Below are 144,179 nucleotides of genomic sequence, written 5' to 3'. Positions count from 1 at the left end.
ATCTCCAACCTCCTTTGCTGCTTGGACTCCTCTCCCTCCTCCTTCTCTCCCTGTTTCCTCTGCCTTCTCCTCTCCTCCTCCTCTCCCCTCCTCTCTGCGCCTCCTCCACTTCTCTTCTCTCTCAAACTTTCATTCTCCTCAATACCCTTCCTCTTCTTCTCCCCCTTCTAACCCTCCTTTGCCCCATTCTCTCCCAGCTTCTCTCCTTCACTACCCTATTCTCCCATGAAATCGAATGGTATGTGTCCGGTTTTACCAGCTGCCTGGGCCTCCAGCTTCCATAGATAGATTTGAAAATTAGGACCTTAAGTAGTGTTGCTCTTTGTGGTTAGCTTTTCAACAGCATACAGACTCTTTGATGGGACCATGGTCACACATATATTGATATTCCTCAGACTGGTTAGAGTTAGATGATGCAAGTGAATAAAGATGAGATTTCCAGTGCCCTTTCAGAATGGAAGGCAAATCCATAGATATTTTGAAGAATTGAAGATTGAACATTGAAGAATCTATGCATTTACCTACTGCCTTTCTTGTATTGCTTATGGCCTAATTAACCACTGGCCTATTTTATCTATAGGACCATATTCTCAGGATCACATTTTCTTGGTCTGGCAAATGAATAGGCTTTGGCAAAAATGAATTAATGATTTCTGTTTATAATTAATTACTTATATCTCAGTTTGTTCTGAATCAAGAATTCATACAGGGACTTACTTCTCAAATCAGATTTTAGGTATATATTTACAGGCAGTTCTGTGAAGTCATAATCGTTCTGTGCTCACAAAGATACATTCCCCTGTCTGAATATTCAATATTTGCAATCTTCAGCATTGAAACATTTACTCCAGCTGTCAATTGCAGACTTTTTTCCTGGGATTTCTTTTTCAAAATTACTGTGGCTGCTGGGTTACTGTTCACTGTACAGTTTAGTTCAAGAAATGTCCGATGCTCAATGTGGATGTGGTCTTGGTTCAGTCGATGGAACCTATCTGTGCCAGAAGTCCTGTAATATATGACAAGTTTTGGACTATCTGAATCAGAACAATGGAAACGAGAAATAATTAGTCACAGAAGTAGATTCAACCTGGCCAGAGAATAAGTAAAACTGACTGGAATTAAAAGCACTCAAATGTGTCCTTTCTGTATTGTAAAATATTAGGCCAAAAAACTCTTTAAAAGCAAAATATTTGTGCAAGAATTGCTTGTTAAGTGGAATCTTATTCATATTTATTCTTAAGCAAAAGACAAGTAGACAACCACTTGCAAGATCACGTTCAAATCAGTATTGAAAATGTCCAAGAGAGAACGAAATGTTAACTTACTCTTGAATTTCTACTTTCTTCCTTCTTGTAAAGAATCGTCGTCATCGCTCCGGTGAATGGTATTGTGATAAAAAGCTTGCAAAGTTTTCAATGTAAACCTATGTTCCATCATTGTCTACCAGAAAATTGGCCTGTACTTGACAAGATGTTTTGTGAATAGGGCAAAGCCCTAAAACCATTTTAAGGAGATAAATCTCATCGTTTCAATATTTCCCTCAATTTACATATTTTCAAAAACCTATCTAATATGTTTGATAGTGAAAGAAATGTCTCCTTGTTTCTCTTTTTGTCCCTATTTTCCTCAGTTTAAAGCAAATCCATTGGTATTGAAACCGTTAATTTTAGGAAGGAGTAAGCATAGATCAGATTTATCAATTCAATGAACAAATTTTGGAGATTTACAGAATTTTGAGGCATATATTTGGCCTGTATGAGCTCTGCAATTTTTTTCAATGGAACACTTCAATTTACTCCTACAAAGCAGCTCTTTCCCCAGTGTTTAAGCAGTTTGTTCACTTCAAGGACTTTGCAACTTCAGTTACCAAATGACATTTTCAAATCGAGCTACAACGTCTAGATTCAAAATTGAACTCTTTCTGCACTGTGAAAAGATAAGCCAAAAACAAAACTCCATTTACAGGGCCAGGTTCATTAGGATTCCCGATTTAATGTAAGACAATTTCACCTAGAATGTCTTCATCACAAACATCTGAGATGGATTTTTGCTTCATACAGAAAAGTTAAAAGAACAATGTGTTATCTTGGACATTCCAATTCAGCCTGTCATCATATGTACACTCAATGCCAATATTGCATAATCATCTTGCAAAGCTTCAGGGAAGCAATCAGCATCTAGGCCCCTTCATGCTTACGCTAGGAGTATGCCACAAATTAAAGGCCAAAAACATCAGCCCATCAGAAAAATACATTAAGGTAACATACTTACAGTTCACATTTAGCCTTATCTGCTTTATCATTTGATTTTCACTTGTTGAATGATGGAAGTGACAAGTATAGATTAATCCATGGTCTTTTGAAGTGGGAACAAATGTTAATTGACTAGTAGTGTTAAATGTGCCATCAATATTCCTGAAAGTGGACTCTTGAATCACATATCTCATTTCAGCATCCACTGGTGAAGATTGAGAATTATCCAGGATGGCTGGCAGCCACTTAATGGAGATATTTCGAGGATAAAAACCCCTAGCAAGGCAGTACAATGAAGATGCCTTTTCTGCTACTAATATTTCCTCGGTAACAGAAATTGCTGGAGGAGATGGAGGAACTGTAACATAAAATGTGAACTAAATCAAGCTGAATGCAAACTCTAAAGAAGACAATAACAAGCTAATGTCAAGCAGGTTCTACATACTTGGCAACTTCATTTCAATAAATGAATCATTGGGGTCCACAAAGCTTATAATTTTTATTTTGGTCTTGGAAGATTGCCTAATCCATTGAGTGCCAGACATATAAAAACTGTTTTCTATATTTTGACAAATTGTCTTTCAACCTTAAGATTTTGTCTAAAATATATTCATCCGCATGAAGTCTAATGTTGTTTTCAATGTGAAATTCAGAATGTTACATCTTTAAGCCCAAACTGTTCAATTGCATTTCAAAGTGGAACTCACCTCTTCCTATGTCATAGATCACTATTGTCATAATAAATCTGCAGTATATATCCTTTTTTCATATTGTTATGATGGTTTATGATTACACTGTGGTTTAAAGATGCCAATAGGTTCCAGAAATTGTGTGGGACTTGTGGAAAATACCTTTTGTAAGAGACTGCACCTACAAGGAATGAGTGATCTAAGAAATTGATTTTTTTGCAAGATCTTAAGTTAAGTTGAAATATTATAGAACATAGAACATTACAGCACACCTCTGTACACCTCTGACAGGCTGAATTGGAATGTCCAAGATAACACATTGTTCTTTTAACTTTTCTGTATGAAGCAAAAATCCATCTCGGATGTTTGTGATGAAGACATTCTAGGTGAAATTGTCTTCGGCCCTCAATGTTGTGCCGACCTGTCATACCGATCTCAAGCCCATCTAACCTACACTATTCCATGTACGTCCATATGCTTATCCAATGACGACTTAAATGTACCTAAAGTTGGCGAATCTACTACTGTTGCAGGCAAAGCATTCCATTCCCTTACTACTCTCTGAGTAAAGAAACTACCTCTGACATCTGTCCTATATCTTTCACCCCTCAATTTAAAGCTATGCCCCCTCGTGCTCGCCGTCACCATCCTAGGAAAAAGGCTCTCCCTATCCAGCCTATCTAACCCTCTGATTATTTTATATGTTTCTATTAAGTCACCTCTCAACCTTCTTCTCTCTAATGAAAACATGAGTGAGACAAAAAAAAGCATGAATTAGAATGGAAAATATTGAATTACAGTATACCAGCATGATGCATATTTGAAAATGAGCCTAATTTGAGCTATTGCAGCTAAGTGATTATGCAATATCCAAAAGCAAATTTTGCAATCTCCCAGTGACAATTCTCAATTAATCAATTCAATATTACTTCTTTAACTAATTATCTTGCATGTAATTGCACTTACATGAGACTCAGTTTCCACCCAATGGGTGAGAAGTCTGGAGGCAGTGAGTGACTACATGTTTCCACACCAGTGCATGCCAGTTTACCAATATCATCCTACCATCAGGCCACAAGTGACTCATAGCCAATTCAAGTGAATGGAAAGTCACTTGAGGCCAATTTTCAATGGCTAACTGGAATTTCCAGAGTAAGCCAACTTCCTGAAGGTGATTTCCAGGTGGCAGATATGCTGGCTGGTATAATAGGCTACAGGCTCTCCCTGCCTACTCAATCACAGCCATGGCTTCAGGCCACCTTATATTGTGGCTCCCCCTTCCACAGTGGTGGCCTGACAGTCAGAACTATTTTTTACTTCTCATGTTTCAAAAGTGTGCAGAAAATATCTAAAGATAGAGGCATTGTCTCTCTCCTTCACCTACAACAGTGGACTGTTGGAGAAAGCCTTGTTGACTTTCCCGCTTTACGGGCCAGCTTTAATTTGGCAGGATGCACAATGTCTGGCCAAAAATCATGACCATGTGATTGTACTAATAGAGTGAAGCGTCGGAACCTCAATTTGACCTCAACACTGAGATACTAAAATGCAAAATCCTGTTCATTGTTTCAGCAATTCATTAATGAAATCAAAGGGCATGATATTCCCTTAATTTTAAATTTCTGATGCTTTTTAAATAAGTAGTTATGCCATATTTGCAAACATTTGTAATAGAATATGCACTTTACCATAAACATGCAATTGTGTGCCTGGTCCCTCTTCCTCAATTGGTGGGTAGATAGTTGGTACCTTCACCACACATGTATAATTTGAATCAGACATTCTAAAAGAAACATTTTTGATCATCAGAGTTGCAGCACAGTGGCTAACAGTGTGTGGAGCAATGTCAGGGATGCAGGTCAGATTATTCTCTGAATATTCTCTGGTTATTCTCTCAGTAATCCCCTGTGAGGTCTTGTACCAGAATATGTAGATCCAATTACTGTCATTTGCAATATAATTAAATGTGCAGTTTAATATGGCTGGCTTTCCTCTCAGGATGTTGTTCCTAATGGAACAAAATATATCAATTATCAGTAATCTTAGACCCAATCAGACTGACCGACAAATAATGGATAATATTTAATATCTGTTTATCTATGGTCATAATTGACATGCAGTCATTGAGTCGTAGAGCACAGAGACATACCCTTCGGTCTAACCAGTGCACGCCGAACATGTTTACCTTTTTGCTGTAAAGAAAGTAGTGACCCCATAATGAAGGAAATTACAGCATTCACTATTTGCCTGACAGTAGACAGGCAATATCTGGGAGCCACACTTGCAGTTGCTACGCTCCTAATTTTTGACTCACACACGACTGTTGCATTTCAAATCTTTCTGGTGTTGTAGCAATTTTCTATCTGGTTGGTTTTGATTATTGCTGCATTTCTTCAAGGAGACCTGACTGTCTGCACTCATCCAAAACAATAATCTAGTTTGTAAGTCTATTACTATGGTGAATTTCTACACTGCCTGTGCCTTTTCCATTCCCTCATTTTGTTACAGCAAATTGTCTTCGGAGGTCACCACACCAGTCAAGTACTCAGTCTTTGATTCTCAACTGCATTTCAGTGACTCCAGTCACTTATCGCATGTTGATTGTGGCTTGAGCTCAAACAACTGGCAGCAATTCCCACACGTGAGGTTATCCAGATGCAGGGAACACTCCTGGAGTGTCCAAATAGAAACAAGGTCCATGTGCAATTTGTCCCAGGTAGTCTGTCTTTAAAGTCAATCTACTGACCAATCAAATGCCTAAGAATGAAATCTGTAAGCCTGAGAAACTGGCATTTAAGACACTGACTTTTTTTAAAAATTGAACGTAATGTAAAAGGTCAGCATTACTGTCTATCTCAAAAAAATTGCTGCCTTTTTGAACCTCTGCTATTCTAGGATGGTAAATACATTCACAGTGCCATTTTTATGTGGCAGCTTGACTCAAGTGAGTGCTTGCACTGGCATTTTAGTGGCCATTAAAACTCAACCACATTGCCCTACATGATATTTATAAAATATCTAAGAAACTGACCACTGCAAAGGTGATATACTAAAAGTGATAAAACATTAACAATAGACATGAGTTTATATCTAACCATCTCAAATGCAATGGAAACTATGATCACGTAAACTTTGACAGTGAGAAATGAACAATTTAATTAATTAGATTAAAAAAACTTAGCTATATGCATACATAAAGTAACCAGGGAGTTTCAAATAATTGCTTTTACAGAATTAGAATGCTAAAAAAAGTCACCGTGTGATTTTAAAATAGTATTTTTTTTAATGAAACCAACAACTATTTCATAAGATATGAACTTTATTAAGTAATTTCATTTGAGTTTAGGCACATAAAGACCCACAATTTCCATGCAATTCCAAGGGTTGCCCAAGTTTCCTGCTTTATCTCTGATTGGACACTGATAGAATTCCAAAGAGAAAGGAATACATGTAGATTTTCTCAAATACTTATATTGATCTCTGAAGTTTATGCACAATTAGAGCTGCAGATCTTTTGAAATTCCAAGGCCAAAGTATATATATTGTTACCTTACTGATTCTGCATTAGCTGAGTGATCTAATTCCATATTTTCTTTAAGCTGAACCGTATAACCCTTCTAAAGGTTAAAGTTGTACGTTGCAATATTTTATATATAGTATTTGGAGTAGTAAATTGCCACAGATGTTAATCATAAATTGTGGTGTTGCAAAAGTCTGTTTAAATGTTAACACCGATGATAAATTGAGGTATTGTTGATCCCTACTTTTAGACCTTGGTGAGATAAAAATATCAAATTGAGGAGAAAAGGAAAAAACGTGGAGCAAAACTGAGGGTTCAGCTATGACTGAATATGATAACATAGAGTTTCAAAAGTCTGAATGGCCTACTCCTAGTCAGTGTTAATATATACTTACATTACTACTTTTATGTTAAAAGAGAAGAGATATTAGGGTGTTGCATAAAGTTAAGAATCTAATTCCCCAACAAATTAAAAGAAGATATGAATCAGCTGCAGTCAGTAATTATTGTCCTTTTGGAGCTTACCTGTGTTGGAGGACAACTCTTGCCAGGTGCAAAGACTATTTTAAAGATTCTCAGCTCTTTAATTGCAACTCAAGAATTTAAGAACTTGGGAGCAGGAACAGGCAATTCAGCGCCTTGCACCTTTCCTTCATTTAATATGATTGCAGCTGATTTCATCTTGGCCTACTTTCCTGCCCGCTTTCCATAACCCTTCAACCCATGAATGATTAATTATCTGTCAATCTGCTCTTTAAATTGACTGAATGTCCCTACATCAACGACAAACTGGAAATTCCACAGATTCATGACCCTTTGAAAGAAGTAATCTCCTCATCTCTGTGATACATCAGCCACCCATTATCCTAAAACTGTGACTTCATTCTAAAGTTCTGCCTAAGGAAACACCCTTGCTACACCTACTTTGTCATACACCCTTAGCATCTTATTTAGATCAGTTAGATCGCCTCACATTCTTCTAAATTGTGGAGACAATGTGTATAAACTGCCTAATCTCTCTTCTCATCTCTGGAGTCAATCTGGTGTACCTCCTTTGAGCCATCCCCACATCAACTGCATCGCTCCTCAATTAAGGGGGTTAAAATTGTAACATTACTTCAAGTGCAGTCTTACTACTGCCTTGTGCAGTTGTACCAATAGTTTGCTCCTTTCACACTGTATTGTTTAAGCAATAAATGTCAAAATTACATTTGCTTTCCTTATTCCCTGCTGTGATTGCACACTGCCAGTACTACTGCATATTCATGGGCAGTTTGGAAACATCTTTGTGTTCATGTTTTGAGGATGTTAGCTGGTATGTCCGTGCTTAAGACCACCAATGAACTTAGTGAGTGGTATGTAAAGGATTGACCACAGAATGTTCTTGAGTAGATTTGTAGCTTGGGTTGTGGATGCTGTGGTTGGATCTCTTGCCGAGCTGGTTCGTTAGTTTGCTGACGTTCCATTACCCTGCTGGGTAACATCAGCAGTGTAGTCTCCAGTGAAGTGCTGTTGTGTTTTCCTGCCTGGTTTTTAAACTCTGGAGTCCGTTGGAATTGATTACCTCATTTCCAGCTTTTCTTTGCAGTGATGTATATAAGGTTTAATTCAATGTGTTTATTGATTGCCTTCTTGGTGGAGAATCAGGCCTCTAGAAATTCCCATGCTTGTATCTGGCTTGTCCTAGGATCCCAACGTTGTCCCATTTGAACTGGTAGTTCTACTCATCCCTATGAATGGAGATGAATGAGTATTGGTCATGTCTTTTTGTTGCTAGTTGGCGTTCATGTGTTCCCATAGCCAGTTTTCTTCCTGTCAGTCCAATGTGATGTTTGCCGCAGTCCTTTCACGAAACTTTTTATATTACATTGGCTCTGTCCATAGTGGGTAAGGGGTCTTTGGTTCTTATTAGCAGTTGACGTAGGGTTGATGTTGAGTTGTCTGATACCCAGTGGCTGTAGGAGTTTTGTGGTCAGCTCAGATGAGTTCTTGATGTATGGTAACGTGGTAACGTGACAACGTATAACCCGACACACTTCCTCAGTCGCTGGACCCAAAACATTAACTCAGATATTTTCCTTCACAGATTATGCTAAATTTTTCCAACAACATCTTAATTGGTGTATGTATAAATCCCTGAATTCATTTCAAGTCACTGCCCCGAGAGAGCTAAAGGTTTTTGCATTGTAAAGAAGAGGTTGCATTTTAGGTCAGAAAATGCTTGAACACTATAAAGTTGCTTAGCTATATCCACAACCCCACAGTCATCATATGCACAGGCAGGATGCCCAGTGGGATTAAAGTGTCTCATCTGCCAAACATTACTTGAGACCTGATCTCACACACCTATATTTCCAAGAAAATCATGTTGACAAAATGAAATTTTAAAAACGGAGAAAAAAAGGACAGCATGAATACATAGGATCTTTTTTACAACCTGGAAGAGTAGGCATTCATAGTATTCCTGCTGGGAGTTTTCTTTCTACTTCTTGGAATTTTTCTGAATCACATCAGGATAGCACCTCTAGTAATCTCAGATTTCAGCCAACAGGCTGCCTGCTGTTTAGAGACCGCATCTGATCGACAGCAGAGAGACAAAGAGAAATTTACAGTTCGCAAGAAGCATCTGCCACAACAAAGGCAGAGGCTGAGTTTTCTTGACAGCTCAAAACAGTCGGGATTCAGGCTCTCATGTACGGTGGCCTTGGATAACTGCAGAAGGGGAAACGTTTCTGCTGGACCAAGTAGTCACATCTTACTGGCCATTGCTACAGTTATAATGGTCCTGGATGCCTCTGTCTACGGCCTGCCAGCCAGAAATCCACAAGTACTTAGTTTGCAAAGGTTGTGAACTTCACTTCTAATGATGCTGGTCAGTTGGAGTGAGTGCTTGGGTTCATAACTCTCAGGCTTTCCATAGGTATCATTGACTATATGTATATGTAGCAACCCTGATATTGCCAGATCAACAAGGAATGTTTGTGACCCTCAAAACCTTCCACTTCCCCAATTCATGGCCAGACGCTAGAAATGATTATGCTAGCAGTGGCCAGAGATAATGGGAACTGCAGATGCTGGAAAAGGGTCTCGGCCCGAAACGTCAGCTTTTGTGCTTCTGAGATGCTGCTTGGCCTGCTGTGTTCACCCAGCTTCACACTTTGTTATCTATGCTAGCAGTGGCATCAGTTCTCAGGAAACTTCCACAATGCTTTCATCCTGTGGCATTCTTTGATGTTTTTGGAGCTACGTGCAGGTTAAAGGAAATGGTTGTGGAAAAGGATGAGCCTTTCATAAAAGTTAAAATTTTTAATTGAAGTAAGGCAAATTTTAATGGTATGAGACATGAACTTTGAAAAGGTGATGGGAGTAGATTGTTCACAAGTAAAAGGACATCTGACAAGTGGGAGGTGTTCAAGAGGGTGATAACGAGAGTTCAGAAGAATTTTGTTCCTGTTACAATGAAGGGTAAGGCTGGTAAGATAAAGGAACAATGGATGAATAAAGATATTGAGGTTCTAGTCAAGAATAAAAGAGAATCTAATTTTAGAATCAAACAATTTTGGTTCAAGAGAATCTCTTAATCAATATAAAGAGTGTAGGGGCATTCTTAAGAGACAAATCAGGAAGGCAAAGACAGGATATGAATAGCATTGGCATATAAATTTAAGGATAATCCAAAGAAATTCCACAAGTAGATTAACTGCAACAAGGTAAATAGAGAGAATGTAGAGCTTCTTAAAGATCAAAGAGGTTGTCTTTGTGTTGAACCCCAGAAGATGGGAGAGATATTAACTGAATATTTTGCATCTTTTTTTTATTATGCGGTAAGAAATGGAGCCTCAAGAATGAAGAGAAATAAATTGTAATGTTTGAACAACAGTTCACATAATAGAAAAGGAAGTTTTGGAGGTCTTAGAGAATATAAAGGTGGATGAATCTCTGGGAGCTGATCAAATGTATCCTGGAATGTTGTGGGAAGTAAGAGAGGAAATTATAAGACCTCTTGCAGAAATATTTGCAACATCTATAACTATGTGTGAGGTGCCTGATGACTGGAGGGTGGCTAATGTTGTACCTTTGTTGAGGAAAGGTTGTAAGGAGAAATTGAGGAACTGTAGACTTGTGAGTCTGACTTTTGCTGTGGGTAAATTGTTGGAGGTGATTATAAAAAAACTAGGATTTATGGATATTTATAGAGGCAAAAGTTGATTAGGGATATTCAGCATAGTTTTGTGCAAGGAAAATCATGTCTCACAAACTTGATTGAATTTTTTGAGGACGTTATCAAAAAGATTGTCCATGTGTCGGTGTCCGTGTACATAGATCCTTGAAAGTTGCCACCCAGGTTGACAGGGCTGTTAAAAAGGCATACAGTGTTTTAGCTTTTATTACTAGAGGGCTCGAGTTCCGGAACCAAGAGGTTATGGTGAAGCTGTACAAAACTCTGGTGCGGCCGCACTTGGAGTATCGTGTACAGTTCTGGTCACCGCATTGTAAGAAGGATGTGGAAGCTTTGGAAAGGGTGCAGAGGAGATTTACTAGGATGTTGCCTGGTATGGAGGGAAGGTCTTACGAGGAAAGGCTGTGGGACTTGAGGCTGTTTTCATCAGAGAGAAGAAGGTTGAGAGGTGACTTAATTGAAACATATAAAATAATCAGAGGGTTAGATAGGGTGGATAGGGAGAGTCTTTTTCCTAGGATGGTGACGGCGAGTACGAGGGGGCATAGCTTTAAATTGAGGGGTGAAAGGTATAGGACAGATATCAGAGGTAGTTTCTTTACTCAGAGAGTAGTAAGGGAATGGAACGCTTTGCCTGCAACAGTAGTAGATTCACCAACTTTAGGTACGTTTAAGTCGTCATTGGATAAGCATATGGACGTACATGGAATAGTGTAGGTTAGATGGGCTTGAGATTGGTATGACAGGTCAGCACAACATTGAGGGCCGAAGGGCCTGTACTGTGCTGTAATGTTCTATGTTCTAGATTGATGATGGCAGAGCAGTAGATATTGTTTATTTTGATTTTAGCGAAGACTTAGACAACGTTCTGCATGGTAGATGAATTAGTAAAGTTAAGTCACATGGGATTCAGGGTGAGCTTGCCAATTGCACACATAATTGGATTAACAACTGGAGACAGAGAGTAATAGTGGAGGGTTGCTTTTTGGATTACAATCCTGTGAGCAGCAGTGTTCCACTTGGATCGGTTCTGGGTCCTCTTTTGTGTCATTTATGTAAATGATCTGAATGAGAATATAGTAGGCAGGGCTAGAAAATTTGCAGACGACACCAAAATTGGTGGCATAGTAGAAGTAAAGAAGCTTTTCTAAGGTTACCAAGGGATCTTGACAAAATGGGTCAATAGACTGAAATACAGTAGATGGAGTTCAATCTGGATAAATGTGAGGCTTTGCATTTTGGTACAACAAGGGTAGGGCTTGTACAATTAATGATAAGGCCTTGGGTAGTGTTGTAGAACAGAGGGACCCATGCTTTCAGGTACATAATTCTTTGAAGTTTGCATCTTACATAGACAGGATGGTTAAAAAAGCATTTGCTCATTGCTCAATCCTTTGAGTGTAGGGGTTGAGAAGTCATGATGATGTTGTATGGGACATTGGTGAGGCCTTTCCTGGAATATTATATCCAGTTCTGGACACCCAGTTATAGGAAAGAATATTATCAATCTAGAGAGAGTTCAGGAGAGACTTAACAGGATGGAAGGTTTAATTTATAAAGAAAGGCTGGATAGGCTGGGACATTTTTCAATGAAGCAGAGGAGGTTGAGAGGCGACCTAAGAGAAGTTTATAAAATAATGAGAGATATAGATAGAGCTATTGGTAATTGTCATTTCCCTAGGATGGCGGATTTCGAGACTAGGAAGCATTTGTTTAAGGAGAGAGGAGAAAGATTTCAAAAAGACATAAGGAGCAACTTTTTTTTACACAGAGGATGGTTCACGTGTGGAATGACATTCCTGAGGAAGTGGTGGATGCAGGTAGAATTGCAATGTTTAAAAGACATTTGGATAAGTACATGAATAGGAAAGGTTTGGAGGGATACGGGCCAGGCTAGGCCCAATCATCTTTGCATGCTTTATTGCTGACCTTCCTTCCTTCATAGGAGCAGATGTGGAAACAGTCACTAATGATTGCACAATGTTTAGCACTATTCCTTACTCTTCAGACACTGAAACAGCATAGGTCCATAACAAGGGCCACTGGACCCAAAACGTTAACTCTGTTTTTTCCTTCACAGATGCTGCCAGACCTGCTGAGCTTTTCCAGAAACTTTGTTTTTGGTCCTAATTTACAGCATGCACAATTCTTTTGGTTTTTATATCCATAACAAGATCTAGGCAACATGAAGGCTTGGACTTATAAGTGGCGAATACCATTTGCACTGCATAGGTGCAGTGAAATGACCACCTCCATCAAGAAGAAAATCTGACCATCTCCATCTGACATGACTATCACCTAAGTTACCCACTGAGGATTATTGTTGACTTCAAGCTGAGCTCGGCCAGCTCTATATATACTGTGGCTACAAAAACAGGTTAGAGACTAGAAATTCTGTGACAAATAACTCACTTCTGTTTACACAATGTCTATCAACTACAAGGTACAAATCAGGAATTTGATGCTATACGCTCCATTTGCTTGGATGGGTGCATCAAGAAGGTAACTGCTAACCAAGAAAAGCAGCCTGCCTGATTGACATCTCTTCCACCAGCTTCAGCAGTCACTTCCTTCACCACTAATGCACAATGGTAGCAATGCATATCATCCACCAGTGCACAACCCCTTCAAAAGCACATTGCAAACACCCAACTTTCAGCGTGTAGAACAAAAGTAGAAAACTATGTGCATACCTACATCCCAAGACGGCAATGTTTCAACAAGACAATTTTCCAACACAACTTTCACTGGCAGTCATGAATGGCATGTGTCCATGTAAAACAAAATGAAATGTGTCCCATTGGGCTCTCTCCACTATTTCATAAGGTCATGCCTGATGATTGTAGCTTTAAATCTACTTTACTGAATACCTCATATACCCTCTTTTTTACTTGTCAATCAAGAATATATCTAAGTCAGGCTGCCAAGTATTTGATGATCTGCAGACATCATCAAATGTATAAAGCCTATATCTGGATTTTCCATGTGATATCAAGATTTCTTTCTTTGACATGAGGACACTGATTGGAGATTTAATTTACTTGTATAAAATTATGAGGGAGCAGGATAGAATGGTTGGAAATTGCCTATTTCTATTAGCAGGGGTATCAACAACCAGGTGCCAAAGCTTTATAATGTTTGATAGAATCAGTAGAGGGAAACTGAGGATTTTTTTCTTCACAAAGTCAGTGATGGCAGTCAGGAACTGACTGCCTGAAAATATTGTTAAGGTAAAACAAATTCAGGTAAAGGAAAAATATGTTAGATATCGAACCTTGAGATATTATAGCCAACAGAACTATAGACAAAAACCTGAATGTGGATTAAGCTGGAAGCTCTTCAACAGCATGCATTTGAGCACCCTAATTTTGTCCCATAAATCTCTCTATATTCAAAAGGTGAAATTACTCGACAAACTCAGCAGGTGTGGCAGACCTGGTGGAAAGAAAGTGTAGTTAATTTTTAAGTCCAGTGAATCACCAGATCTGAAATACCAACTCTTCTTTCTCCCAACAGATGCTGCCAGATCTGCTGAGTTTCTCCAGCAATTTCTGTTTTTGTTTCAAATCTCCAGCTCCAGTACTTTGCTTTCTATTATTAATCTTTTTTTGTTTCAGTTTTTAATAGGACACATCACCCCAACTTGCAATGTGCCTTTACGTTGGTATTATGGCCTAAGATTTGGAGTGAATTTCATAGTATATGATTTATAGAGCTCCTTTGTTTGCAGAGAAGAGCAAACTGTGCATGAATGTATGTCAATTCTAACGAGTATAGACAAGGCATGTTAAAATCTCTCATGATAGTCTTAAATTTATTTTTTCTGTAATGACCTGCAAAGTCACTAAGTCCTGCCTTATTGTGGAATCACACTGAATAGAAGGTAATTTATTTTGAATGTGCAAGTCAAAGTTGGATGATTATAGTCTCCTTCATTTGTTCATTATTCAACCAATGCACTCTTACGAAGTTGTTTAATTTGTAGCATGTAAATTTTGCTGTTATAACCTAAGTTGACTGACTAAATTATCACTATAAAATGATGTTAAAGTTATATTATAAACTGATATCCACTTGTACCCTAAGGATTCTGCACGGCAGCAAATCACATTACTTTTCGACATTATGGATTTTAATGTCAGAACCTCCCTCTGAACTTCAATCCACAAGACATTTCCAGCAAAATCTTCAACTTGTAAATGTCAGACAAATCTGAAACTTATTGTTTAAAATTTCCAGTCACTCATTCATACTATATAGATGTGAATTTTTGTGGAACTTACATAAAAATGTCAATGATATATTAACTATATTTGTAATTTTTTCACACGATCCAGCAGTAATCTTAGTTTTTATTTAGCATCAACAATATTTGTGATCAGTTTAAATTTGAACTGTGCTGCAGAGATTGGAATACAGGACTTACTAACCTTCCACACCAGTCCATGCCAGAGTGAACACAATCAGCTGCAGGAACATTCTCGCCATTCCACGTTCTCTTAAATATGTTCAAATTTATTTCTATCTTCACAAAATTTTAGTTAAGCACCGTTTGTGTATGCATTAACCTACATCAGCAGTGATTGCCCTCTTCCTCATTTCAGAAGTGTCAGAAATGCAAGATCTGTTGACTATGATCAACCAGGTCAGGTGAAGGGAGGAAGGAAATGTATATTTCATTAGGCTACTGATGGTTTGCACTGTGTAGTGTAGTGGAAATTTAAAAAAAACTTTTCACAGAGAAACCACTATTTGTGGACCAACTGAATTGTCCACTGAGCAAAAGTAACAGTGAATTATTAGTGAATAATTTATTTACATGAAAGCTTTTAAAAAGCCCTATTTATTTTGTACTTTCTTATTATCACAAATTAGAACTCAGGCCAAGTTATTCTTCAGCCAATGGCCTGTTATTACTACCAATTAAGTTGCCCTCTTTTCAAGGTTTCCAGAAGGAAAATTCTGAAAAGAAGAGTCCACTTTGCTTGCTCTCCTGCTTGTCATGTGATACAGTAACAATGAAGCAATAACTGATAATGGAAATCAACATCAATCAATCGGTCTAGAGCAGATCCAGGCATGAGTCAAGAGGAATCCCAGATGTTGGAAAGCTTTGCAAATAACATAGTCATCCTTTTCCCTTGGAAGGACTTACTTCCATTATGGTTGATAGTTCTACACTCAGCTTTTCTCCTCCCTCCAGATTCTCCTCGTCTTTATCTTCCACTCCAACAGTATTCAGTGGATCACTCTCCTTTCATCCCCTTCAAACATGAGCAGCACCAACCATATTTTCTCCTGCGCTCCCCTTTTAGTATTTAAATGGGTTTTTCGTTCTCTGGCACCTAGTTCACTCTTTAGTACATCAATCACCTCCACCTCTTCCCAAGAACACCTCCCAGGCAAGCACAGGATCTGTTATCCCTTATCTTATACCTCCTTCCCGTTTCACCCTTTTTCAGGGCTGCAAAAACTCCATTCACCTGATGTGGCATTGTACTTCTTTGAGTTGAACGTACTGTAACTTTCGCTCACAACGTGTTATCACATGCAATGGTGAGGCCAATGTAACTTCAGTAATTGCTGTGTAGAACATTCCTGTTCACTTTGCAAGCATGACCCCAATCTTCAGGTCATTTATCATGTTATTTATCCCTTCAGGCCCATCCTGACTTCCCCATCTCCAGTTTTCCATTTTATTCTAATTAAATTAAAGAAAGATTTGAGGAACACATCTTATTGTTTTATTTGCCACTTTACATCTCCAGATTCAACACTGAGTTCAATGACTTCAAATGATAACCACTGATCCCATTTTTCCAGCTACATAACCATTGCCGATTCATACTTTATAACTGTAATGAAGACAATGATGATGATGATCAGCCATGATTGTATTGAACGGGGAACAGGAATGAAGGATCTAGGCCCGAAATTTCAGCTTTCTTGCTCCTAAGATGCTGCTTGGCCAGCTTCACACCTTGTTAGCTCGGATTCTCCAGCATCTGCAGTTCCTATTATTCCTGAATCTGTAGGGTAGCCTTTGTATTATTAAAGGATATAGCTGTTAATCCACATGGGTGTGCATTCAGCTTTCTGCATGGCTCAAGTATATTCACACCATTGATCTTGTTGCAATGAGCACCTCATCCAAGATCATTTAAGGCTCTGTTTTATTTGTGTTATCATGATATTGGTACTGAATGAAGGGTGTTTGGAGACGACAGATGGAGCCTATTTTGGAATGAGAGATTTTATCAGCACCCGGTTGGAGGCCTTTGGGCCCCAGTTAGGAATTTCCAGTCCTGCATTTGTGGGAAACAGCCGCGGGCCCCCAGGCAGTGACAGGCCCTGGCCCACGGCCACCGGGCAATGACAGACCCAGCTCAGTGCCCCCAGGTGGTGGTAGGCTCTGGTTCAGGGCCCTTGGGCAGTGACAGGCCCAAGCTTAGGGGCCCCAGGCATGACAGGCCCTGGCTCACAGCCCCCAGGCGGTGGCAGGCCCTGGCTCAGGGCCCCCGGACATGCCAGGTCCCAGATCCCAAAGGTATTTAGTTCACCGGGACCTGACTTTTATCAGCCTTTGAACATGGAACATAAGCAGTTTGTGTTCTGTCTGTGGGAAACAATTTTCACAACAGACATGGCAAGACCATCTTGCATTGGCATATCAGGAGACTGAGGCCGTGTCTTTAAAATAAGGATTACATAAGGAAATTGGAACCAGCGTCTTTCAAGAGCAATATCACTGGATTGTGAATATGGAAGGAAAGAGTACCATTAAAATTGGAGAGAAACCATACATGTGTTCTGTGTGTGAACAAGGATTCAGCTGATTATCTAGCCTGTCAAAACATAAATCCAGTCAGAAAAGGAAGAAACTGTGTAAATGTGGAGATTGTGAAAAGAAATTCAATTATCCATCTCAACTGAAAAGACATCAACACATTTACCCTAGAAACAGACCTTTCATCTGTCCTGAGTGTGGCAGAGGATTCACTGGCTCAAGCGAGCTACGTACACATCGGAAAGTTCACACTCATGAGAAACCTTTTAAATGTCCAGATTGTGAGAAGTGCTGGACAAGTTCCAGGGAACCCAAGTCCCATCAACTTGTTCACACTGGCAAGAGACCTTTCAGGTGATCTTACTGTGGAAGTGGGCTCAAGCACTCCTCAAACCTCACTGTACACCTGAGAGCTTTCACAGGAGACAGGCTATTCACCTGCTCTGAATGTGGGAAGAACCTCATTCGGCCATCCCACCTGCTGCATCACCAGCTGGTTCATGCCGGGGAGAGGCCTAATAAATGCCCAGACAGTGGTAAAGGCTATAAAAGTACCTGGGAACTGATGTCCCATCAATATATTCATACTGATGTCAGGCCATTCAGATGCTTTCTATGTGAGACTGGAGTCAGACATTCATCTAACCTCACTGCGCACCAGCGAGTTCACTCTGGGGAACGGCTATTCACCTGCTCAGAATGCGATTCACACTGGCGAGGAGGAACCTTTCAAATGCCCAGATTGTGCAAACACTGTAAAAGTTCTTAGGAGCTGATGTCTCATTGATGTATTCACATTGACAAGAGACTATTCAGATGCTCTTACTGTTAGAGTCAGTTCAAGCACTCCTCTGAACTCACTGTACATGAGTGAATACACACTGGAGAGAGGCCATTCAGCCTCTCTGAATGTGAGAAGGAATTCACTCGATCATCTCACCTGCTGCTACACCAGCTAGTTCACACTGGAGACAAGCCATTTAAATGTCCTAAGTGTGGTAAAGGCTCTGAAAGTACCCGGGAACTGATGTCCCATCTACGCGTTCATACAGATGAGAAACTATTCAGATGCTCTCACTGTGAGATTGGGCTCAAGCGATTATGCAAGCTCACTTTACACCAGCGAGTTCACGCTGGAGAGAGACCATTCACCTGCTCAAAGTGTGGGAAGGAATTCAGTCAGTCATCCAATCTGCTGAGACACCAGCAAGTTCACAAGCAATGGCAATGACTGGAGTTTACTGTTAATTTCATCCAAGGTTGAACCATGTTAGTTGGCATAGGGTCTCTGCTGATGTTCACTCAGTGGCTCAGTGGTTAGCACTGCTGCCTCACAGGGACCTGCATTTGATTCCACCCTTGGGTGACTGTGTGGGGTTTGCACATTCTCCCCATGTCTGCATGGGTTTCTTCTGGTGCTCCAGTTTCCTCACAGTCCAAAGAAGTGTAGATTAGGTGGATTAGCCATGCAAAATTACCGTAGTGTTCAGGGATGTGTAGATTAGGTGGGTTATAGGGGGATGGGTCAGGGTGGGATGCCCTCAGGGTGGGATGCCCTCAGGGTGGGATGCTCTGAGGATTGGTGTGGCCTTGCTGAGCCAAAGGACCTGCATCCATACTGTAGAGATTTCTATGATAGTATACATCCATCAATTAAGTTTTTTTTAGTCAGTTGTGATCCCCAAGATGTTGCTGGTAAGGGGCTTTGAGATGAATTGTATTTGAATTCAGAATGATATGGTTGTGCTTTCTACTGTTAGAGATGATCATTAGTAAGAATGCTGTTAAATCACTTGTGAGCCCAAGCTATGCAAATCCCCCTGCAGATAAGCATGGGCAACAATATTGTCAGAGAGACATGAATGCTATTGCTGGATTTTTAAAAACAAGAGAAAGCAGTGATAATTTTTTCCACGTTGCTTTTAGCTAATGCTCCTGACGATAAGCTACTTTCCATAAAAATAGATGTAATAGTCATTCATGCTGCTGATCAATTCAATTTCTCTTTAATGTGTTTCAATTTTGAGTTCAAACCCACTTTGCGATTTTTTTGTAGTCAGTATCAGGCCTTACTAAACAAGTGTTTCCACTTTATCTGCCCCTGCTGAATTTATTTGTCTGCTCTTCTTGAAACTGCAATCAGTTGGAGTTAAAAAAGGGAATGGAACGAATTTTGTACAGCTTACAACAGAACTGCTAATGTTTGTGTTTAATCCACAGATGCAGAAACCTGGCTTTGATGGAACAGAGACTAAAATGGCCAGCTGTGAGGCACACAAAAAAGAGTGATCAGTGTGGCCTATTATGGTCGAGCTGAGCTGTGCAATCTCACAACAGTGAAGTCATCACACACAAACAGCTCCATTTCCTAAAATAGCCATCATTCTCCCCCTGTGACAGGGTTCTTCACAAGTGTTCCACCAGTTAGTTCAGGTGGCAGTATTGCTGGTTTGCAATACAGAGTGATACCGAACGTGTGGGTTCGATTTCTGGACCAATTAAGGTCAGTATGAAGGTCTTGCCCTCTCAACTTCAATCCTCACCTGGGGCATGCTGACCCTCAGGTTAAGCTCACCACTAGCTGTTTCTCTGTAATGAGAGAGAAGCCCTACGTTTCTCTGGGATTACCAATACTGGTACTACCTTACCTTTGAGGACAACCCCGCCCAGTTATAAAGCTCCATTTCAATCTAACAGACACACACAGGCTGAATGTTTCAGCTCCACTGACGTGAGGAGGAAAGGCAAGTGAGGCCTGAAAATTACAATGCAAGCTGACGTGCTATATTCCTGACCCCATCCATACAATAGCCATTTTGCTCTGCAAAGATTTGTGGCCTGTAAAGGCCAATTAGAATCACGGAATCCCTACAGTACAGAAAGAAGACATTCAATCTGTTGAGTCTTCACTCACCCACCCGATCCCTGTAACCCTGCATTTACCATGGTTATCTCATCTAGCCTACATATCTCTGGACACTACAGGGCAATTTTGCACGGTCAGTCTGTTTACCCTGCACATCTTTGGACTGCGAGAGGAAACAGGGAGAATGTGCAAACTCCGCACAAACAGTCACCCAAGGATGGAATCAAACATTGGTTCCTGGTGCTGTGAAGCAGCCGAGCTAAGCACTGAGACATCGTGCCACCCATAAGATGGGCAGGCAATTGAAAGCATTGCTGTGAAGAAGTTAAGGAGGCCGACTGGACATTTTTAGTTGTCCTTCAGTTTCCTGATGCAGTGAAGACTGAGTATGCAGCTTGGAGTGAGGGCCCAGCTGAAGGCCAAAGTACCAGCACACCCGCGAGGCTCACAGCACCTACCTACCTGCCTGAGTGAGTGCATAAACAAAAGAATAATTATGCTGGGACTTCATTCTGCATCTGTTGTCGTGACTTGGCAGCTTTCTGTGCTGTTTTTAACTTTAAAAGTTGGCTGGAAATGCAGCTTCTTGTTGAGAAAATTCTCTAGTTACTCTTCTTATATGCGATCAGATGCTTCTTTGAATATGGTAAGCCTCTGCACCCCCAAACCCCAGAACCTACTTATCATGCTGATCTGGCCAGGGGACCTGCCTCCATGTTAAATAACAGTTCGTCCATCATAACTTTAATTAATTACCAACAGGTTGCAGGTTTGGGAGCCAAATGCAAATGCGACTTTTGTCTCCTGCCTCTTCTAAGTCACAGAAGAATGACAGCACAGGAGCAAGAGTGGAACTGTGTTGAGGAAGATTCTGGGCAGAATCTTACACGTGGGTGAGTGAAGCAGCATAATGCGAGATGTGCAGCAGAATCAGGCAATAAGTGAGGTGAGGCCTAACTCAACATTGGGAGTATCCCACACATCTTCTACGGTTTTTACAAGCAGCAGGGCAAGTTTCTCTCTAGGCAATAGTAAGTTGTCATTATTTGTTAAGTACCTTGCCAACAGCCCATTTTCCAAATGAATATTCAATCTGCCATTTTGCCAAACTCACTAAACAAGTTTGACATCTGGAAAACTCAACAAAGAAATCTGCTTTTTTAAAAAAATCATTCACAGGCTATGGGCTAGGCCAGCATTCATTGTCTATCCCCAAATGCCCTGAAGGCAGTTGAGAATCATTGCTGTGGGTCTGGAGTTATATGTCGGCCTGACCAGGTGAGAATGGCAGATTTCCTTCCCTGAAGGACATTCTTGAACCAGAGGGGCTTTCCACAACAATCAGCAATGATTTTACAGTCATTAGTCATTTCTCAAATCCATATTTTTTTGTTGATATTAAATTCCACAATCTGTGATGGTGGGATACAAATCTGTGTCCCCAGAACATTAGCTGAGTTTCTGGATTAATAGTTTCACAATAATACCACTAGGTCTTAGCATCCCCCATCGCTGGCTCCAAATGATCTCCACGTTGTTTATGAGCAAACTGCAGCGCAGGAATGATTCCCAGGCACTAGCTGGCACACATCCCTCTTCCACAGACATTGGCACGCAGCATTTAACAATCCTTCTTGATCATTCTGGCACCTTTTCAATACATTGGGAGGTTGCTTTGTAGACACAGATTAGCATTGCAGGTAGCAATGGTAAACAGCATTGAAAGACGGCAGTGAGAATACTTTGCACACAAGCGCAGGTACCCATTTCACAGACTGGGCCATGCTGCAAGTTAAGGCTTTGTGCTTGTTCTCTTAATAGTTACTCACCTCGCATCTAACTCATGCTTAAAGCATCACTGTCTTGCTTTGGCATGTCAATTAGCAAAGTCACATAGCAGGCAACTGCTCTTAACAAAAATAGAGATTGCTGGAAAAGCTCGGCAGTTCTGGCAGCATCTGTGAAGAGAAATCAGAGTTACCATTTCAGAGCTAGCTGGCTACCATCAGTTCTGAGGAAGGATCACTCAACCTGAAACGTTAACTTTGATTTCTCCCCACAGAAACTGCCAGACCTGCTGAGTTTTTTGGGCAACCTCTATTTTAGTTTGTGATTTACAGCATCCACAGATCTTTCAGTTTTTACCTAGGAAGCATTCCTTGCTGGGCTAACAAAGTGTAGAGCTGAATGAACACAGCAGGCCAAGCAGTATCATAGGAACAGGAAAGCTAACATTTCAGGCCTAGACCCTTCATCAGAAATGGGGAAGGGGAAGGGCATTCTGAAATAAATAGGGAGAGAGGGGAGGCAGATAGAAAATGGATAGAGGAGAAGAAAAGGGACACGATAGTGAGGGGACTCGATAGTTAGGGGAATCAACAGGAGATTTTGTGGTCAGGATTGGGATTCCCGGAAGGTACGTTGCCTCCCTGGTGCCAGGGTCCGGGACGTCTCCGATCGGGTGTATAAGGTTCTAAAAGGGGAGGGCGAACAGCCAGAAATCGTGTTACATATTGGCACTAATGATATAGCCAGAAAAAGGATTGAGGATATAAAAAGTGATTTCAGGGAGTTAGGATGGAAGCTGCAAAGCAGGACGAACAGAGTAGTGTTCTCTAGTTTACTACCGGTGCCACGAGATAGCGAGGCGAGGAACAGGGAGCGGGGGCAGCTTAACACGTGGCTGCGCAGCTGGTGTAGGAGGGAGGGCTTCAGATATGTATATATTTGGGATGCCTTTGGGGAAGGTGGGACCTGTACAAGAAGCACGGGTTGCATCTGAACTGGAAGGGGACTAATTTCCTGGGTGGAAGGTTTGCTCGAGTAGTACGAGAGGGTTTAAACTAGTATGGCAGGGGGGTGGGAACCTGAGCTGTATACCGGGGGTGAGAATTGATGCAGGTGAGGCAGTAGCAAGAGGTAGACCAGCTAGTGGGGAGGATTTTCCTGGGAAGGAACCAAGGGATCAGTTAAAGTGTGTTTGCTTTAACGCAAGGAGTATCAGGAATAAAAGCGATGAACTTAGAGCATGGATCAGTACCTGGTGCTATGATGTTGTGGCCATAACAGAGAGATGGGTTTCTCAGGAGCAGGAATGGTTGCTGGATCTTCCAGGGTTTAGAACATTTAAAAAGAATAGGGAGGGGGGAGAAAGAGGAGGGGGTGTAGCACTACTAATCAGAGAGGGTATCACAGCTACAGAAACTTCCATTGTCGAGGAAGATCTGCCTACCGAGTCAGTATGGGTGGAAATTAGGAACAGCAAGGGAGTAGTCACCTCATTAGGGGTTTACTACAGGCCCCCCAATAGCAGCAGGGAGATTGAAGAAAGCATAGGTCGACAGATTTTGGAAAAGTGTGGACGTAGTAGGGTTGTTGTAATGGGTGACTTTAACTTTCCTAATATTGATTGGAACCTCCTTCGAGCAGAAGATTTGAATGGAGCTGTTTTTATATGGTGTGTTCAGGAGGGCTTCCTAACTCAGTACGTTGACAGGCCGACGAGGGGAGAGGCCATTCTAGACTTGGTGCTCGTAAACGAGCCAGGGCAGGTATCAGATCTTGTGGTGGGAGAGCATTTTGGTGATAGTGACCATAACTGCCTCACATTCTACATAGCTATGGAGAAGGAGAGGATTAGGCAAAATGGGAGGATATTTAATTGGGGAAGAGGAAACTATGATGCGATTAGACATGAGTTAGGAAGCATGGACTGGGAGCAATTGTTCCATGGTAAAGGCACTATCGACAGGTGGACACTGTTTAAGGAACAGTTGTTTCGAGTGATGAATAAATATGTCCCTCTGAGACAGGCAAGAAGGGGTAAGATAAAGGAACCTTGGATGACGAGAGCGGTGGAGCTTCTCGTCAAAAGGAAGAAGGTAGCTTACATAAGGTGGAGGAAGCTAGGGTCAAGCTCAGCTCTAGAGGATTACAGGCAGGTGAGGAAGTAGCTCAAAAATGGTCTGAGGAGAGCCAGGAGGGGGCACGAGAAAGGCTTGGCAGATCGGATTAGGGAGAACACAAAGGCATTTTACACTTATGTGAGGAATAAGAGAATGGTCAAAGAAAGAGTAGGGCCAATCAGGGATAGCATAGGGAACTTGTGTGTGGAGTCTGAGGAGGTAGGGGAATGCCTAAATGAGTTTTTTGCTTCTGTCTTTACGAAAGAAACGAACTTTGTAGTGAATGAAACATTTGAAGAGCAGGTGTGCATGCTGGAATGGATAGAGATAGAGGAAGCTGATGTGCTGAAAATTTTGTCAAACATTAAGATTGACAAGTCGCCAGGCCCGGACCAGATTTGTCCTCGGCTGCTTTGGGAAACGAGAAATGCAATTGCTTCGCCACTTGAGAAGATCTTTGCATCCTCGTTCTCCACTGGAGTCGTACCTGAGGACTGGAGAGAGGCAAATGTAATTCCTCTCTTCAAGAAAGGAAATAGGGAAATCCCCGGCAATTACAGACCAGTAAGTCTCACGTCGGTCGTCTGCAAGGTGTTAGAAAGGATTCTGAGGGATAGGATTTATGACCATCTGGAAGAGCATGGCTTGATTAAATGCAGTCAACACAGCTTTGTGAGGGGCAGGTCATGCCTCACAAGCCTTATCGAGTTCTTTGAGGATGTGACTAGAAAAGTTGATGAGGGTCGAGCTGTGGATGTGGTGTATTTGGACTTCAGCAAGGCATTTGATAAGGTTCCCCATGGTAGGCTCATTCAGAAGGTCAGGAGGAATGGGATACAGGGGAACTTAGCTGCTTGGACACAGAATCGGCTGGCCAACAGAAGACAGCAAGTGGTAGTAGAAGGAAAATATTCTGCCTGGAAGTCAGTGGTGAGTGGTGTTCCACAGGGCTCTGTCCTTGGGCCTCTACTGTTTGTAATTTTTATTAATGACTTGGATGAGGGGATTGAAGGATGGGTCAGCAAGTTTGCAGACGACACAAAGGTTGGAGGTGTCGTTGACAGTATTGAGGGCTGTTGTAGGCTGCAGCAGGACATTGACAGGATGCAGAGATAGGCTGAGAGGTGGCAGATGGAGTTCAACCTGGATAAATGTGAGGTGATGCATTTTGGAAGGTCGAATTTGAAAGCTGAGTACAGGATTAAGGATAGGATTCTTGGCAGTGTGGAGGAACAGAGGGATCTTGGTGAGCAGATACAAAGATCCCTTAAAATAGCCACCCAAATGGACAGGGTTGTTAAGAAAGCATATGGTGTTTTGGCTTTCATTAACAGGGGGATTGAGTTTAAGCGTTGTGAGATCTTGTCGCAGCTCTATAAAACTTTGGTTAGACCGCACTTGGAATACTGCGTCCAGTTCTGGTCGCCCTATTATAGGAAAGATGTGGATGCTTTGGAGAGGGCTCAGAGGAGGTTTACCAGGATGCTGCCTGGACTGGAGGGCTTATCTTATGAAGAGAGGTTGACTGAGCTCGGAATTTTTTCATTGGAGAAAAGGAGGAGGAGAGGGGACCTAATTGAGGTATACACGATAATGAGAGGCATAGATAGAGTTGGTAGCCAGAGACTATTTCCCAGGGCAGAAAAGGCTAACATGAGGGGTCATAGTTTTAAGCTGGTTGGCGGAAAGTATAGTGGGGATGTCAGAGGTGGGTTCTTTACACAGAGAGTTGTGAGAGCATGGAATCATTGCCAGCAGCAGTTGTGGAAGCAAGGTCATTGGGGACATTTAAGAGACTGCTGGACAGGCATATGGTCACAGAAATTTGAGGGTGCATACATGAGGATCAATGGTCAGCACAACATCATGGGCTGAAGGGCCTGTTCTGTGCTGTACTGTTCTATGTTCTATGTTCTAAAAGTGGAGAGGAGACCGACAGGTCAAAGGGGTGGGGATGGAGCCAGTAATGGTGAGTATAGGTGGGGAGGTAGGGAGAAGATAGGTCAGTCCAGGGAGGATGGACAGGTCATGAGGGCAGGATGAGGTTAGTAGGTAAGAAATGGAGGTGCGGCTTGAGGTGGGAAGAGGGGATACGTGAGAGGAAGAACAGGTTAGGGAGGCAGAGACAATCTGGATTGGTTTTGGGATGCGGTAGTGGGAGGAGAGGTTTTGAAGCTTATCAAAATCTCCCCTCCCCCTACCGCATCCCAAAACCAGCCCAGCTTTTCCCCTCCTCCCTAACCTATGCTTCCTCTCACCTATCCCCTCCTTCCACCTCAAGCCCCATCCCCATTTCCTACCCACTAACCTCATCCTGCCCCCATGACCTGTCCATCCTCCCTGGACTGACCTATCTTCTCCCTACCTCCCCAACTATACTCTCCTCTCTACCTATCTTCTTGATAGGCTGAGGGTTATCTTGTCAGGAACAAGTTGAATCTCCTTGGCTTGAACTTCTAACGATCAGATGGGGATAGGCAGACCTGAGGTGGAAAGCCTAGCCAGCTCTGCAGTCGCCCTGTTTGAAAAGTGACCAGAGGCTGTTGATGAGTGTCTCCTGGCAAGGTTCTATCTCTTTGTGAGGAGGGGACACCTGCACCGCAGTCAAGGTTTTACAACCATTATGCTCCTGTCACCATACCTTCGGCCCTGAGGACCAACGTTTGGGATGATGGAGCACAGATGGGCACATCGCCAGCTGCGTCTGAGGGCATTGAGCCTGGCTATCTATGACAGCTGCCATCCTCTCAGTGGTATGATTCACTTTAGCTTCTGGGACAAAAAGGGTCATCGTGCTCCACGTGCTTGTCTGCTGCTTCTCTTCCTCCCTGCGGATTGAGGTGAAGTCCCTGACTGCCAACACCACAGGATCCTCCTCCTGCCTGGGGCTGCCTGGTCTCTGGCAGTCTGTTGCTGGGTTAAAAGACATAGTAGCATTGTGAATTTACCTACCACATGTGGAACTACAGCAATTCAGGAAGGTAGCTCACCAAAAACATTCACAGGTCAACTCAGAATGGGCAATAAATGTTGGACAAGCCAATGATGCCCACTTCCCATGACTGAATTTATAAAAAAATCCACTTAATGAAAAAGAAAATTCTGGGAATGGTATATGGCAAGATGGAGTTGAAATTGAATGTGAGATTTACCTTTGGGATGGAGTGAGGTGGGCTGGCTAACTAATAAAATGAGATAGTAATGCTGGCATCTGAGATAACAAGGCGTGGAGCTGGAGGAACACAGCAGGCTAGAGGAGCATTTTCTGAAGTAGGGTCCAGACCTGAAACATCAGCTTTCTTGTTCCACTGTTGCTGCCTGGCCTGCTGTGTTCCTCCTTGTTAGCTAATAAAATGAGTATGGTCACATACAAGAAAAAGACTTGCCAGGACTCGTGACAAACACCCTCCAAAAACCATGATACAACTTGGGCCTGGCTTAAAAAAAAGTAAAGTTCATCCCTTTGAGTTTTCAACATTTATTCTTAATTCTGACTGTTTCCAATTCCATGACAATAAAATGTGAGGCTGGATGAACACAGCAGGCCAAGCAGCATCTCAGGAGCACAAAAGCTGACGTTTCGGGCCTGGACCCTTCATCATCCTCTGATGAAGGGTCCAGGCCCGAAACGTCAGCTTTTGTGCTCCTGAGATGCTGCTTGGCCTGCTGTGTTCATCCAGCCTCACATTTTATTGTCTTGGAATTCTCCAGCATCTGCAGTTCCCATTATCTCTGTTTCCAATTCCATGTTTGGAAATAGTCCAAATGAACATTATTCATTGGGTAAGGATGATGTGGTGGTGCTGGTGTAGGTCTGGGGTGGACAAGATCAGAAGTCACACGACACCTGGTTAGAGTCCAACAGCTTTCTTTGAAAGCACAAGCTTTCGGAGCCTCAGTCTTTCTTCAGGTGTTAGTGAGCAAGGTGGTATGAGGCACAGATTTTATCAGTAAAAGATCAAAGGTTCACACCATTGTTGAGGATGTATTAAACAAACTTAAGAGTTGTTAAATCTTTAATCAGTTAGAAGGCTTTATTTGATTAATTTGTATATGCAAATCCCTAAATTCCTCTCAAATCACAGTCCTGAGACAACTAAAGATTTTATCAGCATAAGGTAGGGGTGACATTTTAGGATAGACAATGCATGCTTGGTATGAGAGATAATGGGAACTGCAGATGCTGGAGAATTCCAAGATAAAATGTGAGGCTGGATGAACACAGCAGGCCAAGCAGCATCTCAGGAGCACAAAAGCTGACATTTCAGGCCTAGACCCTTCATCAGAGAGGGGGATGGGGAGAGGGACCTGGAATAAATAGGGAGAGAGGGGGAGGCGGACCGAAGATGGAGAGTAAATAAGATAGGTGGAGAGAGTATAGGTGGGGAGGTAGGGAGGGGATAGGTCAGTCCAGGGAAGACGGACAGGTCAAGGAGGTGGGATGAGGTTAGTAGGTAGATGGGGGTGTGGCTTGGGGTGGGAGGAAGGGATGGGTGAGAGGAAGAACCGGTTAGGGAGGCAGAGACAGGTTGGACTGGTTTTGGGATGCAGTGGGTGGGGGGAAGGGCTGGGCTGGTTGTGTGGTGCAGTGGGGGGAGGGGACAACTGGGCTGGTTTAGGGATGCAGTAGGGGAAGGGGAGATTTTGAAACTGGTGAAGTCCACATTGATGCTTGGTATGAGACCTTGTTAAGAATCTATGTTTTAGTCTGGAGTCAGACTGGTTCATTTCTAAGGTAGAAATTTATAAAATGCCATATTGATTGATTATGTATAAATTGTGTGCTTTTTGAATAAAATAAAATGTATCTGCAAAGATAAATTCAGTGAGTGGGGGGGGACAGAGAGTGTGGGTATGTGTGTATTGTGTGATTTCTGAGCTTGGGTTAGGATGAGGATCAATAATGTCACCTTATCACTGTGGCTCGAGTCACACAGATGGAAATAAATATCCGTTCCTCATTTTTTTAGGGCCCAGAGTTTTCATTCCATTGATAACAAATGTTGTGCATTTAGATACAGGTTACAGCTGTATAAATAATGTTATATACTCTTATCAATGATGGGAACTGTGGCAGACAATTCACATAAATATATTGACCAATCGCCAAGAACACTAAGGAACAGATGTCATTCGTAACTACATGTGCTTTATTTTAAGATTTGGTTAATAGATCGAAGCATTAGATAATCTAAATCTAATTCAAAAACACATTGGCTCTTGTTTAACTCATATGAAAGAAGCTGCTGTGAGTTCACACAGTAGTGTTCAAAACCTTTATTTATGCCTTTGTATCTGACAGAGAGGCTTTGAAGTTTACAGAGTGTATTTGAAACGGGTGTTTTAAAAATGAGTGTAATTCAAATGAGTGTGCCTCCTTTGAGCCAGACAAACTGATAACTTGGAGAATCCTATATGTTAGCAATACTCGCAAAATCTTACAGGAAGAAAATACATTTTGACTAGGGATGGCATATCGCTGGAGGCAGGTGATAATACCTCCAGATTCAGTAACCTTACCACCTTCTTTAAAACCATAAGCTGAATGATGAGAAGATTTAAAAATATCCTAGGAAACAGCTCAGCCACTATATCACCACTCTAATTAGCCTGTCAGGTGACCCATCAGGTAACAATTGGCCAGAGAGACTGTATGGAATAGTTAGCCTTGTTATTAGGCCAGCTGTATGATTATGGGGACGCTGTCATTGACCACATTGTTAATATTTTAACATGCAATATACTCACATTCGCCATAAACAAATGCCAGAAGGTTGGCAGAAACACTCTTTCTGCCAAAATGATCATGAGCTTCCTGTTCTGAGCTCCAATCTGAGCGACAAATTTTCATTTGGCTGAAACTTACGTTTCATCAGTTTCCACATATGAGATATAGATAGTTCCTGGATGTAATTGCACAACATCTGTTTGTTTGAACATATAGCAGTTAAACAGCTTCAAAAATCTGGGAATTTTTGTAAACTTGATTTACATGTTTCCGTAGTCCTGATATTCTGGTAAAGGGGTGGATGAGGAAATATGTTCCTGGCAAATGTGTGCAGGTGGATGGGTGTGGGAATTAATTCTTACTTTTCTTCCTGCACCTCTGTCAATGGGATGAGATATTATCTCGGGGAACCGCCTGCCTTCTGCATGTGAATGTTGAATGTTCCAGGGCACTAATTCGAAACAAGGCAGGCGATCTCACTATCAGTCCCTCAATCAACATCACAAGAAGCAGATTATCTAATCATTACTACATTGTTAATCACACCCATAAGTGTTATTGGAATATAAACTTTAATTTATATTCCAACATACTAAAGCAGAGGCAGAATATTGGTGCATTGCCAAGTTAATCAGGCACACAATATTTTCTAACCAACCTATTGAGATCATTATATAACTGGAGCAGTTGGGTGCTTGAATGCATGGCCTCCTGACTCAGAAATTGAGACATTCCCATTGCACCACAAGGCCCTCCCAATTTGCCACTGAAATTTGAATTAACCTGTTCAGAGGTGTTATTACTCATCTGTGGGACAGGTAGGAGCTTCAACAGAATTGTTGTAGATGTTTTCTAACTAACATGTTCAAGGATGTTATGCCACATTTCTGGATCAGGAGAACCTAGGCCTCCTGGTCCAGAGGCAGAGATGCTATCACTTCATCCCAAGAGCCCTCCCCAATTTGCTATCAGTGTTTCCTTATGAACCAGTTCAGTAATGTTAATACACTTTTCTGGAGCAAGTGTGACTTGAACCAGGGTCTCCCAGCTCAGAAATACAGACAATACTATTGTGCCACAAGAAGCCACCTCTTAGAGATTTTCTTAAACAAGCTCTAGAGATATTATTACAGACTTCTGGATCAGGTGGGCCTAGAAAATTGGTCTCCTGGTCCCGAGGTACAGTCACTACTTCTGTTCCACAAGAACCCTCTTCAATTTGCTGTATATCATTGGTTTGTATTGGATGCAGCAATGTGAATTTGCATGTTTCAGTAATTAATGGCTTGTTTAGATTGTAGTTCATTGCCATCTGGTGCCCAGTTCATGCTATTACCTGTGTTTTTGCTTTATTACAAGTCAAGATGGGTTTGGCATGTGAACGATTCTGCCACCAGCTCAACTGATCTGTATAAACTTCCACACTGAGATCAGAGAACAAACAAAAGGGCAATCAAATCATAACAGTGCTTTAAAATTCATTTGCAGGACGTGGCTGTCTCAGGCAAGAATTTATTGGTCATCACCAACAACAAAGAAGTTGTCTAGGCTATTATGGAGAGTCGTTTTCTCATGGGTCTGAAGCCATGTGTCAACCAGATTGGGTAAGGATGGCAGATTTCTTTCCTTAAAGAACATTAATGAAACCAATGGATGCAGATATATATTGTGAGGACGGTGGAGAGAAAGTTGGGAAAATAACACAAAAATGAAAAAATCAAATCTCACCAACAAAAAAAAGTTTGATTTTTGTTTTAAGATATAACCAGTGAGTTCAAATTGTTGTTAATGAACAGTGATTACCTTGTTTCCCTGTATTTGTATTTCATTACCTGCTGAACTCTTCTTATTTTTATACAGCTCCCAATTTTCTTCTTGTCCAAGAAACTAGTGAGCAGCAGCTCACTTCTTTAATCTCCAGTCCTTCAGACAACTCTGTCTTCTCCACAACATCCCAGCTTGCCCAATGGAGAACGTTCTCTCCCACTTTCATCCACAGAAGTAGACATCGCCAAACCATCAGCCTTAGCACATCATCGCGGCTACTTTTAGACAAACTCATTTGTCCCTTCCTCTCTTGAGCACGTTAGAGCTCAGCATACATAAATATGTTTCTGCCAGATATCTTTGCATGCTTGGACATGCACATATATCTTATGCCCATATGCTCAATGCATCTTATTGCCCTCAGCTTAAGTTCTGGGTGCTCAATCATTTTGCTTCCTTCAGGGTTACCAGGTTTTCTGGCATGCATTTTTTTGTAGTGTATAGGCTCTTCAGTGGTAATTTACAGGCCAGCAGCCTCTGTGTTGTGCAATAATTTTTAACACAGACAGTGACATAGGCAGCTCCTAATGGCTCAGAAAAGTTAAATGGTTGGACATCATCAGCCATGATTGAATGGTAGAGCAGACTTGATGGGCAGAATGGCCTAATTTCTGTTCCTATGTCTTATGGTCTTATGTTGTGTATGGCAATATCATACCTACAGAATGTGCCAGCAGCTTATGTGGCAAACGCACTGCATGTGCTTCAACGCAATGGGCAAGACTTATAGGCAAATGGGACCAGTACTGAGTGGGGTTGAGGAGGTCCATGGTCAGTAAGTGTTTAGTGCAGCCATTATAGAATCATAGAGTCATACAGCACAGAACTGACTCGACAGTCCAACCAGTCCTGGCAAACCATGTTCCAAAACTAAATTAGTCCATTAAAGGACTCATCTGTTTCCAGTCCAAGGGGTTGCCCAGGGTCAGGAGCTTGGCCCATACAGATTCTAGGGTTTGTTTCCTTGTTGTGCAAAGGTTGGGTCATGGTCAGTCCTGCAGATCAAGTGTAACCAGTTCAGGGATCTCAGAAGCATTAGACAGGTTGTAGAGCTGGATGAACACAGCAGGCCAAACAGCTTCAGTCGAGCAGGAAGGTTGATGTTTCCGGCCTAGACCTTTCTTCAGAAATGTTTTCTGAAGAAGGGTGTAGGCCCGAAACATCAGCCTTCCTGCTCCTTTGATGCTTCTTGGCCTGCTGTGTTCATCCAGCTCTACACCTTGTTATCTCAGATTCTCCAGCATCTGCAGTTCCTACTATCTCTCATAGGTTGTGGTGGAGACATCAGCTGGGAGCTGGAAAATGCTCCATCAGGCCTATCCTCCTAAATCAGTTTGGGGACTGGGCCACAGTCAGTCCTGTGGGTTTGGGTCTTAATGGGCAGGCAGCTTTTCAGGAAGCAGTTTGTGGACCCCTGGGAAAAGTGGAAACCTCAAGTCTGGGATTGTGATTCTTTAGACCATGTCACTGATGGAATGATGAAGGTGAAAGAGGACAATTCAGACAGAGGGATAGAGCCACAGAGAGCAAGAAGGTGGTGAGGAACTGGAGGTGGTGAGGTGGAGAGTTAGAAGTACCAATCACCATGCTGGCTGCATGAGGACAGTGTGTAATTTACTAATGCCTAGCTCAAGGGATAATTTGGAGACATTAGAGGTATACAAAGGGACTTGGTATATGAATAGAAAGGGGGTGGAAAGCTGAAAGATCATCAGGAATATGGGGCCAGCACCTCAAAATGGAACGTGGAGATTGAAGAACATCATTCTGTCATCCAGCCTGCCAATCACTCCCAAGGACACAATTTTGGGACATTGCCATCTTTGATCCAAATGAAACACCAATTATGAGACAAAATAGCTACTACCACATGCAGAGTGAATGGAGTAAGTTACTGTTTTCCTCTTTGAGGGCAGCATGTAGTCCTTTGTGTTTGAGATCTTGCTGGGGCAGACTACATTCATCAGGCATCGGCTAATTTAGTAGAACCACCCATCCATAAACAAATTACTTTTAATTGCCAGATCATTCTTTTTGCAAGGCTGAACATTACAAACAATGGCCTCAAATAACCATGACCATTCCATAGTTTGAATTATTTTCCCCCTTGTCATGTTAAATAATAAAATCTAATCAGATGTAAACTGTAAAAACATGTAAATTGTCTGGGTTTTACATATTATTAACTTTTATCTTAAGTTTGGTGCTTGAATTTTCTATTAGGGTGAGGGTTTCCTGTTAATCATATGGATTTTCTATGTCTGTGAAGTAGATAATTCAGTTGCAAGTATTTCTGCAGCCATCGTGATTTCTTTTAAAACAGTTTGTGGGGACTACTTTGGCAGCCTCACCAATTGTTTGCTTTAGGATTTAAAGAATTAGCAGGATGAATCATTGTGCTCTAATGTCTGTTAGAAATTTCTCAACCCATAGATTTTAGTGTGAGACCACAAGTCCATGAGACATAGGAGAGTTATCAGGTCATTCGGCCTATCGAGTCTGATCCACCATTTGATTATGGCTGTTACCCCATTCTCCAGCTTTCTCCACATAACCTTTGATGCTCATATTAACCAACAACCTTTTTGTTTCTGCCTTAAGGCCACTCAATGACATAACCACCAAAGGCTTCTGTGACAATGAGTTCCCCTGATTCACCAACCTCTGGTTGAAGAGGTTCCTCCTCAGCTCAATTATAAAGTCCCTTTACTCTGATGCTGTGCCCTGGGTCCTAAAAACACCTGCTAGTGGAATTATCTTCATCACATCCACTTTATCCAGGCCTCTCAGTGTATGAAAGTCTCAATGAGATCTCCTTTATCCTTCTAAACTCCACTGAGTACAGACCCAGGGTCCTCAACTGCTCCTCATATGACAAGCTCTTCATTACCTGGGCCAGGATCATTCTTGTGAGCCAAAGCCAACACATCCATCCTTAGATGCAGGGTCCAAAACTGTTCACAATATTCCAAATGCAGTCTGACCAGAGCCTTATACAGCCTCAGCAGTACATCCTGCTCTTGCATTCTGAAGGTAGAATTATTACACTAGGTGCACAGCTGAATTATTTTACCATGTCTAATTTAAATAAAAATGCTAATATAACTTAAATTTTCTTTGAGATTGAAGCTCCACATCGTTACCTATTATTCAGCATGACCTGATCAGCTTAGTGTGGTTAGAATCCAAAAGAATGCGGCAACTACAATAGTTCGCAAAATGCAAGTCCAGAACCAATTGTTGCTTGAAAGAAATTTGTGAAATATCAGTGGTAGTGTCCCTTCCTTTGGGGTTGGAGACTGAGGCTCAAGTTTCACCTACTTCAGAGGTGTACAATATCATTTCTGAACATGTCGATTAGAAAATATCTGTGGAATTCTTAAATGAAGATTCTTTGGATAATTTAGGCCTACTAAAGATCAATCTAATTTATTGCATTGTGGGTAGGAACAAAAAACTTACTGGAGCCTCGCCTGTGACCCTCAACATGAGAGAAGAATTTAATTTTATTTCCGGGTCCTTTGCAATTTGCCTGAAGATTGCTTCAAAGTACAGTCTCAAATAACAGCTTCCGAACTAGACACTCTGTTATTAATGTGCAAATTGGCCAACTCTTTAGATTGAAGAAAACATTCCCCCCCAACAGTGAATTTCCAAAAATTAATGACCATTCTGTAATATAGCCCTGATACTTTTACTAAAGTTGAAATGTGTCCTTTGTTTCCCACAATTTTCATGATGTTGCCCCATTTATACATTAAATGTCATTTAAATTGGCGACAGAGCTTACTCTTGTAATTAGCATCATAATTGCACTATGAATTATTAAACACCATTAATCGAATTATCTTGTCCAAGTCATCGACATTTAAGTCTGGGTTCTTTTCCTTCTTGTAGTCAAGTATTGTTGGAGATTTTATATGTCCAATGTTAAATTCTTAATCATTTTTCATCCTGTTCCTGATTAAGAAGTTATAACTTGTGTTTACCAATATTCCAGAGTATTATTAACATACATTGCCTTGATAGTTGTTCTCAAATTCACCAGTTTTAGAGACAATTTTAAGACTGAAATCTGTACAAACATACCAATCAATATCTAATCACAAGTTTATGACTCTTTATGAACATGTTTTGAGCTAGAAATATGTTGTTAGTGTTTTAGGATATAGCCTTTCCTATTACATCTAGAATTGTAGTACACTTTTTCAAAGTAAATTGCTGGAAAGAGGGCTTTTGCTTTCCAGGTAATAGACTGTCACCTTAATAACTTATACATTAAATTCATAAGGTTTTAAAATTTGTACTTACCTTTTTCAACTTGTATCACTGTTTCTTCAACCATAGCTATGGTTTGCCATATACCAGTGGACTCCTGCATCTTCAGAGTGGAAATGTCTTTCCTTTACTTTTGAACCATTTAATCCAGCTGCCATTTGTACTATCTCAGTACAGTTTTGCTGATCCTTCAGACAGATCACAGCAGAGGCAGGGTTACTATACAGAGCAATACAATCTCAATTCTATTGGTCACCGGATGGTAAATTTTGCTGCCATACAACCTATACATTATTGTGAGAAACTATGGACCATCTAAAAGAAAAATGGAATAAAAGAATTTGTGCAATGTTGCACAATTTGAAGGTGTTTCCAGAGATTAAGTTAGATCAGGAGACATTATTTTGATTTGAGGGAAAATATATGTGTGAAAGGAAGTGTTTTCAAAATGTTATTTGCACAAGAAAAATCAGAGTTTACTGTAGTTATATGGACGTAACATTGGCAAATTAACATCAGGAATATATATTATGTATCAACGTTTTCGATTTGCAAAATCTGATTGAATGGCCCCTCAGTTCTGAAGAGTAGTTATACTAGACTTGAAACATTAACTGTGTTTCTCTCTCCACAGATTCTGTCACATCTGCTGTGTGTCTTCAGCACTTTCTGCCTTTATATTAAATTTCCAGCATCTGCAATATTTTGCTCCTATTTGAATGGTCAATATTCCTAGTCTAGTATATAAGGCAATTTGAAAAGCCTCCAAAAAATTTCTCAAATGCTAGTCGTCAGGTAAATTCCAACTTTGTTTTTAAAGGCTCAAAATTCATGTGAAGAAGAAGGACAAGTCTGCAATGTTGCACAATTTGAAGGTGTTTCCAGAGATTAAGTTAGATCAGGGGTCATTATGATGAGCTTGATTTGAGGGAAAATATATGTGTGAAAGCAAGTGTTTTCAAAATGTCATATTTTCAACTTAAATGAATAATGAATTATGTCTTTGGAAATTATCATTGGTTGAACTAATGTAGTGAATTCAGCGACCAGGGATAATTCAAATTAATCATTTGCTGAACAAATGATTTAATTTCTTTATCAATTAGTCAGCGCACTGGATAACTCATAACTTATTCTCAAATGGAGCCAAGTCATTTTCAAAATGCTCCTGAACCAGCAGACAGGATCGTGTTTAAACCTGGAGGGCATCCCCACCAATGTAGATCATTCTCAGCATTATGTACAAGTTCAGTCTGGACTATGATTCATGTTTTAGTGTGAGGTCTTAACTTTCTTGTGCCATTAACTGGAGAATGTTTACACAGTCATAAACCACAGAAAAAACAGGAATTGCTTATCTGGCTAGGAGCATTTTCTGTTAGCCATTTCTGAAAACAGCAATACTGTGGAGGAGAATTGTGACACATAGCATCTCGTTTGATATCATATATTACTAGTTGTTTGAAAATCACTTTTTTTTTGACATGTACAGTCAGTGCTACGGTGGGTTTCTTGAGGGATGATCTCAAATTTGCTGTTGGCAACTGATTTGCCATTGACAGTAAAGGATGGGGAAGTGATGTTTCTGATGATGTTTGCTCAAACATAGATCCATTAAAGGAGATATTCTCAGAGTACAGTCCCTGGTCAGAGCAGGTCAGCATAGACTTACATCCAGTAGCCAAAGCACCATCCACAATGGAAATACCAGGTCCCCTCATTGAACTGAGCAGGTCAGATTCTGAGATAATAGGAACTGTCGATGCTGGAGAAGCTGAGACAACAAGGTGGAGAGCTGGATGAACACAGCAGGCTAAGCAGTATCTGAGGAGCAGGAAGGCTGATGTTTCAGGTCTGGACCCTTCTTTAGTTCAGATTCTGGGATGGTGAAAGTGAGGACTCCTTTGTTTTGCTTTGTACAACACTGGGCTGTACTTGTTCAGAATCACAAAATTCCCACAGTGCAGAAAGACACCATTTGGCCCATTGGGTCTGCACTAACCCTCCAAAGGGTAAAGCAAATTCTTCAGGCTTTCTTCTTTGAAGAAAGGTCATGGGACACTAAATGCCAACTTTGCTTACTCTCCATAAAAACTGACAAAACTACATATTTCTGTTTTTGATTCAGACCTCCAGCATCCATTAGACCGAAGAGGAACAGGAATAGGCTATTCGGCCCCTCAAGTCTGATCAGTCATTCAATAAGATCATGGCTGATCTGATATTCCTTACAGCCACTTCCCACCTTTTCCCTGTAACCTTTGATTCTCCTCCCGATCAACAATCGAACAAGAGAGAATCTAACTATCACCCCATGACATTTAACCACCACTGATTTCACTCGTTATCATGCTATGGGTTACTACGACCAGAAGCTGGATCAGCAATATAAGTACTGTGTTCACATGAACTGGTCAAAGTCCATGAATTCTGCAACGAGTAACATACTTTCTGTTTCCCCAAAGTCAGTCCCTCATCTACAAGCAAAAAGTCAAGAATGAAATGGGCTACTTTGTATTCTCTGTTTGAGTTCAACTCCAAGATCATTCACCAAGCTTGACCTAAACAGAACAAAAGCAACCCATTGGATTGACATCCTTCTCTTCTGTCTTCCTGTAAAAGTTCCCATTTCAGTTTAAAACATCCAATACATTACATGAGAACGTAAAACATACTTGAGGTCGAACCCGTGTTTTCTGAAGGTTTGCAATTTTGTTGTTTTTGTTTCTCTATGCCACTATTTACAAAATTCCATGTACTTTTGTAACTGCCTGGTTTATTTTTAATGATTATATTTATCCTGCAGAATAGAAACATAAAAAAAAAGAAGCAGAAGTAAATGTTGAAAAGGTGATTCCACTTATAGGGGAATCTTAAACCATGGGACAAAGATACAGAATAAGGAAATTCAGATAAAGAATTGCTGTGAGCGTAGTAAATGTTTGAATTCTCTCCTTTGGAGAGTTGTGGAGGCTAGATCACTGAAAATACTTAAAAAGAATGTAAATAGAATTTTGAAATACTGGTGAGAATAATATAACAATATGAGGAACTGTTGTGAATGAGGAGTTGAAACCTGGGGCAGATCAGCTAAGATTTTACTGAATAACAAACTTGCGAGCAAGTAAGAGAGACTCCCAGTTACTCAACAAAACTCCTACCAAACTTTCAGGTCAATAATTCTTCATCAGAACAAAATCTAATGCTCTGGAACATTAGCTCCGGTTCTCTCCACAATATTGCCTGATTTTGTAGAATTTTCCAGCATTTTTTTGTGATTATAGAGCCTGCAGCATTTTTCTTATTCCTGCTTACGGTAAAGTGGGGCACTTCATTATTAAAAATATCGGCACAGAGCTGAACACTGTAGAATGGGAAGTGAACAACTTATTTCTGATTTCAGTGCACAAAACAATGTTACTTACGCAGCAGAAACACCACTAGTAATCTTCTGCAGCTTTAATGTTTTTCTGATCATTATCAGTGACAACTTCCTTTTGGTGATTTATAACTGCTATTTTAAAGACTGAAAGAGACTATTGATTTCAACTCTTTGGAAGTAGTTTCTCTGGATCAAGGATGGTTTCCTTCCAATCTGATTCAATGGATTCTGAGATGGCAGATTATTTCAATTTGACTCAGTCAAATATAATTCATTAAGGGTTAGGTAGATGGGTTTTTTTGGTATGTTTTGCACTCATTCCAATGTTTTGGCTTCATGTGCAGTTTGTTGGTTAAGTCTCTCAAAGAGATTGGTGCCTTTCTAAAAGAGCATTTTCCATTTTGCTCAGTCACAAGCCTTTTGTTTATTGTAGCTCTATGTTGATCAACCAAAATGTTATCAACTGGCATGAAGGCTTCTTGGAAAATGAACTGGACAAAACCATGCAGCACTTCATGTCTGCTCCATCATTTAATAAGTCATGGCTGATCAGACACAAACATTTGAATGAGTCTATAGCTATTTTAGTTGATGGGAGAGATAATTTTCAGTGATATATGGTAACCCATTTCCATCAAAACACACAGTGGGACATTCAGAATAGCATAGAATGTATATAAATAAACACATTCAATATTCAATTTTCCGTCTGGGGCTAAAATATCCATATTATGTTAGATTTACAAATCTATACCTATTGAGGACAAATGAATGGAATTGTGGGATCTGATATTTCACACCTGGATGCAGTGTTTCAGCTCAGCCGGTCAGGCTTTTGCCTCTAGATTCATGTACCAATTCAAGTATCTAATGCCTCAGTGCAATGAATGTTGCTCTGTTAGAGCTCTAGTATTTTGCATGAGAATGGGGAAACACTTACTCCTCCTTTTTAGACTATAAATTGGAATGGAAATCAGACATTGCTGTACAGCTAAGAAAACGAGAGAATTTTGCAACTTGAAAAATAAAGTGGTGAATATTTTTAGCTGTAGGAGACAAATGTTGCTTTTGGAGCAGAAGGATTGTTACATTATTCGGCCAGAATGCTTTCAGGAGATTTTGAGTTCAAGACAAATGCTTTGCTAACAGCCCTCGGATTAGTCAAGCTGCAGTTGAGTATAGCCAGAGGCATTCAAGCCTGGCAAACTGAAAACATCTCTCTTCCTTTATCTATGCGATTGAAAAGATAACAAAACCAGGAAATGTAAAAGAAAGAACGCTACTGTGAGAAATGTCCTGGCTCCAACTGATCATTATCAAATCGAAGAATGGTGATCACTGTCCAGGCCACAGCACATTATCATTCCTAAAATCAAAGGAATTTTGAGAAATAACTCTTCACATTGTTCTCGGGGCTTTTGATATTCAGAATCCTGATTCTTCTGGCATTATGTTTCCATAATAGAAATATTGGGACCTGCAGATGCTGGAGTAGGGTCTCGGCCCGAAACGTCAGCTTTTGTGCTCCTGAGATGCTGCTTGGCCTGCTGTGTTCATCCAGCTTCACACTTTGTTACTATGTTCCATAATATTTGTGTCAAACCATCTGCTTTTGGCTATCTTATGTAAAGATGAATATGTGTGCATTTGGTGTTTTAAATGGTGCAGTTTAAGACTCATAATGGTAGAGTAGAAATTTTGTTGTCTAATTTGTTGAGGAATAAGCTGGTTTGCAATAAATAACTCTATTTTCACGTTAATGGTGTGAACTGCTTTTGTCATGAATAGTAGTAAATCCACCAAAGTGACCATCTTAGCTTTTTAAATTGGAAATTTACACTTTGGTGACACCTGTAGACTAGGAGAGATTGGTTATTGCGGCATACTTCCAGTTAATTCAGAATCTCAATTTAACATCGTATTTTATATGTAGCTGGTTCCATGGGTATAAACGTTCTGCTCACTATTTTGAAGAGCAGGGGATATATCCATGGTGACCTGACAAATGCTTGTTCTTCAATCATCACCACAAGCAAAGCATATTATTTGAAACAAAAAGAAAAATTGCTGGAAAAGTTCAGCGGTTCTGGCAGCTCTGGGAAGAGAAATCAGAGTTAACATTTTGGTTCCAGTGACCTTCCTCAGAATGGATTATTTGGTCATTTTCATCCAGCTGTTTCATTTATAAAATGTTAGTGAAATACAGAACTAGTTAATGATGCATTTAAACTGAAACAGAACTTTACAATTTATTTCCAGCACCTTATCAGATACTTTAATTTAATGATATTGCAGTTATGCAGGTAGAGATCTGATAGCCCACACAGGGAAAGTGCCTACAGTCATATTGTTAGGCTGCAGTAATATTGAAACAAAACTGAAATTGCAGGAAGAGCTCAGCAGGTCTGGCAGCAAATGTGAAGAAAAAAATCAGAGTTAACATTTCAGGTCTGGTAACCCTTCCTCAGAACTGATGGTGGCTGGGAAAACATCAGTTTATATGCAGAAAATAGGGAGGTGGGTGGGGAAGGGAGTAAACAATAGGATAGAGCCCAAAGTGAGAGAAGAACACTTGGACAGACAAAGGATTTGATAACGTTCAGGCTGGGAGGGTGAATAGTTGTTAATGGGGACTGTTAGTGACTAATACGAGGTTGTGTGTAATGGCAGGCTATGTGGTAACAAGGCCTGGTGTGTGAGATAGGGGACTAGGACATGGGAAAGTTTAGGCCCTAAAATTATTAAACTCAATATTGAGTCCTGAGGGGTACAGGGTCTCCAAGTGGAAAATGAGGTGTTGTTCTTCCAGCTTGCATTCAGCTTCAATGGAAAACTGCAGCAAGCCAGAGACAGAGATGTTGACCAGGGAACAGTGTTTAAGTGGCAGGCAGCAGGTAGCTCAGGGTCTGTTTTGCAAGCAGAACACAAAATTTCTGTGAAGCAGTCACCCAATCAATGCTTTGTTTCCCCAATGCAGAGGAGACCACATTGTGAGCAGCGAATGCAGTAGACTAGATTATGGGAAGTGATGATTCACCTGGAAGGTATGTTTGGGACGTTGGATAGCGGCGAGGGAGGAGGTAAATGGGCAGGTATTGCACCTTTACTGGTTACAGGGGAAGGCGCCGTTGGACTGTGGGGGGGCGGGGTGCTGGGGTTGAGTGAATTATGGGCCAGGGTGTCCCGGAGGGAACAGTCCCTGCAGAATATGGACAAGGGAGGGGAGGGGAATATGTGTCTGATGTTGGCATCTCGCTGGAGGTGATGGAAATGGCATCTGATAATCTTCTGGTTGTAGGTGCTGGTGGGATGGAATGTAAGGACAAGGGGAACCCTATACCGCAGTTGCAGGAGGGAAGAGAAGGGGTGAGGATGGAAGTGCATGAGATTGGTCAGGCCTGGTTGAGGGCCTTGTCAACAACAGTGCTGGGGAATCCTCAGTTGAGGAAGCCGGTTGATATTTCAGAGGCTCCCTCATCAAAGTTGGCCTCATCTGAATCTCTACAACAGAGATGGAGAAACTGAGAGAATGGGATGGAATCTTTACAGGAAGCTGGGTATGAGGATGTATAGCCCAGGAAGCTGTTGGAGTCAGTAGGTTTACAATGGATATTAGTAGCCGGTTCCCCAGAAATGGAAACAGAGTTGTCGAAGAAGGGAAGAGAGGAGTCAGAGATAGACCAGGTGAAAGTGAGAGCAGGTTGGAAATTGGAAGCAAAATCGATGAGCTTTTCCAATTCTAGACAACAACTGCGTTCACAATTCTTTTGGTTTTCATTTATGCAATAATATTGAAATTGTGCCAGTGACACAGTTTCAGATGTGCATTGATCTCAGGGTGACAAAGTAAATGGTTAGCTCACAATCTGACCCCAAGTGCACTAAAAGCAAATATTTGAAAATCACTGCTGAAAGGCATCTCTAACAGCCTAACAAGAAGCTAGGTGAGAAGCCATACTTTTGAATTACAGCCAGAAATTTGGGCCGTTCTCAATGTTATGAGAAAACTGATACTTCCACCTGATAAATTTGAAAAGGAACCACCTGATAGCAAGGGGCCTAAAGAAACATCAAAATTTTTACTGAGAGTCCAATGAGTGTACAAAGGGTTCACTAAGTGTAATTTCATTATGTAGCTGTACACAACCTCGTCTGAGTCTTCGCAGGTTCAAGGTAGTCTTATTCGTTGGCTTTGGAAAATGTTGGGGCTAGAGGAAGGCATATAAGAGAAAGAGGAGCAATTTAACTGATAGAGTTCAATGAGGTTTTGTTTTGTAAAGAAGTTTATAGATAAAAAAAAAAACTACATACATGAGAAGAATAGTAACTCACAATCTTGCCAATCTCAGGGAAGCTGCCTTCACCATCTTCAAAAAAGGAGACAAAATGGGCTGTGTGAAATATTCAAAACTTTCCCAACTTTCCATCGTTGGAAGGATCATCATCCAAATCATTGCTAGACACCTTCTCTCAGTGTCTGAGGAAATCCTTCTGGAAAGGTGGTATGGCTTCTGACCAAACTGTGGAACTACGGACATGCGTTAATTCCAAGAGAAACAAGGAACAACACCAACCACTCTACATGACCTTTATTGATCTGACCAAGGCTTTTGACTCAGTCAGTTGGGAAGTGCAATGGAAGACTCTGTCAAAGCCAGCAGTCCAATGAAATTCATCAATATCCTCCTCTTTCCTGACAAGACATCAGTGATGACCCTCAGCTATGGTAATATGACACAATCCTGTGAGGTCAATACAGAAGTCAAACAGGGATGTGTCCTTACCCTCACTATTTTTTCATCTTCATTAACACCATTCTTCACATTGTCAAGAACAAGGTTGCTAGTGATGTGGATATTGTCTGTAGGATAGACAAAGCTCTTCAGTGTAAACTAGTTGAAACCCAAGAAGAACATGACACCAACATTGCCTGAGGAACTTCCGTAAGCAGAGGACAACACATTGCTGCTCCCTTGGAACAGAATCTCCAATTCTCACTTAATATCTTTGTGCAATCGCACAGAAGAAATGATGTAAGCCCCAAACTCAAAAAGAGTCAAGTCCTTTGTCAAACCATCCCAAGACAAGTCCTGGTTTATTCCTTCATTAAAAACAACAGAGAAATTGTTCTAAACATTGGCCACTTTCCTTATCTGGGAATTACCTCTCATCTAAAGCTGACATCAGTGAAGACGTTCAACTTCACACACAATCCACAAGCACCACCTTCGGACACCTAAGAATGAGAGCCATCGATGACAGTGACATCTAATTCTGATACAAAGCTCCCTACAGATAAGACAGTCATCCTTTCAATTCTTTAACATGGCTCCAAAACTCAGACTAACAATAGTCACCAATTAAATATCATTCAGAACTACCATCAACATTGTTTGGATTGGATCCTCCACATCAGTTGTGAGGACATGGGAACTAACATCAGCATCTTTGAAGCAGGTAATAGCACCAGCATCAAGGCCAAGGTCATCTAAACCAACTCCACTGGGCTGACAATGTGTCTAGGACACTTGATGTCCGACGGTCAAAGTAAATCTTCTTTTCCCAGCTGAAGAAAGGTGCTTGAACAAGAGAAGGACAAAAGGAGTGTTTCAAAGACTCCCTGAAGATTTTCCTCAAGAAATGCAAGATAGATGTCATCATATGGGACACCCTTGTTCAGAAGAAACTAACTTAGAAGATGCTCCTGCGTGAAGGAACACAGTTCTTCGAGAACACCTGTTGACAACAGGATGTGAAACCAGAGAAAGGAATCCCAATGATCTCAAGGCCAAGGACCAATTCCACCTTTTGGAAACACCTGCTAAGTTTACTGGAAGAGATGTGAATCTAGGTTCGGGCGCATCAGTCACACAAGGACCCACAGAGCACGTGACCTTTGACTCACAATTTCTAAGGTGGACAATCATATTGTTGCTGTCAAAGACAATAAATTTGCATGGCTAAAAAACATGTTGCGAAATCTTCTCCCTCTCTCTCTCTCTCTCTCTGTCTCTCTCTCTCTCTCTCTGTCTCTCTCTCTCTCTGTCTCTCTCTCTCTCTGTCTCACACATGCATGTATGCACACACTAGGCGTTGACCTACTGGTATTATCACTGAACTGTTAATCTAGAAGCTCAAATAATGTTCTGGGGACGTGGGTTCGAATCCTGCCACAGCAGATGGTGGAATTTGAATTCAACAAATATCTGGAATTAAGGGTCAAATGATAACCACGAATCCATTGTCGATTGTTGAAAAAAGCCATCTAGTTCACTAATATCTTTTAGGGGAGGAAACTGCCATCCTTACCTGATCTGGCCTACATATGATTCCAGACCCAAAGCAATGTGGTTGACTCTTAATTGCCAGAGGGCAGTCAGGGGTGGTCAATAAATATTGCCTATCCTGTGACGCTCTCATCCTGTGAATGCATTAAAACATTAAAAAAAAATATATACACAATTCAAATTGGAGAATTGAAATCATTTCCTGCAACATTTACAGCCAGCACAACTCCTCTGCAGCATAATAAAATGTAGTTCCCTTTAACCCAGACCTTTCATGTTCTCCAAATGGATTTGTCACCATTTCAGTTTTAACAAAGAGAAAGTCTCACATAATTTCAGTCCTTGGAGCAACTAAACTCCATGGCATTTTGCAGCTTTAGTCAGTTTCAGGTTGAAGTATAAATTATTCCCTCGGTAGATTATCTCTCAAACACACAAAAGACCACATTTTTCCTGCTTCATGTCTGGAACAGGAAACAGTTTCAGAACATTTGGAAACACTGAAAGATGCAGCTCCTGCTGAAGCTGCTTTTCACTTTGCAAACAGCAGGTCCAGGTGACTTGCTCTGCTGAGAACACTAGTACATTCACTTGGTACCAGCATTGTATGTACTCAATTCCCTCCTTTTATAATATTTCAGCTTTTCTACATAGTGTGGAACTACAGGGAGAGCAAGTGAGATATCACCATGTCTTTTGGACAATTCAGTTGAGATCACTGTTCAAAGGCCCACATCACAGTGTTTGGATTAAGCCTCCTGTGGAAAAGTTACATTCCATTACAGATGATACTTTATATATTGATTGTGAACTCTAATAACGCTGACAAGATTCACAATATTTACAATTTTGTTTTAAATTTTCTATTAAAGTGATTCTCTTTTTGCACGTGGTTCATATTGACACCAACAAATTCAGAGACACTGGAAACAAGGATCTCCCAATACAGCCTAATTGTGATGTCTTGATCAGTATGGTTTCACATTAACACAAATATTCAGAATGGCAGGAGAAACATACTATTGCAGAAAACCAAGAAACAAATTATTGCAAAAGTTAGAATTAAATCTGAGAAAAGGCTGCTGTATTTAATTGTGCTTTCTATATTGAATCCAACAGGAAAAATATTTCAAGTTTAGCCTTTTCTGAATTGTGTTTTCAAAGTTTCTGATTTCTTTTGGAAGAACTGAACGCAGCTGAAAATGGTGAACTGTATTCTGTCAGGTCACCCGTTCATTGGAGAGGTGGTTTAACCACATCTGCTCGGCGTCTTGAGAGGAGAGCCAGTCTCAATAAACTGTGCATGGATTGAAAATGGAACAGACACTGACTGAGTGTGTATATCCTGGCACAAGGAATCACCATAGATGATTTATACCTCCTATGAAATGAAGAAGCTGACCTGTATCCCTGATGTTACTCTGAGTGGTTTCAGACACTGTGTGTCACATCACTGGAGGTAGAAAATGTTTCCTTTCATCATTCTAATTATAATTATATCTGTGTGGCAAGACTACTAAGTGCCTGCCCTCTATTGGAGAGAAGAGGGCAAGGAACAAGGATACAGATTTCTGGTAAAGCATTTATATTTCAACTAATATGTAGAAAGGCATTGATGTTTTAAAGAGTGATGGTACTGAGGAGCATTCATTATGGATACAGCAACATTTGCACCAACAACAAAACCAAACATTGTTGCAAAAGCTCAGCAGGTTGTGCAGCATATGTGGAGAGAAGTTAGAGTTAATGTTTCGAAATGGGTGATTCTTCTTCAGAATTTCATTTGCAACAAATTGTTTATCGAGAAATTCATCATAGGCAAGCACACTCAATATCAAACTAGTCTATTTAAAGCATTGCTACCTAGAAAAGCATAAAAACTAATGTAGTATTTGTGTTTATCTCTGAACCTGGTTTGGGATAACTTGTCACTGTAGAGTCAATGGGGAGATATTGGCCATCATGAAATCAATTTTGCATATCATCCATCGCAAAAGGCATTAGCTTGTCTGATATTAGTTCAATTAAAACTCCTTTCATTTTTATAAATTATAATAGTCATATGCTTGCTTTTCTTATCTACTTGCTAACAATGTTTTTCAAAACTTTATCTTTGAATCTCATCCATTTAAACCTCAATGTATATAAAGTTGTTTCATTATTTCACTATATAGCTAATTGTCTGAAATCATCCCTGCAGCACATTTTAAAAAGACAGCAAATATGGGAAATAAACAGTTGCTTAGGCAACATCTTTGGGAGAAAATAGTAATGTTTTGGTTCCAACCCGTTACCCAGAATCAAGTCATACAATCAACAAACCACAACAAAATTAGCACATGTTGTGGTAAATTGTAAGGAATTATCAATCAGTGATTTAAGAAAACAAATATGACAAATTTTCACCTAAAGAGTACAACTTTAGTCTGAAAGGATCATCTGGAGTATTACAACAAGTTTACAGAGTTCTCCTGTTCTTGATACAGAAAGATTGATTCAGTATGGTATATTAAAAAGAAGTGCAGAAATTTATTCCGCGACATATGCAGGTGAAAATCTCAGAACTCAAGATAGGTTTGTTGATTGCACTTATTGTTGCTCAAGAATTTCGATAATTGCTTGGAACAATTATGTCTTTTGAAGGATTGTACCTTCTCATGTACTGTTTCCATTATATGTCATTTTCTGTTGGTTATTCATTGACACTCTAAGTGAAAAAGTTATCTTATTGGTTGCATTGTCCACATCAGTAACACATAAAAGTAACTTAACAGTGATATCCTAATTCACAACAAATTCCTTTTAGCCACAAACCTGCTGACTAATACTGGCTCCCAATGCCTAGAATTCACACAGAATATTCTTTATTTCAAATTCTTCAAAGTCCATTAACACTGTGGGATCTTTCCATTTTAAACACTTATTTATCCAGTGTTGATTGCCTCACCATCGGAAGTTGAGTTTTCAATTATCTGGATCTAAGGCCTGGAAATTCCTTCCTAATTCTCTCCACCTCTTCGTACTCCTCTTCTAAAACACATTTAAAGCAGGTCACTGTGATACAGTTACTGATGACCTATCCTCATATCTATGTGTCTCAGTGTCAAATGTTGATTCAATGTTGTGGCAAGTGAGATACATTGGGAGAAGAACAAAGTTTCAAGCGCCACTGTCTGAATATTTGTTTGGATTCAGAACTCTGAAATCAGGCACATTTTTGTATACTTACCTCTGCTGCATCGGTTCGTGATCCCTAACATAATTATTGAGCTACAAACCAATAAGAGATACGGGTAGCCTCTAAAGACTTTGTAACAACTTAAAAATAAAAAGAAACTGCAGCCACAAGGCTGCCATTGTGGAAGAACACTCCATGCACAGGACAACTTGTTGCAACAGCTGTTGTCATCTTTCACTTGTGGGCCTGGGACATAATGTATGTTAGAATGAGAGTTTCTAATTCTAGTAAATGTCCCAGAGTTGAGTGTCAAGTCACTTTTGTTTGCAGTTTACACAGATGATTTCCATTCAGATACAGGAAACAATTTTGTGATTGACAGAGCAAGGGGGTACGCAAGAACAAAAAAACCATAAAGACCACATTTACAAGCCGGCACTTTGGTTAGCAAATTCTTTATTCAACATTCTTGGAAAATGCTTCTCCAGAACAAATCTATGAATCTTGTCAAAGCTAACTTGTTGCTTTTTAACCATGAGTGAATTCATAAAACCCATCCTAACAAAAAATAAACGGAAGAAACCGGGTAAAACTGGAAAAGCGGCATAAGAAGATTTTATGTCATTCTTTTCTCCCGAGCTGAAGTTATGATGGACAAGCAAAAGAATCTCATGGACGTCCATCCCATTTTTCTTGAATAGACAGACGGTTCTATTCCCTGGTTCATGCCCTAAGTCAGCCACAGAGATATCGAAACTGAAATTATAAGTATGGATAACCCGTCCTGCTCACATTGCTTCTGAATCACCATAGTGATTCCTCTGTGCACATGAACAAACTGCAGGCAGATGAAGTTAAAATACAGATCAACTGTGATCTAACTGAATGTTAACATTCGTTTGAGATGACAAGTGAGGAATTGATTTGTCAATTCAATGTTGTGCCAACACCAGAATAAATCTTATGTTCTTAGAGAAGTGCAAAAAAGTGAGCCTATCCATAATAATCATAAAATTAATCATGGCTGCAAATTACACCCCGAAACCTTAGAAAAGCAGTTGTTGAGCACTATCTCCCTGTGCATAATTTGCAATAATTTCAAATTAATACGACTGGCAGGGAGCCATGGTGATTACTACAACTCACAAAGGTAGGCTACCTGTTGTTACTTTATTTTCAATTTACTCACAAAGCTTGAGCAAAACTCCAGAAGCTGTGCCTCAATTTGGAAATGTTTCATTTACAGGATCAAAACTGTGTTTCAGGGACAAGTGAAGGTAATTTTATTCTCTGTCAAATCATTTGGACTGGCATAATACACAGTTCCCCCCATTGTACTGTATTAATATAAGCACTGAAGATAAATCACGCACATACAAAAACAGCTGTGTTCTTGAACTTACAGGAAGCAAATCTGTATTAGTAGAGAAGTGGTGTTGTGGAAACTGATGGGATTCAAAGCCTATACATCCCTACAGCCTGATAATCTCTATCCCAGAATACGTAAAAATTTAGCCCTAGAAATAGTGAGTGCATTGGTGGTCATCTTCAAAGTTTCTTAGATACTGGAACAGTTCCTACTGATTAGGGTGTAGTTAATGCTACTCCACTATTTAATAAGGGATGTAGATTCAGACCCAGTCCATATGGACTTAACAAGGGAAATTATGCTTGACAAATCTATTGGAATTCCTTGAGGTTGTGCTAATAGCATTGAGTGAGGGGAGCCAGTGAGAGTAGTCTTTTTTTTGAACTTTCATAAGGCTTTCAACAAAGTCTCACACAAGAGATTAATGCATAGAAACAAAGTGCATGGGATTGGAGGTAATGAATTGAGATGAACATAAACATTTTTAGCAGACAGGAAACAAAGTCTAGGAATAAATGGATATTTTTTTCTGAATGGCAGACAGTAATTGGTGGTTACCACAGGGAATCCAGCTAATCACAATATATGTTACTGATTTAAATGACGGAACAAAATGTAATGTCTCAAAATTTGCAAATGACACAAAACTGGGTGGAAGAGTGAGCTGTGACGAAGATGCAGAGATGTTGCAGTGTGATTTGGGCAGGGTGATGAGTAGACAAATGCATGGCAGACGCAGTATAATATGGATGTAAGTGAAGTTATCTAGTTTGGTAGCAAAAAAAGGAAGGCAGATTGTTATTTGAATGACTGTAAATTGAGAGAGGCGATCATGTAATTAGACTAGGGTATCCTTATGCATTACCTTTAGAAATTAAGTGCACAGATGCAGCAGTTAATAAAGAAGGTAAATTTATGTTGGCATTCATAGCATGAGGATTTAAGTACAGGAAAAAGGAAGCCTTGCTAAAAATATAACAGGGCATTGTCCAGGTTGCACCTAAAGTTTTGTTACCTGACGAAGGATGTTCTTGCAATGGACAGAGGACAGCATAATTATGCCTGGGATGACAAGACTGACGTATGTGGATAGATTGAGTTGGCTAGGATTGTATTCACTGGAATTTAGAAGAATGAGGAGGATCTCATAGATACCTATAAAACTCTAACAGGCCAAGACCGGTTAGATGCAGTAATGATGTTCCTATTGTTGGGGCGGTCCAGAACCAGGGGTCATTGCTTAAAGATAAGACATAAAGCTCTAAGGGCTGAGATAAGGAGAAATATCTTCACTTATGGACTAGCGAGCCTGTAGAATTCACTGCTACGGCAAGTGATTGAGACCAAAGCACTGTTTTCAAGATGAAGGTTGTAGTAAATGGAACCAGGTTAACTTCATTAACTACGAGATCATTGATTGGGGCTGTGAACCTCAGCTAATCAAGAAAGCCTTGGCTGACCAATGTAACCAGGAGACTGGAATCTCCTCCGTTCCAGTGACTGGCTCCGGAGCTGGCTGGCCACATCCGGTGTACTGTGTGCAAGTAAATAAACGGAGACTTGGTGATGGGATACTGGTCTCTGTGCAATTATTTCAGAGGTTGAAATAGCTTTTGTGGCTAAAGGGATATTGGGGAGGATAGCAGACCTTAGCAATCACCCACAATCATATTGAATGGGGATGCAGGCTTGAGGGGCCACATGGCTTACTGCTGCTCCTACCTTCATTGTTTCTATGGAAATAGAAGTGTAGGAACAGACAAACAATGAAATTATAAACCTGGCAATTAAAACCACCCTGTGAATGAATAAATAAAAATAATTGGAGGAGGAAAGGAAATTTTAAGATGGCGGTTGTTATGTTGATCAAATGGGCTGCTTTGTCCTGGATTGTGTCAAGATCCTGCAAAGAAGGCAAAAGGATTTATCATGGCAGGAAAGAGAGAAGGGATACTGCTGAAAAGCCAGGAGGAACTTGTCATTTCATAAACAAGGCTACATGTTTGTTTGGTAACTGGCATCATGTAAAAATGTTCATTGATGTATTGTTGTAAAATGAAAGCTGAGTAAATGTACATGACTAATCTTGATCAGTTTGCCATAAACATTTTTAACTCAGGCATATTACACATTGAGATATACAAAGAGGACAAGAGTCAGAGAGAAGGCCCAACACAACTTTCTGGAACACATTATCAAGGAAAAACAATATTTCTCAGTGTCTACTATTGTGTTAAACTATGTCACTGTTTTTGCAGGACTCTTCAGTACAAGTCTTCAAGCTCCAAGTAACAGTCTCAAAACTACACTCAGGATTTTTGAAAAAAATTCTCAACAGTTTGAAAATTGCAGAATCTGGCTAAGTTTAAATGTGGTTTCAATGTTTGAGTTTTTATCTGTGCTCATAAACAAAATCAATATTTCTGTAACAGTCTTGACTGTCATGGGTCACCTGATCACAGTATTTCAGTTGTTATAGAAAGATAAAGGAAAATTACATTTCCAGCATCGTGGAGTTCTAGTTGTCTGTTAAGTCATATTTAATCTATTCTCATCTTTGTCTGGTTGGTTATTGTCAGAAAATTCTCAAAAGTGCAATTTTCACTGGCAACTCTTGCCATCAATAAAGTTGAAATATGTTTTTTAAAATAAAATTATTAATCAGTGTGAGTTTTGGAGCAAGTTCATTGCTGTTTGTGTTTCCCTTGACAGACCATCATTGGCACCTTCCACCACTTTACTGATGCCTAAGAGAGGATTGATGGTGCATTTATTGACCATTGTAGACTTGTCGTGATTTTTGTGGGCAGAACATGCTTGGTCACGTGTGCAGAAAAGTTCCTTCAAATTTTGAGAAAGTTATGCATTCATATGTAAATTAATGTACAGTATGACCATCACAGTTGTGTAATTAAATTATACACTTTGTAAAGAAGGCTACCTTATCTTCTTAAAATGGACTCACCATTTCACAAGCTGTCTCCTAAAACCCCATGATGACGCTTGTTGATTCATGTGGCCAGGCAAAGCAGACAGACTGAGAGATGGCAAGGACTGCAGATGCTGGAGTCAGAGACAACACAATGCAGAGCTGGAGGAACATGGCAGGCCAGGCAGCATCAGAGGAGCAGGAAAGTTGTTGTTTCAAGTCAGGAACCTTCTTCAGAATGAGTGAAGAAGAATCCCGGCCTGAAATATCAACTTTACTTCTCGTCTGATGCTGCCTGGCCTGCTGTGTTCCTCCAGCTCTACACAAAGCAGATAGATTAGTGTCTTGTGTCAGAATTATTTAGATCAATGAATCCTACCAAATACTGGGAATTGTAAGCTTCTCAGAATAGCAGACTAGAAGGACAACACAAGAAATTCCAGTTTAATTAACCAATCTTTGTTTCTCATGGAACAATAGTTTGTTCAAAATTCATAAATTCATTTCGCTTTGGCTGCCATAAAGCAGGCCTCGAAATTCCCTTATCACAGAACTTCGTGAAGAATTCTGTGAGATACTATCAGAGGCAGATTACACAACAATGAGATTAAGCAAGGGAAAGAAGTCTGAATCAATACAGTGCAGTCGCACAACAAAACAAAACAAAGGCGACCTCACACTTGCTTCCTAGAAGCTGTTCCACTCAGTTACCTCACTGGAAAAAATTTCCAACTTTTTCAGAGCAGCTGCTGATTTCTGACATTCAGTTTTCAACCTAAGAATTGTCAAGCAAGTAACTGTGAAAGTATTACCAGACTAATTGTCTGTCATCTTCATGTTTAGAAACGTCTGTTACATCTAACTATTTTTCACTTTGTATCTGTATTTTATACAACTAAAATCACTTTCTGGTGATTTAATGAATTTTCAGCAACAGTTGTGTCATAAACTAACATCTGATCATGGTTAAGACTAAAGCTATGATGCAATTTATTTTTGAATTGAGCAACTTGAAAAATTAAAGGGGGCTGAAGGCGTTGTACAAACGTACAGTTCATGGACCAGTCAGAGGTGTTGTTGTGACATGAAACTGAGTACACTTTCAGAATACTAGCACTAAAAATCTCTGGTATTTTGCCATTGTGTTCAATGCTTTGTATATTTTAAAAGTTCACCATTACATTAATGATGATTTCCTTCTCCATCAGGATCCTTGAAATTTCCAAAGTGGATGGTGGTTTGATTGCTGGATATAAGATTGTTCTGACCTGCTCTGTCCAAGGGTTGCAGCTGACAACATCTGTATTATCTGTAATGGAACAAACATGACCACAAATATCACTGTCCCAACTTTGAAAGGAATGGTTAATGGTAAACCTGTTGCTACCAATGAATTTGAGATCATCCCCCAAGTGACAGAACATCGATAACAAGGTGTAGAGCTGGATGAACACAACAGGCCAAGCAGCATCAGAGGAGCAGGAAGGCTGAGGTTTCGGGCCTAGATCCTTCTTCAGTAAAAGGAGAAGGGAAGGGGGTTCTGAAATAAATAGGGAGAGAGGGGAAGGCGGACAGAAGATGGATAAAGGAGAAGATAGGTGGAGAGGAGGCAGACAGGTCAAAGAGGCGGGGATGGGGCCAGTAAAGGTGAATGTAGGTGGGGCGGTAGGGAGGAGATAGCTCGGTCCAGGGAGGGCAGACAGGTCAAGGGGGCGGGATGAGTTTAGTATGTAAGAGATGGGGGTGGGATTTGAGCTGGGCTGGTTACCTCCCTATTAACCTCATCCCACCCCCTTGAACTGTTTGTCCTCCCTGGACTGACCTATCTCCCCCCTACCTCCCAACCTATGCTCACCTTTACTCGCTTTTAAATCACGAGTTAAGAGCTTAACCAAAGCCCTATCTAGCTGTTTCTACCAGCGCATGAAATTCTATGGCATTTTATTGAAGAATAGCAGGGGATATATCCCTAATGTCATTACCAACATTTGTCTTGAAAGCATCACAGATTAAACAGATTATCTTGTCATTGACATCTTGCTGTTTTATTAATAAAATGTTGGTGGAATACGGATGTTAGTTACAGATGTAAATGCCAACGCCACTGAAACAAAACATTACAAGTGAGATAATAAAATGTGAGGCTGGATGAACACAGCAGGCCCAGCAGCATCTCAGGAGCACACAAGCTGACATTTCGGGCCTAGACCCTTTGTCACAGAGGGGGATGGGGTGAGGGTTCTGGAATAAATAGGGAGAGGGGGGAGGCGGACCGAAGATGGAGAGAAAAGAAGATAGGTGGAGAGGAGAGTATAGGTGGGGAGGTAGGGAGGGGATAGGTCAGTCCAGGGAAGATGGACAGGTCAAGGAGGTGGGATGAGATTAGTAGGTAGGAGATGGAGGTGCGGCTTGGGGTGGGAGGAAGGGATGGGTGAGAGGAAGAATAGGTTAGGGAGGCAGAGACAGGCTGGACTGGTTTTGGGATGCAGTGGGTGGAGGGGAAGAGCTGGGCTGGTTGTGTGGTGCAGTGGGGGGGAGGGGACGAACTGGGCTGGTTTTGGGATGGGTGGGGGAAGGGGAGATTTTGAAACTGGTGAAGTCCACATTGATACCATTGGGCTGCAGGGTTCCCAAGCGGAATATGAGTTGCTGTTCCTGCAACTTTTGGGTGGCATCATTGTGGCACTGCAGGAGGCCCATGATGGACATGTCATCTAAAGAATGGGAGGGGGAGTGGAAATGGTTCACAACTGGGAGGTGCAGTTGTTTATTGCGAACCGAGCGGAGGTGTTCTGCAAAGCGGTCCCCAAGCCTCCGCTTGGTTTCCCCAATGTAGAGGAAGCCACACCGGGTACAGTGGATGCAGTATACCACATTGGCAGATGTGCAGGTGAACCTCTGCTTAATATGGAAAGTCATCTTGGGGCCTGGGATAGGGGTGAGGGAGGAGGTGTGGGGGCAAGTGTAGCATTTCCTGCGGTTGCAGGGGAAGGTGCCGGGTGTGGTGGGGTTGGAGGGAGTTGGAGCGAACAAGGGAGTCACGGAGACAGTGGTCTCTCCGCATCCAAAAACCAGCCCAGTTCGTCCCCTTCCCCCACTGCACTACACAACCAGCCCAGCTCTTCCCCTCCACCCACTGCATTCCAAACCCAGTCCAGCCTGTCTCTGCCTCCCCAGCCTGCTCTTCCTCTCACCCATCCCTTCCTCCCACCCCAAGCCGCACCTCCATCTCCTACCTACTAACTTTATCCCACCTCCTCGACCTGTCCGTGTTCCCTGGACTGACCTATCCCCTCCCTACCTCCCCACCTATACTCTCCTCTCCACCTATCTTCTTTTCTCTCCATCTTTCTTTCTTTCTCTTTCTCATCCGCCTCCCCCTCTCTCCCTATTTATTCCAGAGCCCTCACCCCATCCCCCTCTCTGATGAAGGGTCTAGGCCCGAAACGTCAGCTTTTGTGCTCCTGAGATGCTGCTGGGCCTGCTGTGTTCATCCAGCCTCACATTTTATTATCTTGGATTCTCCAGCATCTGCAGTTCCCATTATCACATTACAAGTGAGTCCTGTCTCCCTGTCAGAAATCCAACGTGTGAAGTTGCAGTTATGCACAAGGTGGCGCTCTTATTCCCACACAGGGAAAATGCCCACAGTGCCTTTGTAAGATGCGGTGATATTGAATTATGCCAGTAATGCAGTTTCAGATGTGCATTGACATCAACATGACAGTGTAAATTAATGTCAACTCATAATCTGATCCCTGAATACAAGAAAGGTATGTGTGAGAAAATCTGAGCTAAAATCCACCTCCAATGTTTTGAGTTTGTGCAAAAGCCTCAACAACTTCTATTTTAACTCCTCTCATTTTCTTCAGGTAAGAGGGGTGGCCATGGGTGTCCGCATGGGCCCTAGTTATGCCTTTATATTGGTTGGGGGTGGCATTCCACTCCCGGACATCCCAGATGCCTTGTTTTTCAAGGACCAAAAATTCTCCTCCACAGTGTTCAAAAATGCCCTCGACTGAGTCTCTCACATTTCCCGTGCCTCATCCCTCACACCCCCTCCCTGCAATAACAACCAAAATAGAATCCCCCTCGTCCTCATGTGTCACCCCACCAACCTCCGGATCCAACGCATCATCGTCCGGCACTTCCGCCATCTGCAATCCGACCCCACTACCACAGACATTATTCCCTCCCCACCCTTATCTGCCTTCCAGAGGGACCACTGTCTCTGTGACTCCCTTGTCCTCTCCACACTCCCAACCAGCCCCACTTCACCCGGCACTTTTCTTTGCAACCGCAGGAAGTGCTACACCTGCCCTGATACCTACCCCCATCCCAGGCCCCAAGTAAACCTTCCACATCAAACAGATATTCACCTGCACATCAGCTAATGTGGTATACTGTATCCGTTGTTCCCGATGTGGCCTCCTCCCAGCGGAGGCTTGGAGACCACTCTGTGGAACACCTACACTCGGTTTGTGACAAACGACTACACCTCCCAGTCACGAACCACTTCAACTCCTCTTCCCACTCCTTGGATGACATGCCCATCTTAGGCCTGCTCTCATGCCACAACGATGCCACCCGAAGGTTGCAGGAAAGGTACCTAATATTTCATTTGGGAACCTTGCAGCCCAATGGTAACAATGCGGACTTCACAAGCTTCAAAATCCCTCCACCCCCAACCGCATCCCAAAACCAGCCATGCTCGTCCCTGCCTGCCTAACCTATCCATCCTTTTTCCCACCTATCCCCTCCTCCCACCTCAACCCTCACCCCCACCTCCTTCCTACCAGCCTCATCGCACCTCCTTGATCTGTCCGTATTCACTGGACTGACAACCCACACCGTAACTCTCCACCTACAATCGCCTTTACTGGCTCCTTTCCTGTCCCCTTGACCTGCCCGTCTCCTCTCTACCTATCTGCTCCTTTATCCACCTTCCACACGCCTTCCCCTCTCTCCCTATTTATTTCAGAATCCCCTTCCCCGCTCCCATTTCTGAAGAAGGTCCCAGACACAAAACGTCAGCTTTCCTGCTCCTCTGATGCTGCTTGGCCTGTTGTGTTCATCCAGCTCCACAACTTGTTATCTAGGAATAAAAAAGTCTTCTTTCTGAATCGCAGGCAGTGTCTAGTGAGTTATTTTAGGGATTGGTACTGGATTCATTTTAATGATTTAGATAAGGGAATTAAATGTCACGTTTCAAAATTTGCAGATGACACAAAATGAGGTGGAAGAGTGAGCTGAGAGGAGGAAGCAGAGATGTTGCGCTGTGATTTGGACAGATTGAATGAGTGGTTAAAATCATCACCAAAACTGTATAATGTGGATAGATGTGAGGTTATCCAGTTTGGTAGCAAAAACCAAGGAAGGCAGATTATTAGTTGTATGTCAGTAAATTTAGAGAGGGGAATGTTGAATGAGATCTGGATGTCTTCATGCACCAGCCGCTGAAAGTAGCAGCAGGCTGTAACGGAGGCAAACTGTACGATGGCCCTCATAGCAAGAGGATTCAAGTATAAGAACAAGGATGGCTTGCTGTAATTATACAATATTGCCACATCTGCAATATTGTGTGCAGTTCTTTTTTACCTGACAAAAGATGTTCTTGAGACAGAGTGGAGGCAGCCTCAGATGACAGGACTGGCATATTAAGATAGATTGAGTCGGTTAGGATTGTATTCACTGGAAATTAGAAGAATGAGGTGGATCTCATAGAAACTTATAAAACTCTGACAGATGAGACAGGTTAGATGCAGTCATGATGTTCCTGTTGTTTGGGGGAGTCCAGAACCAGGAGTCCTTGTTAATGATAAGGGATAGATTGTTCAGGGTTCAGACGAGGAGAAATGTCTTCACCCAGATAGTAGTGGGCCTGTGGAATTCACTACCACAGAAAGTGGTTCAGGCCAAAACACTGTGATTTCAAGAAGTTGGTTGATATACCTCTTGTGGCTAAAGGGATATGGGGGAGGGTGGGATTGGGGTATTGATCTTAGAGATCAACCACAATCACATTGAAATGCATTACAGGTTTGAGGGCTCATATGTCCTAACCCTACTCCTTCCATGTCAATAAAGGCGTGGTAACAAAAAAACAATGACATCATAAATCTGGGAAATTAAGAGTCAACAATAAATGTTGGCCCAGATAGCAATGCCCACATTCTGTGAATGGATCAATGAAAAGAGTTAGAGAAGGTAAGGAACTTTTTTGGTGGAACTTTTTTTTAGCCAGGAGGAGCTAATCATTTCATAATCAGGGCTACCTGTCTGTTTGGTGAGAGATGTCATGTAAAAATTTTTCATTGATGTATTGTCGAAAAGTGAAATGTGGGTAAATGTACCTTGGTTAGCCTTGACCAGTTTGTGGTAACCTTTTCAACATTTGAATTTTTATCCATGCTCATGAACACTTTCAATATTTCCGTAACAACCTGGCAGTCATGGGTTACCTGACCACAATCCTTCTGTTGTAATGGGCAGATGATGAGGAATTACATTTTCTGTAATGTGGAGTTTTAGTTGTCTGTTAAGTAGCTTGGTTGTTATCATAAAAAAGTCTGAAAAGTGAAATCTTCAAAGGCAATTCTTTCTATTAATAATGAGGGAATTCGTCTATTTTTCAAAAGCTTAATAATTTTTGCCACAATTGACCTGAATTGCACTCAGTATTCCAATAGTGGCCTAACCAATGTCCTGTATAGATGCAACATGACCTCCCAACTCCTGTATTCATGCACTAATCAATAAAGGTAATCATACCAAATGCCTTCTTCACTATCCTGTCTACCTGCAATTCCACTCTCAAGGAAATATGAGCCTGCACTCCAAGGTCTCTCTGTTCAACAACATTCCCCACTACCTTACAATTAAGTGTATAAGTTCTGTTCTGATTTGCCTTTCCAAAATGCAGCACCTCACATTTATCTAAATTAAAGTCTGCCTGCCAATCCTCAGCCTGTTGCACCATCTGATCAAGATCCTGTTGGTACTTTGAGGTAACCTTCTTTGCTGTCCACTGCACTTCCAATTTTGGTGTCATCTGCAACTTACTACCCATAACTCCAAAATTCACATCCAAATCATTTATATACGTGATGAAAAGCAGTGGGCCCAGCAGTGATCCTTGTGGCACACCACTGGTCACAGGCCTCCAGCCTGAAAAGCAACCCTCCACAACTACCCTCTGTCTTCTACCTTCAAGTCTGTTCTGTATCCAAGTAGCTAGTCTTCCTTGTATTCCATGTGATCTAACCTTGCTAACCAGTTTACCGTGAGGAACATTGTTGAACACCTTACTGAACTCCATATAAATGAGATTAAAATTAATCTATTATCGTTGGAAAATATACTCTAAGTACTTTGAATGCTGCAAGACAATCACACTAATTAATGATATTGGACAATTTGAGAATCTGGCTCTTTCAAATGCAAAGCAGCCGGGAAGTGTTAGAATTAATGCCTTACAAGATTAATTTTGTCTTTAATTCTCCAACCAACAGTTTGAAAGAAGTCAGCATCTGAAGTGATTTGATGTATTTAATTGTAGCAGGGCTATAAAAAGTGTCTTGCTCTTACATTTACTGATCAAGTTCCTGAAGACAATTGCAATATTGACAACAAGTCACTAAATTACCAAAGGAATTGAAACAAGTGATCCTTGCCAAGAAGTCTCCAACACCATAGTCTGAAAAGGGAATTGGATGCCTCACTGGACAATTATAACTTAAAATGATTTGAATAGCACAATAGAACATTGTCAATGTAATATCCTGCTCAACTTGTGGACAGTCTTACTGTAATTTAAGATTTTGCTGCCTAGTTCTCAAATCCTCAACCAGTGCAAATGGTTTATATTTATCTGTCCTATCTGTTCCACTTAACATTCTGAAAACTTGAAAGTAACGAGTTGATTGTATTGTTCACTCCAAGTAAAGACAATGGTGTTTAATTAGAAGCTGAGTGTTGCCCCATTATTCCTATCAATTCTCACATCTGAATATTAGAGCGGCATATCTAGAGTAAAAGGTTTTGTTTTGCAATCTAATTCCATTGCTAGAAAATTAGAATAATTTTGATACAAAATTCCCGTGAGCTAAACATCAACATTTTTTTTTCTTGTTTTTAATACTTTTGAATGATATGCAGAGTTCAAGGAATTAACGGAGCACTGTTCAATATCTTTCACATTTCTGTCAATATCCATTGTAGCATTTAAGGTCAGATTCCTGTTGGAAAAAATGTTGCACAGTATATGTCACATAGCTCTCCTGACCAGATGTGGTTTGGCAATTTGGTATCCCTCTTTTGAATCCCCTTATTCAACTGCAACAAAATGTTTTTATTTATTTTTAGACTGTTGCTCTCAGACTCCAATTTAAACATTATTCACTGGAAAATGAAAGAGCCAATCACGATTATTTTCTTGAATGAAAGAAAGAGGAATTTTATGACCTAATTCCAAGAAGCAATGTTATAATTTGCAAACACATACTCACAGGACAAAAGTGATACAATTTAAAGACAACGTGTCTCTGGAGACAGGGAGGAATAAAAGTAGCATAGCTTAAAAGTCCTGAGGTATTCAAAAATTCTTAGTCACCAAAAGGATGCAGATTTAAGGTGAGAAGTGAAGATTTAAAAGGACCTTATGGGCAACTTTTTCATGCAGATGTTGATGTACGTCTACAACTAGCTGCCAGAGGAAGTGGTGTAGGCAGGTACAATGACATAATTTAAAAGGCATCTAGATAGTTAGGAAAGGTTGAGAGGGATATGGGCTAAATGCTGGCAAATGGGATTAGATTAATTTGGGATATCTGGTCAGCATGGACGAGTCAGACTGAGGGTCTGTTTCTGAGCTGTATGTCTCTATGACTCTATAACTCACACACATATTCACAATATTTACTCATTGAGACAATGTGAACGTTTATAGCACAAAATCGAAACAGAAACTACAGATGAACAGTTCATAAAACTGGACTGGGTGACAGCGCTGCACAGACTGACCTGTAATAGCAAATGTGAGTGAGAAGTTGAAGATGAGCAGGGACATCTCAGTGTCCATGTGCATAGATCCCTGAAAATTGCCACCCAGGTGGATAGGGTTGTTAAGAAGGCGTACGGTGTGTTAGGTTTTATAGGTAGAGGGATTGAGTTTTGGACCCATGAGGTCATGTTGCAGCTGTACAAAACTCTGGTGCGGTCGCACTTGGAGTATTATGTACAGTTCTGGTCGCCGCATTATAGGAAGGATGTAGAAGCATTGGAAAGGCTGCCGTGGAGATTTACTAGGATGTTGCCTGGTATGGAGGGAAGGTCTTGTGAGGAAAGGCTGAGGAACTTCAGGCTGTTTTCATTCGAGAGAAGAAGGTTAAGAGGTGACTTAATAGAAACATACAAGATGATCAGAGGATTAGATAGGGTGGACAGTCAAAGCCTTTTTCCTCGGATGATGATGGCTCACAAATACATGAGCTTGACATTAGTTGGTTCTCTCTGTCATGTAGCTCAGTTCCACCATTGAGTTTGATGGTGTTAGTCTGGTACTCTGACCTGGTGCTGGTTTCCACACAGTTAAAAAAGAGAGAGATAAAAACAGAATTTTCTAATGGACTCAATATTTTAACAAATTTATTATCTCTCATAATGAAACAGTGATTTCAATTAAATACTGTTTATTTGCACTGAATGTAGACATTTAAAGCATATGTTTTGGCAATTTGTGACATAAGGTTTATGATTATAATGTGAAGGAATAAAATAAATCTAATCCAGCATTTTCTCCAGATCAACCATGTTCACTAATCCTATGTTTCAGCTCAATCAGTATTTCAAGCAACTATTGAACAAAACACCTAAACAATTTACTTTGGAGTGAAACAACGCAAATAAAAAAGTTTATGCTGAATAATACATGGGGAAAAGACATAGTCAAGATCTGTGGAACTTAATGAATCAATACAGAAGTTGTTTAATCCCCTCTTATTCAGTCACAAATATTCATTTTAGTGCTTTCTAACAAACAGTTATATCTCGTAAAGTGAAACAGAATTTACCTGACCAGAAGTGAAGGAACCAATTTTAAAGTTTTCTTGCGCAAAAGAAAGAAGAATTTTAATAAATGCTGACTCCTCCAAAAAATAATAAGTGTGGTAAGACTTGATATGAATTGCTTTAGTCCTGAATAGCAGGCAGTCGTGTAATTTGTTTATCTTGACAGTTTAAATTGGGTGTTTACAATCTTGCGATTTGTTCGGGAACAATGGGGCTTAGTTATTGACGTTCTCCTCCCTGTTAAGTCATAACATAAGTCATTAGACCAAAATGCCACCCAGCGTTTTCCATTGACGTAAAAGCTTCAATTATATTTTATTGGGGAATAGCTGGGGATATATAATCCCTTTGTCATGGTCAATGTTTGTTTTTAAATCATCATGACAAACTAAACATATTATCTTGTCATTAGCATCTTGCTGTTACATTTATAAAATCTTTGGAATACAGACGTTAGTTACCGAAATAGATGCCAACACCACTGAATCAGAATGTTACGTAAGAGCCCCATCACTCGATCAGAAATCTTAACAGTGTGATGTTGCAGTTATGCACAAGGTGGAGCTCTTGTTACCAAAATGGGGAAAGTGCCCACAGTCACTTTCTAAGATGCAGTAATTTGAATTTTTGCCAGTGATACAGTTTCAAATGTGTATGGACGTTAACATGACAGTGTAAGTAAAGGGTCAACTCAATGCCTGCACCAGCTTGATTATTTTATGCCAATTCACTGCCTTTTCTCCACATTCATGTCCGGCCTTACCATCAAAAATGACATCCAAACGAGTTTTGAATGCCTCAATTGTTCCAGGCAGTACAATCTATACCCCAACTGCTTATTGGTAGGGAAAAACATTTTCACACATCACCTTTGCTTCCTGTACACATCACTTTAAATCTATGCACTCTCATACTCCTAACGTGTATGAGCGGAAATAGCTTCGCCGTCTCTACTCTAAGCAGCCTGCTAATGATTTTGAAAATCTCAATCAGATCTCCTCTCAGCCTGTTTCTCTCCAGGGAGAACGGCCCCAACATCTTCAATCTATCCTCATTGCTGATATTTCTCATTTCTGGAACGAGTCTTACAAATTGTTTCTGCACTGTCTCTCTCACACATTCGCATGTTACCTATAGTGGCGTGCACAACCATACACAATACTCCAGCTAACATCGAAAAAGTGCCTTGTACAAGCCCAACTTCACAGCCCTTGCTTATGTATTTTTATGCCTGTTTGAATATAGCCCAGAATACTGAATTGTTCTTTCCACCTGTTCAGCTACCTTCAAAGATGGCAGGAACTGCAGATGCTGGAGAATCTGGGATAACAAGGTATATAGCAGGACGCACACAACAGGCCAAGCAGCATCAGAGGAGCTGGATGGCTGACTCTTCAGAATGGAATTTCCATTCCATTTCCATTTCTCTGCTCCTCTGATGCTGCTAGGCCTGCTGTGTTCATCCAGCTCTACGTCTTGGTATCTCAGCTACCTTCGACGATCTGTGCACATGTCGCCTCAGATCCTCTGCTCCTGCACTCCCTTTCGAATTGCACCCTCTACTTTGTATTGTCTCGCAATGTTCTTCCAAACAAAAGTTCCAAACCTTACACTTTTCTGCACTGAAGCTCATCTGTCACCTTCCTATCCGTCCACTCCACAAACTTATCGACGCAATTCTGGAATTCCATACTCTCTTCCTCAGTTTATAATTCCTCCAAATGCACCGTTACCTGCAAACTGGGATATTCTCCCCTCCACACCAAACATTAATACATATCAGGAAAATCAAGGATCCCCCAATACCAACCCTGAGGAACTGCATTATAAATCTTTCTTTAACCGGAAAACTAGTCATTAGCTATGACTATTTTCTGATTTAACTGATGACGTTCAAGCAAGTGAGGGGTTTAGTTTGCACAGGCGTATAGTAAGAAAATGATACCGATAACAAAGGGATGAAGAGAGATGCGAATCAATATAAACCAGTTTTAAATCTTGTCACGTACCCGCACTGATCTAACTGGGGTCTGAAAACAGGAGTTGTAGTCAATCCCAGCAACATTCAGAGCTGGGACCAACTCCTGTGCAGCAGAAAGACAAAAGCAGGATTCTGTTCCCACTCGCATTTGCACGTTTTAATTTTCTCCAAAATACTTCTCGCCCGTCACCGCGTCAGAATTGACAGAACCCAGGAAGAAAGGAAAAACAAACTCTCTTCGCTTCCCACGTAACTTCCTTCCTTACAGCAGCTCAAACCCATGGCACTTCGCAGTTTCTGCTGGTTTCGGGCTGAAATATAAATAATTCCCCCGGCCGAACATCTGTACTGATGTTTCAAACGCTCCGAGAACAACACTCCTGCTTCAGGGCTGGAACTGAAACAGTTTTCGGAACGTTCGGAAACTTTGAAAGATGCAGCTCCCGCTGAAGCTGCTTTTCATTTTGCAAACAGCAGTTCAAGGTAAGATGCTCTGCTCAGAACACTGGCACATTCATTTGGTGCTGGCATTGTAGGCTTTCGATTACCCCATCTAAGGTGTTTCAGCTTTTCTATAGGTATGGAACTGCAGAGAAAGCAAGTGAGACACAACCATGTCATTTGGACAATTCGATTAAGGTCAATGGCCCACATCACGGTAGTTGGGTTAAGCCACCTGTGTAAAAGTTACATTCCAGTTCAGACGATACTTTGTATATAGATTGTGAACACTAACGCTGACAGGATTCAGAATAGTTAAAGGATTTTATTTTAGATTTCAATTAAAAGTGGGTCTGTCTTTGCCCATCGTTCAACTTGACAGCAGCCACTTTCAGAGAACTGGAAATAAAGATCTCCAATGGATTTTGATGATGACATCCTATCCATTCGGTTTAATAAAAAGAAACAAATTCAAAACACGAACAAAAAATACAGCAGAAAACCTGGAAACAAACCGTTGCATGGCTTAGAATTAAATCGGACAGGAGAGGTATTTTTAATAATGTCTTTGACATGTGATCCAACACAAAGAGTATTTCAAATTCACTGTTGTTTATACGGAGTTTTCAAAGTTTCCTATTTATTTAGTAAGAAATTCTAACTGAAGCCAGCTGAAAATGAATTTCTTTATTCCATCAGGTGCCCCTTCCATTGGTGAGGTGACTCAGCCACGTTTGGTCACTGCCTTGAGAGGAGAGTTAGTGTCAATCAACTGCACATTTATGATTTACGATGGAACTAATGCTGACTGGGTCCATGCTAATTGGAAGAGGGATCCACCGTCAGGGAATATTACCGCATATGAGGTGAAGAAGCTGACCTGTGTTCCTAATGTTACTCTGGTTCGTTTCAAGCTTTGTGCCACACCACTGAAGATTGAAAATGCTTCTTTTCAACATTCTGCTTATAAATATATCTGTGTGGTGCAAGTACCGAATATCTACCCTCCATTAGAGAGAAAAGGACAAGGAACAAAGATACAAATTTACGGTAAAGTATTTACATTTTAAGTAATAAGTAGAAAGACATTTGATTATACTGGGTGAAAACACTGAGTCTGTATTCATGATAGGTTCAGTGACATTAACACCAAACCATTTCTGAAATAATTCATTGTTAGAAAGCACATTCAATATCAGACCAGATTATTCAAACAAACTATTGCTAGCTGGAAGAATGCGGGAAGCAATTCATTGTGTGTTTGTAATATCATTTCCTGAATCAGATTTACAATAACTTGTCACTGTGGAACCAATGGTGAGAAAAAGGCCATCACTGAAATGAATTTTGCACATCTACCACTTTCATTGTCTCTTCACTTCATACCACAAGACATCAGCTCCTTTAATTTTATGGAATTTATTTAAGTTTTGTAACTGTTTATCTTACATACATGCTCATGTAACTTTTGAAGACTTTGTTATCTGTTGCTTTGCAATTCAATTTAAAAGTGAATACATCTAAAGTTGGTCCAGTATTTCAATATAGGACCAAATATATGGAATCAATAATGCAACTTTTTATGCAGCCAGCAAATTTTGGAAATAAGTAGCTGGTTCTTTGATTTCTGTAAGAAGAGCTAGATTAATGTTTTGTTTCAAACCCTTTATCGAAACCAAATTATATATCAACAGGCTACAATTAAATTGGACAAAGTTGTGATAAGGTGTAAGGAAATATCGGACAGAGATTTCAGAAAGTAAATGTGAGAATTTCTATGTAATGAATGCTTCAAGCTGCAAGAGTCACCGCAGGAATCATACCCTGCTTTCAGTACTTAATAGTATTGTATAAGACTGATCCAGATGGAGGAGAATGATTTACTAGTGAATAATAATAAAAAAAAACATGCAGCACTCTGTCTTGTTATGTCACAAATGAGATGAGAAACCTAGTTTGCAGAGAAACAATACATTTGCAGTATAGCTTGGTTGATTCTATTCACAATTGTTTGGGAATCTCAAAGCTTATTTGGGATTATTATTTCTCTTCTGAGTTTCACATCTTGCCATGCACTATTTGTGTTATTTGTAATTTTTCTGTTAGTCGTTAATTGACAGTCCAGAAAAAAAGATTTTGCTAATTACATTGTCCACATCTGTTGCACAAAAAAATCTTGTATTCCAATAATCTACCAACCATGCGCTCATTGACTAACAATGCTTCCCAATTCACCAATGCCAAGAATTCTAAATGTTCATCCCTTTTTTTTTCAAATCCTCCATTGACCTTACTCCTCTCTCTCTCTGTGGTTTTCCTTATCCCAATAACACTCATAGATTCTTTCAATTCCCTCATTCATCCTGAGTTGCTTTGACTCAACATTGGCAGCTGTGTTTTCAATTGCTTAGGATCTACATTTTGGAAATTCCTCCCTAAATCTCTCATTTCTCCATTTCTTCTCTATTACAACTCTTTTAATACAATCTTGTTTGCTGAAGCTAGTAATCACCTATTCATATAGCTCTGTGCCTCAGTGTCAAATATGTCCATCATTATTCTGTGAGATACGTGGGAGGTTTTGCGTCGATGAAGATGCTTTATTCATGCAATTGGAAAAAATGTAAAAATACCAATTAAAATCAGTGAAAATTGCTAGAAAGAAACCTGCAATATTTGACTCAATTGTGCAACGTGAACAAAAGAAACCTGCAATATTTGACTCAATTGTGCAACATGAACAAAAAAGAACACAAACTCATACACCAATTACTGAATTTTAAATCAGGACTCCAATGTTACATACGTCTTTGTATCCTGACCCTCTGTTTCATTGATGCCTGATAACGTGACACTTTTTTTGATCTGCAGACTGATTAGTGGCTTAGGCATCTTCTGAAGGCATAGCAACAATTTAAAAATAGAAAGAAATTCCAGTTGACAGACTGTCATTGTGGAGTGCAAACTGCAGAGAGGGGCAGTGGGTGTTTAAAATGAGATGTAAGTGTGGCCCCTTGATCGGCATCAGGATGCTGCCTAAGCTAGTATTCAGTCACAACAGCGACCCAACTACCAACATGGAAATTGCTCAGATTCCTTGCTGTGATTAATGCCAAGTCGATGTAACATACTTCCAAAATTGCCAATTGTATATTTATGTCACTTTTTGTTACATTACTTCATGGAAATTGTTCTTGATAAAGCAGTTAAGGAGTTTAATTGATTATCTGCAGGCAAGTAGCAGTCATTTAACTGAAACTGCATGTTTTAAAATACTTTTGATGAAACAAAACATGCCAGCAAATGAGTATACTTACCATCAAGGGAAACTTTGAGCCTATCAATCTTTGGTTACAATGCCCTTATGTTTAACATTTTGGCTCAATTTGTTTCTGAAATTGATCTTGCCATATTTTAACTGTCAGTTACACACTAGTCAATAAATGCTCTCTAGAGGTAACATACAAGATACCAAACAATTCTACTGATAAGTAGTAAACATATTAAATGTATTGGTTAACAAAAATCTTATGAATAAGAAGTGAATGCTACTTGGTTTGCAGTCATTTAATCAAAGTTGAATTCTACTAAAGGACAGGATTTTCTAAAACGAAGTGACCTTGACAAGGCCTTACATATAACATGTAATACAAAGGAAAATTACAAATTACACATGGCTTCTGTCCAATGATATTGAGTGGAAGCCTGCAGCTGTGTTCATGAAGATTTCCAATAATCTTCAGTTGTCTTCAGCTCTAACTTCTCCAAGTGGCCTTTACATTCCTGTATGTGTGCCGGTTGTTGATGTCACTCGAGTAGAACTCAGTATATACCCCAGGGGAATTGGGCTCAAAATAAAGTGCTCCCAGGCAAACATGAAGTAATGTAACAAAAAGTGACAGAAATATACCATCAGCAAATTTGAAAGTATGTTAATCACAGCAAGAAATCCGAAAATATAGTGATCAATGCATACTCATTTAGAACCAGTTTCCGCTGCAATTAATACACCATCAACTTGTCTTACTGTTGCATTACAGTTACCTTATAAGTAAAGTAGAGGATAGGAGTGTGGTATATGAGTCATTCTAATTAGACAATTTCTATCGAAAAGTTGCGGCAAAAGATCCTGACACAGCAGCAAGCTAAAATGACATTAGTGTAATTCACTAACATACATTTTGATTTTTGATTCCTTTAATCTAGTTTGAAAACTTACTTAACTACAGGTGCAATACAATTTAACCAAAATTACAAATTGTATTTCTTTCTTTCCTCTCTCAGAGCTGTCTGAAATTTCCATTATAAATGGTAGTTTGGTTGCTGGACAAAAGTCTGTCCTGACCTGCTCTGTCCAGGGATTGTACTCTGAGAACATCTCCTTTACCTGGATCTGTAATGGAACAAACATGATGACAAACAGCACTGTATCAACCTTGGAAGGAATTGTTAATGGTAGAACTGTTGTCACCAGCCAATTTCAGATCATCCCTCAAGTGACAGACCATAGAACTGTCTGTATGTGTCAGATAAATCATGTCATTTTCAAACAGCCAGTAACAAAAAAGATCAAACTAGATGTTATGTGTGAGTATGATCCTTAGCAGTTTGCCTATTGCATAAAATGTAATGATAAAGATATTTACTTTAAATTTGTTTTTTTTTCTTATTGTCTCATCATTAGTGTCTGCTTACAACCAGGGAGTGTCTGTGCCATGCTCCTTTTTGTGAACCTCTTACTGACAAGCTGGCAATATTGTCCGTCTTCGCTATATGTATCCTAACCACACCAAGTTCCACTCTCTTTATTGTCACTGTGTACTGACTTGCATTGGTTTATAGTCTGCCAATCTCTTGATTTTAAAATTTTCATCCTTGCAATCTATTGACTCCATAGCCTTGTTCCAGCCCATCTTTGCAACCTCCAACAGTCCTACAATCCTCTAACGTTGACCTCTCCAATCCATAATTGATTCAAAATATGCTAAATCATAGAATCATGCAATGTAGAAGAGGCCCTCTGGCTCACCAAGTCTACACTAACAAAAAAAATCTATATTTAGTCTAAACTAGTCCCACTTTCCAGCACTAGATCCGTAGCCTGGAATCTTTGAAATTTCAAATGCTCATCCAAGGACTTTTTCAAAGTACTTTACAAGATTATCCATCGCAACTGCTGTCCTCGGCAGTGCATTCCAGATTCCCACCACCTTCTGGTGAAAACAAAAGTTCTTCAAACCCACTTTAAACTCCTTTGTACAGCTTTAAAAGTGTGCCTCCTTGTTGCTGAAATTCTAACTGAGGAGAACAGCTGTTTTCTATCTACCCTGTCAATTCTCATCAGAATCTCATCCACCTTGTATATCATGTTAGATGTTAAAATACGAACTTCCCTCCATATTTACCCCCATCTCTCTCTCGCTCTCTCCCACGCCCCCGTTCTCTCTCTTTTAAGACAATCCTGACAGCCTTCTTCTTTGGACAAGGTTGTAGCTACTGTTCCTTATACTTTATTCCTTAACACTAGCTGGACTTTTCTGTGAAGCAGTTTGAAACATTTTTCTGTTATGTGTTACATAGATGTAATGCATAGATGTTATGTACATTGGCCAGTTTGCATCTGTGTGTGAGAGTTATTGTTTATACAAAAAATTGTTTGCATTTTCTTTACTTGCAGATGGGCCACTAGATCCAACAATAACATACAAGTTGAAAAACAATGACAGGTACCATCTCGGGACCAATAGAAGTATCACTGTCCCCCAAAATTCATTTGTGGAACTGAGATGCTCTGTGGATAGTAACCCAGTTGCCATGGTAACATGGTTGAAGAATTTGACAAACTACACTTCAACTGGATCAAGCAGTTCAAAATTAACGATGACTCACTTCCAATCTCAAGATGCAGGAGTCTACTGGTGTGTAGCAAATAACAGATATGGCTGGACAAGTGGTAGTGTTTCGTTGGTGGCTTCTCATGGAGGTAAGGATCGATGTACTAATGCATGTGTAAAGCTCTTGATGCTTGTTACAGAAGAATTATTTTAGGAAGTAGGCACACGGATTAATTATATATAGCAACTTCTTTATTTGTTTCAGAATTTGTAAAATTGAAATATTCAACTACTTAAAGCTATAGTAAATAAGCCTATTTCTGATGCTTAATCACTTACAAATTAAAAGACATTGTGAATCGATCTATTTAAGCTGCCCTTCTGCTTTTCTGCAGTGCTTTGTAATGTAGTGCAAAGAAAGTAGAAAACAAATGTAGTGTAGTTTTATCTATTAACTGCAGTGTATGTTAGGCACAAAAATTATAATGATTTCTGAAGAAAATGATACTATTTTTGTCAAGCAAAAATTTGAATTTTGCTATCATATGACATTCGCAGAAATATTTCCAAGCATTTCAAACATTATACATTCTATTTACATTTTGCATCTGTTCCCATTCATCATTACTTCAAGATTAATTATTATTTCTTTCACAGATCATTGGCTGCTTTACATTCTAACTTCACTCATTGGTGTTATTGGATTTATCATTGTGGTAGCAATATACTTTTGCCTGATCTGGAAGAGACAATTGAAAGGTAAATGTAAAGTAAGTCTTTGGTTATAGGTGTTAACCTTTATATTGAGATCAATAGCGAGCTGTAAAACAATGTGGTTTTCACTAGCCAGTGTGACAATAGTCCTTTATAATCATGTGCTTGTAAATGTTCTTACTCCTGAGCTTATTTTGCATGTTTGGTTCTTTCACTGCCTTCTGTATTCTTTTCAAATCAGGTTAAGCTCTGTGGATCTTTTTACTAACATTTGAGCCAAACTCAAGTGTGTGGTTCGGGCGTATAGAAGCTGGCAAAGCCCCAGCTCTGAATCTAACCTTTAAACCAGCTACCATGCATTTCTGATTTTTGCTTTGGGGACAGGGGCTGGTTTGGGAATTAGGCTGGGTGACCCAGGAAGAGTTTAAGAGTTTGCAAGTTCTTGAGTTGGACTGTGCAGAAAGCCTGCCTCAGGACTGTACTGCTGCCAACATTTAAAAATTGTGTTTAAAATGTAAAATATCCTTTACGCCTACCAATGCCCACTCCCATCATCCCACACACTCTAATACCCTACCCATGCCATCCATTGCGACCTAAAGCCTTTTACCAATATTTGATGTCCTCTCTTTCCATATGCCAAGTTCATGCTTACTTCCACCCACCACTTTTCCTTCTTTTACAATCATCTCAACTCATTAAGCATCCTCAGTACCCATGCCCAAAGGGAAAAATATAACACTATTACTTAAAGTTCCATGTCAAAGACTGCACTGTAGTTACAAAAGCACTCATGTTAATGAAAACATATTTTAACACTCCTTGACAGGTTAATGCTTGTCGAACTCTTAGTCACTTCTTGACACTTGTTGACATTCCTGGGACTTTGTGACAGATTGATTATTTTTGACAGGTTGGCACTTCTAAATGCCTGCTGACAGTTCTAGACATTTCTTGACACCTCTTAGCAATTCCGAATCTTTTATGCACACCGCCCTCCCCTGTTGATAGTTCCAAAGCACACTGACAACTCCCATCATGACCAAAGGATCCCTGACTCCACACCCAAGATATCGATAGTCCATAACCATAAGGTGCATTTCAATTCTCCAATGGGGGATCTTGGCTATCTGAAGGAAATGCACTGAGAACAGACCTACTCTTACATGGTCAGTCTCTACACTATGGGTCCTACATTTCGCTGCGCTAAAAGCCTCTTATCAATGTAGGCAGCTGGTTATTTAAATGCCCAGCTGCTTCCAGAATCTGCATAAGTGTGATGATTGAACTGAGCCCATTATGCCGCCTGGAGGGATGCGAAGTATCAGATTTGGGTGCAGTACGTGTGATGTAGGGCTACTTCTATCATTTTCACCACATCAGAAATGCTTGCCAGTGAGCTGAAAACCTAGTCCTTTGAATTTCATCACGTGTTATGGCTTTTGAAACCTGAGTGATCATTTGCTAAGCCAGAAAATTAGGTAATAAATAAAACCAGAAACACCACATGATTTTTTGCAAATATTACATAAGCAACATTTTCTATTACTTACTAATTGTTTTGCATTCATGGCTGGACTCTGGTGCAAGAGGTGAATCTGACCATACTTCAACTTTCTTTTACTTCAATGACTTTCAAAATTGATTCATGGGATAAGAGCATTGCTGGCTGGGTCAGCATTTATTACCTTGCACTAGCTACCCTTGAGAAAATGATAGCAACTGCCTTCTCATACCACTGCAGTTCATTAGATGTAGGTAGATCCACAATGCCATTATGGAGGGAGTGCCAGGATTTTGACCCAGCAACACAGCAATATATTTCTAAGTGAATTGAATTGAATCAAATTAGCTTTATCGTAACGTATTCAAGTGAGTACAGTGAAAAGTTTACAGTCGTTGCATTGTAGCACAATCCCAGGGACAAAGTTAACTAGTGCAAATATTTAAAATCAAATTCTTAGGAAACAAAATAAAATAAGCAAAATGAAGTCTAGCATTATAGGTCGTAGGAATAAACTAGAAAAATAAAGAAGGATTGTGAGTGGCTTGAAGGGGAATCTGCAGGTGCTGCTTATTTTCCTCTGTATTTGCTGCCCTTGTATTTCTCATGGTAGTGGCCTTGAGTCTAGAAGATGCTGAATTCTGCTCGTAATATTGAGGTAGATGGTACACAGTGCTGCTACTGAGCATCGCGGTGAAGGGGGTGGATGTTTCTGTGTGGTGCTGATCAAGAGGGCTGCTTTGTCCAGGATCACGTCAAGTTTCTTGTGTGAGAGAGCTGCACTCATTCCAGGCAAGTACCCCATCATACTCCTGACTTGTGCTTTGTAAGTAGTGTACAGGCTTTAGGGAGTCAGGAGGTGATTTATTTGCTGCAGGATTCCTAGCCTCTGAGGTGCTCATGTGTCCGCAGTACTTGTATGGTTAATCCAGTTCAGTTCCAGAACAATGGTAAGCACCAGGATGTTGATATTTTATATTCTCTAATATTCAACCAGAAGTGTTACTACATGGAAACTGAACATGAAAGAAACATAGCGAAACAACGGCTCATATATCAGTATGCAGAGGGAATCTGCAAAAGTAGAATGAAAGGCTTTGACAATATTGTAAAGACATCGATCAAGACAATTGTGTAGGATGACTGGAGGGTGAAAACATTCCGTGCACTTTGTGAATATGAAATTAAAGCTGTAATTAATATTACACATATTTCAGTTGTTGATAAATAACTAGAAGCAAAATTTGGGATCAAATTACATGCAGGAGTTAACCAGGCCCCTTGAAACAGATTTCTAAAGGATAGTCAAATAAATACTGGAAATGCTGGAAAATTGAAATAAAAAACATCTGAACAGGTCTAACAGCATCTGCAGAGAGAAAAACAGAGTTAATGTTCAATTTCAAAGAGTCCTGTTTGGAATCTTAAAAAGTGTCTTTGCATGTGAAACATTAACTCTTTTTCCACAAATGCTTCCAGGCTTGCTGAGTTGTCAAAGCAATTTCTGCTCTTATACCTGAAGGACAGTGCATTGCAGTGCAATTAAAGTTGAAATTACTGTCGTGCAGCTGGAACATTTTATTGTTGTACATCAGAAATAATTTAACTTCACATTTTATGATTATTCTTTTTTATTTGTTATCAATTTTCCTGTCTAGTTCAAGATCCCAATACACTGTCCTACATACACTTCCTGTTCTCAGTATTGATAGTGTATCAAAATCAAAACCTACCACTTCAAAACCTCAGAAGCGTGGAATGTCTTACCTCCCTCTGTGTTTCTGGTCTCCTAGAATTTACAAACTTTTGTAACCAAAGAGTGATGTCATCTGACCACCATTTCTTGATATTTCTCATTCTCTTTTCAGACCTTTGCAAAATTTAAGTCATGACTTTCTGAATATAAAAGATGTCCAAAATGACACGATTGCACCTATGAAACCTCAATTTAATTGGTAGTTAAACAGTTAGCACATCTATACAGTATTCCTTCATGACCCACTTTAATGAGCGCATTAACCTTTTGTACATCAGATAGTATAATGCCAGCATGAAAACAATAGACAGAAATGTCAGACTAATGCATTGAGCATTTGTCTGCAGACATCAGTATCTCAACTAAGTGATTGGCAGATGGAAAGCATTGCCACTAATAGGTGAGCAAAAGACTATGTTAATTAAGTGATAAAAAGGTTATTAAATATATTCTATTATGTTTTTGGAATTTGGATTTTAAAATAGAGGCAGGTTGATTTTCTTTCTCATAAAGGTCACAAAGTCAAGTTGGAGCTGTGATATAAATACTTCAGTTCCAAGAAAGAATGTGATTGCATTGCAGTTATAAACCCTATAGTTGTTAATGGATAATTTTTTACATTGTTGGATTTATAACTTTCAGAGGAAGAACATTAAGACAGTTAGTTTAGTTTTGTTTTCAGAACTGAAGGTTGCAAGTTTAGTTCAGAAGAAATCAGAATTCAGTTTAGAAGAGAACATTTTTTATTCCCTCCTGGAAGGAGAACAGCTTTTCAGTTCATTTGAGGGAAACCAGTTACTTCAGCAGAAGTGGTTCCTAATCTATGGAACTTTGAAGTTGTGGAATAGAGATAGAGATCTGCTATGTGTTAGAAATGAAAGAGTTTGAAACATTGAGAAGTTTGTGAGTAGATTTAGAAAGGAATCATTAAAAGAAAGGACTTACCAGTTCAAGAGAAACAAATTGAAAAGAATCAGCTGTTTAAAATGTAAAATGTTAAGAAAAGAGTGATATTTATCTGGTATTAAGTCTCTGTTACAAATGTCATTGTAAACAGGTTGAAACTTTGTTGTCTATGTTATGATCTTTCTGTCAGAGAGTCATAGACATGCACAGCATGGAAACAGACCCTTCAGCCCAACTCATCCATGCTGACCAGGTATTCTAAGTTAGTCTAGTCTCACTTGCATTTGGCCCATATCCTTCCAAACCCTTACTATTCATACATCCATTCAGATGCCTTTTACACTTTGCAAATGTACCACATCCTTGATTGCTCATTCTACAGATGCACCACCCCCTGCACGAGAAAAACAGTCCCTTACGCCCCTTCTAAATCTTTCCCCTCTCACCTTAAATCTATACCCTCCAGTTTTGGACTCCCACACCCTTGGGAAAAGACCTTGGCTATTCACCATATCCATGCCTGTCATAATTTCATAATTTTCTATAAGGTCACCCCTCAGTCTTTGATGCTCCAGGGAAAATGGAGGCAGCCTGTTCTGCCTTTCCCTATAGCTCAAATCCTCCTACCCAACAACCTTGCCAATCTTTTCTGAACCCTTTCAAGTTTCACAGCAGCTTTCCTGTAACAGGGATACCAGAATTGAATGCAGTTTTCCAAAAGTGGCCTAACCAATGTCCTGTAACAGCTGAAAGCTGACCCCTCAACTCTTATACTCTCTGACCAGTGAGAGCAAGCATACCAAATGTCTTCTTCACTACCCTGTCTACCTGTGACTCCACTTTCAAGGAGCTATGCACCGGCATCCCAAAGTCTCTTTGTTCAGTAACACTTCCCAGAATCCTACCATTAAGTGCCATGATTTGCCTTCCCAAAATGCAGCATTTCACATTTATCTAAATAAAACTCCATCTGCCACTCATTGGCTCATTTGCTCATCTCTTCAAGGTCCTGTTGTACCTCTTCGCTATCTACCACACCACCAATTTTGGTGCCATCTCAAACTTACTTACCATTCCTCCTAAATTCACATTCAAATCATTTATATAAATGACAGTAGGCAGTATACCCAGAGCTAATTCTTGCTGCACACTGCTGGTCACAGGTTTCTAGTCCGAAAAGAAACATTCCACCACCACCCTTTGTCTCCTACGTCTGAGCCAATTTTACATCTAAGAAGCTACTTCTCCCTGTACTCCATGTTTTCTAACCTTCTTAACCAGTCTACGATGTGGAACCTTGCCGAGTGCCTTTCTAAAGTCTACATAGACAACAGCCACCCCTCTGCCTTCATCATTCTTCTTCATCACTTCTTCAAAAGGCTCAACCAGGTTAATGAATTCTCATGCACAAAGCCATGTTGCCTATCTCTAAGTGGACCTTGCCTGTCCAAGTACATGGGCAAATCAATGGCGGATGCAGTATGACTTGGATAAATGTGAGGTTAATCACTTTGGAGGGAAAAATAAGAAGGAATATTACCACCTGAATGGCTGTTAATCTGGAGAGGGGGTGTGTAGCCAGACCTGGGAGTCCTTGTGCCACTGAAGGTCAGCATGCAGGTGCAGCAGGTGGTAAAGAAGGCAAATGATATGTTGGCTTTCATTGTGAGAAATTTCGAGTACAGGAGCAGGGATGCATTGTTGCAGCTATACAGGGCCTTGGTGAGGTTACATCTAGAGTATTGTGTGCAGTTTTGGCCTCGTTTTATGAGGAAGGATGCTCTTGCTAAAGGGAGCGCAGCGAAGGTTTACCAAGGTGATTCCGAAGATGGCAGGTCTGACGAAAGAGGAGAGATTGACTAGGTTAGGACTATTTTCGCTGGAGTTCAGATGAATGAGTGGGGATCTCATAGAGACTTATAAATTCTAACAGGTCTAGACAGGGTAGATACAGACAGGATGTCCCTGATGGTGGTTGTGTCTGGAACCAGGGTCACAGTCTGAGGATTTGGGATAGACCATTCAGGAGACAGATCAGGAGATGTTTCTTCATGCAATGAGTGGTGAGCCTGTGAGATTCATTACCACAGGAAGTAATTGATGCCAAAACATTGAATGCATTCAAGAGGCAGCTAGAATGGGATCAAAGATTATGGGGAGAAAGCAGGATTAGGTTATTGAGTTGAACATTCAGCCATGATCATGATGAATGGCAGAGCAGGCTGGAAGACCCTAATGACCTCCTCCTACTCCTATCTTCTATGTTTCTATGTAAATCCTGTCCCTCAGAGTCCCGTCCAACAATTTATCCACCACTGACGTTAGGATCATCAGTCTATGGTTTCCTGGCTTTTCCTTACCACCTTTCTTTAATAATAGCACCACTTTAACCAACCTCCAATCTTCTAACACCTCACCTGTGGCTATCAAGGTTCAAATTTCTTAGCAAGAGTCCCAGCAATGACTTTCTTAACTGCCTGCAAAGTTCTCGGGGAAAACGTGATCAGGTCCTGGGGATTTATTTAGCTCTATGCATTTTCAGACATTCACCACCTCTTCCTCTGTAATATAGACGCTTCTCAAGATATCACTATTTATTTCCCCAAGTTCCCTAGCTTCCATATCATTCTCCACTGTAAACACTGAGTCTTTGATATATATATGCATAACTTTTATTTTCCACATTTTGTTTTGTTTGGTAAAGTTATGTTCTGTTGTTAAAGTATGTCTGAAGCCTTGTCTGTATATGTTTTAGTGTATAATCACCATGTTCACAAACTACAAAATTCAAATAAATGAGCTTTAGAGCCAGGTTTTATTCTGATTTGTCAAATATTATGATCAGCTGAAATCGGAACAATACGAATAAAATGATTTCAACTTGACAAAAAAAGCCCCTGCATTCATTTCTATCCATTTTATTAGCTTAACATAAGTAAATGCCAGCATAATGTGTATTCAACAGAATGTTAAAACGATATTATTCACTGGTGAACATATTAAATGATTTGTGACTCACATTTACTGAAATTATCTAAGTGTTGGTCAGAGCTAGAGAAAATATTGAAACATTTGTTGCTTAAAATCTTTGGATATGACTCAAATTGAAACACCAATGAAAATTATGTGGCATTAACTATTACTGGTAGATGTTATGTACTGATACTTTTCATATGGTTGCATTTAGCTCCACTAGAATTACATGCATTCAGTACTTTAATAGTTAACTGAGGATTGGAGCAGCTACTGAGAGACATGCAGCATTGCAGGCAGAATTATGATTTTTCTAACAAGGCCAAGAATAGTTGATGGTACAGGCCAGTAGGTGGTTGTAGATATTGCAAAGCGGAAAATATCTAATAGCTTAGAACTGGGTGTTTCAACCAGTTGCCAGTTATCTTCTGATAAGCAGAGAGTTTGAAATGTGTGATGCCACAGACGTAGTGAATATGTTGTGAGTTGTTGTGAATGTCAGACAGCTGGCATTTTCTAAAGACGCAGATTTTAGTGTCTAATAATGCAGGTAAGAGATACTGTATGAATCTAAATTCCATTTTATGGGTCTTCTATTTCCTATTATGCAATAGTGCATGAATGCCTCAGCTTTAATATCTGCACACCAAAAGTATGTTGCTGTTGAACATATGGATCCCACCTGAGCTCATTCAGCTCTAGTCCTCCTTGCTGCCTTGAATATCAGATTTGAATTTGAGAGGTTTTATGAGTGCAGCTGTCCTTGACATTGAGACACTGTTTGATTGTTTGTGGTAACAAGGGAACCCCTGTCAAAGTGAAGTCAATGGGATTGACTGCAATGCTACCTGACACAAAGCAAGCTGGCTGTGATTGGAGGCCAGGCACCTTAGCCTCAAGACATCACCACATAGTCTCTCAGGCCAGAATCCTAAATCCAGCAATCTTCAAATGGTTCACAAGTCACCTTGCCTCCAACATAAGGTCAGATATAAACTGTTCACTCATGGTGAAAGAGTTTCATTCAGAATTCCTCAGGTAATCAGTACATTCTTTATTTCTTGCCCACATGGATCAAGGCATGGATGACATTCAACTTTGTGCTGATAAGAGGCAAACAACATTCATGGCACAAGTGCCAAATAATAACCATCTTCAATAAAGAAACAATTTAATGGCATTACCTTGATAATCAAGCTCTTGACCAAGTCTCCCCACCAACAATATTCTGGGAAGTCACTATACTGATCTGATGCACAATTAGACCCTCATAAACTCCATCTCTTCTTGAAGAAGGTACTTCTTACCTGGGTGACCCAGAGATAGTGGGCTGCTTGATCAAGACTCTGCCAACCTCAAATGTATACATCCTCTATTGTCAACACGCCATGGTTGCATCCTACAATTCACAGCTTGCACTGCAGCTCAAACCATTTTTCATCCTGCATTTTTTAGTTCGCAAATATCAAATGTGTGATCTATCTTTAAGTTAATAAATTAGGATAAAACTCATAATTAATTGTTATTGATTGCCTTTTATGTTCCGTAAGCAATTAATGTGAAAATGCCATTAGGCTACTCTTAATATTAAATACTTTGAAATGGTGTTATGTTTCTCTTGATAATGTGGTCATTTCGTGAAACAGAAAATAAATAATCCTTTCTGATCTATTACCTCAACTCCAAAATGGATTTCTGAAATTTTGAAATACAGAATATTGAAACAGATTTCTCCCTAAAAAATATTCATTTATTGCCCGCCTCCTGGTTATGATTTCTCTGTTGTCGTTTCTTCTTAGATGAGATACTGTACACCCACCAAACCAATGCTGTAATCAAGGGGCTTCTAGCTGCACTAATTTCCTATTAATGTGTTTTTGAATGCTCTTTCTATCAGCCTCCACGTCTGATGTGTTGTCCATTTAAACCTCTCATTTTATTGGTTTCAACAGCAGAGTTTGAATCACCTATTTATCTTATAGACACTTTTTAAAATGCAAGTTCTTTTTTTAAGAGTATGAGTTAGACTAGAAAGACTATTGACCAGTTGTGATGAACCAAAGTTATTGCATCTTTCAACCATATACTAAAAGCTGGAATGAATAACTGGCACTGGGCAATGCTACACTACAAACCAAGATGAATTTCTATTCAGTGATACTAAAGCCCACAAAAAATGCATGATAAAATGTAAGTGGAAATGAGAGCTCCAAACATAACAATGTAGTGTTAACACAGTGTGGAACTGGAGGAACACAGCAGGCCAGGCAGCATCAGAGGAGCAGGAAAGGTGACGTTTCGGGTGAGGGCCCTTCTTCAGAAAACAAAGCTCTACACTGTGTTATCTCTGACTCCAGCATCAGCAGTCCTTACCATCTCTGATAACAATTTAATGTTCTGGGTCTATATTTGCTTCCTGAAGGACTTAAATAATAGTTTTAAAAAGTGAATTACGTATTGGAATTTGAAAGGGCTATTTTAAAAAATTTAATACATATTAATTTATTGACTAACAAAAGCATCCCATAGTAATGGAATCAATGATATAAACTTTAACTACACCCAAAGCCAATTTATTGCTACTTAGGCAAATAAGATACAATTTAATGGCATATTAAATTCCAAATAGTTCCCAAGTACAATACTTTTTCATCCAAAAGTTGTTTTTAATTGATCGCATGAGGCTATATGTGCAAAATTTTGGTATTACACATAAAAAAGTGTCCTTTGTTTCCAAAGCATAGTAACAAAGGATGTCACACACTAAAGTGCTGTCATTTATACATTCAGTTACTTATCTGCTTCTTTCAAACGTATGGTTAGACAAAACCACTAATTCTGCAAAGATGGAAAGGTCAGTAGTTTTGTTTTTGCATTTCTTGCTTGTTGTGCTTAGAGCAATACATTATATAATTTTAAAATGTGGTTTATAGCAGCCTTTGTAATTGAGAATCAGAGTGGAGTACGAAGTTAGATTTACCTGCAGAACAGTCCTGATGATCTGCGAAGAAGTCCGCAGACGTCAATCAGTGATCTATCATACTTTACGCCTTTATATTTCATACAAAGTATAAACCTTTTATTCTTTTGAAATGCTTGCTGTTCTTATGTGTATGATGATATTACATGAAGGAAATAGTTAGAGTGGGATCGGTGATTAGGGCAAGTGAAACAGTAAATCCATTGACACAGGGCGTGCCGATAATTTTTTAGAATCAGCTATATTAACACATGTCAGTTGAATGAGTTTCTTTCTGAATAATTAAAGAGTAGGCAGATCTCAAATGTCAATATTTTGTTGCTTCATCGTGGGTTTCTGTTATCATGGAAATTTCTTGAAATGTTCCATGACTAAAATTGTTTTGCAAGGTACCAACCAATGATTACAAAGAAAGCCTCACATCAGCAGTGAGAAATGTAACGAAAACAACTTAGAATGTTCAAAGATAATGTTTATTGAAGTGTTGTCATTGATGTAGGCATCACAGCAACCTATTTGCCCAAAACTAAACTCCCACAAGCAGCAACATGAAATCACATAGTTCCTTAAGGCTGCTGTCTCATTAGATAGAGAGACAATTGGTAGTGAGTTTAACCTGAGAGTCACGGCACCACAGGCGAAGGATGAGTTTGGAAGGATTGGACCTTCATAGTTACCATAACCAGTACAGGAAGTGAGCCTAAGCTGTTGGTGTCACTCAGCACCCGTCAACCGATGCTTTCCATAAACAGCATCATATTAATGATTACACAGTGTAGAGCTGGAGGAACACGGCAGGCCAGGCAGCATCAGAGGAGTAGGAAAGTTGATGTTTTGGGTTGGGACTTCAGAAATGATGAAATTTTGTGATGACGATTGGGAGTTAAATATTGATGACAATCCTTAGATTAGTCCCTTGTTGTGTGGAATCTTTTACTTTGACCTGATAAGGAAACAGAGTCTTGGCCTACTATCTCTTACTCAAAGAAATGACACTTGCAACAGTGTAGCATTCCCTCAGCACTGCAGTGAATGCCAGCCTAAATTGCTGTGCTGAAATCTCAGCAGAGGGCTTGAATTCACAATTTTCTGATTCAAAAATGAGAGCTCTGCCAATTAAGACACAGCTGACACTGTAAGGCTAAACAGAAATCTGTGGAATCTTTTCCTCAGTAAAGCTTAAAAGGCCCACATAAATACATGTAATTCTTTAAAAAATGAACATAAGTTAGCTTCAGATAAACAAAAGTTAATTATTACAATATCTTTAAACCTTTGAAATATAGTTTGTTAATTGTTGCTAATTTTGAATAGCTGCAAAAGCACATTATAAGCATCCTTTTTAAGCTTCTAATAATCAAATGCCGAAGCATATGTGTCGCCTTCATCATGATTACACTGCATTAAGAATTACCTTCCTATTTCCCATATTTGTCCAGACTGCTTAGAAAAAGCATTTTCATGCGATACTAGTTGAACAGCAAGAAAAGTGACTGATTATAATAGATCTGGAATAATATTCCATTCATATTTCCCAAGTAACTAAATGCTTGAGAAGTTTAACTGATGCAAAGTTTGTGAATACCAAGACATAAGGTTTTCTGTTCTTTTCTCAATGCACATTTAATTTATTCAATTTTCACTAACTAAGCCATGAATTAAACTATTACAATGTCATAATGTGAACAGATTTTTTTGCAGATCTGCTGTTGATTAGCAGACATGGCTCAGATAGAGTTGAGAGAAACTCCATGAAAAGGCAAAGGGAGGGAAAATAAATGTAGACCTTAATAGATTAAAAGAAAAGTACATAGAGAGATTAAGATAAAGATGGAAAAGATGTGCTTACAAGTGTCAGGTAGAAAGTTCAACTGAATACCAAGCTGAAGACATAAGGTTCAGAGGGAAGGAGAAAAATTAAAGAAGAGTAGCAAAGAGAGATTGTAAAGAAAGACTAGCAGCTAACATGAAGAGGAATCCTAAAGTCTTCTATAGTAGTAATAATAATAATATCAGGATGGCAAAAGGTTGAGAAGAGTCAATTAGGGACCAGAATTTACACATGAAGGAAGGGGCATGGCAAAGTTGTTAAATGAATATTTACATTTGTATTAGTGAGGAAGAACATGCTTCCCAAAGCATGAATACAAAGGGGACAACTCAGTCGCTAGAAGGGTTTAGAGTTAATAAACAGGAGATATTGGATTGGCAATCTCTGCTCAAAGTTACTAGGGCATTTGGAGGATGAAGTTTATCTAAAGATTTTGAAGGAAGTGAGAGTAGGAATTGCAGAGACACAGGCAATAATCTTTCAGTACTCCTTAGCCTTAGGAGTGGTATCAGGAGATTGGAGAATAGTGTCTGTAAAAGTTGTAAGAATAAGCCCAGCAATTACAGACCTACTGGTTTAACTACAGTGGTGGGAAAATTTCTTGCAATAATTATGTTGGTAGAATTAATAGTCACAGGGAAAAAATTGGAATGACTAGGTATATTCTAGCACACACTTCTTAACAGAAAATTGTGTACAATTTACTTCTGGAATATTTTTGAAGAAGTAGCAGAGAGAGCTGATGGTGATGCTGTTGATGTAGTGTACATGGACCTCCAAAATGTGTTCAAGAGAATTGTGAAAAAAGGTTATGTCTTGTGGAATAAGAATGACAATAAAAACATGGATAGAATACTGGATGAGTGACAAGAAACAAAGAGTGATAGTAGAAACTTTTGGGGCTGGACAAAATTTTATAGTGGAGTTCCTAGGCTACCAGTTTTGGGACCCTTGCTTATCTTGATATATATTAAGATGTTGCATAATATTGCACATTTATCAAGATGATTGTATATTAATCGTACAGATCATGGTGTGCAGGGGATAATTTCCAAGTTTGCAGATGACGCAAAGCTTGGAAGCATCATAAACTGTGAGAAGTAATGTGTAAGACTACAAGAACATAGATCAGTTTTTCACACAGGTTTGTGTGTGGGCAGATAGGTGGCAGATGAAGTTCAATTCAGAGGAATGTGAGTAATACATTTTGGTAGAAAGAACATGAAGATATAGTATAAAATACAAAGCATTATCCTTAAGGCTGTGCAGGGGCAGAGAGGCCTGGGAATATGAATTACTGGCGATGACAGGGCAGATACAGCAGATCTTAAAATGAATCATCCTAAGGTTTATTAACAGAGCCAAGGAGTACAGGAAAAAAGAAGTGATGTTGGAGTTGTATAAGTTACTAGTTAGACCTCAGTTTGAATATGGTGTACTGTTTTGGGTGCCAAGTTATGGAAGGCTTTGGGGGAACAGTATGGTGGCTCAGTAGTTAGCACTGTTGCTTCACATCAGAGTTTGCGTCACAGCACTATGGACCCAGGTTCGTTCCATCCTTGAAAAACTGTGTCTGTGATTTTGCACGTTCTCCCTGTGACTGTGTGGATTTCCTCTGGGTCCTCTGGAATCCTCCCACAATCCAACAGTGTGCAGGTGAGGTGGATTGGCCATGCTGAATTGCCAGTAGTGTCCAGGAATGTGTAGGTTAGATGCATTAGCCTTAGGAAATGATGGGTTAGAGAGATGGGTCTGGTGGGATTCTGTTGGGACCATCAATGTGGACTTGTTGGCTCAAGGTAATGCTTCCATGCTGTATGGATTCTATTCATTGGATATAATTGCATTAGACATGGTGAAAGAGAGGTTTATTAGCATGGCTTCAAGAATGATGAACTTCAATTAAGAAAATAAATTGGTAAAGCTGGGATTGCTTTCCTCGTAGAGAGGAAGATTAAGAAATTTGGTAGAAGGTTCAAAATCATGAAAGAGTTCAACAGAACAGAAAAGAATTGTTTTCCATCTCATAAAAGCAGCCAGAATGATTAGGCACACAAAGGTAATTTGCAAAAGAAACAAATGCATTGTAAGAAAAATCTATTTTCACATAGCAAGTAGTTAGGATCTTGCCAGGAATTGAGATGGAGGCAGATTCAACTGAGGCATTCAAGCAGGCATTACATGATTATTTAAAAAAAAACAATATTCATGATGTGGGGAAGGGATATTGATCTCTGTCTGGAACTTCTTGACAGCAATAACATTTCATCCTGCATTCTGTTCTGTTACCTTGATACACCTGTATAGTATGGTTTGCCTGTAAAACAGGCAAGACAACACTTTTCGTTGCACCTTGGTGCACATAACAGTAATAAATCAATTCAAATTAAGTTTTGGTGGAATGCCTCTAAGTCATATTGTTAATTCAGAGAGTTGGTGCAGACGTAACAGGACAAATGGAATCATTCTGCACTGTAACAATTTTGTTGCAGTGTTGGAGATAACTGTGTTCCACAATTAAATTGATATTCAAGACATTTGTATTTGAATGAAAATATTACTGGTTAACTAGATAAAGCGTATTTTATTTCATTCATACAAAATTTTGTCAATCTCAAGATAAGATTGTTTAAAGACTACTTAGAAATACTTGAGCTGTATGTGGTTGATTGAATCTAGTTCTGCTTCAGATTCTTTGTGCAATTCTGCATAACCTTCTCAAGGATATTGTTTAACATGGTGTTGACAATCAGATATTTCTGTATTTTCTAAGAGGGACCTGCTTCAATCAATTTTAGGATCACAATTCTGAGAAATTCTCCCTCAAATCATGTCTGCTGCACAAAAAATATTTTTAAAAATAGTGATTAACTTATCCAAGTTATGCCTTCCATAACTTGGCACCCAAAACAGTACACTATATTCAAACTGAGGTCTAACTAGTAAATTATACAAGTCCAACATCACTTTTTTTCCTGTACTCCTTGGCTGTGTTAATAAACCTTAGGATACTGTATGATTCATTTTCAGATCTGCTGTGTCTGCCCTGCCACCTCCAGTAATTCATATTCCCAGGCCTGTCTGTATTGAATTGATATTCCCAGGCCTCTCTGATAATGCTCTGTATTTTATACTATATCTTCATGTTTTTTCCACCAAAATGTATTACTCACATTCCTCTGCATTGAACTTCATCTGCTACCTATCTGCCCACACACCAACCTGTGCGAAAAACTGGTCTATGTTCTTGTAGTCTTACATACTACTTCTCACAGTTTATGATGCTTCCAAGCTTTGCGTCATCTGCAAACTTGGAAATTCTCCCCTGCACACCATGATCTGTATGACTAATATACAATCATCTTCGTGAATAACTTAATATTGTCTAATAAAATACGTATTCTATCTATTCAAACTTTATTTTGGATCAGCTACATTCCTGTCAACAATTAGGATGAGAATGAGATTCTGAGTTCTGATTGTGCCTTGTTGACACTTTCGAATACTTAGATACACCTTTTCTTTCCATTCAACTGAACTTTGAACGGAGAATGTCAAAGCAATCAGATTGCTACATGGCCCCTCCCTTGCCTTTCCTGCAATGTTACTGACTAATGATTTCAGATAAATCATGACCACTGTTGTGCCTGCCTCCCCGAGCACAGTTAATTTGAATGTTAAAAAGTCCACTTCTTGAATAGATAGTGACTCCATGCAAATTGGCCCTGACTCATTGCTAAAAAGCAGTAAAATTCACAAAAGTAAAGGAACTAGCAGAAGCCGTTAAACTCCATGGATGTATTACTTGTGATCTAATCACTAGCACAAACCTGTGTTTGGTTTGAACAAAATAAGGTTTGGCAGCATGAACAGATATTCTAGTCTGTTGCTATCTTCAGCTTTATTCGACAACTAACAATTTACAATGGATTGAAAAGTCTGCTAATGAGGCATATCCAATGACATGTAAGTTCCAACAAAGTTAAAAGTGATCATTGTTATCAGTAACCAGTTGATGAAATGTTTCAAGAAGAACCTGTGGTGGTTATTTTAGGGGTTTACAGGATTGGATGGGGTGGAGGCTTGTGGCAATGCGGATTTTAGAACCATTGCTTCCTTCTTTCACGGAAGTAGGAGAATCAGCTTAATTCAAAGCTGTGTTTCACAATATTATCGACAAACTATTGAATGTACTTATCAAATTCTTCCCTGCCAGAACAGCAGGCAACTTAATGTACCTAAAATAAGCAGGTTATTATTGAAGCAGAGACAAGTTTGTTCTTAATGCATTAGAGATAATGGGAACTGCAGATGCTGGAGAATTCCAAGATAATAAAATGTGAGGCTGGATGAACACAGCAGGCCAAGCAGCATCTCAGGAGCACAAAAGCTGACGTTTCGGGCCTAGACCCTTCATCAGAGAGGGGGATAGGGAGAGGGAACTGGAATAAATAGGGAGAGAGGGGGAGGCGGACCGAAGATGGAGAGTAAAGAAGATAGGTGGAGAGAGTATAGGTGGGGAGGTAGGGGGGGGATAGGTCAGTCCAGGGAAGACGGACAGGTCAAGGAGGTGGGATGAGGTTAGTAGGTAGATGGGGTGGGAGGAAGGGATGGGTGAGAGGAAGAACCGGTTAGGGAGGCAGAGACAGGTTAGACTGGTTTTGGGATGCAGTGGGTGGGGGGGGGAAGAGCTGGGCTGGTTGTGTGGTGCAGTGGGGAGAGGGGACGAACTGGGCTGGTTTAAGGATGCAGTAGGGGAAGGGGAGATTTTGAAACTGGTGAAGTCCACATTGATACCATATGGCTGCAGGGTTCCCAGGCGGAATATGAGTTGCTGTTCCTGCAACCTTTGGGTGGCATCATTGTGGCAATGCAGGAGGCCCATGATGGACATGTCATCTAGAGAATGGGAGGGGGAGTGGAAATGGTTTGCGACTGGGAGGTGCAGTTGTTTGTTGCGAACTGAGCGGAGGTGTTCTGCAAAGCGGTCCCCAAGCCTCCGCTTGGTTTCCCCAATGTAGAGGAAGCCGCACCGGGTACAGTGGATGCAGTATACCACATTGGCAGATGTGCAGATGAACCTCTGCTTAATGTGGAATGTCATCTTGGGGCCTGGGATAGGGGTGAGGGAGGAGGTGTGGGGGCAAGTGTAGCATTTCCTGCAGTTGCAGGGGAAGGTGCCGGGTGTGGTGGGGTTGGAGGGCAGTGTGGAGCGAACAAGGGAGTCACGGAGAGAGTGGTCTCTCCGGAAAGCAGACAGGGGTGGGGATGGAAAAATGTCTTGGGTGGTGGGGTCGGATTGTAAATGGCGGAAGTGTTGGAGGATGATGCGTTGTATCCGGAGGTTGGTAGGGTGGTGTGTGAGAACGAGGGGGATCCTCTTAGGGCGGTTGTGGCGGGGGCGGGGTGTGAGGGATGTGTTGCGGGAAATACGGGAGACGCGGTCAAGGGCGTTCTCGATCACTGTGGGGGGAAGTTGCGGTCCTTAAAGAACTTGGACATCTGGGATGTGCGGGAGTGGAGTGTCTTATCGTGGGAGCAGATGCGGCGGAGGCGGAGGAATTGGGAATAGGGGATGGAATTTTTGCAGGAAGGTGGGTGGGAGGAGGTGTATTCTAGGTAGCTGTGGGAGTCGGTGGGCTTGAAATGGATTAATGCATTCAGCACTTTTTGTCATTTATTCACAGCATATGCACGTTATTTTCAATTCACATTTATTGTAGATATTGACCAACTTAGACAACATCAAAATCAGATAATTAATGTAGACTGGAGCATTACATTGGTCGAAGTAATAGGTTCTGTGCCCTGGAGTTCATCAGTAAAATGGTTAGGTTAATAAGACACAAAAGTAGAAGATACCAAGAGACAATCTTCTTGCTGGCGTACAACTAATAATTTCAATGATTGTGTTCATTTCCACAATTGAGTTGGACTTACTCTATTTTATTTTGGGTTGCTACCCAGTGTTATACTGCTGTACAATTTTTCCACCTTGTAGAATGACATCAGCAATATCTATTTTTCCAGCTTTGATTGGAATTGGTAATGGTGACAATAACCTTGTAAACCTAGTCCAAGTATTTATCTTTCTGGTGTTAAGTATGTGTATTTACAAATTATGCCGCTAAAGTAGAGCAACAGGACATTAGAAATGACATTTTTAAGTAGTACCTTATTAATCACTAATCCAGTAATATAGCATTAATTCTATTTTTCTCTCATACACACACAAGAGCACTTTCAACCAGGAATTACCACTGAGCAATTAAGGTCGAAATTTGACAAAACCAATTGTAGAACCTCAAGTATGATGTTGGGTAAGATCAGCTACAATGATTAAGAAAAACTAATCTCTCTGAAAGCAGCACCATAAAGCTCACTGCAGCCTCCCAACAAGCCCTAGGAGTGTTATTACTCTTCATTGCGATTGAACAATTTTCAGCTGTGGATATATAGAAACAGACAGAATCAACAAGAAAGATCTCAGTTCAGAAATAAATCAATAGCGCAGAGAAGGAATGATCAACTGTTGCTAAAATATGACTGAACTATTATTTTTGATGAAAAATCTTGCAACATATCACAAATGCAGCTGTTGGATGGCTTGATGTTTGCAAGCTATGGTATCTATTCTATTTTTTGAGATGTGCCTTTTACAGAAGAAACAGTTTTTGCACTTTTAAAGACAATGTAATTCATTTTTCTAAGGGCTGAAGATGTACATGAAGTGTAGCATTCAGGATGCATGCAGTGATTACGTTGCAGACTTAGATCTTGCAGTCATTGAGTGCTGACTGCACTTTATTTTTTACCCTAGTTATGCGCTGTTTTTTTGAACCTCTCACTTGTTCCTTTTCCTATGACCTCTACATTATTGAAATATTATTGATTCTGTTCCTTTGCTTCTGCTCATTTGTACACATTCTCAAGTCTGATGAGCATTTGATTTGAGAAGTGCAAATCACTTAGTCTTTTCATTTTGACTCTCTCATATTTCAGCCTTCCTCCTTCTTTAGCCTTCCTGAACCTCACCAACTGTTAAAACAAAATAGATTGAATTTACTTTTATCAGTGCAATTAATGGATGAAAACACAATGAAAAGGGCACTTAAAAGTTGGTGCCTTATTAATCACTCATCGTTAATCCAGCATTTATTCTATCCTTCTCTTAAACACACGCAAGGCACTTTCAACCAATGGTTACCACACAGCAATTAAGGCACATCAATTTAATTGATAATGTTTCTGCTGTGCCTCAAGCACATGCAAGGATGTGCTGGTAATACTAGGCAAAACCTTACTGCCTTAATTTGTATACAGACTGTGATATTTTGCACAATCTTCTTGGAGGTAGTTAATTAATAGACCACCTCCATTACCCCGTCTGATTCAGGATGGTAGGCAAGCTGTGTAGGTGGGAAGTGTACTCGAGGTTATGGGTGACCGCTTAGCACTAGTAGGGGAGGTGGGCGTTGCTGGCGTAGGATGAAAACCATGAGCTGAAGGTTCCTTCTATTGGTTTAAAAAGTAGATCACAGAGGAGTGACCAAAGCTGTGAGGCCATCGGAATGGAGTGTGAACACCCACAGCCTGTGGCCCTGTGATGTGGGAGATTAAAGGAGTGCTCATTACACTCAGGCCTGCCTCCATAAAACCATGTTGAGTCACTTCAGGCCCTGTCCTCAACTGGAAGACACTGGGAAGACACTGGCAGCAGCACCAGTTGACTCCCTATGTGTCCTTGTAGAATCCCTACAGTGCAGACGGAGGCCATTCACCTCATCAAGTCTGCATTGACCATCCAAAGAGCTATTCCATCTGTACCAGCACTTGCCCGCAATCCCTATTACCCTGCATTTCCCATGGCTAATCCACCTAACCTGTACATCCCTGAGCATGACAGCACAATTTAGCATAGCCAATCCACCTAACCTGTACATCCCTGAGCATGACAGCACAATTTAGCATAGCCAATCCACCTAACCTGTACATCCCTGAGCATGACAGCACAATTTAGCATAGCCAATCCACCTAACCTGTACATCCCTGAGCATGACAGCACAATTTAGCATAGCCAATCCACCTAAACTGCCCATCTTTGGACTGTGGACAAAACCAAAGTACCCGATGGCAAATGTATGCATATACAGGGAGAACATGCAAACTCCAAGCAGTCACCCAAGGCTGGAATTGAACTTGGGTCCTTGGTACTGCAAAGCATCAGTGCTAATCACAGACTCACCGTGCTGCCATTAACACACTTAATAGCTGTTTATCACAGTCTCACTGTTTCCAGGCAGTTATCTGATATCATTATTACTGGCCTTCACAAGATTGCTTGCAGGGAGGATTGAGGGTATTTCAAAATACCAGCACTGCTCCCTCAAACATTACCTCCAGCTGGCTGATCTGTATCTGGCCATTGTGTTCTCATGAAAATACGCAATATAGTTACTTCTAAAATACATATCTTATATATGAGCAAATATATTTCAACTCCATTTTTATCCAAAGTCAATTTGCTAGAAGTCACAAAAACTATCTTTGACAGCTACAGCTTTTTTGAAGTTGCGATCTGACCTTTCAGATTGTTTCAGGGTTGTTCTTTTGTTCCCATCATGTGAAAGCTGGCAAGAGTGTTTTAGGTTTTGCAATTCTAGACAAGCTTTTCTGGTAAATTTATACCAGCAATGGTTTGTACTACAGTATTTGTTCACTCCAGAGGGCATAAAGGACGAGCATTTTGTAGGTTAGATTCATATCTTAGCCAGGCTACAGTGAGCTGACAGATTTGCTTCATTGAAAAGAATCAGTAAAACAAATTGTTTAGCTTTGATAGTTTAATCTTTTTCATGCTGTTCTGCAAATGATCACATTTGAATGCAATGTCTCTGGTTGTTATGACCAGATGGTTGAAGGCTGGCACAGTGGCTCAGTGGTTAGCACTGTTGATTCACAGCACCAGTGACCCTGGTTTGATTCCAGCTTTGTTTGACTGCCTGCGTGGAGCCTGCATGTTGGACAGTCCCATGTCTGAGTGGGCTTTTGCCTGGTGCTCTGATTTTGTCCCAAAGTCCAAAAATGTGCAGGTTAGGTGGATTGGCCAAGTCACCCTTTATTTACATGTGGGCAGCTGCCACAGAGCCTGTTTTCAGAGTGAACAGAACTTCTGATGTTTCCGTTCTTACCTGTCAACCAGGATTCCCTGACTTGGCAAGAATAACAGTCCCAATCAGGGAACTCATATTCTATGAGGTCTACCTGGCAGATTACAATCACTGAAGCCAAGCAAAGTTGTACATATTGTATAGGGATGTGCAGGCTAGGTGGATTACCCGTGGTTAACACTGAGTTACAAGAAAAGTGCAGGATGCTGTTTGGGGAATGAGTGCAGACTTGATGGGCCAAATGGCCTCTATCTGCACTGTAGGGATTCTATGCTTCTAGGTAAGGGGGTACAATTGGCTCCTTTTTTAAATCCTTCTCAGTCAGTGGCAGCAAATATTTGAATCTTCAACACCTAACAGTCACATTTTAAGTTAAACATTAAGAAGGAGATCAAGATGAAATTACATGAATATCTGGAGTGTGAGGAAGAGGAATTTTACTGCTGACTATCTCCTGAAAAGTAATTAAAGCACGACATCACTCACACACACGTTTAAAACAGGAGAATGTGCCTGACATGGAAATTGAGAATAAACTATTCAGTTTTTACAAACGGATTCCGTAAGTCTTTGAGGTGTCAGATTTCAAATCTGCAGTCAGATGTTTAAGTAGTGGCTTGTTCTCTGCAATTGTCATAGATTTTGTAGATCTTGAGTTCTTGGTGAATAGTTATAGAGCCATAGAGATGGTCCAGCCAGTCTATGCAAGCTGTGATCCCAACCTAAACTAACCCCACCTGCCTGCATTTGGCTGATATCCCTCCAAACCTTTCATAATCATGTACTTATCCAAATAATCTTAAAAAAGTTGTAACTGTACCTGCAACCACCACCTTCTCCGCCAGCTCGTTCCACACATGGACTACTAGCTGTGTAAGGAATCTGTAAAACAAGTTGTTTAGCTTTGATGGTTTACTCTTTTTCATGCTCTTGCAAATGATCACATTTGAATGCAATGTCTCTAGTTGTTAAGACCAGTACTTAATCTATGACACGTCCTATTTAAATATTTCTGCACACATCTTAAAAACATGCACCTAGCTTTGAGCTCCCCCACCCTTGGATAAAGACCCTTATCTTCCCCCTTATTTTATAACCATTAATCAGGTTACCCCTTAATCTCATATTGTCCAAAGAAACAAGTCCCAGTCTAATTTTACATCTCAAACCCTCCATTCCTGGCAACATCCTGGTAAATTTTTTTCTGAACTGTCTCCAGTAGTCTCAAGTTAGATTTAGACTGGGCACAACTTTGAGCTTGATAGAAACAGGGAGAGAAAGACTTGTAGCTCCTTGATGTTTTCAACTCAAATTTCCTTCTCTTTCAGCCTTGCTGCTCAAAGGAGCTATTGATATTGGTTCATTTGTATACTCCTGAATCGTCTCCTTTGCAAACGCCACAAAAAAATACATTTCATTCCCCAGTATCTGAATTTATCATTATAGTGTGAATTAAACAGGAAATACACATTTCTTGATACTTAACTAATTTGTTTGGCTTCATTTTCACCAACTTCAATGTAGGCAACTTTATTTTGTCTATCCGGATTCCTTGAATTGCATCAATCTGAGGCCAGATGATCCCAGCAGCCATTTTAGGACAATATTTATCCTTTAAAAATTATTTTTCATCAATGAAATGTCTTGATGGAAAATGAATAGTTCTCATTGACTTTTGTGCTGATTATAACTAAAGGGACAGAGAAAAATCAAATATTAGGTGGCACACGGGGAGAATGTGCAAACTTCACACAGACATTTGCTTGAGGCTGCAATCAAACCCGCACTGAGCATCTGTATCACCCTAAATGAATGTAAAACCTTCGAAACAGTGCATGTACTCAATTAATGCAGTCACAAGCCAGTGCATATACAGTGAAAACTCAGTGCTGGCTTCAAGAAGTCATTATTTAAAAGTGTTCCAATTAGTACATCATTTTTATTTGGTGTTCCAAATATTTTCAATGTAGTTATTGTGCAGATACAGCCCATTTAGCTGACAAATGCCAGTAATTATGGTCCACGCAAATCTTTTACCTTTCTCAGATTAATGACATCAACACATTCTTTTTCTCTATTCCTTTCTACCTCATGTGCTAAAGCTTCAGCTGAAATGTGTCTGTGTTATTCAAATTAAGTTTTTTTTTGTAAGGACATTCCTCTTGAATTTCCTGTTGAATTTGAGTGACTGTCTTTTATTTATGGCTGGTAGTTCTGGTCTCATTCACATGTGGAAACATCCCCACGTCTGTTCAATTAGATTCTTTCATATTCTTAACGAGGTAACCTGAAAGAGAGGCTGCTGTCTTATCCCTTCATGAGTGAAGAGCTTTAGCTTATTAATCTTTAACTCTTAGTTCTGGTCTCATACTGGTAAATACTTCTTGTGCCTTCCTCAATGCACCCATAAACTTTTAATTTAAATAGGCATCACAATTGTTCACAAGATTCTTTAACCAAGCTTTGACAAGATTTAATGGAATGTATTGCTTTTCAATTCTATCATTTGAGTGACTTTTGTCAAACCTGGTGTTATGTTTATGCTGAATAATTACATCATTGCTGAAGCACTGCCACTGATGGTTCTACATCTTTAACTATGAATTTATTCCATTTCACCATCATCTCAGCAAAAGCTTCCCCAGTTATTTTGTGACAACTAACTGTTTTAGAAAATTCAGTGAGATACTGAAGATGATAACCAGTCACTGAAATGATATTTTAGCATTTTTTATATCTGTTTGCGTAAGGATAATTTCAGTGTGAATGTTGCTATAATTAGCTTTCTTTACTTGGTCAAGTTGTAATGTAAAATTAGAGAGTCCAAATTTCTTTAAAAGCTTAGGGCTCACAAAAGTAAGTATTTTTCCCCCCGATACACCATGTTGACCTTTACAGCAACAACCACTCTGGACGCACAAGGTTCAGCCTATTAAAATTTTGCTATAAACTTTTCCATTAAAAATAAAACCTTCAACAAATTAAAATGTATGGGTGCAATTTATCTGATGAGGTTCATCTGTTTATATTTGTCTAAATCATTAACCAAACCTACAGCTTTGGCAATACATAAGTTATTGCATCTTTGAGAAAGTGAATTTTAATTCATGGTTAATGTCTTTTTTATACTTTTTAATTACATTTTCATGCTGTATGACTTTATGTTTTATTTTAAATGTTAAACAACATGATCAAAATCCTGAGCTCTGTGCAAGATGGTACAATGAAGAAGAGTATCTTATGTGAACACCGTTTGGTGTCTTCAGTGTCACTTTTTCCAAAGGATCAAGATGTAATCATGCAATGAATTAATAGTAAGGAGTGGAATTAATCTTCTTTGTATGAATCAGAGTACTGCTGTCACATTCTTCTAGGGCTTAAACTTTTAAACTTGCTCATTAAAATATTTCTTAGTATCTAAATAAATAATAAGTCAATATTTTTAACAGAACTAACAAGGTAACAACATGGAACCCAACTCCAGAAAGAAAAATTAATATACTGCTTTATGACACTGCTCAGAAATTTCTCTTGATTTTAGGATCCATCACCAAATACTGTACAAATAGATATAGAAGGTAAACCAACAGCTTAACAAACAAAGAAAATCAAATACAAGCTGCTAAAAGTTTTCTGAAAGTCAATACAAACCTTGTGAAAGAAAAGCTGACTAACATTTCTGAAACTTATTTTTTCATCTCCACTAAACAACTTTTGAAGGATATCAAATGAAACGTTAACCGAGAGTACTATTTATTCTTGTCGTGTTTTAAGGTGATCGCAACATTTGCATTCTCTGCAAATTGCACAGGACTTCTCTGCAAAGGTCCTGTGGCTCTTGGTGTTTAAACTTGTAAAATCATAGCATTCACATGCAATATATTTATGTTCACATTTATACTACTCTGGCGACAAGGCCACAATTGAACGTTGCCCCATCCTATTCATGCTGTTGGTCAGCCAGAGTTTACCGATTTGTGTTAGGTCAAGATTTTGTCTGCAATCAAGAGCAATGGATGCAATCAGTTCCCTTTCTGAAACTGTAAGATTATCATTTTCCCTTGAGTTTATGCTTAATATTTGATTGATCTTCACCCATAATTAGCTTTCTAAACACTATACCAGGTATTGTTACTGTTGATGCAATCTCTTGAGAACAAATGATTGGCAATGAGAGAAAAAACAGTCCAATACTTTCTACACTTAAGGCAAGCAGTCTTGCTTCTAAGCTCTACAGTTCTTGCACAAAAGCCACTAAAAATGAAAATGATATTGTTAAATTGTTAATGAAATCATTGCCTTAATTTTATAAACTATCAGATTGGGAACGTTCTACAATCACCCACCAGGGAAAACTCAAAATAACAAAGGAACACATCAAAACCTCCCTAACAATGTTTGCAACCACTGATCAAATTAATGTGTCCTAACAGCTGCATCTATTTCACTTACATCATATGCGGGGAGGCAATCGCACTGTTGCTGGACTGCTGGGCTAAAGATCTAGGTAATCCCTAAACCAGCCCAGTTCGTCCCCTCCCCCCACTGCACCACACAACCAGCCCAGCTCTTCCCCCCCACCCACTGCATCCCAAAACCAGTCCAACCTGTCTCTGCCTCCCTAACCGGTTCTTCCTCTCACCCATCCCTTCCTCCCACCCCAAGCCGCACCCCCAGCTACCTACTAACCTCATCCCACCTCCTTGACCTGTCCGTCTTCCCTGGACTGACCTATCCCCTCCCTACCTCCCCACCCACACCCTCTCCACCTATCTTCTTTACTCTCCATCTTCGGTCCGCCTCCCCCTCTCTCCCTATTTATTCCAGTTCCCTCTCCCCATCCCCCTCTCTGATGAAGGGTCTAGGCCCGAAACGTCAGCTTTTGTGCTCCTGAGATGCTGCTGGGCCTGCTGTGTTCATCCAGCCTCACATTTTATTATCTTGGAATGCTCTGGGAACTTGGGTTCACATCCTGCCACAGCAGATGAAGAAGTTTGAATTTTAAACATTTAAGTGATCTTTCAACACTATTAATTGACTGTTTTCACCCCTGTAACCTGACTGTAACACAATTAGTTGTTGCCACCAGTGTAGTATAAATGTAAACATAAATATTTTGTGAATGCTGTGATCTTACAAATTTATAGCAGTTTAAACACCAAGAGCCACAAGAACACTGCCAACAAGTCCTGCGCAATCTGCAGAGAATACAAATGATGTGGTCCCTTAGAACACGACAAGAATAAATCGTACTCTCATGGTTAACGTTGCATTTGATATCCTTCAACCATTATTTAGTGGCGATTAAAAAAAATAAGTTTCAGAAATGTTAGTCAGCTTTTCTTTCACAAGGTTTGTATTGACTTTCAGAAAACTTGTAGCAGCTTGTATTTGATTTTCTTTGTTTGTTAAGCTGTTGGTTTACCTTCTATGATAATAAAATGTGAAGCTGGATGAACACAGCAGGCCAAGCAGCATCTCAGGAGCACAAAAGCTGACGTTTCGGGCCTAGACCCTTCATCAGAGAGCATCTTCATCATCATCATCTTCATCATCCAGCATCTGCAGTTCCCATTATCTCGGTTTACCTTCTATATCTATTTATACAGTATTTGGTGATGGATCCTAAAATCAAGAGAAATTTCTAAGAAATGCCATAAAGCAATATATTAATTGATATTTTTCTTTCTGGAGTTGGGTTCCGTGTCGTTACTTTATTAGATCTATTAAAGATATTGACTTTTTATTTATTTAGACACTCAGAAATATTTTAATGAGCAAATTTAGAAGTTTAAGTCCTCGAAGCATGTGACAGCATTATCCTGATTCATTGGCTTTAAGGTTCATCAATTGTATTTTGTTGAAATTTCTGTCGCATTTTTGTGTAAAAAGGAACAATCCCCTTAAACTGAAAATACGATCAACCTGCCACAAGAACCTAACCTTGCAGAAAGCAGCATGCAAAACTGTTAACAGCAAATCCATTTTGCTTACCAACTGTGTAGTTGCCTTGTTAAATCTGTGAGAGAAGACGTCAGAGCCAGATATATCTGAGCAAGATTTGCTTTGGGAAAATAAACTTCATTGATGTAGAACTTTATCGTATCTTCAGAAAATTCTGCAGGACCTTATAATCAGTTGATATCATGTAAGTTGCTACCACCATTGCTCTCTGCACAGACATAGCAGATAGTACACGCATGCCAAATTGCTCTGAACAGCAAAGGAACAATTGTGTAATCTGATTTTTATTGGCATTTATTGACTGAGGAAATTTGCTCAGAACGATGGAAAATATCTGCATTTATTTAAATAATACAATGACATCATTTGCATCCACCCAAGTATTTTGGGGCATTGCTGGCTGGGCAGCATTTATTATTCTTCCCCAGTTGCCGTTGAGAAGGTGCTGATAAGCTGCCTTCTTGAACTGCTGCAGTCCACAATCCTGTCCAGGAGTGAATTCCAGGAGTTTGACCCAGCAATAGTGAAGGACCAATGATATATTTCCAAATCAGGATGTGAGTGGCTTTGAGGGGAATTTGCAAGTAGTGGTATTCCCATGGTATCTGCCGTCCTTCTATTTGGAAGTGATCATGGGTTTGGAAGCTGCTTTGTAAGAATCTTTGGTGAACTTCTGCCGTGCTTCTTGCAGATAGTACGCACTGCTGCTACTGAGTGTCAGATTATACCTTTACTGCTACGCTAAGTGTCAGCCTTGGGGCACAGCCTACAGGAGGACTTTGCTTCACAATCTTTCAGATGTTAAGTGCTACCAGATGCGCCCACTTAACACCCAATGATTATTCAATATAGTACTGGGAGCAAAATGTTGCGAAGGGACATGTTAAATCAAGCCTCCATCTATCTGTTGCAGTAATTGAGTCATTTTTCACCATTCATGAGACTCTGTAGACACAAAATGGCTGCTGCTCTTCAAACGGTTCATTGTGGGAAGTACTTTGAACCATTTCATCATTGCAACAGAAAAATACAGTATGGTTTGATGTTAATGGACAGGCGTGAGATTTTGAAAGTTCAGGCCGAGCCTGAATTAGGATTGCTGTTTGCGCTTTCAACAATGTTTTTGTTTAACATTTCAGACCTTCTGCATTTATTGTCTTTTGTTCCTCAATTGCTGTCATTTTGTTGACTCTCAAAATTGCGTCCCTAGCTTATTTATTTGCACTTCCTTTGCTTTTTTAATGCCTCACTGTGATGATACATTGTATCATTGGACTTTGTTTTGAAATTAAGTTGTTGCAGATAGCACTAATACTTATATCTTTGGGGTGATTGATTGCTACTCGCGATCTGTCAGGCGCTGAATGGCGACAGAAGATCAACTTTTCATTTGTCTTTCTTGGTGCTGTTGCCATACTGTTTAATTCCAACAAATTTTGGTTTTGTTTTGAACGTGGTGATTCTTTTTTAATAAGCATTGTTATTATTACCTATTATTGTGACGTATTGTACAATTTTGCTGTAAATCAGCATGCAATGTAATTGTGTGAATAGAATATGAAATAGAACAAACCTTTGTAATTGGTGATGAATATTGAAGATTGAATAACACTGCATAGCAGTGCAAATAATGAATTTTTATGTTGGACAAATTGAAGCAGCAATTAGAGGAATGTAATATTACTATTTAAATGTCAAACATATAAGAATATTAGTGACTAACTTGTAATTTGCTATCTTCCACATTTACTTTCTGTAGTCTGATGTAAAGTGTATGAGCCATCATTTTTCCATCTCTTTCATGCAATGAATTCTGATCGCTGATGCACAAAATTGTGCCTATATTGGCTTTTTAAAAAAATCATTTCAGCCAAACATAGGTGACAACCAGAACTTATATGAAAAGAGATTTGGAGTGATGTAAGGAAATTGACAATAATGCCCATTTAAAAGAAAAGATTTCAGGACATCTCAAAATGCTATACAATTAGAGTCAGAGAATCGTAGAGGTATACAGCATGGAAACAGACCTTTCGATCTAACTCATCCATGCCAACCATATATCCTCGATTAATCTAGCCCCATTTGCCAGCATTTGGCTCATATCCTGCTGAGCCCTTCCTATTCATATATCCATCCAAATGCCTTTTAAATCTTGTAATTGTACCAGTCTCCAACACTTAGAACATAGAACATAGAACAGTACAGCACAGAACAGGCCCTTCAGCCCACGATGTTGTGCCGACCATTGATCATCATGTATGCCCCCTCAAATGTCTGTGACCATATGCATGTCCAGCAGTCTCTTAAATGTCCCCAATGACCTTGCTTCCACAACTGCTGCTGGCAATGCATTCCATGCTCTCACAACTCTGTGTAGAGAACCCGCCTCTGACATCCCCTCTATACTTTCCACCAACCAGCTTAAAACTATGACCCCTTGTGTTAGCCTTTTCTGCCCTGGGAAATAGTCGCTGGCTATCAACTCTATCTATGCCTCTCATTATCTTGTATACCTCAATTAGGTCCCCTCTCCTCCTCCTTTTCTCCAATGAAAAAAGTCTGAGCTCAGACAAACTCTCTAGATAAGACAAGCCCTCCAGTCCAGGCAGCATCCTGGTAAACCTCCTCTGAACCCTCTCCATAACATCCACTTCCTTCCTACAATAGGGCGACCAGAACTGGACGCAGTATTCCAAGTGCGGTCTAACCAAAGTTTTATAGAGCTGCAACAAGACCTTACGACTCTTAAACTCAATCCCCCTGTTAATGAAAGCCAAAACACCATATGCATTCTGAACAACCCTGTCCACTTGAGTGGCCATTTTAAGGGATCTATGTATCTGCACACCAAGATCCCTCTGTTCCTCCACACTGCCAAGAATCCTATCCTTAATCCTGTACTCAGCTTTCAAATTCGACCTTCCAAAATGCATCACCTCGCATTTATCCAGGTTGAACTCCATCTGCCACCTCTCAGCCCATCTCTACATCCTGTCAATGTCCCGCTGCAGCCTACAACAGCCCTCTATACTGTCAACGACACCTCCAACCTTTGTGTCGTCTGCAAACTTGCTGACCTATCCTTCAATCCCCTCATCCAAGTCATTAATAAAAATTACAAACAGTAGAGGCCCAAGGACAGAGCCCTGTGGAACACCACTCACCACTGACTTCCAGGCAGAATATTTTCCTTCTACTACCACTTGCTGTCTTCTGTTGGCCAGCCAATTCTGTATCCAGACAGCTAAGTTCCCCTGTATCCCATTCCTCCTGACCTTCTGAATGAGCCTACCATGGGGAACCTTATCAAATGCCTTGCTGAAGTCCATATACACCACATCCACAGCTCGACCCTCATCAACTTTTCTAGGCACACCCTCAAAGAACTCGATAAGGCTTGTGAGGCATGACCTGCCCCTCACAAAGCTGTGTTGACTGCATTTAATCAAGCCATGCTCTTCCAGATGGTCATAAATCCTATCCCTCAGAATCCTTTCTAACACCTTGCAGACGACCAACGTGAGACTTACTGGTCTGTAGTTGCCGGGCATTTCCCTATTTCCTTTCTTGAAGAGAGGAATTACATTTGCCTCTCTCCAGTCCTCAGGTACGACTCCAGTGGAGAGCGAGGATGCAAAGATCTTCGCAAGTGGCGAAGCAATTGCATTTCTCGTTTCCCAAAGCAGCCGAGGACAAATCTGGTCCGGGCCTGGCAACTTGTCAATCTTAATGTTTGACAAAATTTTCAGCACATCAGCTTCCTCTATCTCTATCCATTCCAGCATGCACACCTGCTCTTCAAAGGTTTCATTCACTCCAAAGTTCGTTTCTTTCGTAAAGACAGAAGCAAAAAACTCATTTAGGGCTTCCCCTACCTCCTCAGACTCCACACACAAGTTCCCTATGCTATCCCTGATTGGCCCTACTCTTTCTTTGACCATTCTCTTATTCCTCACATAAGTGTAAAATGCCTTTTTTCTCCCTAATCCGTTCTGCCAAGCCTTTTTCGTGCCCCCTCCTGGCTCTCCTCAGACCATTTTTGAGCTCCTTCCTCGCCTGCCTGTAATCCTCTAGAGCTGAGCTTGACCCTAGCTTCCTCCACCTTATGTAAGCTACCTTCTTCCTTTTGATGAGAAGCTCCACCGCTCTTGTCATCCAAGGTTCCTTTATCTTACCCCTTCTTGCCTGTCTCAGAGGGACATATTTATTCATCACTCGCAACAACTGTTCTTTAAACAGTCTCCACATGTCTATAGTGCCTTTACCATGGAACAATTGCTCCCAGTCCATGCTTCCTAACTCATGTCTAATGGCATCATAGTTTCCTCTTCCCCAATTAAATATCCTCCCATTTTGCCTAATCCTCTCCTTCTCCATAGCTATGTAGAATGTGAGGCAGTTATGGCCACTATCACCTAAATGCTCTCCCACCACAAGATCTGATACCTGCCCTGGCTCGTTTCCGAGCACCAAGTCTAGAATGGCCTCTCCCCTCGTCGGCCTGTCAACGTACTGATTTAGGAAACCCTCCTGAACACACCTTACAAAAACAGCTCCATTCAAACCTTCTGCTCGAAGGAGGTTCCAATCAATATTGGGAAAGTTAAAGTCACCCATTATAACAACCCTACTACGTCCACACTTTTCCAAATTCTGCCGACCTATGCTTTCTTCAATCTCCCTGCTGCTATTGGGGGGCCTGTAGTAAACCTCTAACGAGGTGACTACTCCCTTGCTGTTCCTAATTTCCACCCATACTGACTCGGTAGGCAGATCTTCCTCGACAATGGAAGCTTCTGTAGCTGTGATACCCTCTCTGATTAGTAGTGCTACACCCCCTCCTCTTTTGCCCCCTCCCTATTCTTTTTAAATGTTCCAAACCCTGGAACATTCAGCAACCATTCCTGCCCCTGAGAAATCCATCTCTCTGTTATGGCCACAACATCATAGCACCAGGTACTGATCCATGCTCTAAGTTCATCACTTTTATTCCTGATACTCCTTGCGTTAAAGCAAACACACTTTAACTGATCCCTTGGTTCCTTCCCAGGAAAGTCCTTCCCACTAGCTGGTCTACCTCTTGCTATTGCCCCACCTGCATCAACTCCCACCTCCGGTATACAGCTCAGGCTCCCACCCCCCTGCCATACTAGTTTAAACCCTCTCGAACTACTCGAGCAAACCTTCCACCCAGGACATTGGTCCCCTTCCAGTTCAGATGCAACCCGTCCTTCTTGTACAGGTCCCACCTTCTCCAGAAGGCATCCCAAATATCTACATATCTGAAGCCCTCCCTCCTACACCAGCTGCGCAGCCACATGTTAAGCTGCCCCCGCTCCCTGTTCCTCGCCTCGCTATCTCGTGGCACCGGTAGTAAACTAGAGAACACTACTCTGTTTGTCCTGCTTTGCAGCTCCCATCCTAACTCCCTGAAATCACTTTTTATATCCTCAATCCTTTTTCTGGCTATATCATTAGTGCCAATATGTAACACGATTTCTGGCTGTTCGTCCTCCCCTTTTAGAACCTTATACACCCGATTGGAGACGTCCCGGACCCTGGCACCAGGGAGGCAACGTACCTTCCGGGAATCCCGATCCTGACCGCAAAATCTCCTATCGATTCCCCTAACTACCGAGTCCCCTACCACGCGTAATTTACTATTCTGCCCCCTTCCCTTCTTTGCCACAGTGTCAGGCTCAGTGCCAGAGTACTGACTACTATGGCTTTCCTCTGGTAGGTCATCCCCCCCAGCAGTATCCAAATGGTACACTTATTGCTGAGGGGAATGCCCACAGGGGATCTCTGCACTGTCTGTCTGTCCCCTTTCCTCCCCCTAACTGTAACCCCTCTATCCTTGTCCTGAGCCTTAGGAGTGACCAACTCCCGGTAACTCCTCTCAATTACCCCCTCTGCCTCCCGAATGATCCGTAGTTCATCCAGCTCCACCTCCATTTCCCTAACACGGTTTTCAAGGAGCTGGAGTTGGGTGCACTTCCCGCAGATGTTGCCAACGGAGACGTGTGCCATGTCTCCCACCTGCCACATTCTGCAGGAGGAGCAAGCAACTGCCCGAGCATCCATCCCCCACTTATCTGAACACCCACTCAGTACTAAAGTAGAAAGCTTAGTTCAAGTTGCTATAAAATTAGTAACAAACTTATATTCAATAGAGAGAGTTTAGAATGAACCTTACCTTATTAACGAGGTTAGAGGAGAAGGGCGGGTGGGAGACACTACAGTTCATTCCATACACGCACCACCCTCTGTGACAAATTTGCCCCTAAGGTCCCTTTTAAATCTTGCCCTTCTCACCTTAAACCTCTCCCCTCTAGTTTCATGCTCCCTCACTCTGCAGAAAAGACCTGATTTTATAAACCTCCAAAAGATCACCCCTCAGCTTCCGATGTTCCAGTGAAAAGAGTCACATTCTATTCAGCCTCTCCCTGTAGATTAAACCCTCCAAACCAGGCAAAATACTTGTTAGTCTTTTCTGAACGCTTGCAAGTTTCACAACATCCTTCCTATAGCAGGGAGACCAGAATTGTACTCAGTCTTCCAGTAATAGCTGAGCCAATGTCTTGTGAATGATTAGTAGTCACCACCATAAGAAACATTCAGCTAATTTGTAGGTAGTAAGGTTTCTCAAAGAGCAATATGATAATCAGATTAGATGTTGAACAAGGGACAAATATTGATCAAGAACTCCCCTTTAAAACAGTGACTTTTCATTCCCACTCACCAAACAGGTCCAAATGACATTTTGGTCTCAGCTCTATTTGAAAAATAACACATTAAATAGTCCAGCACTTCCTGAACACTGTACGCTACTAGAATATCTGCATAGATCTTGTTCAAGTCCTTGTTATGCACCACAACCCTCTGACTCAGAGGTGAGATTGCTGCACTTAACAAAAACATTGTAATGATGAGTTCTATCACTTCTCCAATTTCCAAACTGTTGGAACAGGTGATGAATACCACATTTACTGTAAGCAATCTCTTATGGCTTGGTAAAATCAATTTCTTATTGGAATGGTGAAGTACCTCTTCATTTCTTTTGTGATAATGATTAAAGGTGCACATTCTTCTTGGTGTGCTGAGAGAGGCACAGTTCTCATAAAACACCATTTCATGGCACGATGAGTAAATTACATTCATTATTACCTATTTCCCATATGACATTCTCTATATTTGAAGTAATCCATATAAGACAATAATGTAGAATTGTTTCTGTAATTTGCTTCAAAATTTGTTTAAGAACTATTTTTTTCATATCCCAATATTGGGCCAGAGAATCTGATTTCAGAATCACTCACAACTTGAGTTATATGAAGAAGGGTCTAGGGCTGAAACAACAGCCTTTCTGCTCCTATGATGCTGCTTGGCCTGCTGTGTCCATCCAGCTCCACACCTTGAGTTATAGTATGTCCGTTTAACATCTTTGTTGCACTGCATTAACTTTACCATATTTCCAGAAAAGATCTGGAAAGTAACAAGAGAAAACCCTGAGAAATCTGGTCTAGAAGTAATGAACCAACTTAACAATACTAACTACATGCCTCTCCCCATCTCACATCCTTCGCTGTGAACATTTGTTGCTTATCTCAGTCCCTGACCCACTAAGATATATACTCTCCATGGGTTGTAGGAGACAAGAGGCTTCCCTGCTTAGCTTGGGTGAAAATGCCCGGGAAAACTGGATTTTCACGCTGGGTAGGTGCTAACTAGAGTTGAGCTCACCAAACCCAGCGTCAGCCGTAGGAGCTGCTAGGAGGTGGAGGCAGGATCTGTGAAAGGCAAGCCTTGGTGCTTTGAGACTTCATCCAAGTTGCAATAAAAGAACTAAAAGAGAAACAGAACTCATCTTTCAATTTCACTCCCCAAGGACCCTTCATACCAATCTATGCTCCTTCATCCATCCCCATGCACCTAATATTCTCCATGTAAATCTGCTATTCCACACAAGACACTTGTTGAATTTCTAATTAAAGCATAACTGCTATAGGCAAGATGTAGGTGGTGAGTTGAATCTGCACAGGCAGGAGGTAATGCATTTTGAAAGGTACAAAAAAAGTAAAAATGCCATAAACAAAATCAGAAATTGCAGGAAAAACTCAGCAAGTCATGTAGCATCCGTGAAATGAAAGCAGAGTCAACATTTTGGGTCCAGGTACCCTTCTTCAGGACCTTCAAATCGTGAATCCAATTTTGTTTCTGATTTCCAGCATCCACAGCTCTTTGTTTTTTTTTGTTTGAAAATGCCATAGGCCTACCAGACCATAGCACTGCACTTTTATTAGAGGGAGAGACAACTGGTGGTTGCTTAATCTTAGGTGAGCTTCAAGGTTGAGAAGCAGAAGTGGAAGATAGGAAACAATGAATAGGAAGATACTGGGTAAAGTGGAGGAACAAATGCATCGCAGAGTGTATGCCCACAGATCCTGTGGAAAGAATTTTGAATACCATTATTGACTTTCTGGATTAAGTGGAATCTTTGAAGAAATAGATGGATGCTGTGCTGAATGTTTGTAAATTGGGCTGTGCTCAGTTAAATAATTTATGTGATTGAATAGACTCTGAAGGCTGCTGATTACCTGTTGAGTGAACTGCCCTCATTGCCATAGCTGACGAGCTTCTCGCAGAAACTGGGACATTACCAAGAAACATAAGATTCTAAATTTTTCTTTTCCAGATCCAGTTAATGTATCCGTTGAACCAAGGTAAGACCCATGCTCAAATTTAGTCATTATTCTTTTTAACAGGTACTTTTGTGCTAAATAACACTTATAAAATAAGATGAAGTTGTGTTTGAAAATTACATTTTAATTAATGTGCATATAAGTCCATAGTGTAGATATATATTGAATCGGACACATTCAGTTTCTATTCTGTAAAACCACGAACAGTTGAGTTCATATAATTTCAAATGCCTGACATCATCCAACTCTTAAATCTTAAGATGCTCTCATTTAGCTCTCACCATAAAATGTTTCACTTGTTGTCACACTGAATTTCTTAAAGGAGTAGAACACGCAAGTTACGGGAATCTTTGTCTCGGTGAGCCACACACGCATTTCTTGACAAACTGACTAGTGTATCCCAGAATAGGCAAGGTTGTGTACAATAACTGGAAATCAAAGTAATCAGCAATGACTTGAAGATAGCACCAAATTTAGATCATAATCCTTCCTGTATGCCAAAAAGTTAAATGTTTGAATACACCAAACAATCACTCAAGCATATGTTATCCACAACACTAAGTTGAGCTCACATCCATAGATATGTATAAGGTACCTTTCCGTTTTGCACAAAAAAAAATGACTGGAGCACTTTCTTCAGTGTTGTGCACAGCAGAGCCATATATTTTAATGAGCAGCATAATTTGTTCAGAATGGAGCTTTAAATACAAGTGCTCACAGGGATAAGAAGACATGTTATTTAACTTTCAAATTCTAGTTATATTTCAGTCTTAACAAAAATCTAAATGGATATTTCTGATATTGAAGTTGATGTCACTGGAGCGAGAAGTTTAAGATATACTTACATGTGGGTATTAAATTTTTAAAGACTATCCTTACAGGAAAGATTGTATAAATAAAGACTATTTCTTCTGAGTAAATTAGGTGCAAAGGGTCATCGATTTAGAGCAATCACAATAAAGTATAATAGTTTCTATATTCTTGGGGTTGTTGGAACTTGGAATGCTTTACTGCAAAGATATTGGAGGTAGAATCAATTATATTTATGAAGCGAAAAGAGGACTGCAGAAATGAAGATATAGATTGATGGAGAGAGTTCAGACCAATGTGATTCATGTAGGTTTGCTCTAGCAAAGAGCTGGTTCAGATACAATAGATTTTTAAAAATGTTTTCATTCATTCACGGATGTCACATGCTGGCCAGCATTCATTGCCCATCCCTAGTTGCCCTTGAGAAAGCGGTACTGAGCTGCCTCTTGAACAGCTGCCATCCATTTGATGTAGGTCCCCCTACATGGCTGTTCCAGAGAGAGTCCCAGGCCTTTGATCCAACAACACTGAGGAAATGGTGATATATTCAAAGTCAGGCCGGTGAGTCATTTGGAGGGCATCTTGCCAGTCATGGCATTCCTATGTATCTGCTGCCCTTGTAGTAGTGGGTATGGGTTTGGAAAAGCCTTGGTGAATTTCTGCAGTGCACCTTGTAGATCGTATATGCTGCTGGAACTGAGTGTCAGTGGGGGAGAGAGTGAATGCTTGCAGAAGTGGTGCCAATTAAATAGATTGCTTTGTCCTAGATGGTAGTAAGCTTCTAGTGTAGGATGTTAGATCTGCACTTATCTTGAAAGTATGCTGGAGCTAGATTCAATTCTGGCTTTAAGAAAAGATTAGACAATTTTCTGAAGAGGAAGTAATTGCAAGACTACACAGAAAAAGCATGGAAGTATAATTATCATCAGCAGTCCCTTGTAGATGAGGATGACTCTCTTCCACTCAGAGTGAATCCGTAGGTGGCTGTACAGACTGATATGGCTACCACAGGCTCTATTACACTTGGGGGCAGGTGGTGGTCATGGTAAGGGCTGGGTTGGGCATTGGTGTGGCAGTGTGCTGCTCTCACTGTTTTAGTCTGGCTTCCGTTTTTTCCTGATGGCAATTCTTGAGGTACTCAGTGCATTCCCAGATGCTCCTCCTCCACTTTGGACAGTCTGGGGCCAGTGATTCCCAGGTGTCTGTGGGAATACTATACTTCAGCAGTGAAGCCTTGAGGGTATCACTGAAGCACTTTGTCTGTCTATCTGGAGCTAGCCTGCCGTTTTGAACCTAGGAGTAGAACACTTGCTTGGGGAGTCTCGTGTCAGTCATGCTGACGACTTGGCCAGTCCATTACAACTGATCAAGGATGGTCAGCACCTCGATGATAGGAATGTTGCCCTGGTTGAGGACGTTGGTGTTGGTGTGTCTTTCTTCCCAGTGGATTTTCAGGATGTTGCGCAGGTAGCTTTGGTGGTACTGATCCAGTGCCTTGCGGTATCTGCTATATGATGTGCTGAGTAGTTGTTACAAAAGTGCGAGCAATGGGCTGAGTAGTCTGCTTCTGTACTCGGAGTCTGTGATGTGACACAGCATTAGTTCAGAGTTGCTGTGTACATTTCTTATAGTGAAAATTAAAATGCAAATTGAAAATTATATAGAAGCCTCAAACTCAAAATTAACAGCTTCCAAAAGTGAATTGGACTCTTGCTAGATTTTTGACTCTGATGCAAGATGTTACACTGGTCTCATAGTTAAATGTTTCAGAGTAGAGTGGTATTAGGTGTTAATCCCATGCCATTTCGTAGCCTCATTTGACACAACTAGCGATAAAACCACAAGAAATGAATGACTACCCATATTTGCTAGTGGTAAGTAAAGTGATATGGTCCTGCAGGTAACAATAGCTGGTACTTTACTAACCATGATAGCAAGTGTGCTTGCAGGCAACCGTGGGTTGCACAAAAATGCAGAAATCTGCTTGGTGGTAATGAAATGGTTATTCACTGCTACAGTTAATTTTGGGGCTTATGTAATTTGTGGTTTGACTATCGTTGCTTTGCCTTTCCTCTTCACTATGTAGTAGTCTTGAAAAGTGCTATGTAGAGTTGAACCTTGCTCCTCCAGTGAAAATTGGACAAGTCGCATGCAGGGATATGCCTTCCAATTTCTCAGAATTTTTGGTATTTTCATCATTGTGATGAAAGACTGAGTCAAGTACTCTTTAACAGGTTGATGCTTTTATTTTTCTGTGTTTCCTGTCAGCTGCTAGCCTGTTCCACTCCATTTTTGTCCTTTAAGCATTCTATAAGCTGTACACACAATGCATGAGAGTGGTGTGCTGAACAGAGGTCTGATTATTTAAACTTTGGGCTAAATACAGAGCTTGGCCTTGCACATATCAAGTGCTATTATTTACTCAAATTTTGACGGAACAGTGGTCTGAAACCTGACAGCCCCAAGGGATCATTGAACCTGTATCCTCTGCTGTGTCCTGTTTAGTTGCTCTTTTCCCGTTACAGACCACATAGTTTGCATCATGACACTCGACTACAGTACATTACATTATATCACAACTTCCATATGGCAAGCAGCTTTAGTTCTTTCACTGATCAAAAAAGCATATGGACACTATCTCCCTCAACTCATTCATGTGAAGTGAGAGTCAATCATCAAGGCCAGCATTTGTTCCTCATCCCAAATTTCCTTCGGAACAAGAATTGGACTATTAACTGACACATCAGGAACTTTGATGGTATACATAAGAAATCATAGGTACGAACTGTGCCTGAGCATGCAATTATTTATTATTAGACTAACTATCTACTCCATTATCATCTGGTTGGGTCGACCTGCACTTTTTCAGTCGTTGTTTCTATTTTAGTGTTGCTGACATGTTATAAATATTTCACACACCGTCTTAACAAACAGAGGAATCATTCTTGCCTGGCAAGGCTACCAGATGGGAGTTTATTTTCAAATGCATTTGGTACAGAAGCCCTCACGAAACAAGAAATGTAATGACACAGCACTGATTAAATGTTCCATATTTAAATACATATTTCAAAAAGGATAATTGCATTTTGATCTATTCTAAATGGAAAAGAAGTGTGGATAAAGATGAACTAGAAAGAGTTTTTCCTATTATTTGGAACTCAGTCTGCCCAACCATATGATCACAACATAAGTGAGGTAGCAGAAATCACTCTGATTTACAATAGACCTGAAAGTTGTGATGCACCATTTCATTAGGCATACTATAATATTAACAAATTGTTGACAGTTAAGTCTAGATCTTGGACCCAACATGTCTGAATCTAGAATTAAAATTAAGCTCATGCATCTACTCCTGTGTCTTCAATGCACTAATTTTGCTTTACTTCCATCTATTCAAGCCCAGAAACCATGATCAGAAATGAAAATTGCAACACTGAATCAGGTATGTGCATTATATCTATTAAGTATTATAAGCATACATCTATGCAATCAAATTATATAACACTACCTATCCCCTGAACTTTGGAATTATTGTTTAGAGTTCTGCAATGTCTATTTATTTAATCAAATAGTTATCTTTCAAAGAAAATATTGAAACAAGAACTTCTCTCAATTTGTAATTATTGATACATTCCAGATATTACGCAGATATTGCAATAAAAGTCATCCAATGGACAAAATTTCTTTAAAATCTAAGATTTCATAAAGCATAGTAAAGTTGCACTAAAAAGCAAGCTATTTAACCTAAAATGCAAGTCTAGAACAGGAGAACCAGAGGCAATAACATGTACTTGAAAGGGGAAAATTCAAAGTTAGTATGGAGTAACAGTGCTTGAAATTTTCTGGGCCCTGTGGCAAGAGGTTGTGAAGCTCCCAAATGTCATGGAAGTGCTTGACATCTTCTTGCTATGTACCACATTGCCAACAGTGGGCAAGTTTGTCACATGATCCTCTCATCAGCCAATTATCTGGAACCTTTGCAGCTCTGCAGGTATTTTGTCCACTTTGGCAGGCCCAACACTACGGCAGTGCCACCCAGTAGGTTAGAGCAGGCTGTTCTTTAATGAAGCTTCAAGGCCAGATCAGGGTTGGTATTCCTTGATTAAGCACCCCACTCCGCCACCCATCCCTACTCCCAAATCTCCCAGCCCATGTGCCAATAACCAGGCTGTGACTCTGTAGCTCTGGCCTGCCCTAAGGTAGCTGCTATTTGCAGTCTAACCAATGGCCACCACCAGAGCTGCTGGAACTCTGATTGGGCTGCCAGCAGAATGCCTTCACTTGCTGAAGAATAATGAAAACTTTTAGCCACTGTTGCTCTGTCATAATTTGAAATTTACCCCTTTCAAGTACAGGTCATTTCTTTGGTTCTGTTCTTCTAGCCAAGGTTAATTACCTTGTTTTTTTAGTGCAACCCTACTGTGCTCTTTGAAACCTTAGATTTTAAAGATCTTTCAACAATGGGATGAGTTTTATTGCAATGCCTACTTAATATCTGGAATCTACCAACATTCACAAATTGAGCTAAGCTCTTGTTTCAGTATTTTCTCCAAAAGATAACCTGATTTGGGCCTAAGTAATGTGACTTCTGCCGTCTCACATAAAGTCAGTTCAGTGTTTCAGTCAGCGCTGCAAACATGCGGTACACATGCTTGAGAGAAGATGGTGGAAGCCATTCATACTATTCATTCAAGTGCAAATAAAATAGAGTTCTTTCAGAAATTAACCTGTTTAATTCAGGACATATACAATTGGACCGGGTAGTAAATGTTAACTTCAGAAGAAAGAGGTGACTTTGAACTGATTATTCCTGAATCTATTTGCCTTTTTCTGTGCTTAGTGAACAGCTGCATTATCAACACATAAGGAAAAAAGTTGAATGCTAGAAAACAAAACCAGATGGATCTTTGAGACAGCAAGAACTGCAGAGTCAGAGACAACACAGTATGGAGCTGGAGGAACACAGCAGGCCAGGCAGCATCAGAGGAGCAGGAATGTTGACATTTCAGGTTGGGACCCTTCTTCAGAAATGGGGAGGAGGAAGGGAGTCAGAAATAAATAGAAAGAGGAGGGGCGGGGCTGGGGAAGGTATGTGGGATGGTGATAGGTGAGTGCAGGTAGGGATTAATCAGTGGGATGGGAGGGTTGGATAGTTGGGAGACAAGATGGATAGGTTGTGTCAGGTCAAGGATGAGGATGGGCATAGCATGAGGTCAGGGGTGGGGAGACTTTAAAACTGGTGAATTCCATGTTTGGGATATTGGGCTGTAGGCCCCTGAGGTGGAATATGAGGTGCTGCTCTTTTGGTTTGCAGGTGGTAGCATTGTGACACTGGAGGAGGGCCTGGGTGGCTATGTCACTCAGGGAGTGGGAGGGAAAGGTAAAATGGTTGACAACCGGAAGGTGTTGTCATTTGGCGCATACAGAATGCAGATGCTCTACAAAGTGGTCTCCAAATCTACAACTGGTCTCACCAATGTAGAGGAGGCCACATCGGGAGCAATGGATACAGTAAGCGAAGTTGACAGATGTGCAGATGAACCCCTGTCAGATATGGGAGGTTTGTTTTGTGCTTTGAGTGGAGGTGAGAGGAGAGGTATAGGGGCAGGTATAGCACTTCCTGAGGTTGCAGGGAAAGGTGCTGGGGCAAGTGGGGAGTGTGGAGGGTGGAGTGGATGAGGGATTTGCGGGGAGAGTGGTCCCTACGAAAGGCAGATAGGGGTGGGGAGGGAAATACCTCTTTGGTTGTGGGATTAGATCGGAGGTGGCAGAAGTGGCAGAAAATGATATGTTGGATGTGGAGTTCAGTGGGGTGATATGTGAGGACAAGACGGATTCTGTCTTTATTTTTGTTGGGGGGAGAAGTGCAGGAAATGCAAGAGATGTGGTTGAGGACATTTTTGATCACCGGACGGGGGATGTTATGATCCTTGGAATAGGAGAACATCTGGGATGTGTGGGAGTGGAATGTCCCATCGTGCGAGCAGACACTGTGGAGGCAGAGGAATTGGGAGCAGGGGATTGCATTCTTGCAGGAGAGTGGGTGAGATAGTCATCTAGTAATTTGCGCAGTCTCGTGTTGTGACTGAATGGTAATTCACTACAATAATTGAAACATTGCTGCAGAGCCTGTCAGAAAATACAACTCGACCTAACCAGCCATGTGTATCTTCTATTCCAAATTTGCCATTTCGCTTCAAAAGAGTGTGTTTTAAGATGGTTTTCTCACAGGGATTATCATCCCACTGGACATTAGCAAAGAGTAGAATCGAGGCTGCTACCACCCATGTATAAAATAAATGAATTAGAATTAGAATTTCCCTTGTGTGACTCTTGAAACATTCATTTATTCCCATTGGCTAGAGACTAGCCAGCAGATTCTCTGCCTGTTTCTGAAGAGGGGTCCCCACACAAAACGTTAACTTTCCTGCTCCTCTGTTGCTGCCTGGCCTGCTGTGTTCCTCCAGCTCCACACTGTGTTGTCTCTTTCTATCCCTGTCTGTTAGTATCCTGCCTGACCATCGCCATCAAGCACTGAGTGCTAAAAAACAGAGTAAGTTTCCTGAAATAATGATGAACATGTCATGCTCAGTGATATTTCCCAAGTCTGCTCCTTGGCCTCACTTATGAACAAATTTTACCTTGAAGGATAATCCAAATTTAGGGCTGATCTGATACATTGGGATTAATTCCAGCATCATGTTCTCCTTGACTTTGTCATATGTAACAGGACTGCATTAACCGATAGTCTTCAACTTGTCACCACTCTTCATGTGTCTTTCATGTGAAGGCAAATATTAACCTGGTCATAACTTATTACTGCCTTGTAAGTTGAGACTTCTTCCAGATTCCAGTACCATTCATTGTGGAATTCCAGAGGTGAAAAGGAACTGCAGAAGCTGGAGAATCCGATATAACAAAGTGCAGAGCTGGATGAACGTGGCAGGCCAAGCAGCATCTTAGCTTTTCTGCTCCTAAGAAGCTGCTTAGCCTGCAGTGGTCATCCAGCTCTACGTCTTGTTATTGTGGAATTCCATTCTGATCTGTATTCGACTAAATGTTCTTTGCATCAGCTGCAGGCTTTCAGGCTGCCCGACTTCCTTTGTACTTAAAAATTTAATGAACTTTTCAAGATGCTTTCACGTGCACCTTTCATGCCATGATCAACAAAACCTGGTCCTAACTTCTGTTGCACCATTATAGCAATGGTTTGTGCTTTCTATACTTGACTGAACAAAATATTTGAGTGTTATGCTAGTTGAAAGTCAATAACCATTGTCAAGCATGGAGGTATCATTAAATTATGCATCATTATGTGTGATTTTATTATAATCCAACAAACTTGATATGGTTTCCAAGAAATGATTGCCAGAACAATTACAACTATGCATTTTTAATTTCTAATCATTACACCAATGTTGAGATTGGTTGGCTCGCTGAGCTGATTTGTTGTTCCGCAAACATTTCGTTAGCATGCTTGGTAACATCCTCAGTGTAGCCTCTGATGAAGTGTCAGTGTGTTTTCCCGCCTGGTTTTTAAACTCTGGGGTCCGATACGATGGATTGCCTCACTTCCGGGTTTTCTCCATCGTGGAATGTATATTGGAGTCGAGTTCAATGTGTTTATTAATAGCCTGCTTCGTGGAGTGCCATGCTTCCAGGAATTCTCGTGCTTGCCTCTGCCTAGTCTGTCCCAGGATCTTGGTGTAGTCCCAGTTGAAGTGATGGTTCTCCTAGTCCATGTGGATTGAGATGAGTGAGTATGGGTCGTGTCATTTTGTAGCCAGTCGGTGTTCATGTATTCTTGTTATTAGTTTCCTTCCTGTTTGTCCGATGTAGTGTTTCTCGCAATCTCTGCGGGGGATCTTGCGGTTGACATCGGTCCTGTTCATGGTGGGGAATGGGTCTTTAGTTCGGTTGAGCACTTGTCGTAGTGTTGATGTGAGTTTGTGTGCCACTCTGATGCCCAGCGGTTGTAGGAGTCTTGTGTCACCACAAAACAACCACAATCCATTGCAATGGACCCCAGAGTTTAAAAACCAGGCGGGAAAACACACCCACGCTTCATCAGAGGCAGCAATGAGGATGTTACCCTGCACAGTAACAAAACGTCTGCGGAACAACAAACCAGCTCAGTGAGCCAACCAACCTCAACACCCACAATCAGAGCTACAGATCTGTTCCCAAATCTTAGGTATTACACCAATGAAACTAGGCCATTTATGTTTTACACAGAAAATCAGGAAGTTAAACTGCCAAGTCTTTTGACAAATTGCACCATTAGTCAAATATAGCAGATATAACTGCATCATTGATATTGGATTCAGAGCTACTTTCATTCCTCTGAATCATTTGTGATTAATGTGTGATGGTATTCTGACAGTAAAGGAGTTACAGTAAAGCATGCAAGCTTCAATCATAAAGGAATATGTCTCTGAGTTACCAATCATTTAGTTTCTATTTTTTGACTGTAATCTGTACTTTAAAGCTTGTTTGCAATAGCTTTCATTGGCATTGGGACAAGAAAGTCCCAGGTTTGATGAAATATCTATTCTCAGCTGAGCTGCACTGTGGAAACCTCAGTTTAGATGAGTTTTACTGTGGTAAATGTCATGATCTACCTCAAAGTAAGTTTGCCAGTATACCTTAACAAGGGATGTTCATGATATCTTCTCTGTGTCATAACATGTGACTCGTGCAAATAAAGGTCTCAGGCTCCATCATAACTCGGGCCACTCAAAACTTGACACACTGGGAGAAGCACACTACTCTTTGTAACTAAATAGTTTAATATTAACCCCAGATAAGGATGTGCTTATGAATGCATGAGTTGTGTATATTATCGATCAGTAATAAACATCTGTAGATTCTTTAAATACCATGTTACCCACATCCTGGTTTCATATGTTATGGGGGAATACATAAACATTGCCACATTGGATAAAGATACCATCCTGGAGGAAAGACACACACAAGTAAAGAGAGAAACTAAATCACCAAGGGTGTATATTATCCAATGACGGCTGCTAGAAATGTGTTCTCTGGTCTTAAAATCCTAACAACTGAACAATTTATCATTGACTCACTGTTCAAAGGCAACTAAGAAAGGTTTACCTAAAAATCTATTTTAAGAAGTTATGGGAAGCTGTAAGAATTGGGATGGAGTTTTAAATTGACCACGAAAGGAATTATGACGTCTGGAGCACGGTTACTTTTTCTTCCTGTTCGAAAGAATCTTAGTGAGGTACTCACAGCTGTGTGTATTCTACACATGACCCAATTACTTATGTACAAATCCGCCAGAAGCTTGTTGCAATTAAAAGAGAAACTACCAATTTAAAAGAAATAAATTCCAAGCCTGGCACATTAAAAACACAGGCAATAGGAGCAGGAGTTGGCCATTCATCCCTTAGAGCCTGTTCCTCCATTCAATATGATCCTAGCTGATCCTTCATCGTAACGCTATATTGCTACTTCATGTTCATATTCCGTTCTTTCATTTATTCATTTGTGGGATGGGGGCATCGCTGGCTGGCCAGCATTTATTAGCCATCCCTAGTTTCCCTTGAGAGGGGGGTGGTGACCATCCTTCTTGAACTGCTGCAGTCCACTTGCTGTGGGTTTACACACAATGTCCTTTGGGAGGAAATTCCATGATTTTGACCCAGCGACAGTGAAGGAATGGCAATACGTTTCCAAGTCAGGATGGTGAATAGAGATAATGCCTACACTCCGTTCACAATAAACAACTGCACCTCCCAGTCATGAGCCATTTTAAATCCCCCTCCCCTTCCTTAGATGACATGTCCATCCTGGGCCTCCTGCAATGCCATAATGATGCCACCCGAAGGTTGCAAGAACAGCAACTCATATTCTGCTTGGGAACCCTGCAGCCCAATGGTATCAATGTAGACTTCACAAGCTTCAAAATCTCCCCTCTCCCCGTTGCATCCCAAAGCCATCCCACCTCGTCCCCACCTCCCTAACCTGTTCTTCCTCTCACCTATCCCCTCCTCCCACCTCAAGTCGTACCTCCATTTCCTACCTACTAACCTCATCCCGGCCCCTTGACCTGTCCATTCTCCCCGGACTGACCTATCCCCTCCCTATACTCTCCTCTCCACGTATCCTTCTCCTCTATCCATCTTTGGTCTGGCTCCCCCTCTCTCCCTATTTATTTCAGAGCCCTTTCCCCATCCCCCTTTTCTGATGAAGGGTTTAGGCCAGAAACATCAGCTTTTGTGCACCTAAGATGCTGCTTGGCCTGCTGTGTTCGTCTAGCTCCACACTTTGTTTTCACAATGGTGAATAGCTTGGAGAGGGACGTGTAGGTGGTAGTGTTCCCATATATCTCCTCCCCTTGTCCTTCTAGATGGAAGTGGCCGTGGGTTTGGAAGGGCTGTCTAAGGATCTTCGATGGAGTTCTGCAGTGCATCTTGTAGGTAGCACACACTGCTGCTACTGACCATCGGTGTTGGAGGGAGCAATAACAGACAAATGAGAATGGTTACCCTTATTTTTTGACATCTGAGAAATGATCTATGAAGCAGATGAATTTTAAAAAGGTGCAGTAAAAATAAGTAGGAAATGGAGAAAATGTTTTATGTCGTGTTTACAGAACAGAAGCAGGTCAGGATTTCTGCCCAACATGAGTTTCCTCACAGCCCTCTTCATCTGAAGCTATCTCTCTATCTGTTCTGGAATTTGTTCACTTTAATATTTGCATTGTCTGCTTTAATTTACAGATATAATATATGCATTTGTCAAGAGAAATAATCTGCCAAGCTATGCAAAACATGCAACAGGTAGGTTAAACTTCATGGACTTCAAATTCTTTCCTTAATATTAATATTCTAATATTACAATAATTGCACATATATGCACATATTTATTTGAATCACCAAAAGCAGATCATGTTAATGAATACAGTGATATAGAAGAGGAGGAAGAAGTGTCCTATGCAGATATTGTCATTCATCATCCAAGGCAACAATGCTGCGACCAACAGCCCGAGGTGTGTTTATTTCAGTACCACTTTCCTTGTTCATTTATTCTCTTTGCACAACTGTAGATTTAAGGAAAGGGACCAGTCGTAAGTCAATGCTGTTGGGAAGAATTAAATCTGGGAAGAATTATGAATTGATTCATTGACTGGCAGGATCTCCCTACAGATGAAGTGAGGCACAGTAGCATAATGAGCAAGGGATTCTGATATTAGAGGAAATTGTCTTCATGTAGTACTAGAGAGAATACTCAGAGTAAACAAGGACTTGCCATTGACTGGGAATGGTTCTCATGATGTCTGCTACCTTACTTTCATGTTAGGAAGAATATTGCTGTAAAATACAACACTGGTCTTTATCAGGGCTTTAACTCCGTGTGTATAGTGAGATACTTTGTGCCCATTTGGCGCCTCTTTGCAGTCATAGTTTAGGAAGTGAAAGTGAACATAAATCCGTAGGTAGGGTGAATTGAATCTTGACAAATCAGTTAGCTTTTACACTTAGAGCTCAAAGTGCCTGAGCTGGAACCAGTTTTCTTGTGAACTACATTACTAGGGAAATAGAAAGTGTTTTAAACTAAATAGCGGGAGCACATACATTAAAGAGTAGAGATAATGTAAGAGAGGAAGGTGGTATTATGGGAAATGCGGATTGGAGAGTGGTACGAAGAGGTACAGGGCAAAAACCTAAGAATAGACCAAAAATTAAGACTAGATGTTGCAAAGGGAACAATAATAATAATAAAAAATACGAAAGGCTCCCTATCTGAATGTTCATTGTATTTGTAACAAATCTAATGATTGATAGTATATCATGAAGTAAATAAATACAATTTGAGAAATGTAATGGGGACACAGCTTCCGGATGACAAGAATTGGTTCCTGAATATTGTGGGATTTATGATGTTCAAGAAAAAAATAAGAAGCTAGATAATGGGGCACTGTTGTCCAGGATAACATTTGTACGGTTGTTAGAGATGACCTTGGTCATGGAGATCAGCATGTAGAATTGGTTTGCATCCAGATGAAGAAGAGTGGGGAAAGAAATCATTATCAAGGGTGTTCAACAGGCCTCTAAACAATAACTATAATATGGAACAAATTATAAACCAAGAAATATTGGATGTTTATGATAGAGGGATGGCGTTAATCATGGGTGACTTTAATCTATATGTAAACTGGAAGAATCAGACATGTAATAGTTGCCTGGATGAAGGTTCATAGAATGTTTTCAGGATAGTTTATTAGAGCAACACATTTTAGAACCATGCAGAGAGTAAATTATGCCAGATTTGGTATTGGGTAGTGTGATAGGATTAGTTAATGAGGCATCCAGATAGTAGTGACCACAATGTAACTGAATTTTATACCCGGTTTGAAAGAGAGATTGGGTTTAGGACTAGTATTTTAAATAGGGCCAACTATGCATCATGAAAGCTGAGCTAGCTGAAGTGAAATGGTCCACAAGATCTAGGAATTGATCATTAGGCACATAGTGGCAGACATTTAGCAGATATATAATAATACTCAGAATAAATATTTTCCTAATGTAAAGAAATATTTTTTAGGGAGGTCCCACCATTTGTGGCTAACTAAACAAGGCAGAGATTTAAGGAAAAAAAAAGTAACTGCAGAAAGTTGAGTGGCAGTTAAAATGGTTGGCCAGAATAGAAAGAAAAACAATAGAGACTTTATGTTTGTAAAGTTAATCAGGATGAAGAAATCAGGGTGTGACAGGAAGCTGGTTAAAAACACAAAGATGGAGATATTACAGTTATTTCAAAAGGAAACAAGTAAAAGTAAGCGTGAAGCTGATGAACACAGCGGGCCAAGCAGAATCAGAGGAGCAGGAAAGTTTGACGTTTCAGGTCGAGACCCTTCTTCAGAAATGGGGAGGGGAAGGGGATTCTGAAATAGATAGGGAGACAAGGGGAGGCGGATAGAAAATGGATAAAGGAGAAGATAGGGTGAGAGGACAGACAGGTCAAAGAGATGGGGCTAGAGCGAGTGAAGTTGAATGTAGGTGGGGAGTTAAGGAGGGGATAGGTCGGTCCAGGCAAGACAGACAGGTCAAGGAGGTGGGATGAGGTTAGTGGGTAGGAGGTGGGTTTGGGCCTTGAGGTGGGAGGAATGGTTAGGGAGGCGCGGACTAGCTGGGCTGGTTTTGGGATGTGGTCAGTGGAGGGGAGATTTTGAAGCTTGTGAAGTCCACATTAATACCACTGGGCTGCAGGGTTCCCAAGCAAAATATGAGATGCTATTCCTGCATCTTTTGGGTGGCATCGTCATAGCAATGCAGGAGGCCCAGGATGGACATGTCATTCGAGGAGTGGGGCATTGGGGGGGTGGGGGGTGGGGTGGGGAATTGAAATGGTTCGCGACTGGGAGGTGTAGTTGTTTGTTGCAAACTGAGAGTAGGTGTTTCACAAAGCAGTCCCCAAACCTCCGCTTGGTTTCCCCAATGTAGAGGAGGCCACAACAGGAACAGCGGATACAGTATATCACAACACGGATGTGCAGGTGAACATCTGTTTGCTGTGGAAAGTCTTTCTAGGGCCTGGTATGGGGGTGAAGGGAGAGGTATAGGGTCAGGTGTAGCACTTGCTTTGGCTGCAGGGAAAAGTGCCAGGGGTGGTGGGGCTGGAGGGGAGTGTGGAGTGGTCAAGGGAGACACGGAGAGAGTGGCCCCTCCAGAAAGCACATAAGGGTGGGGAGGGAAAAATGTCTTTGGTAATGGGATCAGACTGCAGAAGACGGAACTGTCAGACGATGATGCGTTAGATTTGGAGGTTGGTGGAGGACGAGAGGGATTCTGTTTTGGTTATTATTGCAGATATCCCACAACTCATCCCTCACATTGCGGATAGGGAGTGTAAGTAAGTATCAAATGTTACACCTCTAGTCAAGAACAGAGGAAAACAGAAGGGAGGAAACAAATGGTCTGCTGTGAGGTAACTGTTAGAACCAATCATTCTAACAAATTATAGATATGCATACTAAAAGAACTCAAGATAATCAGGAAGAATCAGCATCATTTTATGAAAGGGAAATCATTTAACCAATTTATTTGAATTAGTTGAAGGAGTAAACATTGTCTACATGAATTTTAGCAAGGCGTTTGAAAAAAATTCCACACAGTAGACTGGTTAATAAAGTTAGATTGTGTGGGGTCCAGACAGAGCATGCAATTGCTTGTCGGTAGGTGACAGTGGAAGGTTGTTTTTCAGACTGGAGGCCTCCAACCCATTCCACAAGAGTGCAGAGTTCACTGTTGGTTGTAATTTATATAAACAGTTTGGTGCACAATGGGATCTTGATCAACTGGGCCACTGGGCGAAGGTGTGGCTGATGGAGTTTCATTTAGATAATTGTGAGGATTTACACTTTGGTAAGACTGACTAGGGCAAGTCTTACACAGTTAATAGCAGGGCCCTGGGGAGTGTTGTCCAACAGAGAGACCTAGGGGTGCAGGTACAAAGTTACTTGAAAGTGGCATCACAGGTAGAGAGTGTGGTGAAGGCATTTGGCAGGCTTGCCTTCATTGCTCCGAACATTGAGTATAGGTGTTGGGATGTCATGTTGCGGTTGTACGTGACATTGTTGAGGTCACATTTAGAGTACTGTGTACAGTTCTGTCTGGCCTGCAATAGGAATGATATTATTAAACTGGAAAGGGTGCAGGGAAGATTTACAAGGGTGTTACTGGGACTGGAGGGTTTGAGTTATAAGGAGAGGCTGGATAGCCTGGGACCTGTTTCCTTGGAGCTTAGGAGGTTAAGAAGTGACCTTATAGAGATTTGTAAAATCATCAATGAGGTGAATAGCCAAGGCCTTTGCCCTAGAGTAGGGGAGTTCAAAACCAGAGGGCATATTTTTAAGGTGAGAGGGGAAACATTTAAAAGGGATCAGAGGGACAACTTTTTCACACAGAGAGTGGTTCGAATGTGGAATGAACTGCCAGAGGATGTGATAGATACAGGTAGAGTTACAACATTTAAAAGACAGGTACATGAACAGGAAAGGTTTAGAGGGATGTGGAACAAGTGTGAGCAAATGGGACTAGTTTAAGTTAGGAAATATGATAATTATGGACAAGTTGGACCAAAGGTCGTTTTCCATGCTGTATGACTCTATGACTGAGTAAAATACGGTCTGGATACAGGGATTCTGTATATGCAATATGCTTGGATTTCCAGAAAGCATTAGATAAAGCACTAAATCAAAGGCCATTGTGGGCAAATAAGGCATAGAGCCTACAGGGTAATATATTAGTATGGATAGAAGATTGTCTGGCAGAAAACAGGGAGTATGCATAGATAAGTCTTTGTCTGATTGGCAGGATGCATTCTGTAAAGTTCTGTAAGGTTGTGTGTTAATGTCTCAACTTGTTTCAGTTTATATCAGCAACTTAAATGAGGAAGTGAAAGCATGGTAGTTAAATTCATAAACAATGCCACGATTGTTGAAAAATATGCTTTGAAGAAGACATAAGGAACAGTAGTAGATAGGCAAGTGAACAGGGAAAAGAATGTTGCAGATGATGTGTACTGTGAGAAAATGGGAAGTTGTTCATTTCCATTGGACAAGTACAAAAGCAGAGTATTGGTGAGATTAAATTTAATGTGAGACGTTGAGAAGTAATGTGTGGTTTAGGTGTCTTTATTTGAGAAGGCAGTTCAGAGGAAGTTTACTGGATTGATACCTGGAATGAGCAGAGAACTATGAGCAGGAGTAATTATTTCAGCCCATCAAATTTACTATCTATTTAATGAGATTGTGGCTGATTTGAGAACTCTCAATTCCAATCTCTTGTCCCTTTCCTATAACACTTGATTCCTTTACTGATTAAAAATCTGTCTCTCTCTGCCTTGATTATGCTTGATCACCCAGCTTCTACAGCCTTCAGAGGTTAACAAAATCCACAGATTAACTCCCCACTGAGAGAAGAAATTCTTCCCTATCTCTGTTTTAAGATGGTGATGCTAATGCTGAGATGGTGCTGTCTGATCTTAGACTCTCCCATAAGGAGAAACAACAGTTAAGCTTCTACTCTGTCAGATCCCCTAAGAATATTATATGTCTAATAAGTTGGCCTCTCATTCTTCTAAACTGTAATGATTATCAGCCAAACCTACTGAACCTCTGCAAAAAAGAAAATCCCTCAATGCCTGGGCTCAAACTAATGAATCTTCTCTGGACTACCTCCAATTTATCTCTTTCCTTACATAAGAATTTCAAACTGTTCACAATATTTTAGGTATGGCATGTTTAGTTTGCTGTCTCAACCATCTCTTAGTAATGGCTTCTGTATCATAATCTTAATTTAATCATTATGCTGTATTCATTCACATATAGAACCCTTATTTTGGCCATACTCTGTAACCTGACCCTCAGCAACGATGCTTTATTCAACTGTTTTTTATTTCTCTCTTCTGATTTAAACAATATACTTATTAGAGTTTTATAGTACATTGTAATATGGCCATTTCCTGCCATACCTAAAGCTGGATTCCTGACTTTGTTTACCCTCTGTCCTTTCACTTGATTTTGAAACTATATGTCCTTTAAGGTCCCCCACCCACCCACCCATTTACTAGCTTAAAGTCTTTGTGATCACCGTACTTAGCCTTTCCTGGTACATTGGTTCCAGTTTGGTTCAGGCGGTGACGATCCCAATGGTACAGTTCCTCCTATCCAATATGATGCCTGTGTTCCGTGGAATGGAATCCTTCTTTCCAGTACCATTCTTTTAGCCACATGTTTACTTCCATAATTTTCATCTCTGTGGCAATAATCTTTGGGTAATAATCCAGAGGTTTTAACTGCTGAGGTCCTATTCTTAAATTTTGATCCTAATTCCAGATATTCCTCAAATAAGACTTTTTGGCTACCATGGCCTATATTGTTGGTCCCAACTTGGACCAAAACAAATAGATCCTCTCCTCCCACTCCAACATCCTTTCCAGCTAGTTCAAGATGTCCCTTATCTTTGCAGGTAGGCAGCAGGTCATGCAGGAGCTTAGAAAGTATGCTGCCTCTACCTCCAATTATAGAATGTCCTTTTCTATCATTTTTCTTTTTGTTCCTCCCTTTTGAATGACCTCCTGTACTATGATAAAGTGAGTGGTTTGCCAACCCTCCCTGTAATCCTTTTTCTCATCCAAACAGGGGGCTAGTACCTCACACTTGTTGAATAGGGTTAAGAGCTGAGGCAAATCCAATTCTAAATTCAGGATCCTTCTACCTGCCTCATTGTAGTTATACCCTCCTGTTTCTAACTTCTTGCCAAATTTGACGTACTTAACCTAAAGGGTGCGACTGCCTCCTGCAACACAGCATCCAGGTAACTCTCCCCCTTCCTGATGTGTCGCAGTCTTTGAAGCTAAGACTCCAGCTAATCAAATCTGAGCTGGAGTTCCTCAGGCAATCAATGCTTGCTACAGATATCGTTACTATATACCACAATGGGGTCTTCCAGCTCCTATATCATGCAGGTGTAACACATTGCTTGGCCCTGCATCTCTACATTATTTAATTAGTTTTTAATCTGTAAAATGTTTCTCTAATTTACCATTAAACTGGAAGCAACTCAGAATTTGCATTCAAATTGTAGGAAACTGTCCTCAGTACATTCAATGAATTCTTCCTCGTAGCTATCCCTACCAATCTGCATGAAGTTTAAATTCACTAATTTTTTTTTTCCCTTTTTATATGCACTTATTATCTCCTAAAGAATTCTCTGTCATACAATATGACAATTATTAGGGATCCTGTCGACTTCTCCCACCACTGTCTTTTCCCCCCCATGTTATTTCGTATCTCTGACCCATACAGATGGTACATCTTCTGATCCAAACTCATTGCGTATTACTGTATTTATTCCATTTGGTACTAACAAAGCTACCTCACCATCCTTTCCTTCCTGCCTGTCCTTTTGAAAAGTAACATACCCCTGAATATTTAGTTCCTGTTTTGATCTCCTGATAACCATGTGTCTGTAATCAGGTCATACCCATTAACCTCCTTTTGTGTCATTAATTCATTTATTTTCTTCCAAGTGCTGTGCGCATTTAAGTAAAGAGACATTAATTTTAACATTTTACCATTTTTCCCAATTTGTTCCTATTTTCTCTTCTTAAAAATCTTGGACATTTTGTCCTTTCTTGTCTCACTGTGAATGTCATCACTTAAACAGCTGTCCAGCAATGCCACAATATCCTTTTGCTTTATAAATCTGCATGCCCACTCTTCAGAATCCCTCTGTATAATTTAAAGTCTCTTGTACAGCCCTAGCTCTTCAATTTGCCAGGACATTGGCTCCAGCACAGTTCACATCAAGCCCATCCCACTGGAACAGCTCCCTTCAAGACCACTACTGGTGCCAGTGCCCCATAAACTGAAACGTACCTTACCCACACTAATCTTTGAGCCACAAATTTAAATCTTTGATTTTATTTACCCCATGCCAATTTGCCAGTGGCTCAAGTAGTAAATCCTCAGATTGTTACCTTAGAAGTTCTGCTTTTCAGTTTATGTAGGACAGATTGGGTTGTTTAGAAGAGTGAGAGATGACTTTATTGAAGTGCTTTATTCTATATTTGTCAGATGCTTCATAAAAATAGTTGTGAATGTTTTTTGTTCTTATATTTTTCCATTTGTTGCAGCAAATCAGTGATGTAATAGGGAAAAATAACAGGAGAGACTTCAAACACTTGCACGGTTCATCTCCTCACAAATATGTTGATGACAACTCTGAATATTCAGTCGTGCGAGTTTCACACCAGGACTTGAGAACTTTTTGATTGTGCAGCAGAGATAAGGTGTCCGATATATTGTCATATTGCTAACCAACCATTTGGCAGTATTCACAGGAAAGACTTGCTAAAGTTAAGATGATTTGTTCGTGGAACATCTGCAAACTGAAGAATTGTGACTGAGCGGACAGGAACACAATCCAGTTTGTTCACAAAGTTTCCTGTAATTGTGCCAGGACTTTCCCCATTCACTTTTTTTTAAGTTATTGGAAAAACCATCAAGGGCCCAGCATTTTTGAACATCTCCAAGCCCCACCTGCATAATCCAAATTTGTCTTTCCTACTCCTGCAACATGAAGAAGCATGGCAGCTGTTAGTACCCGCAGTTCTCTGCGTACCTGGCCCTTCCATATGTTTGGAATAAGTTTTGAGTTTATATTTAATTTTGAAAGCCCAAAAATCAACTTTTCCGAAGCTTGGAGATGCATCTGCACAAGGCATCGGAGCCGACTGGAATCTGATCTCACTCATCGCCCGTGGATTTTTATAGTTTTAGACACAGACAACAGTGATAAGCCAGAAACTGAGTTGTCTTTACTGCCCTGTTCATGGTGCCCTAGGGACAAGAAAACAAATGCAGTGCTAAGATTGCTGAGTTTAGCTAGATCGGCATACACCAAGTGTCAAGACCTGAACGGTTCAGAATCACAATGCACACTTTACTTGTCATTAGGCCAACAATATACTAATGAGAAAACTTAGCCTATCTAAACAGCAGTATCATTGTACGTACATAAGCAAAACAAAAATCTACATTGCACTGTTTGAAAGTACAAGGCTTCAGGTTAGCAAAACTGTAAATAAATTCAATTCATAAATGAAACAATGTATTTGTCATGGAAATGTTAGTTCAAAATGTTATATGTGACTTTCAGCAACCACAAATGCATCATATTAAATGTACAATTTACATTTGTCACTCTTATTTTTACTAATGCAGAGTAGATTCTATTATGTTACCACAATCTGACACTTTAAAGCCATTGTTCCTGTAAATACAAGTGTTGTGCCAGAGTAGCTGTTTTACATAGTTGCAAAATCTAAGGAACAGATAATATCATCCAAACGTGATATATTTTTTAAAAAAATTGCACTGACAATATTGTAAATAGCTAAGAATGCTTAAGTTGGGTAGAATTAATTTAACTGATACCATATAGGGTTGTTCACTGCAACTTGAAAATATTTATAAAATTTTCGGAGAGGGTTTTGAACGTATGGGCCTTTCTATTAATGAACATGAACTTATGGAATCTAATCTTAATGTTTACATCAGCCATTGACATCTTGTGATAAACTGGAGAGATTTTTTGGCATCTTGAAAGATTACAGGGCCTGAGAATATTGGAGGATTTTAGAGCAGAGTCCTGGGTTGTGGGAGTACTCCCGGAAGTTTTTGTGACGTGAAAGAGTGGGTAGGTTTTCCACAAGCTTGTGGGCATTAAGTTAGGTCCCGCAATTTGGGGAAAGCCTATTTGTAAAGATACGTTTGAAAGCAGTGAAGTCACAATTATGGAGGAATGGAACTGAAGAATTTGAGATCTAAACTGTACTGGGTTGCTTTTGAACAATAAGGTAATCTTGATATGTTTGTGCCTGTTCATTCTCTAACCTATCTGTGACTGATCTTGGATTGTCAGGTAAACCGTCCCATAACTTTTCACATAATTAACCAACTCCTACCTTCAAGCAGCAAGTGCATTTTAAGTGCTTTTACTATAACCTTTTTACTAAATATGATTCTCTTAAAATATTGAAAAAATAATCTTAGAGGGAATGTTTTAACTAAAATTGGAGCTAAAATAATGAGGGCAAGGAGGATTTGGGCAGCTGCCAGATAGGGAGCTTACAATAAATCGCTCATCTCCCAGTAAGGTACGAACGGCAATGAAAAACCATTGAAAATCTTCTAACTTGATAAAATTTCAACAAAATAAACCGTGAGTGTGATTAATCTAAATGTATAAAGATAAAAATTGCAAAATTCCAGGAAAATTCACCTTCAGGTTTTTTTAAGTAAGTTCATAAATCCTACAAGTCCTGAAAGGCCTGCTTTTGTATACATTTTAAGGTATCTATGAAAAACCATGGAAAATTGTAAATTGTCCCTGCTTTGGGTGTGCACTGTAAAATTGTTTAGCTGTTCTGGAAGTAGTAATGCTGCCACAGTTTAAATCTTTGAGACTGGTATTGATTTAGAAAACTTTAACAAAGATATTAAAGTATGGAAGGTAGCTGAATTGATAAATGCAGTCATGTTATAATGAAGTATTACATGTTTTTATTTTTTGTTTTGTTTGAAACCTTATTTTGGAACTTTGGTCACAACAAAAAATATTTCAAGTTATTTGATTATATTTACTGTTTCATTTCTTCTGTGTTTTTAGGAAGATTTGTATTTAATATTACTCATGGATAAATTACTCTGACTGGTTTTTCAGTACTGGCTACTAATTTGATGCTTTTAATGTAGTTAATCAAGAGAGAGTGTGACAGTGGAAGTGTAGCAGTGAAAGTGTAATGAAGAAAATGTGAATGCATCAAAAAATGTGGTTTCTTACAGGAAGTAAGGGCTAATGGTAGGAAATACAACAGATAGAAGTCTTTTGTGATCAAATCATTGGCATCATGAAATGGTAGAGCACTGGGGGAGACCGTCATTAGTCCATCATTTTAACTACAATCTACTTAGACAATTTCCCTACACTTTACCTATTGTCCTGCAACTTGTAAGGTTAAAGGAATTGCAATTATTTCCCTCTCTTGTTTTTAATGTCTGCTTGGTTAATAAGTTTGCTTGAAGATGATAAAAGTCTGTGAACTACTTTAAAATCTAATATCACCGATAAATTGTAGTCAGCTGATAACAATAATTTAAACATGACAAACTTGAATTAAGTCAATGAAAGTCACAAAAGATCATGGAATTGATAAAGTTCCTTGCAGCATGAGTTAATACATTTATCTTCATAGGATTTTTAAAATTTTGTTTAAACCCTTTTTGTCATAGACGTTGTACCTACTAGAGAAAAATATCAGAAAGTGCTTCTTGAAACATATTAGATTGTTCAAACAGAATAACAAATTTATATTGGAAAAACAGCATCTCAGGTAAAACTGTGGAGATGATAAAGATATATAAATAGAAACACAAGTAACACAAACAGGAAATATATGCAGATGCAAGATATCTATTATATCTTAGAGGTTATTATTGTCAAGGATATATTAATATTCTGTCACAAAGTGTTTATACACATTTTCTTTTACTTTTAATTTTAAGTTCAGGGAAAATGCATGCATAATATGGCCATAAAAAACTCAGGATCACTGCTTTGTAAATAATTGTCTGATTTCTGATGGTGTCACAGTAGTCCAGTAGTCTTAGCGTCCCTGAGAGCAATGAAAGAACATCTATTAAACCACTATCCAACTGCATTCGGTATGTGGTGAATCATCTCAGCAAGAATGATTGTTTGGATCAATCAATATGTCATTATTCACAATCTCAAATCACTTTACAAATTGGCATTTGGGTTTTTTTGTGCTGGAATGGTAGTGTCCCTACCTCTAAGCCAGGAGGCCTGGCTTCATGTCCTATCTGCTCCAGAGGTGTATCATAACATCCCCAGGCAGGTTGATGAGAAAATATCTGAAATTGTCTGCTGATGCTTGTGGTACTGGTACGTAGCTGTCAGTTGATGCCAGCAGGAGACAGAAATTGGGCAAAGTTGAAGAAAAAAGTGGTAAACCTCAACCAAATTAAACAAGGCTGTGAAGTCCTGGAAAAAGAATACTATCTCATCTTAAAAGAAGCAAGAATAGGCCAAGATTAAACAGAAAAAAAGAATTGCTTTGAAATTCTTCAGATGGATTTAGTTGCAAAATTTGATAGTATAACTTTTTATTTGCTTATCAGCTGCCAAAACTGCATCTGTTTCATTTAAATATAGCTCACTGCAGATGCTCTGATGAAGCGATATACCAGGCACTTTAACAAACTTAAAAGATGCTTGCAGTTCCTGTTGTAAAATTATCATAACAGAAAAATATAGTTTCAAAGAGCTCACTTATTTCTATCTTCAGATACATTTTCCTGCTAGTTTGAATATTTTTCAGGCTTAAAAATAATTGGTCTATATTGTGAAATCCACTGTCTGCTTTGTCACATTTGGGTAGATTTTATGTTGCAAGTAATCTGTGGAGTATGCCACCTTATTATTGCCTTCAGGAAAATGCGAACTTTGCAAATGTTTGTGTTCATTCTACATAAAAATCTGTTAAACACATGAGGTGAAACTGCAGAATTAGCTTAAACTTGCTAAGAGAGTCACATGCTGGCATAGATGTAATGGAGTTTATATGTGACTGGCCGAGTATAGGATAGCCTGAGACATGTCACTGACAAGAAAAAGTTAAAGGTACTCACTTGTGATACAGAGTAACTAGCATAAAGACCTCTCATCACAGCCAACTGGGCTGCCAAAGGACAAATGAGTTTACATGTGCACACATTATTTAAATGGGCAACAACACACCTCAGCACCACAGAGCTATGCCAAGAAGAAGAAGAATACCTCTTCCAAGTATCAAAGACAATGGATACCTGAAAAACTGGGTCAGAAGATGCCTATCACATGCACGACAACAGGACGATACTACACACTCTGACACACTTACCACGCTACCTTACATCAGGAACATGTCTGAACTACCTACAAGACTCCCACAACTACTGGGCATCAGAGTAGCACACAAGCTCACATCAACCCGACACCAACTGCTCACCTGGACCAAAGACTCACTGCCAACTATGGACAGGACCCTGTCATATACAAGATTATCTGCAAAGTCTGCGACAAACACTACATCAGACAAACAGGAAGGAAATTAACCACAAGCATACATAAACAACAACTGGCAAAAAATGACATAACCAATACTCACTCATCTCCGTCTACATGGATAAGGAGAACCACAATTTGATTGGGACAACACCAGGATCCTGGGACAGGCAAAGAAGAGACAAGCACAGGAATTCCGAGAGGCCTGGTACAACACTAAGAAAGCAACCAATAAACACACAGACCTAGGCCCCATACACACTCAATTCTAGAGGTAAACCGAAAGCGAGGTAATCAAGCTCAACTGACACCAGTGTTTAAATAACAGGCGGGAAAACACAATAGCGCTTCACTGGAGGCTGCACTGATGATGTCACCAAGCAGGGTAATGAAATGTCTGTGAGACAACGATCCAGCTCAGTGAGCCAATGAACCACAGTGGCCTTCAATCTGATGGAGTGTGGAAGAATGGAAATGACTGGCATTGAACCTTGATGCTGACCAAATGAAGAAAGAGGACCACATCTTTAAGGATACGTGATCCAAATCAGACACTAGTTCAGAGATAGTAAGAACTGTCGATGCTGGAGTCAGAGATAACACAGTGTGGAGCTGGAGGAACACATTTAGACATATTTATCATCATGTTGATTCTCACTGTAAAATACCTTTAGTACCAAGACAACATGAAGGAGAAAAACATGCTTTGCTGACCATAATAACACCCATGAATGTTGGGGATGAAAATTATAGCTAAATTGGATTCCCAGTCAACATTGCATGACTCCTTTTATTCTTTGAGATCTCTGCCCAAAGGCAGGTCTGATCCACAGCTCCATCACTGATAGGGCAAGGAAATAGGTCTAAAACCTGCTCCAGCTGGAGTGTGGCTTGAAGTTCATGCTATTGGCATCAAACTGATCTGTTCCAGCCATCTAACCAAATGGAACTACCAGTCCTCCATGATTTGCATGTTGCTGTGGCCACATATGTGTCTACCAGCATGTTGTACTTTGGAACAATGGATATGTTAGAAGGAGCTTCAATTCTTTCCATTACATGATCAACCAGAAATCTCTCCCTGTCTTATCTCCCACACTGGCCTATGTTGGAATGGTTTACCGTTGGATAGTTGACATGTTTGATCACTTTATCAATGCACCTTCTGTGGCCATCAAGTCCTGGAGTGGGATTCAAACCCATTGTTCCTGTCTCAGAGTTAGGGCCATGACACACAAAATTGCTCCCTGCATAAATAAAGAAGAACATATTGTACAACAGTATAGTTACAAGATGCCACATTTGTACTAGGTTCTTATGTTCCAATAAGATGCATCATTGTTATATTGATGAAAGTGATATTCATGTGAAATTAAAGTGAAGTCCAGTTGCCTGTTAATTCATGTTTAATATGCATTGAATTTGACTGAGTTTAAAGTGAAAGTGACAAGTGAAATGTTGCTAATTTCTTCCTCAGGGTTCATTGTAAATTTAGTTACTTTAGTTTATGGTTTACCCACTCAGATTAGAATACGCAGTCATCAAGAACTGAAGGGAGAGTTATTTCAATGAATAATTTGAAAGAGTCATCCAAACTAAGCCACTTTAGGTACCTGTACACAAACTAAAACCACAAGGAGAACAGAAAGTAATGTCAAAGAAGTTCGATTCCCACAGATTGTGTTTGTGCAATGATTGAGGCTGAGACTGATGTCCCAGTAGAGATGAGATTAACAATATTTGACTTCACACCTTGTAGGGGAACCTCCTGTGTCAAAACTGATCTGAAATTCTGGTTACCCGCTTTAAATATGTGAGGTTCCCATGAGGTGCAACACAACTCCAGGGCAAACCAACACAGGGTGCGAATACTTAATCTTTGTTATTATTAGGCAAAATGTTTCACAGTAGGAGTTCTTTCTAGTAGGTGTGAGTTATCTGCTTTTCATTAATAGTGTTAAATCTCATGGGTGTATTTTGTGCACCCCCTTCAATTATATTCAAGAACGATGCCAATAAATTCTTTGATTTATTTTTGGTATTTACTTCCTTGCTGACTCCTTACTGAAAGAATGACTAAGATCAGCAGAGACCAGAAACTAAGCTAATGGTCCATAAGTCTTAGTACCATAATAAGCAACTGGTCAATCAAAGAATACAAACATGGAGAATGCTAGGGAAACTCTGCAGGCCTGGCATCATCTTTGTAGATATTAACAGAATTGGATCTGAAAAAAAAAGCCACACTAAACTCAAAGTGTTAACTCCTGCTGTATCCACAGATCTGCTTACCCGTTGAGTCACTCCAGGATTTTCTCAGTTTGCTTCAGATTTTCAGCATGCACAATATTTGGCCTTTATTTGAAGAATATCACAGGATGCAATAAAAAGTGACTTAATTTACTCCACACACAAATCTTAAAATGATAACTTTCCATTATTGTTACAGTGCAGTGAATGATGATTCTAATTCTAGCATGTGGAAGCAGGCACCTGGTCAAGGTTCCATTCAGTGCAATAACGTGTATTTCAAGCTAACCACCACTTCCTGCCTCTGCACCATTCTACCATGCGCTGTATTCTGGCTAGCAGTTGCTGATATGCCTTACCACAGCATGCTTAGTTATAGCTGGTGCAGGAAACTGAGGAATTGAAGCTTTTATCATTGCGCTGTTTTTAAATTTCAAATTGAAAGGTAGCTTAGGTTATCATGGTGGCTTACTTTGACTTACAATTCTATTGTGAAGGAAATTATTTCTAAATTCAGTTTAGGTATAATAGTGCAGGAATAGGCCATGGAGTCTCTTTTGATTCTCAATTAGATATGACTGCTCAGCAACTTAACTTCATTTGATGCCCTTTGCTCCATATTCTATCATTCCCTTGTGTAAAAAAAGTCTAAAAATTTCAGAGTTGAAGATTTCAATTTATTTAACAACTACTGCATATTGGGCAAAGGAAATTCCAGCTTCCCCCAATTATTCGTTTGAAACAAAAGGTACTTTATTAACAAGACAGTTTTGCAGCAATTCATTATTGCTCAGAAAAGAGATTATTCACCATCAGAGAGACGTATCAAGGTACAAATGTTTCCTATAACCTACATTTATAACCCTAATCTAATGACTTCAGTAAAGGATAACATTTTGAATGACTACCTTCACAGATTTGAGCAGTTTAAAGATAAATGAACAGTCTAATAAGATAAGCTCTAGCAGCTGTGTTAATTTGTTATCTTAAGGTTAACATTAAGAAATGATTTCTAAAAAAGAATCATGCGCAGCATAAGCACAGATAAGGATCTAGACAGTGGGCTACAAGTGATCTGCAGAAGTTAACAAATACAGCAGAAAAGATGAGACTGAAATGTGGGGAGATTAATTTACTGTTAACTGGGTCGTATGTGAATCTCAGTGGCAGAACGTTGTTTCTGTGGTGTTGTGCAGGCTTTTTTATACACCCTAAGGAAGGCAGTTCCACAGGATGCTACCTGCGTGTCCCACATACCATGTTTAACATATTAATTAAGACTCTGTGAGCCACGAGGCAGATATTACTGTTCACCCTGATGAAAGGAGGTAGACACATGTAGTACTGCATTGGAACTAATGTTTCACTTCCTCAGAACAAAAAATGAGTTGCTTACTTCTTGATCAATAAAATTTATACATGGCATGACCTCAATCTTTCATTACAATCATACTGTTTTTGCATCAGTTATATCAACCTACTTTCCTTTAGAATGCTGAGAATAAAGAGAATAGCCATTTTATACTGAAAATAGCTGTAATATGTCAAACTTCACCAAATATAATTGCATGAAACAAAATATAGGCCCTTGAAGAGCTATTTTACTACTCCCTTTAATGTCCACAGCCAAAGCAGTGAGGTTAAAAATAAGGCAAACTACTGCAGATGCTGTAAATCTGAAAAAAACACAGGTCTTGCAGTGGAGGAGAGATAATGGGAACTTCATCACAGGGGGTCTCTGATGAAGGGTCTAGGCCCAAAATATCAGCTTTTGTGCTCCTGAGATGCTGCTTGGCCTGCTGTGTTTATCCAGCATCACACTTTATTATCACAGGTCTTGCAGTATCTGTGGGGAGAGAAACAGCCAATAAGAACAGCCGTACCAAACTCAAAACATTAACTTTGTTTCTCTGTGTTTGTTTCAGTAGGTTAAAAACTGTGACATAATTAATGTAATTATTTTAAATTCTAAAATAATTTCTTAATCCATCAAATGTTAATTTGGCCCTGTACTCTTAAAATGTTACTTAGTTGAAAAAAAACTGAGGCTTGCATGGGTTTTTAAAAATTTCCATTTATAACACAAAAGTTGACCAGTGAACATGAAATTATACCAAAAGAAAATTCATCTCAATATGACTCGCCAAGAATCACTGAGTCAAGGAATCTTACAGCAGAGAAGGAGATCATTTGGTCCTTTGTGATTTTGCCACATCATTGTATGGATTATTTCCAAATGCCTACTTGTTGTCCACAACCCTGCCATTTTCTTTCTTCTACAAGTATTTTCATTGTAAAGATACCATTGAAATTCTGCTCCCACTACCCATCTCCCAAAGTGGACTGCAGACCATGGCAACTTGCTGTGCTGAAAAAAACTCCCATCAGCCTCCTCAGCAGAAATGGGTTTTGTTAACCAGCCCACCTGGAGGTTAATTGAGTTCAGACAGAAAGTGTGGTTGAGTCCACATCAGCTATAGCAGACTTGAGGCAGTATGGCTTCTTCCTATTCCTAGTCTTTATTCCACAAATCTCAGTGCATTTTCAGGAGTGTCCAAAAACAACAGCTTGCTCTGCCATTCAATATGACTGTGGCTAAACTAATTTTAACTTCAACTGTACATTTCTCCATATCCCCAATAATCTTTCATCCTCTTGGTAATCAAGAATCTATCTACCTCTGATTTAGAAATATTTAAAGATTTTGCATCAACCACCTTTTCAGGAAGATTTTTCCAAAGAGTCATAGTCTTTGAGGGAGGACAGAAACCAAATTTTGAATTTAAATTTTAAATATTTATGTATTAACATAACAGGATATTTTTGACAACTATTGAGAATTAATTCAGCATAAATGCATATATTGTGAAACACCCAGAGGAGTGAGTACTTTTTATGATTTTTATACATTGTTCATTGACATTGGAAGAACAATCACCTGTATAATGCCAGGACCAACTCAGACTACCAACTAGCCCTCAATGTGATGGAGTGTGGTTAATCGGAAATAACTGGCATTGAGCCTTGATACTGACCAAACAAGGAAAAAAGCACCACATCATTAAGGATACATGATCCAAATCAGATACTGATTCAGAGATAGTAAGAACTGACAAGGCTGGAGTCGGAGATAGCACAGTGTGGAGCTGGAGGAACACAGCAGGCCAGGCAGCATCAGAAGAGTGGGGAAGTGTTAAAGCTATTGCTTTCACATCACAAGCTGTGAAAAAAGTATTTATGTTCAGTGCCAAGGTGAAGGTGGAAGTTAATTTTAACCTAATTTGCAGAGCAGGAAGCCCATGAGATCATGTGATATGCGATATATGATTTTATATTCTTCCCTGCTATTGCCCTCCACTGGTTCTGATATAGCATGGAATTGGATGGGTGTAAAATTAACATCTTATCCAAACTTGTCACCTTCCCGGTGGACCAGCGAGGAAGATTTTATGCTAAATGATTGAAATATATTCAGATGTTGCAGTTATTATTGGCCTTATAAGATCTACTTACATCATTTTATTTTAATTGCTTCCATTTTCCATTGCATCCTTAACATTTTGACATTAAATAACCTATAGATCCTAAAAGATTATTTCAGTAATAGTAAATTAAATGCCAAAAAGACAGAATTTTTTTTGTAAAATGTTTCCTAGTCTGAGATATTTAACAACTAAACAGTTTACAAAATATAAAATAACTTTCTTTCATACAAAAGAATCATTTAGAACATAGAACATTACAGCACAGTACAGGCCCTTCAGCCCTCGATGTTGTGCTGACCTGCGAAACCAATCTGAAGCCCAACTAACCCATGCTATTCCATTATCATCCATATGTTTACCCAATGACGATTTAAATGCCCTTAAAGTGGGCGAGTCTACTACTGTTGTGGGTGGGGCATTCCACACCCTTACTATTCTCTGAGTAAAGAACCTACCTCGGACATCTGTCCTATATTTATCACCCCTCAATTTAAAGCTACGTCCCCTCATTCTAGTCATCACCATCTGAGGAAAAAGGCTCTTACTGTCCACCCTTTCTAATCCTCTGGTCATCTTGTATGTCTCTACTAAGTTGCCTCTTAACCTTCTTCTCTCTAACGAAAACAGCCTCAAGTACCTCAGCCTTTCCTCATAAGACCTTCCCTCCATACCAGGCAACATTCTGGTAAATCTCCTCTGCACCCTTTCCAATGCTTCCACATCCTTCCTAATATGCGGTGACCAGAACTGCATGCAATACTCCAAGTGTGGCTGCACCAGAGTTCTGTACAGCTGCAGCATAACCTCACGGCTCGGAAACTCAATCCCTCTACCAATAAAACCTTACACACCATACGCCTTCTTAACAACCCTATTTCAGAGACAGGTGCAAGAGCATGGGAGAATCTATGGGTGGCGTTATTGAGTTTGAAGAAATCACTATTCTGAACAGTGCTACCAATAGTTGTGATGGTTATAAATGTAAGTACAAGTCAGAAGCAAATAGATCCAATGCAATAGGAAGAGACCAAGAATGATGAGCAATAAGAAATCCCTCAAAAATACACAACGACTAATTTGTCATTGTGGTTCACAGATGAACAAATTTCCATCCAGGTACATTAAGTTGTAGAATCGGGCTAGCATCAGACATGAAGAGCATTGTAGGGGCAGAGCAGATAGTTAATGAGACAAGCTTGAGGAAAATGGCAAAAAAAAATTGTTCAGGATAACTGAGGGAAATCCTTCATGAAACTTAATGAAAATGATATTTTGCCTAAGAAAAGTAAGATTCGACCCCTGGAATCAGAATGGGGCCTAGAAATACATGCAACTGAAATATTCTATTTCTGCTTAGTGTCATGAAGAGAGATGAAGAACTGTATATGCATTTGGCCAGAGCTTGACATTATATTAATTGCTTAGAAATGTCATTTATAAGCCTGGATCTGGAGTGTGATGCCTGGCCAAGACCAAAATCGAGTTAAACGGGTTATTTTTGGAATTTTTGCTCAAAAACTGGCTGCTGCTTAATTTAAAACCACACGGGTGCAGCCTGGTGCCCCAGCTATCACCCCTCCTTTGTGAATAAGAAACAATCATCCAGCAATCAGGGATGATGATTTCCAATTGGCTACAGTGAATGCTATTGATCTCTAACTGATGGAGAAGCCTACTGATGCCAACCAGTACAAACCATTGTAGGTAACAGGTTGGAACTTTTTCAAACGCTCAAGTTAAACTTTTTTTACCCCTTCTCAGCAAAATTTGATCATGTGGTTGACAGGTTGACAACGAAGAAGGAAGTGAAAGACTTCAGGAAAATATCAATTGAATCCCAGATATGTGAAACAGCAGCTGATTAAGTTTAATCAGATGACATGTGAGGTAATGAATTTGAGGAAAGATAACAAGGCAATAAACAATAAAAACTGAGAATTGTATAAGAACTAAAGCACTTTGAAATGTGTGTCCATCAGTTTTTGAAGGTGGCTAGACAAGAAGATAAAGCGGTCTTTAATAGATAAACCGTAGCATATAAGAGCTGGCTGTTTATGCTGACACTGTGTAAAGAACGATTTAAACGACAGTTGGAGTATTGTGAGTTATTCTGGTCATCACTCTGTGGAAAGGTTAAATATTAACCTGACAGTGCAGAGGAACTGTATGAGGATGTCTGCCTGCACTGTAAAATTTTAATTATGCGGAAAAGTTGGATAAGTGAGGAATGTGTATTGTAGCACATAGGAGACTATGGGGAATATAAAATTATATGGGGTCTAGAGCAGGTTATAAGGAATGTCCTAGCCCTCTTTGTTGAGTGGTTCAAAAAACAGGAAAAAAGCAAAGGGGTTGAAGATTTAGAATAGATTCAAGGGAGATCTTTCTCACTCAGAGAGTTAAGGGGATCTGGAGATCATGCAATATCTGAGCTGCTGGCTAATTGAGCATTAGAGTCAGTGATGGAGATTCTTCAATATCTTCTGTTTCTTCCACTGATAAAGGAAGATCCAGTTCTTGGGATTTAACAAACAAAATACAGAAAAAAGTGTTGTTTGAGCTGACAAGAGAGGGAAAAGTAAGAAATGTGTGCTCACATCTTCACAAATTAGCGCATGAGCAAGGATTACATACACAGATACTTTGTTTCAGTGCTGCCAATGCCTATGATTTCTGTGAGGCCCCTTCTCATGATGGCCAGCAGTGATTCCAAGTTAAATGTTAAAAATTTCAGAGTGATTGCTCTCCAGTTTGTTTACCATCTGCCTTCAGTTATGAACCTCTTTATATTGCAACGCAGTGAGATGTGCATCAGTGAGTATCATGGTATATGTTTGGATGATGTGGCTGAAATTACTGAATAGCTGCCAGTGTGCTTGACCTATCAGCTATGAACATGAGGCTCGCAGCAGTGTGGAGTATGTGAGGATGAGGTGATGCATAAGAATCATTAATAAGATTACTGGCTGAGTGAAGGACCTTTAATGAATTGAACAGTGCATGAGGTTGTTGTTACAGTTTATAGGATATACCATTTGACTATGAACTTAGTTGCCTTGTCAAATTATATGAGATCATTAACCATTTTCCTGGATGAGGTTCATGCACAAGGACCAGTACTCCTCCCATTGACATTCACTGATATTTCTTGTCATGACTTCTGAAAGATGTTTCTGGAAGGTTTCAGGGCCCCCTAAGGATATGGAGCATTTTACCACAAAACAAAGCCCCCAGTGTATGATCAAAAGATCTTGGTCCACTCTTAGTTCTGTTTAGCCTTTTGCCATTCAGCATAGATTCAGTTTTCAAAGAACTTCCACCAAATATATCAGCTACAAAATACCTCCTTTTTAATAGATGAAGGCTGAAGTTATATATCACTAATCACTCCTAATATTGGGCTTGTTGGTGTGCATTGCTAATTAGCACTAGTACAATTAATTATGCCGAGCAAACATTAAGCAACAACATAAAATGCTGCCTGCTTCCTGGCAAAAGGACATAGTTAATCCCCAGCTGCAAGTTCAAAATTTGTAATTAGGTGTTAGCCGCATTAACCAATTTCCATTTTGCTATCCCACCTACCCCCTCCACCTTAATCATCTGTTTGCTATTGTGAGCTGCCTCATATGATTTTCCATTTCTTTTTTACCTTTTCTTTTGTCTGTGGCACCAATTCTTGCTGATTATTGTGGAATGTGCTGCAAGATGCAAACTTCGCAATGTTCTCTGAGACAGGAGGATATCCGAATATGTTAGCTCTGTCAGATTGCTCACCTTTACTTCTCGGTTTTAACTTTAACCGGACAACAATTCTACTGAATTTTGGAAGAATAAGAAACTATTTTTGATTGCTGTGCATGAAACATTATACTTGCAAAATACCTATTGCATCCAGTGTGGCTACTTAAAATGTTATTTGGCATTTATGCCCAGGAAACCAAAATAAGACTTTGGTTGTTTTGATCTTTCAAAGAACAAAGTCAATTCTTTTTTATGAGTGTGTTTACTGTAAAATGGAGCTCTATTCAGCAGGTGGAAGTCATTGGGCAATGCATGCTCTCACTCAATACCGCAGTTAGTAATCGGATATCATAATGGCATAATCTTGAAGTTTAACATTTCACATTTCATACATAAAAGTTCCACAAGTACAAGTGAGAAATGTTATAACTAAACCACATAGCATTTCAGTACACAAGTAAATGGTCTTGACACTTTCCTCAACTGTAGTTCAATAAGAAATTGATTTTGCAGGCATTGCTCATGGATCGTTATTGACATGCACTGGCAGCTGAACAAGAGACCTTAAGCACAACACAATCATACCCTATAAAATTTTGGATGGTAAAGTGTAGGATTTACCGAACCCCTTTTCCTTTTAAAATGCCTCAATACAGTTGGCTGTCTCTCATTTAATTGCACACAACTTTCCATAATTATTTTGTAGATTAGGCTTGTTTTCTCTAGAATTTAGTAAGAGGCAGGGTGATCTAATAAGCCTTTGAGAAATTAACAGGAAAGGTCAGGGTGCATAAAGATAAACTGCTTCCATTTGTTGGGGATTCTAGAACTAAGGGCCATCGTCTGAAAATTAGGGCCAGATTATTCCAGAGAGATGTTAGTTTGGCAATTGATACCAAGTCAATTATTACTTTTAAATCTGAGATAGATACATTTTTATTAAACAAATCTGTTAAAGGATATGGGCCAAAGCAATGTATATGGTGTTAGGCCAACAGCCCATGTGGTGAGCATACATTTACAGTACAGTTGGGGAGGTGTTGCCAGCATTTTGATGCAAGAACAATGAAGCAACAATAGTTTAGTCAAATAAGGATACTGTTTGACTTGAAAGGAAACTTGAAGGTAGCATTGTTTCAATATATCTTCTGATCTTGGATTCCTGGGCAATTGAGCTCATAGGTTTGGAGGTTCTTTCAAAGAAATCATATAATTTACTCTTCATCCTAAAGCAATATGATTTCAAGCTTTCCATCTTCCAATTCATTCTCTGGATTTTTTTAATCAACATTAATACAATTCTAGCTTTGTTCATGAACCAAATAGGCACCGGTACACTTTCAGTTCAAATTTGAAATTCAGAATTCATGCTTAAATCCCACTATGGTCTCATCTGTTACTATTTGTGTACACTTTCAAGCCCACGACCATCATCCCAAATCCCCAAAACTTCTACAGTTTCAGCTTTGTTTTCTCTCCACACTTTAGCTGCCTTTGGCAGTCTTCAACAATGGAAATAACCTCCAGAGATTCCTTTACCTCTCCATCTTTACAGGCCATCTGAAAATCCATCTTTTAGTGAAGCAAATAAGTGCCCTTTGAAACATTTATTTCTTTGTTCTGGCATGCTTTATCTCTGTTGAATAGTGATGCGCATCACCATGCGTCTTCGATGTTAGAAATGTTGTCTAAATACAAATTGTTGTTATTGTATTCTAATCTCTGAACTCAAAGGTCAAGAGAATGTGGTCCTCTCTATAGTTTAAGCATGTACTCTAAACTGAGATGGTTGCGATGTTTAAAGCGATATCATTTGGATGATGTATTAACCGAAGGTCTTAACTATTTAAATAGATTTAATAGATCTGATGCCATTATTTGAGGATTAGTGGGGTGGGTCCCCTGCAATCTTGACCAATATTTGTCTCTGAAACAAAACCACCATAAACAGGTTAACTGGTCATTTTTTTTAATGTTGTTTATTGGACTTTGTCATATACCATTGGCTTTCCGTATTTCTAAATAATAATACTGCCTACGCTGCAGAAATTATTCATTGAACTCCATCCAAGAGTCAGAAAATCCTATAGTGGGCAGTCTCCACCATATCCATTTCTGGGAGACTTGGTGGAACTAAGTAATATTCAGGCAGTCTCTGGGTGATGTCAGAAGAGAAGAGAGTGTGTAGAACCCCTACTGTGTTGAAGCAAGCTATTCAGCCCATCA

At 40.1% G+C, this 144,179-nt stretch overlaps 1 protein-coding gene across 1 annotated transcript; it reads left to right on the top strand.

Moving 5' to 3' along the window:
• Positions 1-65,507: 65,507 nt before the first annotated feature.
• Positions 65,508-128,388, top strand: LOC125467028 (myelin-associated glycoprotein-like). Its single transcript, XM_048562356.2, has 10 exons — positions 65,508-65,709; positions 66,367-66,717; positions 69,952-70,254; positions 71,345-71,650; positions 72,159-72,260; positions 107,998-108,025; positions 112,213-112,256; positions 119,560-119,619; positions 119,722-119,828; positions 127,481-128,388. Exons 1-10 carry the CDS (start codon positions 65,661-65,663, stop codon positions 127,616-127,618), a joined length of 1,488 nt encoding a protein of 495 aa, XP_048418313.2. The 5' UTR covers positions 65,508-65,660; the 3' UTR covers positions 127,619-128,388.
• Positions 128,389-144,179: the final 15,791 nt, after the last annotated feature.

The sequence above is a fragment of the Stegostoma tigrinum genome, chromosome 32 (genome assembly GCF_030684315.1).
Source record: "Stegostoma tigrinum isolate sSteTig4 chromosome 32, sSteTig4.hap1, whole genome shotgun sequence".
Taxonomy (NCBI): domain Eukaryota; kingdom Metazoa; phylum Chordata; class Chondrichthyes; order Orectolobiformes; family Stegostomatidae; genus Stegostoma; species Stegostoma tigrinum.
This window is presented reverse-complemented; position numbering and strand designations above follow the sequence as displayed.

Excerpts from the sequence above, each read along its gene's own strand:
- LOC125467028 (XM_048562356.2), top strand. The coding sequence starts at position 65,661 with ATGCAGCTCCCGCTGAAGCTGCTTTTCATTTTGCAAACAGCAGTTCAA. Across the intron at positions 71,651-72,158 it reads GTTGGTGGCTTCTCATGGAG|ATCATTGGCTGCTTTACATT; the intron begins GTAAGGATCGAT and ends TTTCTTTCACAG. Across the intron at positions 119,829-127,480 it reads GCTGCGACCAACAGCCCGAG|CAAATCAGTGATGTAATAGG; the intron begins GTGTGTTTATTT and ends CATTTGTTGCAG.